Below are 138,308 nucleotides of genomic sequence, written 5' to 3'. Positions count from 1 at the left end.
ATTCATATTCTGAGTAATTCTTATGAACATGAAAAATCCATTGCTGTGATTCTCCTCACAGCTTCCTAAGGTCTTACAAATCTTTTACAAAGATTTTAAAGTATAAGAGCTGTCATCAAATATGTTGAAGGAAGTCATTCTAGATTCCCTCTCCTTAGGGATGAGCTACTAGTTAAGTGCAATTAGGGTTTTCTTTGTATGTTACTCTAACCCCTTGGGTTCAATTCTCTGTGTTTTCAAATTGTAGAAATCATTATATTAAGGGCTAGAAACTAAGAACCAGCAGACGTTGTTGTAAAAAAAATCTTTTTATTAGCTTTTTCATTCACTCATTCATTCATTCATTCATTCATTGTGTGTGTGTGTGTGTGTGTGTGTGTGTGTGTGTGTAGGCATTCTACAATATACATATAATGGTATGAGCACCATTTGTGACAGGCTGTATTTTCCTTACAACATGAAGTTCCTGGGGTCAAATTAGCCTCAACATCAGGCAATTTTAACCACTGAGCAATCTCTCTGATATGTTAGGGATCTTTATGACAGTTCTTCTCATCTGAAAACAAACCAAAATTTTTGAGGCCATGATGGCAATATTTTCCTGCTAATTTAAGGCTTTTATAAACAAATAATAATTTGTAATTGTTATTATGGTTTATTATTTTTATGTTATATTATCATTTTAAAGACAATTTGATATTTAATTTTAATGAAGGAGATGAGGACAAACAGGTCTTAAGTAACTTTGGAAGTGAGTAGAAATTGGAGAATTAAATATAAAATAAATTTTGTAATCATTTCTAAGGGTGTGGGTGGGATATTCCGAAAACACTACTTTCAACAACATGGTTGATAAGTAATTGGACAGTGGATAGTGACAACCATATTTTTTGAAATGAAATGTAATGAAATTAGTAAATTAGCAATGAGAATTTCAAAAGTGAATCATATGCGATTAATAAGAATAGGACACTGTTGTATGAACAATTTACAGATGATTGTATACAAATTAAACTTAAATAAGCCAGCCAAATTTTAAAATCTTGAGAGATGAAATACAAGTGACCTAGACATATTTTTAAAAGGATCAAGCCATCAAAGAAATGCAAATTAAAATTCCTTGAGATTTCATCTCACCCTAGTTACAATGGCTAGGTAAAGAAAAATTGACAACAAATGCTGACAGGAATGTGGAATATGGTAACACATACATTGCTGGTAGGAGTACAAAATGTAGTGCCACAATCAATGTAGAGGTTCTTCACAAAGCCAGAAATGTATCCACCACATGATCTGGCTATACCACTCTTAGACATATAGCTATAGGATTTAATGTCCTACTATAGAATTACTTGCTCTTCCATGTTTATTGATGCTCTATTTCTAATAGCCAGAAACTGGAAATGGCCTAGATATCCATTATTGATTACAGATGAATCAATAATGAAGTGAAGTACAGTTATACAGTGAAATATTCAACTATAAAGAAAAACTAATTTATGAAATTCTCTGGTAGATTCTGAGTGCAATAACACACGCACAGAAAGGCAAATATCTTACTTTTTTCTCAATTGAGGATGTTAGCTTTGAATCTTCAGATATGTGTATTTCATTTAGAATATCAATAGATATCGAAGAATTCCTAAGGGGACATAGAGAAGATATAGAAATCAGTTGTTTAAAGTTTGAAGAAGAATTAGGAAACTGTTACTGTTAAATAATGGCAGGAGAGGAGAAGGCAGGATAGAGGAGAGAGTACTGAGAGAGATAAGTACTATCAAAGAGCTCTTTAAAATATCATTTAGAAGCTTATGGACTTTGGAACTGAAGAGATGACTCGGTAGTTAAGAACACCTGTTACTCTTGCAGAAGAACCAGATTGGATTTCTCGAACTCATATCGTAGTTCACAACCACTCATAACTTCAGTACAATAGGATCTGACTTCCCATAAATCATATGTGTTGTATATATGTATATACAAGCAAAACACTTATATAAAAATAAAATGACCAAATATAATTTGAAATATTAACAAAGAAACTTACCTCCTTCTGTATAAACTTTCACATATCATGTATTAATTAAAATGGATTTGCCCTATAAATCCAATGACTCTATTATACATCACAAATTAACAAATAAAAAACCCAGTGACAAAGATAGCTTACTTTTAGAATTCTTTTAGAATTGTTATTCAGCTAGTTCCCAAAGATCTTCAAACATTAAAAGTCTGCTGATTATAAATTCAGTGATGCATGTTTGACTTGTCAAGACATACTCATTGGAGCAACAGTAGCATGAACATCATGGATGTAATGAATCACTTTCCTGTTCATTTTAACAATCATGCCACAAAACGAAACTTTTACCTGGCTGCCTTATCAGGATAGGAACCAACCTATGACTAGACAGATCCTTGGCTTTGATAATAATAATAATAATAATAATAATAATAATAATAATAATAATCTAATACTATTATTCTGCTACATTGGCATCAGCTCCAATTGTCTTACCATTACACCATTATATTAAGCAAGCTTTCAACTCTCAGCAGAGAAACATCTATATGTAGTAGATACTGATTAAAATAGAAACTCACAAGGTGTGAGAATAAAGAGCTTGCTCACCCTTCATAGGAACATATAAAACACACTCTGCCCCTCTATCAAGTCTCAGAATTCCTTACAGGACACAGGAAAAAAATAGTAAGAGCCAGATGTGGTGAGTGACTACAAGAAAACTTTCTCTTTTGGATATACCAGAAAAGCTGTGTTTGTAAGAACATGCACAAAACCCAGGCCAGCCCAAACCCCAGCACAGACAGGAGGAGTAGGGATGAAGCTCTACCCCAGCTGAAGGAATATTGGAAATTGATTGCTTCGGGGAGTCAGTTAACTGACAGTGTAGTCCCTGGTAAGCAGACCATACTCCAATAAAACAGTCAACAAACACAATTTGCTTTTGATACATTTTTAAAACAAATAAAAGGACATGCGTTGGGTGTGTAGAGAAAAAGAGTGGATCTGGCAATACAAAGGAGGATATGTAAAAGCATAAAAAATTCAAAGAACTAGTGTGTGTGTGTGTGTGTGTGTGTGTGTGTGTGTGTGAAACTTTCAGTAGTTGGGCAGTATAGTTCATTAAAAAATTCCAGATAAGCAAGATACTGAGGATATAAAAAGATATGATCAAAAGTGTTTAGTTACCAGGTAAGTAATTTTAGCTAACGAACACATTCCATACATATAAAACAAAAGGAACCATAAAATGCTTTGATGGATTTAAAAATACATTTATAGATTTTATAGGTTACTCTCTATAGGCAAACTCTGGAATATTCAAGAATTATCTTATCCAGGTATAAGAAGTTATTAATTCATTCCTCCCTGAAACCACCCCCTTTTTTCCCAGAAAAACAATCAAATAATAACAGTACTCTCATGGATGAACACACATTGTTGTCTCTGGATTCTTTCCTAAACAAAGCCCCTAGATATGGTATTTTTTGTTATGGTGAATATTCTTTTACTTATGGAACTTATTTTTTTTGAAATAACTTATTTAGAGCAAGTTTGACATCCCTGTTCCTCAGGCTGTAGATCATGGGATTCAACATGGGCACAACAGTTGTATAAAAGACAGAGGACACTTTGCCTTGGTCCATTGAATTCACTGATGATGGCTGTAAGTACATAAATGCAGCAGAACCAAAGAAGACAGCAACAGCAGAGAAATGGGAGCTGCAGGTGCTGAAGGCTTTGAATCTGCCCTCAGTGGATTTGATACGGAGGATGCTAGCAATGATGAAGATGTAAGAACCCAGGATGGCCAGGGATGGAATAAAGATATTGAAAGCACTGAGGCATATTAGTACTATTTCATTGACAAAAGTACTAGAGCAGGCAAGCTCCATCAATGGGAAAAGATCACAGAAGTAATGGTTTATTTTATTAGCCTTACAGAAAACCACTTTTAGCATGCAAAGAGTATGAATTGTTGCACCGATAAAACCCATGCTGTACACCCCACCTACCATCCAGGAACAGATTTGGTAAGACATAGTGACATTGTAGAGCAAGGGATTACAAATGGCAACATAGCGGTCATACGCCATTGCAGACAACATGTGGCCCTCAGAAATAATGAAAGCAATGAAGAAATAGAGCTGAGTCATACATTCCTGGTAGGAGATGACATTCTTTTTTGCCACAAAGTTCACCAGCATTTTGGGAGTGATGACAGTGGAGTAACAGAGGTCAATGAAGGACAGACTGCTAAGGAAGAAGTACATGGGAGTATGCAGGTGGGAGCTGAGCAGGATCAGGATGATCATTCCCAGGTTCCCCAGCACTGTAAACAGGTAGATTCCAAGGAAGAGCAGGAACAGTGAGAGTTGCAGCTCTGGTTTGTCTGTTAACCCAGAAAGGATGAACTCAGTCACTATGGACTGATTGCCTTCTGCCATTTCTTCCTGAGAGTTCTATTTATGAAGTGAAAAAAATAGGAGTCATATGTTTATTCTCTATCTATACATTGAAGTGTAATATAGAATTTAAATCTTTTGGGACAGATATTTCAAGTTCTCTGACAATAACATATGATTGTTAAATGGCCAAAAATCGTGGAGATGCTCAACATCCTTATCCATCATCAGAAAAATGCAAATCAAAACAACTGAGATTTCATCTTAACCTTTAAGAATGGCCACAAATAAAAGCACTGATGACAAATTCTGCTGGGGAGGATGTGTGGTAAAGAGAGCACTCCTCCATTACTCATGGGAGTGCAAACTGGTATAGCTGCTTTGGATTTCAGTATTGCAATTTCTCAGAAAATGGGGAATTTTCTGCATACCTCAAGACCCAGCAATACCACTTTTGGGTATACACCCAAAGGATGTTCAATTGCACCACAAGGACATGTGCTCAACTCTTTTCATAACAGCATTGTTTATCATATCCAGAACCTGAATACAACTTAAATGCCCCTTGGCTGAAGAATGAATAAAGAAAATATGGTACGTTTACACAATGGAGTATTAGACAGCAGAAAAAATAAAGACATCTTGAAATTTGCGGGCAAACAGATGGATCTAGAAAACATCACGTTGAGTGAGATAACCCACACCCAGAAAGACAAATATCATATGTACTTATTCATAAGTGGCTTTTAGACATAAATAAAGAGAACAGTTGACAATTCACAATCCTAGAGAACCTAGACAACAAAGAGGACCTAGCATACACGGATCTAATGTACATGGAAAGTAGGAAAAGACAAGATCTCCTGAGTAAATTGGTAGCAAGGAGACCATGGTAGAGGTAGAAGGAGAGGGGATAGGAAGAGAGGGAAGCAGAAAAAATACATAGCTCAATAAAATCAATTTTAAAAATATGGAACATGCAAACAAACAGCAGGTAGGCATGTACATCCATCTGTGTTCTATCACAGAGCAGTATGTTTGTACTTGGTCCCAAATCTCTGAGGAGTAGATATGATTATTTTGATTTTGTTTCCTCTGGACTCTAAACACCTTACTTATAAGATGCTCATCCACTCTATGGAGATTTCATATTCAGATATGGATAACATGCACAAGAGAACCTAACTAATACAGCTGGTAACTTCATTTCCAAGTAAAATGAAAGTTTCTTGCACTTTCATTCAATATTGAGTCAGAAGTTTTATTTCTGGCAACTAATAGAGGAAATAAAAAGAAAACCATTTTATGTGGAAAGCAAATGTAGTCTTATTAACAACAATGTCCTATACAGACAATTCTAACCCAGTCGTATATCTATTAAACTGGTATACAAAGTCAGTGAGACTGTGGCAGACAAGATCAATAAGAAAGCTCAAGAATCATAAAACTTATTAAAAACTTGTAAAATTTGTTGTGCCCAAGTTGAGACCCCCAGAGAGAGACCACTGGACCCAGTCAAGTCCAGAGTGCAAAAGCAAGGTTTATTTCTTTGTGCATACGGTCCAGCTAGCTACGAGCAGTTCCCCTATGTGATGCAGCATGTGTGTTCCTCATTTGGGGTTGACATATATAGGCAAAAACCGCAAGCCAGGTCAAGTCAGGGTCAAGGCAATTGGTTTTGCTAGATACAGGAGGTGAACTACTTCTGCACACCCTCTTCCCCCTGTAAGTAGCTACTTTTGCTTTTGTGCATGTCCCCACCCTCCCCTGAGCAGTTATGTCTGTTTTTGTCTAGACCACAAAGCTGGGTTTCCACAGGGGCTAGCTGCTAGGAACATTTTGTGGTTTACACTTTTGCAAAGGTTTCTGATTTCAACTAGCTTTTGATATTATAATAGTTATTGAACCCAGTGACATAACCAGCTTCAGATCAAGCACAGTTTCTTAAAATTTTCATGTCCTTACAAAATTTTTATGAGTAAGTGATAGAAATGTAAGACATTATACTTAGAACCATAAGTGATTGAGAGGAATTATAGAACTAAGTAAGTGGAATTCAAAGTTTAAGCATCATAAATATGGAAAAACTTCTAAAATGTCATATAAATTCAGTGCAATAGTTGTGAAATCAGAACTGTGTTATTGTAGATACTAATACATAGACCACAGAATGCCCAGGAACATCAGAGCAAATTTGAAAGACTGGAATAAAGTGGGAGATCTTACTTTTTCCTACATGGAAATTGTTTAAGTGTTACAGTATCAAGATGATATCAGATTGACTTAAACACAGGTATATATGAAATGAAATTAATGTTCTAAAACAGACATCTATAAAGGAATAATTCAATATAAAGATTTTATGACATTTCAGCAGAGATAGCAATTTTTTCAACATATGGTACTGATATAATTAGATAATTCCTTTTAATTAATAAAGTTATTTAAAAATGGGTACTGGAATAAACATAAAAGCTGATTTATAATAATAAATCACAAGACTAAATCTTTGAAAGCTTGGAATTGGTAATAGTTCTTATGTAAGATGGCAAAGTAAAGACAACCATACAATATTAGTAAGCTGATAATTATTGAAAATTTAAAAGTGCTTCAAAAGACACAACATATACCTTGAAAAGATGAAACATGGAATGCAAAAAACCTCAAGATATATATGTGGAAAATTATAGAAAGTGTACATAAAGAATCTACACATCGTAATTATTAAAATGACAAATGATACTATTTATAATGTTCAGAAACTGTGAATAGTCATTCCTCCGTGTGATGCACACATGGTCAATAACCACCTGAAAATCTCTGTTATTGCTATTGTTAAGATGCTTCACATTAAAACCATAATGTAAAAAACATTTCACATAAAGTGGAAAAGTTACAATAAAAAGACAGTAAGTATAATTAAGGGAGAAAAGAAATGATCATTCTCACACATTTTTTCTATAATTTTAAAATTATGTGTAATATTTAGAAAACAACATTGCTTTAAAAATAAAAAAAAATGTTGTATTAACATGTACCTAACAATTTAAGTGCTGGAAATATAATCTCAAAACTATAAATATACTGACATAAAAAAATTTGTATATGAGTATATTGAAAAGTTCCATGGTTGGAAGCCAGTCAAGTGTCCATTCAACGATTATGGTGTACTTTGTCTATAAAATGGGGCACTCGGTTTGTGTAGGAGTTCCTTCTGTTTATGCGTTGCTTTCATTGGTTGAATAAAGAAACTGCCTTGGCCTTTTGATAGGGCAGAACTTAGGTAGGTGGAGTAGACCCAATGAAATGCTAGGAAGAAGGGCAGTGTGGCAGATGTCATGGTTTTCCTGCTTCTGCTTGAGAGAGACTTCGTGGTGACATACAAATTATTAGAAATGGGTTAGATCAAGATGTGAGATTTAGCCAATAAGAGACTAGAGATAATGGGCCAGGCAGTGTTTAAGTGAATACAGTTTTTGTGTGATTATTTCGGATGTAAGCTAGTATGGCAGCCGGGACCAAAGGCAGCCCCCCCCCCCCTTCTTCAACACTCAGTAAAGATGCCTGAAGTCATGAGAGGTGTTTCATTGTGAGTTAGTGTAAGAGGCTTTTCTGTCTATGTGTTGCTCTCATTGGTTGAATAAAGAAACTTCCTTGGCCTTTTGATAGGGTAGAAATTAGGTAGTTGAGGTAGAGAGAACAGAATGCTGGGACAAAGGGAAGTGTGGCAGATGGAGTCTGAAGCATGTTAAAGAAATTAACCAGGCATGGATAGCCACAATTATCAGTCAAGATTAGACCAATTCATATGAACATAAAGAGTTTCTGCCATGAATATACTAAACACATTAAATTATACAGTAGAAATATGTTTTTTTAATACATACATGGATATATATTGCATCCTAATGTATTTATTATAAGAGTTAGACACTTAGCAATTTGACACTGACTTATGCTGTCCACCACAACCTATTTCTTTGCTATCCTCCTGGAAGTTATTTCTATCAATCAAATATGTCCATTAGAGTTTTCTCTGGACTGTGACATTTCTCTCTTCCATTAGTAGCTAAAAGTTCTTTGATTGCTTTGATGACTCACATGCTAGTACAATCATTGAGTGTTTTGTTCTCTCTAATATTTAAAGAAGAAAACTCAGGCCCTTGCTTCTCGCTCTCTCTCTCTCTCTCTCTCTCTCTCTCTCTCTCTCTCTCTCTCTCTCTCTCTCTCTCTCTGTGTGTGTGTGTGTGTGTGTGTGTGTGTGTGTATGAGCATGGGTGGTCCATGATGTGTATGTAGACCTCAGAGAACAACCTTCAGGAGTGGTTCCTTGCCTTTCCACATTCTCAAGACAATGTCTCTTTGGTTGGACAATGCAAGGCTGGCTGGTCCCACTAGCCTCTCTAGTTTCTTCTTTCTTGTCTCCTGTTTGCCAATGAGTTACTGTGATTAGAGATATTACTATTTCTGGCTTTTTAGTGGGTTCTGAGGATCCTTACTCAGGTCTTCAGGCTTATGTAGCAATTGTGTCTACACTGTACTTCCATATCCAGACCTTTGTAACTATTAACTGACAATGAGTTCAAGATACAAGACACATAATTTAAAATATTTCTTCAATGGTATTTCATGAGATGGGCAAAAAGAACAAAACAAAACAAAAAAAAAGGAACTGTTAAGTGGGCCCAACAACACAGAGTGTTGAAGAGTTTGTAAAAAAATATCAAATGAAATCCTCAATAGAATATCTATTCTCTTCTAAATCTCTGGTTGGCCATCTCTTGTCAACGATTACCATCTCCTTTGTTAGCTTGAAGAATGTCTAGAAGTTAATGTTATTGGTTCATGAAAGCTTAATGTTCTAACTTACATCTTGTCTTCATTTACAAACTTTAATAAATTTAGTAAACAGGTAGGTTTACCTATATTAAAGAACTTATATACACTCACATAGGTATGGATTGAACATGTCCTCAAGATTGTGTTAGGAATTTAATTTCCAAAGAGACATTGTGAAGAAATGAAACCCTAGAGGAGACTTTACAAGATCACTGCTTAATAAGATGAAAGTAAGTTAGTTGTCATATGTATATGTATAGCTACCTAACATAAGAATGAGTTTGGACTCTAATGCTATAGTTTATCATTTTTCTGTCCTTTTCTACCCTCTGACATTGGACTTCCAAACATCCAGGGATTAGAGATAAATGAATTTCTGATCATTATCAATTGCCTGTTTTAGAATGTAGTACTGTGTTAATCAGCAGACAAGATACTAAAACATATCATTATACAATTCTGAGGATTTCACCAGCCAGGTGAGTGCTTTTTCTGCCACCCCTGCCTCTCATAAGCTGTCTCAGGAAAGACTAGTTTTCATCACAAGATCTGATTTATCTCTTGCAAAGTCTTTGTGACTTGATGGAGGAGTATCTATGTGTTACTTTCATTATTAATAAAGAAAACTGCCTTGGCCCTTTAAGAGAACAGAAAATTAGGTAGGCAGAGTAGACAGAACAGAATGCTGGGTAGCAGGAGTTGGGGAGACGATTCTTTCTTAGCAGTCAGGGATGCTGACTCATAACAACTAATTAAATTAGCTGAGTCTGTTTCTAACAAAATTCTCTTAGACCTATCTGCAGTTTTGTATTCTGCTCTGCTAATGCCATCTGTCCAGTTGCATGCCTTGGAACTTGACAGAGAACCAACCTCTGCTAAGTCAGTTGATTAGTCTAACTTCAAATGATGAATTTTAGAGATGACCTATCCATCTCTAAAATTCATTGCTATTCATTAGGTGTGAATAGCAAAGAACCTAAATGGTTTAATGAGATGAAATTTTTTTGTATGTATCTTAATAGTGCTATTGAGGAGTGAACAATGACTATCTAATATACATAATTTGAACAGTTCATGCATATTCCAGTCTTATAACACTGTCACCACAATCTAGGTAAATCATAAACATATCCTCTACCAAAAGATTTTAGACCTTTCCTTTCTTTCTTTCTTTCTTTCTTTCTTTCTTTCTTTCTTTCTTTCTTCCTTCCTTCCTTCCTTCCTTCCTTCCTTCCTTTTGTTTTTTTCAAGACTGGCTGTCATGGAACTTGCTCTATAGATCAGGCTGGCCTTAAATCACAGAAATCTGCCTGCCTCTGCCTCTTGAGCACTGGGATTAAAGGCATGCATCACTACTGTCTGAGTGCTTGTTTTCTTTAAATGTGTTTAAAATGCTTATTAAGAAGAAATCGATCCTAGGTTTTAAGTTTAATGCCTTACTCTAAACCATCAGTAGTATACTATACAGAGAACCATACTTTATTCATGTAAAATTATAAGAATATTACTAATTGCACAAGTCCTTCCTATGTGCCCCACGTATCATTGCAGGAATTACCTTATTAACCATATTGGTTTGTATGTGTACTTTGTAAATTGAAATTATCCACTAAAATTGTTCATATAAATGTAACTTGTGCCTAGTATTTGTATAATCTGTAGCAAATTATATATGTATATATATACACATTTATTTATGTTACTTTACATACAGTTTGGCTAACATCAAAGCTCATACAAATGGAATAAGTGTAGGGGGAAAGATCAAATGGCCAGGTCCTTCCTGTCTTTTGATGTGTTATTGAGAAATATGAGTCATCACCAACAGCCAGTGTGACGATATTCTGACAACATCTGTGGCCTAGATTTCATGATGGGCATCTAAAATTCTGAGCTAGAATGGAGTGAGGAGACATGCAATGTACACATTCACCTTTTTTTACTTGGAAACCTGTCTCACTGTGAAATGTGAACTGGAGGCTCAGTTCACTTTTGTGAATTTGCTCTTCATTTTGGTGATGTTGATAATTCAAAGTAAAACCACAGGCTTTCCTATTTTTTAATGGATCAATAGGCCAATCTCTAATTCTGAGTATTTCACATGCTCATACAAATCCACCATCCTGATTGCCCCGCAGCTTCCCAAGGCACTTACCTGAATGATGTTATTGTCACATAGCATCTCATAGTGAGTTTTCATTAAAATATCTGTAAACGGAAATTCTCTCAAGGTTTCTTTCCACAAGGGATGAGTTGCTGTGAGACAAGAATAATTAAAGATTCTCTTAGTATCCTTTTAAAACACTCCCATTGATTCCCATGAGCACAATTTCTTCTTTTCTGCTAAGGTTGCAACAAGGATTAAGTTAAGGACTAAAATCCAAGGCCTAGAGATATGGTCATCGAAGTCTTTTACAACAGATTCCAATTTGAAAATGGTCTCTGAAGTATTGAAGAACATGAGTCTGTTTTTTTCAGTTTTATTAAGGTTTGGAGAAATACACAATGATTTGTAATTGTTATTAAATGTTGCTAACTAGGGGCTGGATGAATGACTCAGCAGCTAAGACAGCATACTGCTCTTGCAGAGGACCTGAGTTCACTTCTGAGCACCCATGTCAGGCACCTCACAGCTGCTTCTCACTCAAGCTCCAGAAAATCTCATGCCTTCTTCTGGCCTCCTTGGACACCCATACATTGCTACACATACACACAGACTTAGAAACATAGTTAAAATAAAGTTAAATCTTAGGAAGACATTTGAAAAAGTTGTTACTCGTGTATATTTTTTTCATTATTTTGTGACATTTAAAAATGCAGCCACAGTGAAAGTGCTTATAAATAAATATGCTGATGTAAGTTAAGTTGGAAATGAATATCAATTGTAGGATTAAAGATAATATAAGCTGCATAATAATCACATTACTCTAGAAAATAGTTGAAAGGATTCTTTTCATAAGGCTTCAGGTAGAAACTTCTTTAACTACTGTACTATAACTGAAAACTAGATAGTAGAGAGGAGCCCAACTTCTAATTGAAACTAACTTCAAATTGATAACTATAATGGAATTCTCAAGAATAAAAATGGTTATGAGAATAAATTAGGAAAAACTAATTAAAGGATAAGGTATAAATTACAATAATAATAAGGTTAATATTGGCTGTTTGGGTTTTTAAAGGTATTTTGTTATTTTTTTGAAATTCCACACATAGTATTTGTATATTATTAATTTCCTTCTCCCATCTCCACTTAATCCACTTCCCCATTCCATACTTACGCAACTTTGAACCTCATTCAGCTTTTAAAATTCATTGAGTGTAATTAGTGCTACTTGTATGCTCACTCTTGTCTGTGGACCATACAGAGTAGCATGGCTGACTTTAAAGAAAACACTCTTTCTCCAGGAGCTCTCAATTATAATAGCTCCTCAGATAGGGGTAGGATTCTGGGAGCCCTCCACCAGTATTGGGATCTTCAATGGCTCAAGATATATGCTATACTATGAAAGCTTTGAAGCCTATAGAAGTCAGCATGGACATCATTTATCATTGAGGTGGCCCTAATATAATACAGAAATATACAGCTTCCTATCTGACCAAGAAGCTTTATATGCATATATGTAATTTAAAATGAAAGAATCCTTAACAAGTAAAGATTTAATGATGATTGAATTCAAGAGTTCTTCATAGGAAACGAGATATGGGAAAAGTCATGTAGGTGTTGCTGACTCCAGCAGGAGAAGGCACATGAGGTGAGCACAAGAAGATGCCAAAGAGATGGTGAGGCCCTATAGGTGGAGACTGCTTGTTTGATTCCAGGCTGCTTAGACCAAAAAAAAAAAAAAAACCACAGAAACTATATTAATTGCAACACTGCTTATCCTATTAGCTTAAGTTTCTTGGGAAAAAACAAAACAAACAAACAATAAAACTCTTACATCTTAAATCAACCCATTCCTTTGTTTTTTTTTTTTTTTTTTTTGTATTTTACCCTGAGGCTCATGGTTTGCTAGTAAGGTTCCTGGGCATTTGTCTACTTCGGCGGCTGCATGGTGTTTCCCTAACTCTTCCTACTTTCAAGCTATATCTCTTTCAGCCTGACTATATTCTGCTATGTCATAGGCCAAAGAAGCTTCTTTGTTCATTAACCAATAAAAGCAACACATATACAGAAATACTTCTGACACCAGGGCCCCTTTGATGAGGGAAACTAAACTTTTACTGTTGATCTTTTCAGGTCCTCCAAGCATAATGTCTTGAATGTTGAAAAGGAAAATCTTTATTAGAGGTCTTTGCCCTCTTTTCCCTGTTTTCCAGAATGGCCAGTCAGCTTAGTGGATGATTGCTGTTTCCCTTTGGTGAGAAACTTATTGCAGATTTAAACTTTTAGTATGAATGAATAGTCCACATGAACACATTTGTAAAGTACTGCATAAAAAAACAAAAGCGTAAACAAAACAAAACAAAAAACTGATGTGATGGTACACACATTTAACCCAGAAGCCTGGATACAGATGCAGGAGATCACTTTTAGTTACAAGTTAACTGTATCTACACCCTGTGTCACAGACCAGTCAGGGCTACCCACAGAGACCATGTCTCAAAAGAATTGTGCTAAGAAGGCAACTTCGGAATATGAGATTCTAAAATTCGGTTTTCTAATGCTTTGAGTCATGCAGAACAGTTAGCAAAGCAAACTCCAAACCTGGTTGGAGGAACAGTGCAGTGTGAGATTTTGGGAAATGTAAGTGGTCCCACTGAGCATTGTAACTCTTACAGTGTCAGTCCATTGTGGGGAGCTGAAGGCTTCTCGTGTTTCCATGGCCCCACTATAGATCAGTGTATTACTAAGAATCAAGGATTATTTTCAGATGTACCAACTTTTACCAAAATAATTTATTTTAGATATCACATTCAGAAATAGTTTCCCATCGACCTAATTTTAAAAAGCTAAGAAAACAAAACAGTGAGACTATCGAATCATATAAACAAAAATCCTTTCTAAGGAAGATGCATAAATCTTACCTGAAAATAGTCATGTTCCAGATACATAAAGAAGGCTTTGCAGGGGTTTAAACTGTCTTAATGGATCCCAGTTAACTCTGGGTGGGTAAACACAGTGGAGTCCCAGATCTTCTGCTCAGTGTATGTGGGACCTTGAATACAATAACTTCTTATACCTTTTTTTCAAAATCAAATAATCACCTACTAGTGATATCATGATCAGTCATGCATTGCTGCATTTGAATTGTGTTCCTATCAAAATTCTAGACATGATACAGCTTTGCTATTGCAAAAATATTCTTTACACATGCAACTTATGTTTATGAAAAAGCTTATTTAGAGTAAATCTGACATGTTTATTCCTCAGGCTGTAGATCAGGGAGTTCAGCATGTTCAGCATGTATACAGTTAAATACAATGCAGATTATGCTTTACCTTCCTTTTGGAGCAAACTAATGAAGGCTGAAAATGTGAAGCCAGGGGAAGAAAGAAGACAGCAACAGCAAAGGAGTGGGAGGTGCAGCTGCTGAAGGCTTTGGTCCTGTCCTCAGGAGATGCTGACAATGATAATGTAAAGGGCAGGATGGTCTGGATTACAACACAGAAATTAGAATCACTGTGGCATAAAAGTGCTAATTTATTGACAACGTACTGGAACTAGCAAGCTTCAGCAATGGAATAAGATCTCAGAAGTTATGGTTTATTACTTTAGCCTTGCATAAAAGCACTCTAAGCATGCACAGAGTATGAATTGTAGCTTCAGTGAAGCCCATAGCATGTTCTCTACTTATCATTCGGGAACAGACATCATAAAACTGGTAGTATCAAGGGTTTGCTTACGACATATTGTTCACATGCCACTGTATCCAACATGTAATAATGTTACAACAATTAGGAAGGAAGAGAGCAGAGTCATGGGTTTAGGAAGGAGCTGACATCCATTTCTGCCATAAGCTCATCAGTATATAAAGAAAATGGAAATTTTCTAGTGTTTAAAAATAAAAGGGGCCCTGATCCAGTACGAGAAGATCCATCAGAGGCGTGAGTGAGTTCCTGACCCTCAGCAAGAAGCCCTGGAGACGGAGCACAGACATTCCTCAACCCCCTATACTTCCTGGTCATTCTGCAGCAGATATTCTCTCCGGCTACTGCCTCTCTTTTCCTATCCCATCCCAGCTTGCACCCAAGCTACCTGTCCCTTCTTCCTCTCTTCTTCAGGCCCATAACATCCCCCAGCTCAGCCTGTTTGGGCAATGGGGTGGGGTGGTGAGCACAACCGGGCGGGAGTTCCTTTGTTTCAATAGCCTGCCTGCAGCAATGTAGGCCTTTTGTCTGTGAGGTTCCTGGCCAGCAAGGGGACCTAATCCTATACCAGAAGATCCATGGGGGAACATTTGGAGAAAGAGATGGGCAGGTGCCAATGCAAGAATTCCTCCAACAATCTGAAAAACATAATGAAAACACCAGAACCCAGCAATCTTACAACAGGAGGACTTGAATACCCTAATCCAGAAGAAGTAGAAAAAATTGACTTTATGAAAGTGATAGAGACCGTTAAACTGAATATGAAAAACTTCCTTAAAGAAATGGATGAGAAGCATAACAAAAAGTTTGAAGAAATGAGTAAATCTGTAAATGATACCCTAGGAAACAGATTCTGAAGACACCATAGAGAAAATAAATGCACTGATCAAAGAAAACAGCAAATCCAACAAATTCTCATCACAAAACATTCAGAAAATCTGGGACACAATAAAAAGACCAAACCGAAGAAAAATATGGGTAGAAGAAGAATTACAGATCGAAGGCCTAGAAAATATATTCAACAAAATTATAGAAGAAAACTTTCCCAACGTAAAGAAAGATATTCCTATGAAGGTTCAAGAAGTATACAGAACACTGAATAGACTAGATAAAAAAAAATCCCCTCGCCATATAATAATCAGAACACAAAACATACAGATTAAAGAAAGAATATTAAGAGCTGCAAAGGAAAAAGGTCAAGTAACTTATAAAGGTAAACCTATCAGACTTACACCTGACTTCTCTATGAAAACCATGAAAACCAGGAGGTCCTGGATAGAGGTACTGCAGAAACTAAGAGACCATGGATGCAAGCCTAGACTACTATACCCAGCCAAGCTATCATTCATTGTCAATGGAGAAAACAAATTTTTCCAGGATAAAAACAAATTTAAAAAATACGTAGCCACAAATCCAGCCTTACAGAAAGTAATAGAAGGAAAATCACAACCAAAGGAATCCAACATTGCCAACACTGCCTACAATAATTCAGACGTCTAGCCACGCTTCACAAGCACAACTCAAATAAGGCAAACAGACAAACTCTACTACCCCCCCCAAAAAGTAAAAAATAACCGGAGTCAATAACCACTGGTCATTAATGTCACTTAATATCAATGGACTCAATTCACCGAAAAAAGGCACAGTCAAAGAGATTGGATATGAAAACAGGATCCAACATTCTGCTGTTTAAAAGAAACATACATCAACCACAAAGACAGACATCTACTCAGAGTAAAGGGTTGGAAAAAGGTTTTTCAAGCAAATGAACCTAAGAAACAAGTGGGTGTGGCCATACCAATTTCTAACAAAGTTGACTTCAAACTAAAATCAATCAGAAGAGATGGAGAGGGACATTTTATACTCATCACAGGAATAATTCATCAGGGTTAAGTCTCAGTCCTGAATATCTATGCCCCTAATATAAAAGCACCCACTTATGTAAAAGAAACATTACTAGAACTCAAGGCAGCCATCAAACCACACACACTAATAGTAGGAGACTTCAACAGTCCTCTCTCACTAATGGACAGGTCAATCAGACAGAAACCTAACAGAGAAATAAGAGAATTAATGGAGGTAATGAAACAAATGAAATTAACAGACATCTATAGAACATTAAACCCAAATAGTAAAGAATATACTTTCTTCTCTGCAGCTCATGGAACCTTCTCGAAAATAAACCACATACTCGGTAACAAAGCAAACTTCCACAGATACAAAAAATATTAGTAACCACCTGTGTCTTGTCGGGTCACCATGGATTAAAGCTAGAATTCAACAACAATGCTACCTCCAGAAAGCCTACAAACTCATGGAAACTTAACAGAATCACCCCTGGGTCAAGGAAGAAATAAAGAAAGAAATTAATTTCTTCGTTGAATTTAGTGAAAATAAAGACACAATATACTCAAACCTATGGGACACTATGAAAGCAGTGCTTAGAGGAAAGTTCATAGCACTAAGTGCCCACTTAAAGAAAATGGAGAAAGCACTCATTGGAGACTTAACAGCACACCTGAAAGCTCTAGAAAAAAAAAGCAGACTCATCCAAGAGTAGAAGACTGGAAATAATCAAACTGAGGGCAGAAATCAAAATAGAAACACAGAAAACAATCCAAAGAATCAATGAAACAAAAAGCTGGTTCTTGGAGAAAATCAACAAGATTGACAAACCCCTAGCCAAACTAATCAAATGGCAGAGAGAGAACATGCAAATTAGTAAGATTAGAAATGAAAAGGGGGACATAACCACAGACACAGAGGAAATTCAGAGAATCATTAGATCTTACTACAAAAGCCTGTATGCCACCAAATTGGAAAATGTAAAAGAAATTGACATTTTTTAGATAAGTACCATATACCAAAGTTGAACCAAGATCAGGTGAACAATCTAAATAGACCTGTTAGTTGCGAAGAATTAGAAGCTGTTATCAAAACCTCCCTACCAAAAAAAGCCCAGGACCAGATGGTTTCAATGTAGAATTCTACCAGAACTTACAAGAAGAGCTAATACCTATTCTCCTTAATGTGTTTCATATAATAGAAACAGAAGAGTCATTGCCTAATTCCTTTTATGAAGCCACAGTTGCCCTGATACCAAAACTACACAAAGACTCAACCAAGAAAGAGAATTACAGGCCAATCTTACTGATGAACATTGACGCAAAAATTCTCAATAAAATACTGGCAAACAGAATCCAAGAACACATTAGAAAAATTATCCATTAAGATCAAGTAGGTATCCCAGAGATGCAGGTCTGGTTCAACATACGATAATCTATAAATGTAATCCATCATATAAATAAACTGAAAGAAAAAAAACCATATGATCACTTCATTAGATGCTGAAAAAGCATTTGAGAAAATTCAGCACCCCTTTATGATAAAGGTCTTGGAGAGGTTAGGGATACAAGGTTCATACCTAAATATAATAAAAGCTATTTACAGCAAGCTGACAGCTAACATCAAATTAAATGGAGAGAAACTCAATTCCATTCCACTAAATTCAGGAACACGACAAGGCTGTCCAGTCTCTCCATATCCCTTCAATATAATGCTTGACGTTCTAGCAATAGCAATAAAACAGCATAAGGAGATCAAGGTGATTCGAATTGGAAAGGAAGAAGTTAAACTTTCGTTATTTGCAGATGATATGATAGTGTACATAAGCGACCCCAAAACTCTACCAAAGAACTCCTCCAGCTGATAAACACCTTTGGTAATGTGGTAGGGTACAAGATCAACTCCAGAAAATCCGTTGTCCTCCAATACACAAAGGATAAATAAGCAGAGAGGGAAATCAGGGAAGCATCACCTTTCACGATAGCCACAAATAGTATAAAGTATCTTGGGGTAACTCTAACCAAGGAAGCGAAAGATCTATTTGACAAGAACTTTAAGTCTTTGAAGAAAGAAATTGAAGAGGATACCAGAAAATGGAAGGATCTCCCTTGCTCCTGGATAGGGAGGATCAACATAGTAAAAATGGCAATTCTACCAAAAGCAATCTATAGATTCAATGCAATCCCCATCAAAATCCATATAAATTCTTGACAGACCTTGAGAGAACAATAATCAACTTTATATGGAAACCAAAAAAACCCAGGATAGCCAAAACAATCTTATACAATAAAGGTACTTCTGGAGGCATTACCATCCTTGACTTCAAACTATATCACAGAGCTACAGTATTGAAAACAGCTTGGTATTGGCATAAAAACAGAGAAGTCAACCAATGGAATCGAATAGAAGACCCGGATCATAACCCACAAACCTATGAACACCTGATTTTCAACAAAGGAGCTAAAAGTACACAATGGAAGAAAGAAAGCATCTTCAGCAAATGGTGCTGGCATAACTGGATGTCTACCTGTAGAAGAATGAAAATAGACCCACATCTATCACCATGCACAAAACTCAAGTCCAAATGTATAAAAGACCTCAATATTAATCTGAACACACTGAACCTGATAGAAGAGAAAGTGGGAAGTACTCTACTACACATGGGCACAGGAGACCACTTCCTATGTATAACCCCAGCAGCACAGGCATTAAGGGCAACATTGAATAAATGGGACCTCCTGAAACTGAGAAGCTTCTGTAAAGCAAAGGACACTGTCATTAAGACAAAAAGGCAACCTACTGACTGGGAGAAGATCTTCACCAACCCTGAAACAGACAAAGGTCTGATCTCTAAAATATATAAAGAACTCAAGAAACTAGACTTTAAAATGCTAATTAACCCAATTAAAAATGGGCAGTGAACTGAACAGAGAATTCTCATCTGAAGAAGTTCAAATGGCCAAAAGACACTTAAGGTCATGCTCAACCTCTTTAGTGATCAGGGAAATGCAAATCAAAACAACTTTGAGATACCATCTTACCCCTGTCAGAATGGCTAAAATAAAAAACACTAATGATAGCCTTTGCTGGAGAGGATGTGGAGTAAGGGGTACATTCATCCACTGTTGGTGGGAATACAAACTTGTGCAACCACTTTGGAAAGCAGTGCGGCGGTTTCTCAGGAAATTCGGGATCAACCTCCCGTAGCATCCAGCAATACCACTCTTGAGAATATACCCAAGAGATGCCCAATCATACTACAAAAGCATTTGTTCAACTATGTTCATAGAAGCATTATTTGTTATAGCCAGAACCTGGGAAGAAGCTAGATGTCCTTCAATGGAAGAATGGATACAGAAAGTGTGGAATATATATACACATTAGAGTACTACTCAGCGGTAAAAAACAATGACATCTTGAACTTTGCATGGAAATGGATGGAAATAGAAAACACTATTCTGAGTGAGGTAACCCAGACCCAAAAAGATTAGTTTGGTATGTTCTCACTCACCAGTGGATTCTAGACATAAATAAAAGTCAGTGAGCCTATAATTCCAGATCATAGAGAAGCTAAATAAGAAGGTGAACCCAAAGAAAAACATATAGTTATCCTCCTGGATATTGGAAGTAGACTAGATTGTCAGGCAATAATTGGGATCTTGGGGGTGGGTTGGTGTGGCAGTAAGGGGTGATGGGGAGATGTGGATAGTAAAGTGAGGAGGGGAGGATGGGGAGACCCTGGGGAATGGGATGGTTGGGATGGAGGAAGGGTGTATAAGGGAGCAGGGAAGAAGATATCTTAATTAAGGGAGCCATTTTAGGTTTAGCAAGAGACTTCCCTCTACAGGGGTTCCCAGGTATCCATGGAGATGTCCCCAGCTAGTTCCTTGGGCAGCTGAGGAGAGGGAACCTAAAATGGCCCTTTCCTATAGCCATACTGATGAATATCTTGCATATCACCATAGAAGCTTCATCTGGCGATGGATGGAGATAGAGACAGAGACCCACATTGGAGCACAGGACTGATCTCCCAAGGCCCAAATGAGGAGTTGAAGGAGGGAGAACATGAGCAAGGAAGTCAGGACCACGAGGAGTGTGCCCACCCACTGAGACGGTTGGGCTGGTCTAGTGGGAGCTCACTAAGGCCAGCTCGACTGGGACTGAAAAATCATGGGATCAAACCGGACTCTCTGAACATGGCGGACATTGAGGGCTGACTGAGAAGCCAAGGACAATGCCCCTGGGTTTTGATCCTATGTACTGGCTTTTGGGGAGCCTAGTCTGTTTTGATGTGCAACTTCCTGGACCTGGATGAGGGGGGAGGTCCTTGGACTTCCAGCAGGGCAGAGAATCCTGACTGCTCCTTGGACTGGAGAGGGAGGGGGAGGTGAAGGGTGGGAGGGAGAGGGAAATGGTGAAAGACCCTAATTTCTAGGGTTCAGGGAAGGATCCCCCAGACTCAATAAGCTACACCAATGAATGCAAACAGCAAGAGGATTCTTTAATGTCGAAGGCACCAACAAGGGACTCACTACTCCAGTGAGAATGAGCCCCCTTGGTATTTTTCCAGCAAGCATTTATAGGGTCACAGGGTTACATAACAGGGAACCATAGCAACAGCAATATCGTTGATCAACTCATATTAAAATATGGGGGGTCAGCATCAGGATGAAAACAAGTCCAACAGGATAAAAACAAGTTTAACAGGATGAAAACAAGTCTAACAGGATAATACAAGTCTAACAGGATGAAAACAAATCTAACAGGATGAAAACAAGTCTAACAGGATAAAAACAAGTACATTTCCTTTTTTTGCATCTGAAGGTATCTTTACTAGGCATGAGACTCATCCTTTATACAGAAAAAATTGCTTAACAGCATGTATTATTTTTTCATGCAGTGGAGATTATTCTTATAATCATTATATCAGATACATGAGAACAGATTTTCATCAGACAGATGTCCCCAATGTGAGTCATTTTTGTTTTGTTTTGTTTTGTTTTGTTTTGTTTTGATAGAAGAGATTGCGTGTCTCCCTTTTTTGAGATGTGCTGGTGAAGGGTCGCTAGATGTCTGAGTTTTTGTGGGCATTGTTGGACTCCTTGGTTTGTGATTTTCCTTTTATTTCTTTCTGTAAGGCTGGATTTGTGGCTACATATTGTTTAAATTTGTTTTTATCCTGGAAATTTTTTTCTCCATTTATAGTGAATTAAAGCTTAGCTGGGTATAGTAGTCTGGGCTTGCATCCATGGTCTCTTAGTTTCTGCAGTACATCTATCCAGGACCTTCTGGTTTTCATGGTTTCCATAGAGAAGCCAGGTGTAAGTCTGATAGGTTTACCTTTATAAGTTACTTGACGTTTTTCTTTTGCAGCTCTTAATATTCTTTCTCTATTCCGTATGTTTTGTGTTCTGATTATTATATGGCGAGAGGATTTTTTTGATCCAGTCTATTCAGTGTTCTGTATGCTTCTTGAACCTTCATAGGAATATCTTTCTTTAGATTGGAAAAGTTTTCTTCTATAATTTTATTAAATATATTTTCTGGACTGTTGGGCTGCACTTCTTCTTCTTCTACCCTTATTATTCTTTGGTTTGGTCTTTTTATTGTGTCCCTGATTTCCTGAATGTCTTGTGAAGAGAATTTGTTTGATTTGCTGATTTCTTTGATCAGTGCATTTATTTTCTCTATGGTGTCTTTAGAATCTGAGATTCTTTCTTCTATCTCTTGTATTCTGTTGGTTATGCTTGTTACTGTAGTCTCTATTCATTTACCTAGATTTTCCATATCCAGCCGGCCTTTGGTTTGTGTTTTCTTCATTGCTGCCATTTCAGTTTTCAAGTCTTGAACTGTTTCCATTGTCTGTTTGATTGTTTTTCCTTGGTTTCATAGGATATCATTTACGGATTTACTCAATTCTTCAAACTTTTTGTTATTCTTCTCATCCATTTCTTTAAGGGAGTTTTCACCTCCTGTTTAAGGGCCTCTATCACTTTCAAAGAGTCAAGGTTTTCTACTTCTTCTTGATCGAGGTGTTCAAATCCTCCTGTTGTAAGATTGCTGGGTTCTGGTGATTTCATGTTGTTTTTCAGATTGTTTGAGGAATTCTTGCATTGGCGCCTGCCCATCTCTTCTTCCGAATGCTCCTCTATGGATCTTCTTTTTCAGGGTCAGGTGTCCTTCTTGCTTCCCGGATATATCTTCTGGTGCTGTGATCAGGTGTCCTTGCTTGTCAAGGAGCTTGCAGACAAAGGGCCTACCTTGCTGCAGGGAGGCTAATAAAACAAAGAAACTCCCGCCTGCCAGTTGCACTCCCTATCCAGTCCCAGCGCCCAGATCAGGCTGAGCTGAAGATGTTATGAACCCGAAGAGGGGAGGAAGAAGGGGACATTTCCTTTTGGTAGAAATGGTCTACAGCACTCACTGATAAAGCTATTGTACAGTAAACTGTCAGTATTCTCTGGTTCAGTATATCTTATAACGTATATTAACTGTATAGATTATGCACTTAAAGCTGTTACCAAGTTGTCAGAACCTTAAGAACAAAAACAAGTCTAAATTAAGTCAGTTTTTAGCCAGTTTCTGCCTCCTGAGCTTTGATATACAAAGGACTGAGTGTTTTTCTCAAGACTGCTCCTGCTGCCCACAGATATCCTGTTTTGTCCCCTTGGCAGGTGCAGCTGGTCTCAAGGCTGCTTCTGCTACCCATAGGTATCCTGTTTTTCCCTAGGTGATCACAAAAACATCTTAAGATGGAGACTAGGGTTGGGGTCTTTCAATGGGAGGTGGGGAGGAAGCAGAAATTTTTAATAATAATACTAATAATAAAGAAAAAACTTTAAAATATTTTTTAAAAGAATATATTTTTTGGATGTGAGTGTGAACCTATAGTAAAAAGCATTCAAAAGTGACAAACAGAAATGATGTTTCCAGTGCTGAGTACAGAGAACGTCATAAGACAGAGCCCTGCTCCTCTTCTGACTACTACAGTCAAGAAGGGGAGAAGGAGGTAGTTGGCCTAATTGCTTAATATTCAGGTGTTAAAAATTATAGTTTTCATGTCCAAAATATATGGTTTTATTGAGTCAGGCAGGGATGGCACAGGCCTTTAATTCCAACACTAGAGAGGCAGAAGCAGGCAGATCTCTGTGAGTTCAAGGCCAGCCTGATCTACAAGTGCTAGTTCCAGGACAGGCTCCAAAGCTACAGAGAAACCCTGCTGTGAAAAACAAAAACAAAAACAAAAACCAAAAAACTGGGAGGGAGTTCCAGTGAATACTGAAATCATATAATTTTTCAAACACTTTTATACCCAATACAAAAGGGGTAAGAAGGCAGCAAAAGACTTCTTTAACATAATACAAAGGACAACTCCAACAGTTAACTGTTTTAACACTTTGAGGCATAAAGTCATTAGCATTCTGTTATGAAGTGAAACTATCTTAGACCAAGTATCCTAAAGCAGCAACTCCCCAGGTAATCTGCTATTACAAAAGAAGGAGAAAAAGTATACTTGAATATTCTGACCATCTGTCAGGGTGGAATGGATCTACCTGTATGAGCCATCCTAATGTCAAAAGGACCAAGTCACCACATCCTGAGTTAGGATGTGTAGCCCTGATTAGTGTCATCCGTTTTAAGCGCCCTCCAATGTCTTTGACCATCAGACAAGATGGAAATAAGATCACATTTTTGGGCCTCCACCTATGTGACTGAATTATCAGGCTAACAACCTATGACTAGACAGATTCTTGGCTCTAATGAAGAATCTACTACTATTACTCTGCTACACTGACATTGTATTAAATCAACTCCAATTGACTTATCATTACACTGTTATATTAAATCAGCTTTCAATCCTCAGCAGAGAAGCTTCTATATGTAGTACAGACTGATTGTAACAGACATTCACAAGGCATGAGAAAAAGAGACTGCTCAGCCCTCAGTGGAACATATAAAGCACACGCTGCCCCTCTGTCAAGGCACAGAAATCCTTGTAGAAGAAGGAAAAGAAAAAGCTTAAGAGCCAGAGATGGTGATTGAATACAGGGAAACTTTATCTTCTGAATATATTAGGGAAGCTGTGTTTGTAACAATATGTATAAAACCGATGCAAACCCACAAGACCAAACCCCAGCAAAGATAGGGATGTAGGGATGCAGTTCCACCCCCATCTGTGGGACTAGTGGAAATTGATGGCTTATGGGAGAAAGTCATTAACTCTAAGAGTGTAGTCCTTGGTAATTGAACCATGCTCCAACAGAAGAGCCAAGTAACGCAATTTGCTTTTGTTGCATTCTGAAAACAAATTAAAGGAGACAAGATGGATGCATAGGAAAGGGAGTGGATATGGGAAGAGCAAAAGGGATATGATTAAAAAAAAGTACAAAATTCTCAAAGCACTAGTGTGTTTGTGTGTGTTGGTGTGTGTGTGTGTGTGCGTGTGTGAGATAGAGAGAGAGAGAGAGAGAGAGAGAGAGAGAGAGAGAGAGAGAGAGAGAGAGAGAAATTTATCAGAAGAATGTTTTGTTTGTTTTCTTAGACAGTTAGACAGTTTTGGAGTTTGAGCACTACTTTTCATTAGTCAGAAAGCAATGATCAAACTTACTCATATTAATTAATAACTCATAGTTTGTATTTGAAAAAGAATGCTCTGCATAAATATGTGGTTTTATAATGTGGGTTGAAAAATAACTATCTCTTTGTCATAAGAAAAATTAGTATTAAATTATCAGAAAACAGATTTTTTATTGAAAAACATTATTTTTTCATCGACTCCCCAGATCTTCCCCACATCCCCATGCTTTCAATCTCACACCTCTTCTCTCCATGTTTAGGAAAGAAACAGTCAAATAAAACAAAGAAACAAACAAAAACAAAACAAAAACTGAGAAAAGGCATAGCAGGAGAAACATTTTTGGACACATAAATACACATATAAAAACCCCATAAAATCACAAAATAGGAAAGGATAATATACAAACAAATATCAGTAAAATAAAAAATGTCTAAACAAAGGAATTTAAGATTTCCAAAAATATTATAGTTTGCTTTGTGTTGGCCATTTCTTATCATAGCATCAAACTTGTATTGAGGAACCTGGACAAATATGTATGTGTCAGTTTATCCAGCTATGTAACATGTAATGTGAGTCTGTCACACTTATATTATTTAATTCTCACTAAGAAAAATTACATGCATTTATTTTTCTATAATTTCTAATATAGACCTAAACAACTAATAAGACTAAAATATCAAGCTTTGTGTTTTTGTTAAAATTATTTATTATAGAGATCAAACTTTCAGTGGTTGGGCAGTATACTTCACTGAAAAATTTTAGATAGTCAAGATACTGAGAATATAAAAAGAAAAGACAGAATGTATTTATTTACAAAATAAAGAATCTCAGCTAAAAGAACACATTCTATACATATAAAGCAAAATGAACCATAAAATGCTTTGATGGATTAAAAATATATTTATAGGTTTTATAGGTTACTCTCTGTAGGTGAACTACGTAACATTCAAGAATTGCCTTTTCAAATGTGTAAGGAGTTGTAAATCCATTTCTCCCTGGATCACCTTCTTTTCCTACCCAAACAATCACATACTAACAGTACACTCATGGATAGACACATGTTATTGTCTCTGGACTCCTTTCTGAACAAAACTAGATGTGGTATGTTTTTGTTATGATGAATATTTCTTCATACATGGAACTTCATTTTTTGAAAGAACTTATTTAGAGCAAATTTGACATCCCTGTTCCTCAGGCTGTAGATCATGGGATTCAGCATGGGCACAACAGTTGTATAAAAGACAGAGGACACTTTGCCTTTGTCTTTTGAGCTGACTGAGAAGGGCTGTAGGTACATGAATGCCAAGGAACCAAAGAAGACAGCAACAGCAGAGAAGTGGGAGCTGCAGGTGCTGAAGGCTTTGAATCTGCCCTCAGTGGATTTGATACGGAGGATGCTAGCAATGATGAAGATGTAAGAACCCAGGATGGTCAGGGTTGGAATAAAGATATTGAACGCACTGAGACATAGAAGTACTACTTCATTGATAAAAGTACTGGTGCAGGCAATCTCTATCAATGGGAAAAGATCACAGAAGTAATGGTTTATTATATTAGTGTTACAGAAAACCACTCTTAGCATGCAGAGAGTATGAACTGCTGCACCAATGAAACCCATACCATACACACCACTAACCATCCAGGAACAGACTTGGTAAGACATAGTGACATTGTAGAGCAAGGGATTACAAATGGCAACATAGCGATCATATGCCATGGCAGCTAACATATGACACTCAGAAATAACAAAAGCAATGAAGAAATAGAGCTGGGTCATACATTCCTGGTAGGAGATGACATTCTTTTTTGCCACAAAGTTCACCAGCATTTTGGGAGTGATGATAGTGGAATAACAGAGGTCAATGAAGGACAGACTGCTGAGGAAGAAGTACATGGGAGTGTGCAGGTGGGAGCTGAACAGGATCAGGATGATCATTCCCAGGTTCCCCAGCACTGTAAACAGGTAGATTCCAAGGAAGAGAAGGAACAGGGGAAGTTGCAGCTCTGGTTTGTCTGTTAACCCAGTAAGGATGAACTCAGTCACTATGGATTTATTGCCTTCTGCCATTTTTTCCTGAGAGTTCTATTAAGAAGAAAAAAAATAGGAATTATGTATTTGTTGGCTTTCCATACACTGAAATGTAATATAGAATTTATGTCTTTTTGGATGGAAATGTTCAGTTCTCTGACAAAACTTGTGCATGTTAGATGGCAAAAAAAAGTTTGTGACGCCAAAAATATGGAACATGAAAACAAACAGCAGGTAGACATGTACATCAATCTGTGTTCTGTCACAGAGCAGTATGTTTGTACTTGGTCCCAAATCTCCGAAGAGTAGGTATGATTACTTTGATTTTGTTTCCTCCGGATTCTATACACCTTACTTATAAGATGCTCATCTACTCTATGGAGCTTTCATATTCAGATATGGATAACATCCACAAGAGAACCTAACCAATACAGCTAGAAGTCTCCCATGGTAACTTCATTTCCAAGTAAAATAAAAGCTTTTTGCACTTTCATTTAGCATTGAATCAGAAGTTTTATTTTTAGCAATAATCAAGGAAATAGAAAGAAGACCCTTTTATGAGGAAAGCAAATATGAAGTTGTATATTCTTATTAACAATGTCCTATACAGACAATTCTAACCCTGTCATATATCTATTGAACTAGTGTATGAAGTCAGCGATGTTGTGGAAGACAAGATCAATATGAAAACTCAAGAATTATAGAACTTATCAAATACCTGTAAAATTATTATGAGTAAGTGAGAGAGATTTAGAGGAATTAAACAGCTAAGTAAATGGAATTCAAAGATTCAACATTGTAAAAAATGGAAAAACAATTCAAAAATGTCATATAAATTCAGTGCAATACTTGTGAAATCAAAACTGTGTTATTGTAGATACTGACATACATACAATAGAATGCCTAGAGAATATATGTGGCCCATGAAAATCAGAGAGAATTTGAAAGACAGAAATAAAGTGGGAGATTTTACTTTTTCCTACTTGGAAATTTTTTAAGTGTTACACTATCAAGATAGTATCATATTGACTTATACACAGGTGCACTCTGAAATGAAATTAATGGTCTCAAAACAAACATCTTTAAAGAAATAGTTCAGTATAACTATTTTATGGCATTTAAGCAGAGAGAGTAATTTTTTCAACATATGGCACTGAAAAAATACATAACTCCTTTTATTAATAAAATTATTTAAAAATGTATACTGGAATAAAAATAACAGCCAAATTTATAGCAATGATAACAATAATAATAAACACAAGTGAAAATTTTACAAGTTTTGAATTGATGATAGTTCTTAAATAAAATGGAAAAGCAAAAACAATCATACAAAATTAATAAGCTGAGAATTATTAAAAATTAAAAGGTGCTTTAAAAGATACAACATATAACTTGACGAGATGACACATGAAATTCAAAAAAGTTTAAGGATTATATTTGAAGAAGTTATAGGTAGTGTACATAAAGAACTCACACAAAATAACTATTAAAATGACAAATGATGCTATTTGTAATGGTCAGAAGATATTAAGAGTCATTTCTATATGTGATGCATACATGGCCAATAACCACCTGAAAATCTCTGTGTTATCACTGGTTGTTAAGGAGCTTCAAATCAAAACCATAATGGAAAATATTTCACACCAATTAGAAAATTTACAATAAAAAGACAGTAAGTGTAGTTAAGGGAGTAAAAAAATAATCATTCTTACACATTTCTCCTGGTATTTTAAAATGATGCACAGTATTTAGAAAATGGCATTGCTTTAAAAATAAAAAAAAAACCTGTTGGATTAAGGTGTACCTAATAATTTCAGTGCTAAATACATACCCCCATGAACCAAAAATTTTCTGACATAAAAATTTGTATATTAGTATATAGAAAAGTGTTTATGATAGTCCATGGTTGGAAGCCATCCAATGTCATTCAACAATGAATGGACAGGTATAGTATACTTTGACTCAGTAAATATGCCTGAACTCATGAGAGTTGTCTTATTGTGAGTCTGAAGCATGCTACTTTAAATGAACCAGACAAGGGTAGCCAGATATTATAGGACACAATTATCAGTGTCAAGAATAAACCATTCATATGGATTGAAAGAGCTGTCTGTCTGCCAAGTGCTGTGGGAAAGGAGAGACTGTCATGACCACTTGTGATAATGAGGCCTTAATTGGGATGATGAAGATGAAATTCTGTGCGATGGAACATGGTTATCCACACATACATACATATATAAATGCATCATAATGTATGTATTATAATAGTGAGACAGCAATTTGACACTGACTTATGCTGTCTACCATACCCTGCTGCTTTGTTACCCTCCTGGAAGCTACTTTTATCAAGACTTTGCCTCATGTCAAATATAACCATTTAAGTTTTCCCTAGGCTGTTAAATCTCTCTCTCCCTTAAGTAACTAAAAGTGCTTTGATGATTCATATGCTAGCACAATCACTGAGTATTTTGTTCTCTCTAAAATATAAAGAAGAAAATATAGGCTTTTGCATCAATTTCTCTCTCTCTCTCTCTCTCTCTCTCTCTCTCTCTCTCTCTCTCTCTCTCTCTCTGTGTGTGCGTGTGTGTGTGTGTGTGTGTGTGTGTGTGTGTGTGTGTGCATGCAGGCATCTGTGGGCCATAATGTGCTCATAGAGCTCAGAGGACAATCTTTAGACATGGTTCTTTGCCTTTCTCAAGACAAGGTCTCTTTGGCTAGAGCATCCAAGACTAACTGATCCCATTAGCCTCTGTAGTTTCTTCTTTCTCTGTCTCATTTTTTTCCCAATGAAATGCTGCAATTGGCTATTATTATTTTAGGCTCTTTTAGTGGGTTACTGGGATGCTTACTCAATTCTTCAGGCTTATGTAGGAAGTTCGTCTACCCACTACAGTATACTCTCAAACCCAGGCCTTTAAAACTATTAACTGATTATGAGTTCAAGACACAAGACTCATAATTTAAAATGTTTCTCCTGTGGTATTTTATGAAAGGGGCAAAAAAGGACAGAAACAAAACAAAACAGAGGAACTATCAAGTGGGGCCAGTAACAAAGATAGCTGAAGAGATTGTCAAAAAATGCAAATGAGGTCCTCAATAACTTACCTCACATCTATTCTTTTCTAAGTGCCTGAATGACCATCCACTGCCAATGTTAGCTTGAAGAATGTCTAGAAGTTAATGTTATTGGTTCATAAAAGCTTAATGTTCTAAGTGATGTGTTGTCTTCATTCACGAACCTTAACCAATTTTAATAATTAGGTGGGCTTACCTTTATTAAAGAGCTTACATACACTCACATAGGTATGGATTGAACATGTCCCCAAGATTGTGTTAGGAATTTAATTTCCAAAGAGACAATGTGAAGAAATGAAACCCTAGAGGAGACTTTACAAGATCACTGCTTAATAAGATGAAAGTAAGTTAGTTGTCATATGTATAGCTACCTAACATAAGAATGAGTTTGAACTCTAATGCTATAGTTTATCTATCATTTTTCTGTCCTTTTCTACCACAACACGAGGACTCCTCTGACATTGGACTTCCAAGCATCCAGGGGATTAGAGATAAATGAATTTCTGATCATTATCAATTACCTGTTTTAGAATGTAGTACTGTGTTAATCAGCAGACAAGATACTAAAACATATCATTATACAATTCTGAGGGTTTCATCTGCCAGATGAGTGCTTTTTCTGCCACCCCTGCCTCTCATAAGGTGTCTCAGGAAAGACTAGTCCTCATCACAAGATCTGACTTATTTCTTGCAAAGTCTTTGTGTCTTTGGGAGCAGTCAGGAATCCTGACTCATAACTAAGTTAACCAGAGTCTGTTTCTTATAAAATCTCTTAGTCCTGTCCTTCAGCTTTGTATTCTATTCTGCTAATGCCATCTGTCCAGTTGCATGCCTTGGAACTTGACAGAGAACCATCCTCCACTGAATCAGTTGATTAGTCTAACCTCGAATGATCAATTTTAGACATGACTAGGTTATCAGCAAAATGCCTTAATGGTTTAATGAAATGAAATGTTATTTATATTATCTTAATAATGCTATTGAGTAGTAAACAGTGACTATTTAATATACATAATTTAATTAGTTCATGCATATCCCAATCTTGCAACACTGTCACCACAATCTTGGTAATCATATACATATTCTCTACCAATAGTTTTTATGCCCTTTTTTGCATGCCCTTTTTCCATCCTCTCTCCCTCCATCCCTCCTTCCCTCCCTCCTTTCCTCCATTCCTCCTTCCTTCCTTTCTTTCTTTTCTTCCTTCCTTCCTTCCTTCCTTTCTTTCTTTCTTTCTTTCTTTCTTTCTTTCTTTCTTTCTTTCTTTCTTCTTTCTTTCTTTCTTTCTTTCCTGTTTTCTTCTGGTTGTTCAAGATAGGCTGACATGGAACTCGCTCTGTAGACCAGGATGGTCTCAAACTCCAGAGATCTGCTTGCCTTTGCCTCTTCAAAGCTGGAATTAAAAGCATGCACCACAACCACCTGGCTGCTTGCTTTCTTTAAATGTGTTTAGAATAGTCACTAAAAGGAAATCTGCCTTAGGTTCTAAGTGTAACACCTTACTATAAACCACCAGAATTATACTATACAGAAAATCATACTTTATTCATGTAAAAGTTTAAGAATTAGTACTAATTGCACAAGTCCTCCCTATGTGCCCCACATATCATTGCATGGTACTTGTCTTTGAATTTGAATTTTATGCTTACCCTATAGAAGTAAATAACTCCGCATTTCTTCTTTTTTACTGAATTATTTCACTTTCTATAGTGTCCTTTGAGTTCATCCACGCCATTTCAAATAAGATTTCCTTTGGAAAATAAACATTGTGTTATTTTTCAAGAAAGCAATGACGACTCATAACAAACATGTGATTGGTAAGGCATATTCAGAATCTTTGTTTCACTATGGTCTTGCTAGGCTAATGCAGTAAAAGGTTTAAACAATTCTGCATTATATTATTCAGTAGTTGATAAATCTACTTGGTCATCGTATGTACATTGCACAGTTGTTATCTGTCCATGTAAACAAACACACAAAAAAACAGTGTCTCCTAGTTCTATGAACCCAGGAAACTTCTAAAACTATGTCTTAGGGTTAGAAAATATGAGTTATTATTTTGTAAGAATTTATATCTAAGTCTGTCTTGAAAATACATTTTATCAACAACTTAGCTGATATCATTCACAAAATTATCATGCAATTTAAAGACTGTGATAATGAACACCTAACTACTATTTCAAGAAGATATTACTTGGGTATGAATGTGAACCGACACTACAATAATTTAATGGTGATAAGCAGAAATGCTGTTCTGAGAATTCAGGATAGAAATGTATTGGTGACATTTGCTCCTCCAAATGCTCTAATACAGAAGTTGGAGCAAAAGCAGGAAGTCAGTACACCATGACGGCAGGTCCAAAAAAATGTGACTGCTATGGTCTGGCTAGAATGATTCCAGTGGATGCTTTTCAAATGGACACCAAGGCTAGAAGGATTACCAGAAGTAATCTAGAACTACACAATTTTCAGTGATAACTAGTATTATTATAAGAAGGTTTGGGGTTAATGCATATATTCTTAAGAATAGCAAGGTAAGTAAATTCATCACTTAAAGTGATTTATGTAATGAAACAGGAGATCCAACATGATAAAAATAGTAGACACAAGTTAACGAGCACTGGATGAACCATATTGTTTCATATGTGTTTCAACAGTGCATTATAAATTGAAATTGTCCACTAAAACCAGTCAAATAAATGTAACTTGTAACTAGTGTCTGTATGCCAGTAACAAATTAGTGTTACATTTATTGTATGTTCCGTTAAATGCATTTTTTTTTTTTTGGTTTTTCGAGACAGGGTTTCCCTGTAGTTTCTAGAGCCTGTCCTGGAACTAGCTCTTGTAGACCAGGCTGGCCTCGAACTCAGAGATCCGCCTGCCTCTGCCTCCCGAGTGCTGGGATTAAAGGCGTGCGCCACCACCACCCGGCCGTTAAATGCAATTTTGCTAACATTAAAGGTAATACAAATGGAATAAGTATATGTAGAAAGGTGAAAAAGGTCGGGCCATTCCTATATATTTGTGTGTTATTGGGAAATATGAGTGGTCACCATCAGACAGCATGAGGAAATTCTGACATCTGTGATCTAGAGTTCCTGGTGGGCCTCTAAAATTCTGAGCTAGGATGGAGTGAGGAGACATGCAATGTACACGTTCAGCTTTTTTTACTTGGAAACCTGTCTCACTGTGAAATGTGAACTGGAGGCTCAGTTCACTTTTGTGAATTTGCTCTTCATTTTGGTGATGTTGATAATTCAAAGTAAAACCACAGGCTTTTCTACTTTTAAGGGATCAGAAGACAAATCCCTAATTCTGAGTATTTCACATGTTCATACAAATCTACATCCTGATTGCCCCGCAGCTTCCCAGGGCACTTACCTGAATGATGTTATTGTCACATAGCATCTCATAGTGAGTTTTCATTAAAATATCTGTAAAAGGAAATTCTCTGAAGGTTTCTTTCCACAAGGGATATGTTGCTATGAGACAAGAACAATTAAAGTTTCCTTTAGCGTCCTTTTCATAACATTCCCATTGATTCCCATGTGTTCAATTCTTTCTTTGTTGTTGAAATTGAACAACAATTAAGTTAAGGGCTAGAACCCAAGATCTTGAGAAAAGGTTGTCAAAGACTTTTACAACAGTTTCCAATTTGATAATAGTCTCTGAAATACTGAGGAACACGAGTCTAGTTTTTTTTTTTTCAGTTTTACTAAGGTTTGGAGAAATACACAATGATTTGTAATTGTTACTAAATGTTGCTAACTAGGTGCTGGATGAATGACTCAGCAGCTAAGACAGCATACTGCTCTTGCAGAGGACCTGAGTTCACTTCTGAGCACCCATGTCAGGCACCTCACAGCTGCTTCTCACTCAAGCTCCAGAAAATCGCATGCCTTCTTCTGGCCTTCTTGGACACCCATACATTAATGCAATGCACACAGAGACATAGAAACATAGCTGAAGTAAAATAAAATCTTAGGAAACATTTTAAAATAATTATATATTGTTACTCATATGTTTTCTTATTTTTTGACATTTAAAAATATAACCACAGTGAAAGTGCTAGAAATGAACATGCTAATGTAAGCTGGAAATGAGTATCAATTGTATGATTAAAGTAAAATAAGTTACATAGTAATCACTTTAGATAATAGTTGAAAGGCTTGTTTTCATAAGAATATTGGTTGAAACATCTGTAACTATTGTACTATAACTGAAAACTAGACAGTAGACAGGAGCCCAGGATACTATGGAAATTAACTTCTATTAAATAACTAGGATAAAATTCTCAAGTACAAAAACTGTCATGAGAAAAATTAAGAGAAACTACATAAAGCATAGGACCTAAATTACAATAATAAACAATAAAGTTAATATTGGCTGTTTGGGGTTTTAAAGGTAATTTTTGATAATTTCATGCACCATATTTGTATAATATTAATTTCTCTTTCCCAGCTCCTCTTAATCCACTTCCCTGTTCTATTCTCACTCAACTTTGTGGCCTCATTCAGTTTTTAAAATCCATTGAGTGCAATTTGTGCTACTCGTATGGTCAGTCTTGTTTGTGGACCATCCACAGAAACATGTTTGACTCGAAGGAAAACTCTCCCTCTCCAGCAACCAACAATTGCAATAGTTCCTCAACTAGGGACAGGATTTTCTATGACTTGAGCTTGTGCAGGTGTTGTACAAGCTGTCACATTTTTGATGATTTCTTATATACAAAAGTCCTTCAAAGGCCCTTTCCTTACAGGCATTCACCACATCTGGCTCTTTCACTCTTACCATGCTTTCTTCCGATGTGATAGCTGAACATTTGGAGGGATTTTCACTAATGTTGTTTTTGGTGATACCTTCTTTGTGATCTAGCAGCCAATAAAGCTTGCCTGGAGATCAGAGAGCAGAGCTAAGCCAGTAGGTTAGCCATAGAAGCAAGGCAGAGATAGCACACAGCTTTAACACCAGCACTTGGGAGACAGAGGTGGGGGGGGTCTCTTTGAGTTCAAGGTCACCTTGTGCTACAAAAGATTGATCCAGTCTAAAAGAGAAACAGAGTCAGGCAGTGACGTCTCATGACTTTAATCCCAGCACTAGGAAGGTGGAGACAGGAAGGAATATGGCTGGGTGGAGAGAGGCTTATAAGGCGGGAGGACAAAGGAGCTCACGCAATTAGGTCTGAGAATTTGTGAAGACAGGATCTTGTCCCCTTTGGTCAAGGATTCAGTAGAGGTAAAAAAAAAAAAATCACTTCAGTGGCTTGCCTTCTTACTTGTCTGATCTTTCAGCATTTACCCTGATATCTGACTCTGGATTTTTATTATTAGGATCAATTAGAATTCATGCAACAGTTGTGCTATTTAGGGCTGAGGACTCTGCAATCACTTATTTTCTACAGCCCAACTACTTCAACATCTACTGCATCGGATTCTGAGAAATGCACCGACTGATGGATTCTTAGCTCAGATGAGTGTGGTATTTAGGTGGTAGCAAGGGTAAAGACAGGGTATCATGCACATAGGAGATGTCTTAATCTTATTATCAATATTTCTATAAGTATAAAATTATTCTGAAATAAAAATTGAATATCAGAACATTTGGCATATTTTCTTGAAGGAAAGGAAGAAAGGAAGGAATAAAATAAAAAAGGAAAGAAGGAAGGGGGGAGAGGAAGAAAAAGTCTGAGACAATTGTTCCATATTTTCTGTGCCTCTACATCTATAGATAATTTCTTTTTAATTATTATGCTTTTTATTGGCTCATAGTTGAATAATTTAATTATTTATAGCACATTTATAATCCATTTGCAAATTAACAACAAACTTACATATACTACAATTCTCTCAAACATGCAGATATCAAGAAAATGTGTATTTCTTCTCATTTCCCTTTATGAATGTATGTGTTGTATGGATATGTGTTTATATGTGTGGGCATGTGTACACACCCATACATGCTCTTGTAAAGGTCAAAGGACATCAGTGCCTTCTATTGCTGTGCTCCGTTTCCTTAAGTCGGGATCTCTCACTGAATCTGGAGCTTGGGATTGTGTAAGGTTTTGGCTAGGCTGGCTGGTCATATAGCCCTGGTGGTCCTCCTGTCTCTCCTCTCCCTGCGTCAGAATTACAGATGTACTGCCGCTCTCACTGTTTCTAAACTTGGGTGATGAACTCAGATCTACTCGTCTGTGCATCAATACCTCTTATCGATTGCGGCATATCAAGCCCCTCTGAAATTTCAATGTTTTACTGAAAATGATCACAAACTAAAGTAATTTGTGGACTTTCCTCCTGTCCCAGCCTGAGGGAGCCGCTCTCCTCGTGGGGCATTCTGGGCATTGTGGTCGAGCCCGCCACTGCTGTTGCCTTAGGGGAGCAAGAAGAGGCCACTACTGGGCAGAAGAAGCCTTAGAGGAGTCCCCTCGCCAGCCGCCGCTGCCAGAGAGGCCCACCCACCCACCCCTGCCCCATTCACCATGCAGCCTGCTTCTGCAAAGTGGTATGGTTGAAGGGACTATGTATTCATTGAATTTATTGTTGAAGACAGTAAAGATGTAAATGTAAATTTTGAAAAATCCAAACTTTCAGTTGTCTTGGAGGAAGTGATAATTTTAAGCATTTAAATAAAATTGATCTTTTTCACTGTATTCATCCAAATAACTCCAAGCATAAAAAAACAGACAGATCGATTTTAGGTTGTTTTCAGAAAGGAGAATCTGGCCAGTTGTGGCCTAGGTTAACAAAGGAGAGGGCAAAGCTTAACTGAGTTAGTGTGGACTTTAACGATTGGACAAACTGGGAGGATGATTCAGATGAAGACATGTGCAGTTTTGACCGTTTCTCTGAGATGATGGATCCCATGGGTGGCGATTAGAACGTAGATTTACCAGAAGTAGATGGAGCAGATGATGATTCACAAGACAGCGATGATGAAAAAATGCCAGCTCTGGAGTAAGGAATGTTGTTATTGTCTGGATTTTGAGAAAGAAAAATAACTTCTGCAAGATTTCACAATTGAGAAAATTCCTGAGTTGATAGCTCTAAAAGCACATGCTGTATTTGCCTCCTTTAACCCATTTTTCAACCTGTTTTTTTAAATGTTTTTTAAAGGCTTCACTAAAGGTTGATAATGTACCATGTATGGGGCAATTTAAGTCAGGTAAGGCAATATCCTTATGCATGAACATTTCCCAGGATTCCATGAAGCAGTTGAGATCCTAAGCAACGGATACAGCAGTTCTGAAGAATAAACACATTCCCCCTAAGACTTCTTTCTTCATAACTCAGATACTTACATGTTAGGAAGCTCCCAGCTTAGGGAAAGGTCCCTAGTTTAGATCCCAGACCATGAACTTGAAGGGGGCAGAAACAAATTGGCTGATTATTAAACTGATACCCTGCCATTCTTCCAGTGTACCTTTCAGAATTATTCCACTAAAGTTTATTTTTCAAAAAAAATGTACTTTACATTATTGTATTTGATCACTTGTTAGTGTTCAGTTGTATTTTAGCTAAAACTAGTGAATGCCAGATGGTTTTGAAGCCTATACATTTGATATTATTTGGCCCTTAAGCTCTTAACATCTTTTAGCATGGAGGACAAAGAAAGCCGTACATTGTTGCTTGAGAGTCTATACATTTTAGAGCAGATTTGTATTTGCACTGTCAGTATGGCAAATGAGTGGAAAAGTTAATACTCTATTGGATCTTTTTATTTCCTGTTTTGATTTCAGCTTATGCCCTGGCTGGAAAACCTCAATTTATCTTCATTACAGTGGGGATTTTTTTAAATGTCTACATTCTTTCTAATAAACTGTTGGACGATTTAAAAAAAAAAGAAATTTTCCATTGGTCATGGAGACACATGCCTCTAAGATGTCCCATTAGAAGGATGAATAATGGGGGTGGTGCACATGGAAACAGTCTGGAGTAGAGAATTAGTTTACAGAAATAAATTAAGACATTGTTTTTAAAATAAAACTGTTGTCAAAATATTTATTCTATAATCAGTCTACCAAAAGAATTCAGACACACAATTTGTGAATTGAAATATTTACAGTATTCTACCTACTGAGCTCAAGATTTTTGCAGCTTAATAGTATATGAAAATCACTACTATTTTCAAGATCATAAACATGGTTGCATTTTAGAAGAATGAGGCTGAGATCATTTCATTGTGCACAGAACATCCATTGTTTTTATGTAGAGCTTGCTGTTTTAGATTTACCTTGCTGAATGGCATCCCTATTTCTTCCCAATATATGTGAAAGGAACAATCATCACAGGTACAATTTTTTATTATGTATTATGATTTTAATTGGAAATGTCTCCTACAGCTAATGTCCTGATTAAGTTGTCATGGTCACTGCTTATTTTGTGAGGTTCTGGAAATTTTGGAAGGTGGGGTACAGCTGGAGGTAATAGGTCATAGCAGGAACAATACACTCCAGAGTGTATTGTTCCTAGTCACTTTTCGTCTTGATTTTTGCCTTCAGGAAGGCTCTGATAGTGACCCATTTTGCTAGAGTAATGTCAAGAAATTTTGTATAAGAGAAATAAAAGACAAATTACCACAAGTGTTTCATGATAGGATGTTAGACTCCTTTTAATCATTAGTACTTTGATATTTATTATTCTGTAACTATATGTTTATATATAACATATATGTTTATGATATAACTATATCTATCCCTCTATATCTATATTTATTTATAAATATATAATAAACAACCATAGACATATAAATCTTAATGTGCATAATTTGGTAGGATAAGAAAGGAGTATAAGAGGAAGAGCTCATTTGCATATAGAAAATCAGGAAGGGTACTTCTTCTAATGTTCAAATAGGGGAACAAACTATTTTCTGGCATTACAATTTTTGATGGTATACAGGAAAGCAAAGATGACACAACATCACGTGATGTCCCCATGACGTATTTGAAGCAAGCTAAACAGAAGTCAAATACTGCTCTATACCTGTTAGTAAACTAAAGTGATGCTGGGTAGCGAGGGGAAAGGAGGCCAACGCTGTGTTGTGGACACAGTGCACAACAGGGTAAGCATGGTGCCACTTGGAGATGCCTCTGCTTTCATCCTTGATGCTTTAAGGCCTAAAGAAGTTAGCAGGGATATAATCTGTCATTTGAATGTAGCTTTAATATAGTACAGAAATATACAGCTTCCTATATGACCAATTTCCAAATCACATTCTCTAAAAGCAGATGCTTCCTGGTTTCTGCTAACTGCCTATGTGTTTGCATGATTTTGGCATGATATCCCTATTATATTAATATACAAGAAATATGATATTAATACTAATATACAATAAACAAGAATTGTTTCTTGTATATTAATTAATTAACATATTAATTAATATACAAGAATTGTTTCTTGTATATTAATCACTGATACCTCTTAGAGATGAAGTCTCATCAGCAAAATGCTAAATAATTTTATGGAGTGAACTTTTATTTGATGATCTCTTAATATGGTTATTAGAGTAAAAATGCTTTGAAGTGGGTGATAAATATTTATTACCTACAATATGATCAATTCATATATAATCAAATCATCATATGTGGTAAGTGACTCACATGTCATGTAACATAAACAAACAAGTACGATAGGAATACAAAGAGACTTCTATGGGATAACAGAAGAGACAAGCTGAATAGAAGTCAAGGGTTAGTGGAAACCAAGGGCCTTTATTCTGATTTTCAAAAAAGAATGTTCTCTTGTTTCTAGTTTTGGTGTGATACTATGAGGAGACATGATAGAAGGTGTCTTGTCACAAATTTGAAGGAAAGCCAAAGACAAACCCACCCGTGTTCAGTGCCTACTACATGATTCGACTGAAATAATAAATGGAAGACTATAGGTTTAAAAGTCAATACTGGGAATAGAAATAAAAGTTCCAGTGCTGTGCTTCTGGACACAGATTAGTACAGGGAGCAGGGTACCGTGTGCTATTTGGAAATCTCCATGCTTGTCTTTGTAATGCAACATGTTTAAAGGCTTTGGTGCTCCCAAGAATCACGAAGTATAGAAGTTTCTAAATCAATAAGGAAGTGTCTTATTCTATGGGAATCTATTCTAGGCATACCAAAAAGCCACGCTGCTGCTGCTGATGTCCCCAGGAGAAGATGTGAAAGATAAAAGCAACCAGGAAATACTGAGACTTTCTGATGGGGACAATGCCATTTGACACAGAAGCAAAGTTTCTGGTTTGGATCTCAATTGGATAATGGTTGAAAAATAAAACGTATTGGTTTAAAGTCTCTTTCATGTAGGTCAGGAACTGATAGGAATAGTTAGTTTGGGGGTATGAATACTATACGTTATTAGACAGAAAAATTTCAAATTTTAATTTTTTCTATATGAAAAATAGCACAACAATGCGCTTGTTAGAAACATCACTTCTGAAATGGATATTCTATAATGCAGTCTTAGGAAAGCCCAGTAGTTATTTCAATTACAAAAAAAGTACATTAAAATTTCAGAAAAACAAAGATGCTGGCAAAGTCCTAAAACTAGATCAGTAACTATGTCAAGAATATTTGAACACTTGCACAGTTTTATTCAATGTTTTTAGTATTATTTCACTGACAGAAAAAGCAATATTATTTTTAATATGTTTTATTGTCCACAATACAGTTCTACATGCTGAGGAAAATTTAGAAGTGACACTTTGAGTCGATTTTTCTAAGTCCACTTATTTTAGAGATCACTCTTTCAGATGTAGTTGGTAATACACTTAATTTAGAAGGGTTTGATATACAAAAACAAAATAATAGAAGCTTTTCTACTATATGTATTTATTTCCTTAATTGAGAAGGGTTTGATATACAAAAACAAAATAATAGAAGCTTTTCTACTATATGTATTTATTTCCTTAAGTGAGATACTTAAATATCACCCTAAAAGAGCCATGTTCCACACACATAAAGCATAATGAACTATAAGAAGACTTTGGGATTATTTTGAAACATAATTAGAGGTATGGCTAGTTAACTAGATGTTGATAGGTTCCACAGAATCCCAGAATGCTTCTTTCACTTATCTAAAAACTTGGGTCCAATCCTTCCTGATATTTTTTTTCTTCCAAAGTCCAGGTGAAGAGAGGGAGGAGTGAGAATACAAGAAAAGAGGTCAAGACTGTGATGGGGACACCCACTGAAACAGCTTAGCGGAGCTAATGGAAGCCTTCCAACTCCAGGCTGACAGAGAAGGAACTAGCTAGCACAGGACCTACTAGGCCCTCTAAATGTGGGTGAATTTGTATGGCTGGGGAACACTGCGGGACTACTTGCGGTGAGACCAGGATTTATACATACTGCTTGTTCTGGATTTCTGGAACTCATTTCCTCTGGAGGGATACCTTGCTCAGTCTATATATAGTGGGAGGGCCATGGTACTTCCTCAGAGCAATGTCTTAGAATTTGTTACTCCTCATGGGAAGCCTTACCCTTTCTGACGCGTGGATGGGGGATGGGATGGGATGAGAGGGGGCAATGTGAAGGGAGCAGGAGGAAGGAGGGAGTGGAAAATGGATTTGACATTTTGACAGTAAAATGAGAAAATATGTTTTTTAAAAGTAAATTTTTAAAAAAGAAAGAAAAAATAAAAAAATGAAATGAAAAAAAGAGAAAATAACCATGTACTAATAAAAATTTCAGAATTTGACATGCATTGTTCTCCCAAGGTATTATTTCTTATCAAAACTATAGATATAAGGCATTTTTGCTAATGCAAAATATTATTTCACATCTGAATTGTCTTCATTCGAAGCAACTTATTTAAAGCAAGTTTGACATCCTTATTCCTCAGGCTGTAGATGAGTGGGTTCAGCATGGGTACAACTATAGTATAAAACAGAGAGGACACTTTCCCTTGCTCTTTGGAGCTGACTGATGATGGCTGAAAGTACACAACTGCTAAGGATCCAAAGAAGACAGTCACAGCAGAGAAGTGGGAGCTGCAGGTGCTGAAGGCTCTGAACCTGCTCTCGGTGGATTTCATGCAGATGATTGGGGCAATGATAAAACTGTAAGAGCTCAAGATGGTCAGGGTTGGAACACAGAAATTGAGCGTACTGAGGCACAGAATTACTACCTCATTGACAAACGTACTGGAGCAGGAAAGTTGCAGCAATGGAAGAATATCACAGAAGAAATGATTTACTACATTCGCCTTGCAGAAAAGCACCCGCAGCATGCAAACCGTGTGAACTGTAGCTTCAATAACACCTATACCATACACCCCACCTATCATCCAGGAACAGACTTGATAAGACATGGTGACATTGTACATCAAGGGGTTACAGATGGCAACATAGCGGTCATATGCCATAGCAGACAACATGTAACACTCAGATATAACAAAGGCTATGAAAAAGTAGAGTTGAATCATGCACTCAGGGTAGGAAATGACATTCCTCACTGTCACAAAGTTTACCAGCATTTTGGGGGTGATGACAGTGGAGTAACAGAGGTCAATGAAGGACAGACTGCTGAGGAAGAAGTACATGGGGGTGTGCAGGTGGGGGCTGAGCAGGATCAGAAAGATCATTCCCAGGTTCCCCAACACTGTGAGCAGATAGATTCCAAGGAAGAGGAGGAACAGGGGCACCTGAAGCTCTGGTTTATTTGTTAAGCCCTCCAGAATGAACTCAGCCACTCTGGAGTGATTTCCTTCAGACATTTCCTCCTGGAAGTTCTTTGTAGGAAGCGAGAAAAAGGTTGTTTATCACTGTGCACTTGAGCGTGACATTGAATTTAATTCTTTTTACTCTGGTGTCTCACATTTCTAACAGCTCTTCATGCATGTTTTTCTTTAAAGACTTTAACATGAAACATACAAATAAATATCTAGTATATTCATATCTACCTGTATTCCATGTATACCCCCCAAAACTGATATAACAAATTCTGTGGAGTTGTCTAACAATTTCTCATATCTATCTTGTAAATATAGTTTATGCATTTATTTATTCTTATTTTATGTGCATTGGTGTTTTGCCATGGCTATCTAGTCTCCTGCAACTGGAATTACAGACAGTTGTGAGCTGCCATGTCGATGCTAGGAATTGAATCTGGGGGTCTCTGGAAGAACACTCAGGGCTCTTAGCAACTGAGCCATCTGTCCAGTCATAAATAATGTTTTATATTAAACTATCAGCATCATCCTGGAAAACTCTCAAACAATACCTCCAAAAACTTTCACCATAAGTTAATAACTGAAATGAATCTTAAAATATTTATTTAATACTGTAGCATAGATTCTAGGTACAATAAGTTAAACAAGACACTGAATATAGTGCACCTCTAATTATAAAGAAAGAAATGAGACTATCTCATCTGGTTAATAATATAATGCTCTGTATGGAAATCCTAATTAATATATGAAGAAATTTCAAAAAGTATTTAAATGATCAGCAAACAGCAGTATAGAAGACGTAAAGGAAATGAACACTAGCTTCATTAGTGCTTTAGTAAATATTATAATTTACTAATATATACATTAATGAAAGAAATGTAAAATATTTCACTGAGAATTGCAATGTGTGGGAAGGAATTTAAAGATATACAGAAAAAGTATTTTTCATGAGTCAATTCTTGAGTCAATGAAAATAACCTTGTGACAGTGGATACACTTTCCAAATTTAAACTCGACGATGTCCCTATCAACTTCATGATTTTAATTTAATTTACTTGCAGAGGTATCATTATACCTCCATGAAAATTATGTGACTAAAAAATTTACAACAAACTTAAAACAAGAGAATGAAGCCCTAAACCTCCCCATCTTGAATCTCACTGTAATATTGTAATATTTTGCTTCATGTAGTACTTAGTATAGATAGATGTGGCAATTAATGGAATGAGTTTGACATTCCAAAAACAAGCTTATATCTATAAGCTATGGATATAAGGGTTTATGACCAATCAAATGAAACTACTTTATTATCATATGATACTAGGATAATTAGATAGATACTTTCACATCCCATTCAATCAGCCTAATTCAAAATGGGCTATTGCAACTAAATACAGCAGGCAAAGCTATATCAAAATTGATGGAAAACACAACCACATTTTATAAATTTAGAATTAGTAATGTTTCTTAGGTAAGAGCCCAAATCAGTAGATATCATACAAAATTAGTAAATTAAACATTTTGAAAAGTCTAAAAAAAGACACACAGTACGGGAATATATCAAATAATATATTCAAGGAACAGATTTGAGCCAAATAAACTTCTGGGGCCTATGCACTAACCATTATCCAATGTTGTTCTTTCATTGCAGGATGATGACGCAAATTAAGACATGTCCTAAAACAAATGTCTCTAAGACTGCTTTCATTGGCCATCTGACTAGTCTTCCTCTGTTCCCTGCCTCTGGCAGTGATGTGCCGGAAAGCGAAGGTTGTTATCACACAATCTCCATTAGGTCTTAGCTGCGTCATTGTAGACTTGATACTAGTCATGAGTGTCTGGCCCAATCCAGCTGACTAATTGCCCTGAAGTCTACCATGTTCTCATAAATTCTGCTGCTTCCTGATCCTCTAATGCTACCTTTATATTTTAATACTTTTGACCATGGGGGAGGATTCTAAACACTGTCCCCTATCAGTTGTCTTAGCCTCATTTCATAATATAAAATGTATTTGAGCCGGGCTTTGGTGGCACACGCCTTTAATCCCAGCACTCGGGAGGCAGAGGCAGGCGGATCTCTGTGAGTTCGAGGCCAGCCTGGTCTACAAGTGCTAGGTCCAGGACAGGCTCTAAAAAAGCTGCAGAGAAACCCTGTCTTGAAAAACCAAAAAAAAAAAAAAAAAAAAAAAAGAAAATGTATTTGATACATTTTTATCAATGAGTGACTCACCAACATTGCTTGTATCTTAGTGTTACTGAAGCAGAAATGACATACAACAAACTTTAAGCATTTAATTTGTTCAGACTGTACACATTCAAACACTCATGACACTATAATATTCAAGATAATGAATATATGCAACATTTTCAAATGGTTCCTTGTATGCTTTTATAGTTTATGGTGTTTAATTTGAGACCTATCCACTCAAGTTTTTATTGTGCAAATGCCAAATTGTTAACCCTAGGCATTGCATTAAACAAAATGCATTTCTAATTTACCTTCCCAACTTTAGTAATATTTTTACATTGATTAATTTTCCTGTCTCTCTACCAGCCATCCTATAGTTGATTTTTTGCATGCTTTTCTATGAAATTTACTGTAATCCTTACCGTATTTAAGTAGAATAATTTAATGCTTTTCCTCTTGCGTCTGGCTTAGTTCGGTTTGTATAGATCTTCCTCATTTGTCCATGTTCATTCCAATGTAAGAATTCTTTTGTAGAATAAAACAAAATTATCTTATTTAAAAGTATTTAGTGAAGGGAACCCTGATGGCTCTTTGTCTTGGAGAGGGGTGGAGTGGGGGTATGGGTGAAAGGGAGGGGAGGGAAGGGGGAGGAGGAGGGAAGGAGATGGAAATCTTTAATAAAAAAAATGAGGAAAAATAAATAAATAAATAGATCTTTCAGAAAAAAAAGTATTTAGTAATGCTGCACAACAACAATAAAATCACTAAACTACATCTGCACTTTAAATTTTTACTCTATTTCAACAAATTCATCTAGGAAAAAGCTGTTTCCATAGTTCTGCATTAACTTGACAAAATCTGTATACTCTCTGTAGTCATCCTAGCTGCACTAACCACTTATGCTTTGTGTCTGAAAACAGAGGACAACACACCACAGTTGTGGGGACCCAGGGAACTTCGAGAATTTGACCTAGAGTTGGAAGCTTGACATGAACAAAAGCATTTTATCACAAAGGTAGATGATAGCCACATGGGAACTATTATAAAAATTTATAGAAAATAATCGTGAATACTATGAGAATGATGCTGCCTCAAGAAGATATTGTCACATTCAAAAGTGACAAACAGAAATGATGTTTCCAGTACTAAGTACAGAGAAAGGCACAACACAGAGCCCTGCTCCTCTTCAGACTACTACAGTCTAGAAGGGGAGAGGGAGGTAGTCTGATTGCTTAATATTCAAGTGTTAAAATTGCACTTTTCATGTTCAAAATATATAGTTCTATTGAGTCGGGCAGGAGTGGATAATGCCTTTAATCCCAACACTTGGGAGGCAGAGGCTGATGGATCTCTGAGTTCAAGGCCAGCCTGGTCTACAAGAGCTAGTTCCATGACAGGCTCCAAAGCTACAGAGAAACTCTGTTTCTAAAAACAAAAACAAAAAAAGTGGTTCTATAAAAACATCAAAGTGTATAAAGAATTTACATGTTTGATTGATGAAAACAAGGTGTGTAAACAAGGGAAGAGCTAGGGTTATAAAATATAGATTTTTCTTGGTACCTTGTGCTAATTTTCAGGGATGTTTTAGATAGAGCATTATATGTTAAATATATCCAGGCAAATAGAATGTTTATCTTAAAGTTAGTTATACCTAGTATCTACCTGACCTGTAGCACAAAGGGGCTTGCATTTATTATGTTCCCTCCAAAGATATAGTTAGTATAGCCTTTTAGATACACTTTTTGTTAACATAAAAACCAATTCAACCACTAATCATAGCTGGAAAGTTTTAGATTTAACGGTCTTGTTTTTGCTGTCTTCTGATATGTCTCATCAAAATATGAGTGGCCATTTTCAGCTACTTCCTATAGTGTTTAGAGATTGGATTTTAGAAAATATGTCTTGTTCCGATGTGAAACGGTCCTAGGAAACTTTAAATTCAGGTACTCACCTTTTTCCTACATGGAAACTTCTGTCCCAGTCTGCTTTAGAGCCAGAAATTCACATGAAATAGCTCTGTAGTAGATGAAGATAATTCAAAATAAACCCCCACCCCCACTCTCGTTTTTGCAGGGGATCAGGACACAGCGTTCAAGTTCTAAACAATTCACACATTATAAATCAAGTGCCATGATTCTTGCCCTATCTTTTCAAACCTCTGATTCGAATGAAGTTAAGGTAGTTTTGACATATAATAGATGTCAGATAAGTAAATACAGATATCATATATATATATATATGAGACACACACACACAAATCCATAAACACGAAGAAACTCTCTTAAGGCTTTCTATCATTAGGATGAGCTGTGTAGGTAATGGGTTTGGTAAGAGCAATTAAAATCTCCTATTCTATCCCCATGTGACACTCTTATTATCTCCCCGGTGTGCCATTCTCTCTGCTGTGAAATAGTAGCGATATTCTGGTTAATGCTAGAAACTAAGCCCTTGTGGACATGTCTGTATAAAGCACACATAACACTGACTTTCAAACTGAAAACAGTTTCTGAAATAATTGAAGGCATGGCAATTTGCTTCTGCTTGGGGAAATAAGATGTAATCTTTATTAAACATTGTTTTTTCATGTCTATATTTTTAAGGTTAAAGAAGCTCAGTGAAAAGTTCAGAGAACATGCTGATCTTAGTAAATCTGGAAATAAATGGAGATTCAGGACTAAATACACAATGAGTTTTTTCTTTTTTGTTTATTTTTATTTATTTATTTATTATTATTATTATTTATTTATTATTATTATTAAAAATTTCCACCTCCTCCACACCTCCCATTTCCCTCCCACTCCCTTAACTCCCCTCCCCCTCCCTCTCCAGTCCAAGGAGAAGTCAGGGTTCCCTGCCCTGTGGGAAGTCCAAGGTCCAACTGACTCCATCAGGGTCCAGGAAGGTGCGCATCTAAACAGACTAGGCTCCACAAAAGCCAGTACATGCGGGAGGATCAAAACCCAGTGCCATTGCTCTTGGCTTCTCAGTCAGCCTTCATTGTCCAACATGTTCAGAGAGTCCGGATTGATCTCAAGGTTTTTCAGTCCAGGTCGCGCTGGCCTTGGTGAGCTCCCATTAGACCAGCTCCGCAGTCTTAGTGGGTGGGCGCACTCCTTGCGGTCCTGACTTCATTGCTCATGTTCTCCCTCCTTCAGCTCTTCATTTGGGCCTTGGGAGCTCAGTCCTGCACTCCAGTGTGGGTCTCTGTCTCTATCTCCCTCCATCGCCAGGTGAAGCTTCTATGGTGATATGCAAGATATTCATCAGTATGGCTATAGGAAAGGGTCATTTCAGGCTCCCTCTCCTCAGCTGCCCAAGGAACTAGCTGGGGACATCTCCATGGATACCTGAGAACCCCTCTAGAGTGAAGTCTCTTGCTAACCCTAAAATGGCTTCCTTTATTAAGATATCTTTTTCCCTGCACCCCTATCCACCCTTCCTCCATCCCAACCATCCCATTCCCCCAGGGTCTCCCCATCCTCCCCTCCTCACTTTTCTATCCACATCTCCCCCTCACCCCTTACCGCCACCCCACCCCACCCCCAAGATCCCAATTTTTGCCTGACAATCTAGTCTCCTTCCAATATCCAGAGGTATAACTATATGTTTTCCTTTGGATTCACCTTCTTATTTAGCTTCTCTAGGATCTGGAACTATAGGCTCACTGACATTTATTTATGTCTAGAATCCACTGATGAGTGAGTACATACCAAAATCATCCTTTTGGGTCTGGGTTACCTCACTCAGAATAGTGTTTTCTATTTCCATCCATTTGCATGCAAAGTTCAAGATGTCATTGGTTTTTACCACTGAGTAGTACTCTAAAATGTGTATATATTCCACACTTTCTGTATCCATTCTTCCATTGAAGGACATCTAGGTTGTTTCCAGGTTCTGGCTATTACAAATAATGCTTCTATAAACACAGTTGAGCAAATGCTTTTGTAGTATGATTGGGCATCTCTTGGGTATATTCCCAAGAGTGGTATTGCTGGATGCTGGGGTAGGTTGATCCCGAATTTCCTGAGAAACAGCCATACTGATTACCAAAGTGGTTGTACAAGTTTGTATTCCCACCAGCAGTGGATGAATTACTTACTCCACATCCTCTCCAGCAAAGGCTATCATTAGTGTTTTTTATTTTAGCCATTCTGACAGGTGTAAGATGGTATCTCAAAGTTGTTTTGATTTGCATTTTCCTGATCGCTAAGGAGGTTGAGCATGACCTTAAGTGTCTTTTGCCCATTTGAACTTCTTCTGTTGAGAATTCTCTGTTCAGTTCACTGCCCCATTTTTAAATTGGGTTAATTAGCACTTTAAAGTCTAGTTTCTTGAGTTCTTTATATATTTTGGAGATCAGACCTTTGTCTGTTGCGGGGTTGGTGAAAATCTTCTCCCAGTCGGTAGGTAGCCCTTTTGTCTTAATGACAGTGTCCTTTGCTTTACAGAAGCTGCTCAGTTTCAAGAGGTCCCATTTATTCAATGTTGGCCTTAATGCCTGTGCTGCTGGGGTTGTACATAGGAAGTGGTCTCCTGTGCCCATGTGTAGTAGAGTACTTCCCACTTTCTCTTCTATCAGGTTCAGTGTGTTCAGATTAATATTGAGGTCTTTAACCCATTTGGACTTGATTTTGTGCATGGTGATAGATATGGATCTGTTTTCATTCATCTACAGGTTGACATCCAGTTATGCCAGCATCATTTGTTGAAGATGCTTTCTTTCTTCCATTGTATACTTTTAGCTTCTTTGTCGAAAGTCAGGTGTTCATAGGTTTGTGGGTTAATATCCGGGTCTTCTATTCGATTCCATTGGTCGACTTCTCTGTTTTTTTTTTTTTTTTTTTTTTTTTTTTTTTTTTAATAAAAGAAAACGTTTAACTGGGAGGCTGACTGCAGTTCAGAGGTTGAGTCCATTATCATCACGGTGGGATATGGTGGCGTGCAGACATGGTGCTGGAGAAGTTGAGAGCAGAGAAGTTACATCTTGATCCAAAGGCAACAGGAAATAAACTCAGATACGGGGCGTGGCTTGAGCATAGATGAGACCTCAAAGTCTGCTTCCACAGTGACACACTTCCTCTAACAAGGCCAAACCTAATAGTGTCTTTTTTTGGGGGGGGGGTCATTTTCTTTCAAACCATTGCAGGGTCTCACTGTGCAGTCCAGGCTGGCCCACAGCTCACAGGTCCCAAGTGCTGGGTGATGGGATTGTCCTGCTTCTCACAGCCTGCCAAGACGACAGCCCTGAGCTCAGTTCATGGACCCTGAAACTGGGCCCATGGGTGGTGCAGGAGTAGCTGCTTGTCCCCTGGACAGGTAGGCAGGCTGGCACCTTCACCCCCCAGGCAGGTTCCTGAAACTTTGCCCTTCCTCGTCAGTCTGCCCATTCGATCTGTCCCATCCACTTGCTAATGGCAAATAAGAGGAGGAAGCCGAGGCTCCGGGAGTGGCCTGCCCGTCACGGGACAGAATGGGCAGGGCAGGACCAGCTTTCTGTTTGCAGATCTCGGTTTCTATAAAGCTGTTCTGTTCCTTGATGGACCTCAGGGCCTGAACTGCGGGGAATGTGACCTGTGCCTTCCTCAGATTGCATTTCTCCCCCAGTAGCAGCAGCCTTGAAATTTCAAGAGTAGCCTCCTCCTGAAAGCCTTCCCTGACTGCCAGTCCACAGGGTCTTCTGGAACTCCACCATCAGGAGAAGGTGGACCCACCATCTAGCAATATTGCTCTTTCCCAGGTGCTGTTCACTGCAGAGCCTATACCCGGCCCTGGGTTCCATCACCAGCACTGCAAAGACCCAAAAGCTAAGCACGTGATGGACTGGTGTAGACACTGGAGCTGCCGGGATCAAAGCCGGGGCCAGGGCATCCCTAACTTCTAGGGCAATTAAACAGTGAAAGCAGAGACAGGAGATTTATCCAATGAGGCCACGTCAGAAAGAGGGACAGAGAGGTCCTGTGACAACTTGGGGTCCCCACTCCCCAAGTCCATCTTTAGGATCCTGACATGAGGTTTAGGTTTAAACACAGGGCCAGTGGTCCGCACAGCTGAGTGGCTCTGATCAAAGTATCATTCCAGTCTGGTCTTAGTCCCTCCTGAAGGTAGCCTGACAAGTTCAGAACTATATAAAACCTCTTCCTGGGAGACAGGGTCCTCTGGCTGCACCAGGCTTCAGCCCTTTCTTCCTCCAGCATGAGATCCCCTGGGAACTGCAGTTTCTTGGGGACCACTCTAGTCTGACGGGAAGATGGACACAGTAGTGTCTTGCTCGGCTCCTGTCAGATGGCACAGTATCTTCTGGGAGGAGAGCACCCTAGGCTTTGACTGCCCAACACAGGACAGTCACTTTTGTAGTTACTATGAGCCCCAGTGTTTCTCCAGATATCAGAATTCTGGGGACTCAAAGGACTTGAGAAGCCACTAGGTCAGAGGTATTAGCCGAATGCTCACTTGGGTCCAACCTGGCCTCCAGTGGAACCCTGGAGCAGCTGACTCATGCCCTAAGCACGTCCTCTCTCCCTCTGTCCTCTCAGGGTCAAGCTTGCTGAGGTGTGGGAGTGGTGTACAGGAAGCCAGTGTGTGCTGGAGCTGGAGCAGGTGGGTGCGCCCCCAGGCTCAGGGGCCAGGTCTGGGGTCATTTCCATTCCGGAAACAACCTTGTGTGTGGATGTTGGGCTGGGCTCTCTGGTCATAAGTATGCTGTCTCCTCTGACCACAGGTGTTCCCACCTAAGTCAGCAGACATTGCCATGGAAACAGCCCGGGAGTTACCTGAGCATTTTTTTTTCCCTTCCTCCTCTATCCCACATGTCCATAGAGGGAGGAGCCTGCCCTCTCCGGTGGATCTCCATGCCCCTGTCTCATGTTTACAGAGGCCCCAGAATGCTCACATCACTCTCCTGGAAGGTCACCTGACCTGACTTTTCAGACTTCTACCTGGGTAGAAGTCTGGGCAGGACTTACAAAGATTGGTCTGGGAATACAGTAGTCTCTATAAACTTTTTGTGATGCCAGTTGGTGACTCCACAGCTACCAAGGGAAAGATAGAGCCCAATGACTGTTGAGATGTGTGTGTGTGTGTGTGTGTGTGTGTGTGTGTGTGTGAGCTGCTGTTCTCAAAAGATGGGAGGGTGGAGGAGGCTTTGTTCTTACTTAGTCACAGGTTTCCTGGTGTTTCCTGGCAATGGTAGGTGGTAGATTCCTCACAGGCCTGGCCCTAGCGGTGCTAGAATTAATGGAAACACAGGACCCCCAGCTATGCCTGAATATCTGATAGGCAATGGCTCTTTTAAACTATGTATAATTTATTTATTTGTATTTTATGTATATTGATGTTTTGTATGCATGTGTGTCTGTGTGAGGATATCAGATCCACTGGAACTGGAGTTACAGACAGTTGTGGGTGCCATGTGGGTGCTTGGAATTGAACTCAGGACCTCTGGAAAAGCTGTCAGTGCTCTTAACCGCTGAGCCCATCTCTCCAGGCCCACAAATGGCTTTTTAAGTGTATCGTGTGTCACACGGAGTTAATTGTGGTACTAGAAATTAACCATTGTTTACCTGGCATTCAGATTGAGGTGGGTATCATGTGTGATACCCTGTCATAGGTCTGTGATCCAGCACTTAGGAGGTCAAAGCAGAAGAACTGCCAAGAGTTCATTCAAATCCAGCCTTGGCTACTTGGCTGTGTAGTGAGTTCCAGCCTGGGCTATATAGTAAGGGGGCTTTTGGGTTCTTAGTCTCATTAATAAAAGAATTTAAGAATGGACTCAAATGGAGGCTGGAGGACAACTTTATCAGAGCATTAAGAAAGCCCTCCAGGGCAGGTGGCAGGCTAGCCGGAAACCTTAGCAGCCACTGGAAGGCGGAGATGCAGGGAGAGAACAGGAAAGGTCTTCCTGTTTGGGTTAAAATGGCACAGAGGTCAGCCATGTGGCAGACAAGTTGCTTCACGTCAGGGAGGGAGCTTTGGGGAAAGACCATGTATTCCCAGTCTGTTTCCTATTGCTGTGGTAAAACACTGGCCTGACGTAACTCAGGGAAGGAACAGGTTTGCTTCATCTTACATCTCTCAGATCACATTCCACCACTGAGGGAACTCAGGGCGGGAACCTGGGGGGCCAGAGGGGAAGCAGAGGCCACAGGACTTGTTTCCCATGGCTTGCTCAGTCTGCTTTCTTACATCACCCAGGCCCCACCCACAGTGGGCTGGGCCTGGGCCTGCCCACATTCATCATTAACGAAAATGTCCCACAGCTTGGTTATAGGCTAATCTAATGGAGAAGTTCCTCAGTTGAGGTTCCTCTTCCCAGATCAAGATGACAAAACTAACTAACGGTCACAGTGTCACAGTGAGGAAGCCCAGGGTGCTAGGGAGGGCATGCTTCAAGAGGAGATGGAAGAGAAGGTTAATTCAGAAAAGCAAGCAACTCACAGAGCTGCATGGCTGTGTGGGAGAGCACTAGGAGCCAGGGATTCTGGGGAGGAAAATTGCCTTATCTCATTAAAGAGATAAAAATAAAATTACCTTATCCCATGAAAAGGGATAATATCATGCCCTCCCCCTTCAGACTTAATTCACTTTATTTTTCTTGTATAAAAACCCTTACGTAGTAGCCATAGCCGGAGCCTGGGTCCTCTGAACAGAGACTCTGGTGTGGGTCTTCACAAAATGGTCACTGAGTTCCTGATGAGGAGACTTTGTGAACACAGTCTCTTTCCAGAAGGCAGGGGATCAGGGAGTTGTAGGCCTTAGAGATGGCATCAAAGGTGGCCTGGGTAAAGTTGTCCAGGGTGGGAGTCCCCTGGCTGATGTGTAGCCGTCATCAATAGTGGCCAGCAGCAGCAGCTTCCTGGGGACAGAGGCAGAAATGATGCCAGTGCCTGAGGATGGGGGAATAAGACACACCAACACAGAGCCACAGTGGCCTGGCCTCTTGCACGAGCAGTGTAGGGCTTGCCAATCTTGTTTTCTCAGTAGCTTCTCCATAAGGATAATGAAGAGCTTGACCAAGATGATGGCCCCTTGGATGGCAGTGGCTACCTCCTTGGAGCACTTAACACCAAGACCAACATAGCCATTGTAGTCCCCAGTAGCAACAAAAGTCTTGAACCTGGTCCACTGGCCAGCCTGAGTCTGCTTCTGAATTGGCAGGATCTTCAGAACTTCATCCTTTGGGGATGTGCCCAGGAAAATGTCAGTAATCTCAGGTTTCTTAGTGGGCAGCAGAACAGGCAGATCTGCTCCAGGAATTGATCTTCATGTCCTGAACCAGGTACCCATCTTGGTGATGGGCTTCCACTCCTTGTCTTTGACTTTACCTCTGTGGGGCCCACGGCCTTGACCATGGTCACAACCTCAAACTATAACCAAACCGCCGCTGAGTCCTCCTGGGTTGCCAGGTCCTCTGGGCCCTCCCACTGTACCGGTGTCATCTGCCATTTGGTGTTTTCCAAAGAAGAAGAAAGTGTGCCTGTCTCTTCAGCATGGCTAAGGTGAAGAGTGAGTCCTTCCTCAGTGGTAGTGTGAGAGCCAACACTAATTTTAATTAGCTAGGCCTTAGAGAGCCATGAAACAGAAATGCCCCTGGTCTGCAAGCCCCTTGCCCAAGGACAGACAATTCCTGAGATGCTGGGGGCTGCTGTTTATGGGAGACAATAAGTCACGTGTTTTCACTCTCTTAGACAAGTTTGTTTGATCCATCTGCACCAGATATTCTTGATCACGTGTGGGCAGAAGATTTGTAGGTAGGGAATACATCAGAATATGTGCTTGCCCCTGATTGGACCTGATGGGAAATGCTATGAATTACGGGTTTTCCTTAAACCCTTGCCAAACTTGATTTTGGGCTATTTCCCAGGAACTTGGGTATGGACCTGGCCAGAGCCAATCTCCCTGGCCAGTATTTAATTAAAGCTTGCTTCAAATTTGGTTTTAAACAATGGTAATAGTCTTATTCTTGATTAGTGAGATTAACATGGTCCCTTAGCCAAGTGATTGTCATGGCCCCATTGGAAGTCTCCACAAAGGCCAGAGATTCTAATCTCTTGGCCTGAAGTAGTTACTACTACTCTAACAAAACTCTGTCTAGCACACACACACAAACACACACACACACACACACACACACACACACACACACACACACACACAGACACACACACAACCTCACGGCCTGCTGTACTACTCCTGGTTGGACACTGGAAGGACTGCACCAAAGATGCCCTCTTATCAATGTTTAGGGCTACTCTATCCATAGCAGACAGGAAATAGCAGCAATCAAATATGTTCATCAACACAGGAATGAACAAACAACATGTGGTACATGCACGCGGTGGAATTTCATGTATCTGTAAAGAGAAACGAAATCACGTATGTGCAGGGGGATGGATGAAGTTGGAAATCATGGTTAGTGAAATAAGCCAGATTTAGAGTAACAGAAACGCCCTGTTTTCTCTTACACAGTGAACCTAAATTTAAAATTGTATATGTATGCATGTATGCCTCTATTTGCATATATGCTTCTATTTATGTATGTGTACGTGCATATCTATCTATATAAACATGTATATCCTTATGTGTGCATGTATGACTATATATCTATGTGCAAATTATATACATGTGCACACGTATGTCTATATTTGTATGTGTATCTACCTATGCATGCATATATTTATTTATATATGAGTGTACATAAGCCTAACTATATATGTGTGAATGTATTTCTATCTATATATGTGCACGCATATCTCTACATGTGTATTTGCTAGCTAGGAAATGAGAAAGAGGGTCTTAAGGAGGGAGGAGGCGATCTCAAGGAAGAGGGTGGCAAGAGGGTAGAGAAGGCACTATGTGGAAGAAAGAAGGGATGAGGAGGGCAGCAAGCGAGGGGACAAATGAGAACAAAATGTGGTAGCATCAGATGTGAAGCCATGACAGTGCAGCCCCTTGTTCCATACGCACCCTAAAAAAAACTAACTGAAGGGAGGTATGATCACATGCACACCACCAGCAGCAGCAGCACCAAACTGAACTGGCAATGTGTCCAGAAAGCAGGACTGCTTGCATTGTGAGGACCTCCCTGAAGTTACTTACCCCACCTTAGATGCAGAGGGGTGTGGTACTTGATGAGGACTCTTGTTTGTGATTGGGCTTTTTTCTGTCTTCCACATGCCTGTGGGCCACTGAATTACATGCTCACAGACCCACAGAAGAGTGAGGACCTGGTCACGCAGGGCACCTGGTGTTTTCTGGGATATTATGGGCTACTTTGAACAGGTCTGTAGGTCTTACTCAGTGAATTCTATTTCAGAAGTATCCCCTGCCGTTGTGCAATATACAACCTGTTACAGGCTAACACAGTGACCCTATTTCAACATGCTGGTTTTGACACTAAGTTTTCTCTACCAAATATTTCTTTTTTTTTCTTTCTCATTTTTTTTATTAAAAATTTCCATCTCCTCCCCCTTCCTTCCCCTCCCTTCCACCCATACCACCACTCCGCCCCTCTCCAAGCCAGAGAGCCATCGGAGTTCCCTTCACTATGTTAAGTCCAAGGTCCTCCCAGCTCCCCCTAAGTCCAGGAAGGTGAGCAACCAAACTGACAAGGCTCACAGTGAGCCCGTCCATGCTGTAGAGTTCATGCTCATCGCCATTCCTTGGTTTCTCAGTCCTCCTCCACCGTCAGCCACATTCAGAGAGTCTGGTTTGATCCCCTGTTCCATCAGGCCCATTCCAACTGGACTTGGTGGTCTCCCATTAGAGCTGTCCCACTGTCTCAATGGGTGAATGCATCCTCATGGTCCTGACTTCCTTGCTCATGTTCTCCCTCCTTTTGCTCCTCATCAGGACCTTGGGAGCTCAGTCCAGTGCTCCTATGTGGGGCTCTGTCATTTTCTCCATCCAGTGCCAGGTGAAGGTTCTATGGTGATATGCAAGATATTCATGAGTATGGCAATAGGATCTGAACATTTCTGGCACCCTCTCCTCAGCTGCCCGAGGAACTAGCTGGGGGCATCTTCCTGGATACCTGGGAACCCCTCTAGAGTCAAGTCTCTGCCAACGCTAGAATGGCTCCCTTAATTAAGATATATAATTCCTTGTTCCCATATCCACCCTTCCTATATCCCAACCATCCTATTCCCCCAAGCTCTTCCCATCCTCCACTTCACACTTTTCTCTCCCCATCCCTCCTCCCCCCATCCCACTGCACCCCCAAGTTCCCATTTTTTGTCTGGCAATCTTGTCTACTTCCAATATCCAGGAGGATAACTATATGTTTTTCTTTGAAATCACCTTCTTATATAGCTTCTCTAGAATTTTTACGAATTATAGGCTCGATGTCCTTTATTTATGGCTAGAAACCAATTATGAGTGAGTACATCCCATGTTCATCTTTCTGGGCCTGGGTTACGTCACTCAGGATGGTGTTTTCTATTTCCATCCATGTGCATGCAAAATTCAGGATGACATTGTTTTTTACCGCCGAGTAGTACTCTAAAATGTATATATTCCACAGTTTCTTCATCCATTATTCCACTGAAGGGCATCTAGGTTGTTTCCAGGATCTGGCTATTACAAATAATGCTGCTATGACCATAGATGAGCAAATGCTTTTGTAGTATGATTGGGCATCTCTTGGGTAGATTCCCAATAGTGGAATTGCTGGGTCTTGGGGTAGGTTGATCCCGAATTTCCTGAGAAACCGCCACACTGCTTTCCAAAGCGGTTGTACAAGTTTGCATTCCCACCAGCAATGGATGAGTGTACCCCTTACTCCACATCCTCTCCAGCAAAGGCTATCATTGGTGTTTTTGATTTTAGCCAATCTAACAGGTGTAAGATGGTATCTCAACGTTGTTTTGATTTGCATACCCTGATTGCTAAGGAGGTTGAGCATGCCTTTAAGTGTCTTTTGGCCATTCGAACTTCTTCTGTTGAGAATTCTCTGTTCAGTTCAGTGCCCCATTTTTTAATTGGGTTCATTAGCATTTTAAAGTCTAGTCTCTTGAGTTCCTTATATATTTTGGAGATCAGACCTTTGTCTGTTGAGGGGTTGGTGAAGATCTTTTCCCAGTCAGTAGGCTGCTTTTGTGTTTTAGTGACAGTGTCCTTTGCTTTACAGAAGCTGCTCAGCTTCAGGAGGTCCCATTTATTCAATATTGCCCTTAATGTCTGTGCTGCTGGGGCTATACGTAGGAAGCAGTCTCCTGTGCCCAAATGTTGTAGAGTACTTCCCACTTTCTCCTCTTACAGGTTCAGTGTGTTCAGATTGATATTGAGGTCTTTAATCCATTTGGACTTGAGTTTTGTGCATGGTGATAGACACGGATCTACTTTCATTCTTCTACAGGTTGACATCCGGTTATGCCAGCACCATTTGTTGAAGATGCTTTCTTTCTTCCATTGTGTGCTTTTAGCTCCTTTATCAAAAATCAGGTGTTCATAGGTTTGTGGGTTAAGATCTGGGTCTTCTATTCGATTCCATTGGTTGACTTCTCTATTTTTATGCCAATACCAAGCTGTTTTCAATACTGTAGCTCTGTAATAGAGTTTGAAGTCAGGGATGGTAATGCCTCCAGAAGTTCCTTTATTGTATAAGATTGTTTTGGCTATCCTGGGTTTCTTGTTCTTCCATATAAAGTTGATTATTGTCCTCTCAAGATCTGTGAAGAATTTTGATGGGATCTTTAAGGGGGTTGCATTAAATCTATAGATTGCCTTTGGTAGTATTGCCATTTTTACTATGTTGATCCTCCCAATCCAAGAGCAAGGGAGATCCTTCCATTTTCTGGTATCCTCTTCAATTTCTTTCTTCAAAGACTTAAAGTTCTTGTCAAATAGGTCTTTCACTTCCTTGGTTAAAGTTACCCCAAGATATTTTATGCTATTTGTGGCTATCGTGAAAGGTGACGCTTCTCTGATTTCTTTCTCTGCTTCCTTATCCTTTGTATATAGGAGGGCAACTGATTTTTTGGAGTTGATCTTGTATCCTGCCACATTACTAAAGGTGTTTATCAGCTGTAGGAGTTCTTTGGTGGAGTTTTTCGTGTCACTTATGTACACTATCATATCATCAGCAAATAACGAAAGTTTAACTTCTTCCTTTCCAATTCGAATCCCCTTGATCCCCTTGTTTTGTCTCATTGCTATTGCTAGAACGTCAAGCACTATATTGAAGAGATAAGGAGAGAGTGGACAGCCTTGTCGCATTCCTGAATTTAGCGGGATGGCCTTGAGTTTCTCTCCTTTTAATTTGATGTTAGCTGTCGGCTTGCTGTAAATAGCCTTTATTATATTTAGGAATGACCCCTGTATCCCTAATCTCTCCAAGACCTTTATCATAAAGGTGTGTTGAATTTTGTCAAATGCTTTTTCAGCATCTAATGAGATGATCATATGGTTTTTATCCTTCAGTTTATTTATATGATGGATTACATTGATAGATTTTCATATGTTGAACCAGCCCTGCATCTCTGGGATGAAGCCTACTTGATCATAGTGGATAATGTGTTCTTGGATTCTGTTTGCCAGTATTTTATTGAGAATTTTTGCATCGATGTTCATGAGTGAGATTGGCCTGTAATTCTCTTTCTTGGTTGGGTCTTTGTGTGGTTTAGGTATCAGGGTAATTGTAGCTTCATAAAAGGAATTTGGCAATGACTGTTCTGTTTCTATATTATGAAATACCTTAAGAAGTATAGGTATTAGGTCTTCTTGGAAGTTCTGGTAGTATTCTGGATTGAAACCATCTGGTCCTGGGCTTTTTTTGGTAGGGAGGTTTCTGATAACAGTTTCTAATTTTTTGCGACGAACAGGACTATTTAGATTGTTTACCTGGTCCTGGTTTAACTTTGGTATATGGTACTTATCTAAAAAAGTGTCCATTTCTTTTACATTTTCCAATTTTGTGGCATACAGGCTTTTGTAGTAAGATCTAATGATTCTCTGAATTTCCTCTGTGTCTGTGGTTATGTCCCCTTTTTCATTTCTGATCTTATTAATTTGTGTGTTCTCTCTCTGCCGTTTGATTAGTTTGGCTAGGGGTTTGTCAATCTTGTTGATTTTCTCCAAGAACCAGCTTTTTTTCCCATTGATTCTTTGGATTGTTTTCTGTGTTTCTATTTTGTTGATTTCTGCCCTCAGTTTGATAATTTCCAGTCTTCTACTCCTCCTAGGTGAGTCTGCTTCTTTCTTTTCTAGAGCTTTCAGGTGTGCTGTTAAGTTCCAATGTGTGCTTTCTCCGTTTTTTTTTTTTTAAAGTGGGCACTTAGTGCTATGAATTTTCCTCTTAGCATTGCTTTCATAGTGTCCCATAAGTTTGTGTATGTTGTGTCTTTATTTTCATTAAATTCAAGGAAGACTTTAATTTCTTTCTTTATTTCTTCCTTGACCCAGGTGTGGTTCTGTAGTTGACTGTTCAGTCTCCATGAGTTTGTAGGCTTTCTGGGGGTAGCATTGTTGTTGAATTCTAATTTTAATCCATGGTGATCCGATAAGATGCAGGTGGTTACTAATATGTTTTTGTAACTGTGGAAGTTTGCTTTGTTACCGAGTATGTGGTCAATTTTCAAAAAGGTTCCATGAGCCGCAGAGAAGAAGGTATATTCTTTCCTGTTTGGGTGGAATGTTCTATAGATGTCTGTTAAGTCCATTTGGTTCATTACCTCTATTAAGTCTCTTAGTTCTCTGTTAGGTTTCTGTCTGATTGACCTGTTCATTGGTGACAGAGGAGTGTTGAAGTCTCCCACAATCAGTGTGTTTGGTTTGATCGATGCCTTGAGTTCTAGTAATGTTTCTTTTACATAAGTGGGTGCTTTTGTATTAGGGGCATAGATATTCAGGATTGAGACTTCATTCTGATAGATTTTTCCTGTAATGAGTATAAAGTGTCCCTTTCTATCTCTTCTGATTGATTTTAGTTTGAAGTCAACTTTGTTAGAAATTAGTATGGCCACACCCGCTTGTTTCTTAGGTCCATTTGCTTGATAAACCTTTTCCCAACCCTTTACTCTGAGTAGATGTCTGTCTTTGTGGTTGAGGTGTGTTTCTTATAAACAGCAGAATGTTGGATCCTGTTTTTGTATCCAATCTCTTAGCCTGTGCCTTTTTATAGGTGAATTGAGTCCACTGATATTAAGTGATATTAATGACCAGTGGATGTTAACTCTGGTTTTCATTTTTTATTTGGTAGTAGAGATTGTGTGTTTCCTTTCTTTGAGATATGCTGGTGATGGGTCGCTAGATGTCTGAGTTATTTTGGGCAATGCTGGACTCCTTTGTTTGTGAATTTCCTTCTATTACTTTCTGTAAGGCTGGATTTGTGGCTATGTATTGTTTAAATTTGTTTTTATCCTGGAATATTTTGTTTTCTCCATTTATAGTGAATGAAAGCTTGGCTGGGTATAGTAATCTGGGCTTGCATCCATGGTCTCTTAGTTTCTGCAAAACATCTATCCAGGACCTTCTGGCTTTCATGGTTTCCATAGAGACGTCAGGTGTTAGTCTGATAGGTTTACCTTTATATGTTACTTGACCTTTTTCCTCTGCAGCTCTTAATATTCTTTCTTTATTCTGCATGTTTTGTGTTTTGATTATAATATGGCGAGGGGATGTTTTTTTTTTTGATCCAGTCTATTTGGTGTTCTGTAAGCTTCTTGAACCTTAATAGGAATATCTTTCTTTAGGTTTGGGAAGTTTTCTTCTATAATTTTATTAAATATATTTTCTGGACCATTGAGCTGTAATTCTTCTCCTTCTTCTATGCCTATTATTCTTAGGTTTGGTCTTTTTATTGTGTCCCAGATTTCCTGAATGTTTTGTGATGAGAATTTGTTGGATTTGCTGTTTTCTTTGATCAGTGCGTTTATTTTCTCTATGGTATCTTCAGAATCTGAGATTCTTTCTTCTATCTTTTGTATTCTGTTGGTTATGCTTGTTTCTGTAGTCTCTGTTCGTTTACATAGATTTTCCATATCCAGCTCGCCCTTGGGTTGTGTTTTCTTCCTTGCCTCCATTTCAGTTTTCAAGTCTTGCACTGTTTCCATTATCTGTTTGATTGTTTTTTCTTGGTTTCCTGGGATATCATTTACAGATTTACTCAATTCTTCAAACTTTTTGTTATTCTTCTCATCCATTTCCTTAAGGGAATTTTTCACCTCCTGTTTAAGGGACTCTATTACTTTCATAAAGTCAATTTTTTCTACTTCTTCTTGATTAGTGTGTTCAAGTCCTCCTGTTATAAGTTCGCTGGGTTCTGGTGCTTTCTTGTTGTTTTTCAAATTGTTGGAGGAATTCTTGCATTTTCGCCTGCCCATTTCTTCCTCTGAATAATCCCCTTTGGGTCTTCTTTTAGAAGTTCAATTCACCCTAATGAATTCAGTTCACTCACCCCAATGAATGATGGATCTTTTGGCAGACAGTCAGGTCTCCTTGCTGGCCAAGTGGTCACTGACAAAGGGCCTACTTTGCTGCAGGCAGGGTATTGGAGCAGGGGACCTCCCACCGGCCTGGGTGCACTCAATTCCAGGTCCCTGGCACCCAAACAGGCTGAGCTGTGGGATTTTGTGGCCCCAAAGACGGGAGGATGAGGCGGTGGGGGAGGGGTTCTGGGTGCAAGCTGGGAAGGGACAGGAAGAGAGATGCAGTATCTGGGGAGAATAACCCCTGCAACAAAAGCAGGAAGTGTGTGTGGGGGGCGTAGGGGAATGTCGGTGGTCCCTCTCTGGGCAGCTGCCAGCAGTTCAGGCACTAACTCACTCCAATGAATGATGGATCCTCTGGCAGACAGTCAGGTCTCCTTGCAGGCCAAGCAGCTCACTGACAAAGGGCCTACCTTGCTGCAGGCCAGCTAAGGAAGCCCAACTTCTCTGTTTTTATGCCAGTACCAAGCTGTTTTCAATTCTGTAGCTCTGTAATAGAGTTTGAAGTCAGGGATGGTAATGCCTCCAGAAGTTTCTTTATTGTATAAGATTGTTTTGGCTACACAATGAGTTTTTGAAATTATTTTAGGGTACTTGATAAGTTACTTTCCACAATGGTACAGAATGAAGATTGTGAATACTCTATAAGCATTTATATCTGTTTTTTCTAGATATCACAATACCTCAGTGCTCAGGAACTCAGAGCAGCTGTGGTTGCCTGCAGAGTGCCTGCAGGAGGTCAAATCAGTGAACATTTCAGAAGGATGGGGGAGAGGATCATGAGACCTGACTCATAACTAAGGAACTATTGACAGTTAAGAGCTTCTGGTAAAAGTAGAGTTAGTTTTCTTTAAGGGTATGGACATTGGAAAGTCATCAAGTTCCAGTGTATGACCACACACCCATGGGTTTATTGTCAACATAAATTAAACTCAGTGAGTCATACAAAACATTATAAAGAGGACACTAGTTTGGAAGGAGTAAAAGAGGAGGTAGGAAGTTGATTTGGACAGAGGTAGAGGGAGTCTTCGGAGCTGAATATAAACAATAAATTGTTTTCATAGATAAAATTTTTAGAAATTATTTTAAATATTATAGTAAAAACTGTATTTTAAAAGACATCATCCATAAATTGAAAAGACACTCAAGTTAGGTCTTTACAGACTTCCTGGCTGACATTTGTTTTCTTCTAATTCTCCAGTTGGCAATGACCTACTGAGGACAACTATGCTTAATTCTCGGTAAGTTGTAACCTTACTAGAAAAGCTTAAAGAATGTCTAGATATTGATGAGCAGATTGAAGCAGAAGTTTCTGGCCTCAAAACTGACAATTTTACTGATTATTTAATAGAAAACCTTCCTTATTTTCTTAATGTCCATCCTTCTTTTACTCCAATTAATGAAACTGAGCTTCCATATTGCTGTGGATAAGATAATCCCAAGAATTTCATGTGTTGGAAGTCACATCTTTAACACAAGAACAATGAGGTATGGAATCTTTGAAGCACAATGGTCATGAGACCATTTGTTATTATTAGTCATTATTATTATTAGTTATTATTTGTGTATTCCCAGACTAAGGATAAATTTTGTTGCCTTCCATCTCCAGTGTGTGAACAATTTTCCTATACGATTCTATTATGGTAAAAGGCTCATATTATATGTGAACTTTTTATCTTATATGCTCCTGCCTTCAAAGACTTAGCCAAATAATGTCTGATCCTTATACATTTCCTAGAATTCTTATACTTACATTTAAAAAAACCTAACATACACACCCTCTAGTATTTTTGACTCTTTACTGGCCAGGTGACCATTTCCTCTGCTTTTCTTTTACATCACCGGCTATATCAAGAAACACTGGTCTTATCAGTAAAGCTCTATTTTTTTCTTGCTTAGTCATTGTGGCTTTGCCAACACTGGTGAAGCCCTGACCTACCCCCTACATGAACAATGCCATCTCTTGAAATCTGATTCTGACAAATACTTTGAAATACTACTGCTTCCTCTTCTAGCCACCTTTGCATTTGCATGCCTTTGACCTCTATCTAGAATTCCAAGCAACCTTTCCCCTATCAGCTGGCTGAGCTTTGTCTAATGCACACTAGAGTTGACGAGTCATCAGTAAAATACCAAAATGATTACAGAATGAAGTTCTTAGTTTTTGATGCTTTTATGGAAGTACAATAGCTGTAAGGTGAGAGCTTGCATTTAATGAAATGTCATCTGAGTAGTTTGGAAATACATATACATACATACATATATATATATATATATATATTCCTGACAATACCATCAAGATTAAGGTAGTTAGTACATGTATTACTTCTCAAGTTTTTCTTATGTCCCTTTGTTTTTTTAACAGAGTGTTTAACATGAGATCTGCCTTCTGAAGCTTTTAGTGACCAGTATCACATCTCTCCTTATATACACTATAATGTACAGAATATATCCCTTGCTTACCAATCAACATTGCTAACTCCACTTTGTCTCTGTTAACTTTCCACTTTTGTAATCTTTGCTTTTTTTTGGGTTTTTTTTTTTTTTTTTTTTTTTTTTTTTTTTTTTTGCTTCCATGGATTTAACTCTTTTAAGAACCTTTTATAAGTAGACTCATTTGGGATTTGTACATTTAGGATTGCCTTCTTTAACTCTTTAACTCAAGATTCACTCAGTTTCATTCACATTGTTTGAAATTAGAAGATTTTCTTTATATAAAGAAAATTATGCCAGTTATTAAAAAAGTGGTGACAATTCAAAATTGCCATGGGAATGATAATATCAATCAGGAACATTTGTTTCATCACATTTATACTAGAGTATTAAACAAATGGACAATCCCATATTATCTTGAAAAAAATCCTAAGTCTTTTGCAGATACATGATACAGTATTTCATTGTACATGAAAATAGAAAATAATGCCTCAAAGATATGTGAACTTAGGGAAAATCATAACTAGTCAGTCATAGCTTTAGAAATCCATGGTAATTTGTGTTTCTTCTTGCCTTGAATTGAAGCATTTTGTGAGTAACTTGGGCTAGACAATTCTAAAGGTTAATCTGAAAGATATGAAAAGTAACAATGAATATGTATATGATGATAAAAAAGGTATTATTTGTTATAAACGTGAGCCACTACTAAAATAATTAATGCTGATTTCAGTAAAAATATTGCTGTGGGAATTAATATAGAATCACCAGTCTTTAGAATATTACAAATGTAGGCAACAGTTAGACCAACTAGAAAATGGAATCTGCACCTTGATTGGGCAGGTCTTCAGGAAACAACTGTAACAATGCTAGTTATGATTTGTGTCAATTAAAGCTTTTTAAAGGAAACTTAAGACTTGAACAATGAGTAAAAAGCTGTACAATATCATTAACAAGGATTAGTGTAGCCGTTTTCATGTTCAAAATATATATGTCCATCAAAAAGAAATATCTATGAACTAATAATCTTTAAAAACAGATTTATCACCCATAAAATAATTATTCAAAAAATGAAGATTTATGTAAAAGTAATTTGCCCCTAGTACCTACATGACTAATACCATAAATGAGTACTACATATAGCATGTGTTCCCTCTGAGGAGAGAGCTACAGCCAGAGATCCACTGCATTTCCATACTGAAATTGCTCTAACTATGAAGCATGTCTAGAAGAAGAAATACTTTAAATGAGAAAAAGATTATCCAACCCTTGTTTCATTCCCCTTGTGTTACTATGTCTCCTGATTGCACCAAGAGCTGAAGTTAAGTGGTTGATATAATGAATACCATTTGCTTCTGTGCAAATAATTGCTGCTTCTTGGAAGAGGTCCATGGTTAAGAAACCAAGAGCATGTTCTTTTCTATTCAGTGTCCCTGCCAAATACATCGCCAAAGAATGAATTACATGTGTCTCCACAAAACGCTTGATTATTTAATTTATCAAGTACTTTATAGGAAAAGAATAAACTTTGTTTTCACAATGAACACCATAAATAAAATCAACACAAACAAACACATGAATAAAATTTATTCGTGCTTTAAGAAATGTAAAAGTTCTCATAATTTCATGTATACTTTTATTTTATGTCATTATCCTTAACTAGAATCCCAGATGTGCTCCCTGATTCACAGGGTTCCAAGCAAACCTTCATATCTGCTCTGTAGCCAACTTCAAGTTCTAAACTTTGATTCCACCAAACCAGAGTATGAGCTCTGCCAGCCTTGCTGGCATCTGATTTTAGTACCCAGATACTGCAGACAACAGAGATCAGTTAGAGTGAAGAGAGGGAACAGCAGAGGATAAGACTGCTACACAGAGTCATTCTCTTTTACAATCAGACTGACACATAAAACCATTTCTATTGCTTATAAAAGAGAATCTATGTTCACACTGATCTGTACTATATATTTGCGCATGTGTGTGTAAGCTTCATATTCATTTTAACCTATTATAACTTAAAACAGTCCAGAAGGCAATTATAACTTCACCCTAATTGTATAGACACAAGAATAAAAATCAGGTTTAGCAAAGAGGATGCTGTTTCTGAGTAAGCTTGTTACAAGCCTGCATAGCATTTTATATCATTTTTAGATAGTGCAGTTGTAGTAATTGATTTCAAAAAACAAATTCACAGCCTCTGACTATCTTCAGTTATTTATCTGGATAGATCCTGCAGAGGGAACAAAAGAGAAATTGCTCTGAATTTTAAATAAAACCTTTATCCTTCCATAAACACAGAAGCAGAAATTCATAACTTCATTGAGAATTTTCAGTCCATCCCTTCCTGATACAATAGTAACTTTACAACTGGTTCCTAGAAGGGGGCGGGTCTTTCTGGAAGTTTGCCTGTAGCTGCCTTTACTTTTTTTTTTTTTTTTTTTACACAGCTGCTATACGTAGAGAGGACTTGAGGAAGTAGGTGAAGCCTCTGTTCTGCTTTCTGGGAAGAACCCTACTTGCTGCATCTAAAGGGTAAGAGCTCCTTATTATAGCCAACCGCACAAGGAATTTGGGTACATTTTAGCTGCAAGCCCTAGAGTCTGGGGTGGTAATGGTGGAAAATAATCCTGGTGCGTGATGCCTGAAGATTTCTCTAGGTTAAAAGTTCATAAATGATCTCTATTTCAGGTTCAGATTCTCTCTCTCTCTCTCTCTCTCTCTCTCTCTCTCTCTCTCTCTCTCTCTCTTTCTATCTCTCTCCCTCTTCTTCTCACCTTCCTCACAAAAATAGATTTTTGTTACTTTTTGGTTTTTTTCTTTTCTTCTCAGTTTAAGTGAGTTTGTCCTAAGGAAACAGACCTTTCATTCTCCATCCGTTGAGGTCAATGAACCCTTCTCTAGTCACATCTCATAGATGGAATTTTTGCCTTTTGTAAATATCTGGCAGTGAATGTCTTAGATAGAAAGTCTACAATTTAACAACTATTTTTATTAAAAGCCCTACACACCACACTGCAATCGCTTTTCTGGGTTTGAAGCACAGATTATCCCTCTCCCTGAAGCTATAACCTGCAGGATATGGCCTGCTGACTCACCCTGCTTCCTGCATGCCATTGAGATCACTGTTACCTTGATGGAGGAGTGTCTATGTGTTACTTTTATTAATAAAAAAAAGCTGTCTTGGTCCTTTAAGAGAACAGAAAATTAGGTAGGTGGAGTAGACAAAACAGAATGCTGGGTAGCAGGCAGGGGGCAGACACTTCAGGCAGTCACCATAAGCAGTCGCCATGCTTCTCCTCTCTGAAATGGACGCAGGTTAAGATCTCTCCTAGTAAGCGATCCACCTCGTGGTGCTATATAAATTACTAAATATGGGTTAAAGCAAGATGTGAGAATTAACCAATAAGAGGCTACAGATAATGGGCCAGGCAGTGTTTAAAAGAATACAGTTTCCATGTAATTATTTTGGGTAAAGCTAGCCGGGTGGCAGGACATGGCCCCACCTCTCCATGTACATTACCTAGCTGTGGGACCATGCACAGGCAGCTTCCTAACAGTATATCCCTTAATTTTTTTAATCTTTTTCTTAATATATAGGCATCCATTAGTGCTGTTTATACGTGCATAGGTCCATGGTCATATTTTGGGGCATGGGCAATCTACCAGGGACCATTTCCCTGATGAAACATGACTCTCCCTCTCCAAGTGACTTTCAATTGCAAAGATCTTCAGGTATGGGTTGTACTGTATGTGCCCCTTTCCAGTCTTTGCTGAAATATTGACTGGTTTGATGATGTATGTCTTATGCAGAAAACAGCACCTAATTTGAGTTCATGACTACAATGGCCCTGTCATGGACAGAAGACACTGCCTTACAGTAGTCCTCCCTGACCTCTGGCTCTTAGAAACTTTCTGACACTTCTCTCTGTTCTGTGAGCATTGGTTGCAATGTGATAGGTGTTGGGGGGCAGACAGGATGATACTGGTGGTCACTTAGAAAATCACACCACAGTCACTTATTTCCTCTCTACACTGCTGTGTGAGCTGCAAGAGAGAAACACATGAGCTGCCATGTTTGATGGTGTAACCTTATCATGGATTTCTTAATGATGCGTTGTTTTCACAGAAACGTGCAGTCACCATGGAGCATTACTGTGGTCTAATCACTGGCAACAAGGAGTCAGGTAAGCCTGACTTACGACTCTTAGTGACGAGGTCATTGGACTCAGCAAATTTCATCGTCTATAATGCCACTCTTCTAAAGTTTGTTGATCTCCGAAACATTTGAATCTTCCCCAGTGCCACTGAAGAGCATCTCAGTAACCCTGACCATCAATGACTTTGTGGCTAGTGTCTCTGCAACCTTAAATTATGAGAATGAGGAGAAAGTCCCCTTGGAGGCCTTCTTTGTGTTCCCCATGGATGAAGACTCTGCTGTCTACAGTTTTGAAGCCTTGGTGGATGGGAAGAGAATTGTGGCCGAATTGCAGGAGAAAATGCAGGTTGGAAGGATGTTTGTTATCTCTTCTCTTCCATCTTTTAAATTACATTCTACTATCATTTTTATCAACAATTCATAAGTAGTGATATTGACTGTTCTGTCTTTCTACCATGTCTAATTATTATTTGTCTAAATCAACAAGACAGAGAGAATCAGGTAGAAGCTACTAAAATAATTGTGCATAGTCCATAGAATCCATGACACTCCCTCTGAACAATTCATATTTTCGTGACAACCTGTGATTTCATTTCAACTCTCCTTGCCCTTGCTCTAGGCCCATAGCATCTATGAGGATGCCCTCTCCCAAGGCCACCAAGCTTACTTATTGGAAGAGGATGACTACTCCAGGGATGTCTTTTCTTGCAATGTGGGGAACCTCCAGCCTGGAGCCAAGGTGGCAGTGACCCTGAGGTATGTGCAGGAGCTGCCTCTGGAGACAGATGGGGCCCTGCGCTATGTGCTCCCAGCAATCCTGAATCCAAGATACCAGCTCTCTGGTAAGCAACTTCTTCCTTTGAAAACTAAACATAGAAAGACTGGAGAAATATACGAAATATACAAAATTATATTTGTCTTGGAAATTGTTGTCTTGGGAAAAATAATTAATGTACTTTTTTATAGAACAGTCAGCGAAGAGTTGCTTGAATATAAAGACTCCTATAGAACCTTCAGAGGACCTGCCCTACATGCTCAGCATGGTTGCCACCATCACTTCCCAGCATGGCATTGAGAGGGTCCAGTCCAACTGCTCCTTGAGTCCTATGCAGTACCTGGCTGATGACAAGACGTCTGTTCAGGTGAACAGAAAGAGAACACTATTGTCAGTGCCCTCTTCTTCATTGTTGACTTGGTCGTCATTCATTCTTCCCACATCTCCCTTGCTTCTTCTGACCATGCTTGGAGAGACACAGTATCTACCTTCCCTGCTCTGGGCAAAGTGTAGACCTTGCTCCATACAGTCTTTCCTGTTACTTCTGATTGTGCTCCCGATGGAAGAAGCCGAAATTCTAACCTTATTTCAGGAAGTGACCCGTGGCAGTTCTAACATGGCTTCTCTGCTGGTCTCCTTCTCAGGTTTCCTTGGCTGAAGGACACAAATTTGACCGGGATGTGGAACTTCTGATTTACTACAATGAAGTGCACAGCCCCAGTGTAGCTGTGGAGATGGGGATGCAGGACATGAAGCCAGGTATTTTCTGTCTCCCTCATTGGTCCCTTTCTAAGATTTAACTCCAAGTTAGATTGGGTTTTCTACCTCTACACAGGGTCAGAATATGGCCTTTGAGCTAGTGACTTTTCATTCTCACATGAAATAACGATTGGGCTTCACAGGTAACCAGGTGATTGTGTCCCATAGGCCAATTTACATAGATAAGTAGATAATTAGAGGGAACTATGACTAAATAATTCACAAGGAAATACATAAACCAGTATTCTCATGTGACAATAACTGGTCTTACAAAAACGGCAAATAAAAAATAAACTTGTGACTACTTCTTATATGAGAGAATCAATGATATCCAATTCTGATGAAGTGTCATGCTTTACGTCATATGGTGAGTTTAGAGTGTCAAATGGTGTTGAAGCAAATCAGTTTGTTTCTACTGATTTAAAAGAATTAGTGTGCAAATAATAAAGCAAATATTCATTTCAATAATTCTAACATTTATAATATTTCTTCTCAAAAATGTAAATATCTATCTGATATGCAGGTGATATTGACTAATATCATTGTATTATATCCAATGTTCGTAAGTGATGAAAAATGTAATTCAGTCACTACTTGTGTCACCCCACCCATTACATAATGAGTTATAATGTCATTACTATGACAATGTACAACAAAACCTTTAGTGAAAAATTTATAAAGAAGTTCTCCAAATAATGGGATAGGAAAGTAGCTTTAATTCCTAATATCACTATAAAATAATAGTTGGATTAGGAAAATAGCAGTATTATAATGCAGACAATATGCAAATAGTAGCTCTTCTTAGACAAATAATAATTTCACTTTAAGTAATTATGTTTTATCTTTAGTACACCACAGCTGGATGTAATCTTGCTGCCGGTTCTTTCATTTTTGTCTTAGGAATAATAGGAATGACCAAATTAAACACAGAGTTAATTTTAGGTCCTCTGTGTCCAGTAGAAATTCAACTTTGAAAAATAACAATCACAAGAATCCAACTCAAACTCTTTCTTTTGACATACTTGAATTTTTCATAGACCTAATTCAGCTTGTCAGTGAGTTTTATTTCTTATGTACATCTAGTGTTCGTCACTTAGAACATTTCATTATAAGTGCACTTAACTTTTATTAAAGCTGGCACAGCCCATGTAGGTGTTTTACTCTCTGACTTTTCTGAACCATTCTGCCTTGGCATGCAGGGATCATCACACAACCCAACAAAGTTGCTGCAAATCTTTATTTGCACATTGGATATATGGAAGTTCCTTGGGGGCCAGTTGTGTTCACCATGTGACAGCTGGGCTTGGGTTTATGCTGCTGTAACTGTCAAAGCCCTGTGTGGACTTTACCAAGAAGCTGATTTTCCATACCCAACCACCACACATATAACATTTTCAATATTTGTAAAGGTGACTTCATACTGAACCACATATAGGGGCTTTTTCTTCTTCCCTGACGATTTGGCCAAATCTCTCTGAGGTCACTGAGGTGAATCCCAGCTTCCCTGGGATTCTTGTAACTTCCTCATCTCCCTGTAGCTCTATTCTCTATCTTTTGCTGTTGATCTCCTTGGTCACCATTTTGGATTCTCATGAATTATTTAAATTCAGACTTGGTCTTAGTCAGCAATGTTTTAATCCGTAATATAGAACCTCATGATGCTGTGACTTACTATGTAATAGCTGCCATCTCGTTGGTCTCATGAAGATTTTTCATCTCTTTTCTGCTATAAGGTGTCCAGGCAGGCTATCAGGGACATAGTTGGTCATATCTTAGTCTTGATAATCTCTTCCATCTGTGATTTCTAATCCTTGTTTTTCAGGGCATGTATTTTGCCAGGCATATTCCTGTTCCCATACCCTTTAGAAACACAAGAGAAGCTTAAGAGGTAGCTTAACTAAAACCCTTAATATTATCCTAACATGAGACATAGTACTATAAACTAAATAATATAACAAACTTAAAGTGTTAAATTCACTAAAAGAAGAAAAATGTATAAAATTACAGTTAACAACTCAGAGTCAGTTAAGCCTTACCCTGAATTCTGTAAGCATATTGTATCACCTAACTTTATAATAACCCTATAGTATGAATTACTACCCTGTTGTTTCAGAAGAAGAAACTGGGGATAAGAAGTAGAGGTGCTCAATTGTAAACAAGCCAATAATTTGGCTCAGTAAAACCCTTACTATGATATCAACATGAGACACAGCACTATAAACTAAATAATATAATAAACTTAAAGTGTTAAATTGCACAAATTTAACAGAAGAAAAATGTGTAAAATTATAATTAACAGCTCAGTGTCACTTAAGCCCTACCCTGTAATCTGTAAGCATATTGTATTGCCTAACCATACAATAACCCTCTAGTAGGAGTTACCTCCTTGGTACTTTAGGTGAGGAAACCACGGATAAGAAGTAGAAGTGCTCTTTTATAAACAAGGAAGCTATGATTAACGAAGTGAAATCACTTCATTTGAAAGAACTAGCAGACATCGTACATGCAGAGCTGACTACTGTCTACATGACCTTGTTCTAAACAGTGTGGACATCCATGCCCATCATTCTCGTGGGTGTCTGGTTTCTCAGAGAGTGTTTGTATCATGATAACTACCTGTCCCTCAGGGTGGGGAGATATCTTTTTTTACACATTCAAAACAATGCTGCTCTTACCTGAGCTGTCTAGCTATGCTGTATATCTGTCTCTGGATCATACTTACAACGTTTTTGCCCAGTTTTCTAGGACAGCTTTTCTGGGAAGCCTGCTCTTGGAATTTGTCATTTTAAGAATTATGCATATGAACACTCTTCTCCCCCAAGGTTCCAACTGATGTAATCAGTGACCCATTTGATCACTTTCTCATTAATAAGATTTGAAGAGATTTACCTTTGTTAGGAATCTCTACTGTGTCTTTATCTCATGCTAAGCTACTGTATCCTATTCAGTTGTTAATATGTCTAGAATTTTCACATCAGATATTGCTATGCTATATTCTATCATCCTGTTTCCCTTCCTCTCTTCTCTGTTCTGCTTCTTTCTGTTTTATACTGACAAGACACATTTACTCCTGTGCACACAGAACAAAAAGAACAAACTGGGGGCTTTATATTTGAGTTTTATCAGTTCTCTATTGTATCGATGATTGCTTTTTGGGAACTCTAGGACATCTGAGTTTCCTTGTAACTTACAGGGTTTTTTTTTCCTTTCTGTACAGATAGTTTGATGGGAGCTCCTTCTGCAATGGTGAGCTTTTATCCAAATGTCCCAGAAGTGGAGACCTCAAAGGCCTGTGGAGAATTCGTGTTCCTCATGGACCGCTCTGCAAGTATGGAATCCCCAATGAACAACCAGAAGGATTCTCAGTTACGTATAGAAGCTGCCAAGGTAAAGCCAGATTCTTCACTGTTTAGCAGTGCCATGGGAGGATGGTTGGGAAGGGCAGGAGTAGGATCCATTTATAGCTGGAGATTTGTTCTCCATCTGAGCAATGACAAGCATGACCACTCTAATCTCAGTTTTGAAATAAAAGGTGACATCAGATGGTGACTTTTTGTACCATTAAGAACTAGATTGAGGGTCTGGATGTTTGGTAAAGCTCTAACTCACTCCATTTTCTCATCTTCTCTAACCTTCAGGAAACTCTGCTGCTGTTGTTGAAGAGTTTACCTATGGGTTGTTATTTTAACATCTATGGATTTGGATCTTCCTTTGAAAAATTCTTTCCGTAAGTTTCTGGGAAGACCATAAACTAGGAAAGAATGTATTTTAAAGGAGAACCTTATTGGTAAAATGGCTATTGCTGAGTTTACCTGAACATTCAGGTTGTTGGGAAAAAATTTGTGATAAGATTATCGCAGTGTCAATGTGTGCTACTGTTACATGACTAGATGTAATTGTTTCTCTAAGGGAGAGTGTGAAGTACACTCAGGAAACAATGGAGCAGGCAGTGGAAAGAGTTAAGAACCTAGAAGCAGACTTAGGGGGAACTGAAATCTTGAAACCACTACGCAAGATTTACAAGGCACCCTCTATTCCTGGCCATCCCTTACAGGTAAATTTTGGAATCTAGCTAAGATAGTAAAATTTTCCACTAACCTGGTTGCCAGTTCTCCCATATATAACTGAGTAAACAATGTGTAGAGTTGAGTTATCTGCCTTACAGTGAAGAGAAATAAGACCAGAGGCAGTGGTTTTCCTCTTTTCCGTGGGGTAGGCAGTCAGCCCTCTTTTGGGGTACCACAAAAATTTCGGCATGGGTAGGGTGTGAAAATTCCCAGGTATCTGAAGAGTCTCTGTGCCAGTGTGGAGCACTAGGGTCCCACTCCTAATTGCAAAAGGTTCAAGGAGTGGAAGCAGTTGTTATCTTTGAGGACCAATGCTGTTGTCTTCAAATGAGTGCAGCAGAAGTTCAATTAATGCATTCTTTCTTTTTCAGCTCTTTGTCTTCACTGATGGAGAAGTTAGTGATACATTTACTGTCATTAATGAAGTTCTGTTTAACAGCAAAAAGCACAGGTATGAGGCGAATTTGGTTTCTCTTGTGTTGACTAGACACAATGGCCACCACATTTGGCCTTTTCCACATGATACTTGTGGTTCCCATGAGTCTGAAGGCATAGAGTGACTCAAAGATTTTTCCTTCAGTTAATTGGCTCACTTATTTTCTAAAAAAATTTAAAAGTAGTTTTCTACTTAACTTTGATACCACAAAGTCATTGTTCCTTATTTTCCTGAAGCTATGAAAAATATATTGATTTATCTTTTCATTATAAAGGTATGGACAATTAAAGATAGAAAGTTACTCAAGTCATCATTCTCAGGGCAGATGAGCTGTCACAGCATGCACACTGTGTGTCCACCACAGGTCTAGAGCTAGGCGGTTACCAGTCTCTTCCTGCTCTCTTTCCACCACTCACCCGTTTAAACCTTGCTCAAGTATAATTCTTGTAGATTATGAGAATTTCTTTTGCATTGCTATCATACTGAGTTTCAAGAGATGTGTCTCTCTGTGGGTATATCACATTTAAACTTTGTCTCACTAGTTTGTTGAGATGTAACCTTAATATGCATACAGTCGTTGTCAAGATACTTTAGTATAAGTTTTCACATGAAGTGGATCATTATAGTTCATATTGTTCATAATGATGGCCTTTCTTTGGGCTTTGAAGTGATTGTATTATATATCATAAGCAATCTACTGGAGATTTAATTAATATGGGAATGTATATGTATATGTATATGTATGCATGCTGAGGGACCTGAGCATCTTAGTTGTTGTCATTAACATGAGGTTCTCCAACTCAACTCTACAGAAAGCAAAGCACAGACATATGAACATATAAATCCACATGAACTATTTTTTAAGTAGATGGCATTCTTCAATATCTGTGGAATGGCAGTTTCACAAGCTGTACTAATTTAACACAGATCAACTTTACAAATAGTTTCCAGTTGCTTCATTTTCTAACCAAATCAATCATTTCTGTTGTTCAACCTTTGCCAGTTTTGTGAATGGGATCATTGGTGCTTCATGCTTTTAATCCCATGCACTGGGATTCTGTTTAGTAACTCATAGTGTTGGTAAACTGAGTCACTCGGGATGGTAAAGAAAGAGCTGCTCCAATAGGTAATCAAGACCCACAGGAGAAGGAAGGAACAGTCTCTGATGAACTGAATCCCTGAACAGCTGTGTAAAAACATATTTATTGATTGTCACACAAAAGGTATTTTTAAAGTAAAACAAGTTCCTCATACGAAACCCAGATCTAATCTATGTGTTTCTTGAATGAACGCATCACCCTTGCAATTTTAGCTCTTATTGTGCACTTTTTGCAATATTCAATAATACAAAACATCCCAGGTTTGCCAGGAATGTCTTGTGACTAAAGCCATGCAGAAGCTGTGAAGCTCCTTCAGCAAAACAGCTCTGTAAGGCACGGACAACAATCACTGTTTTCTACAATGATTTCTTCAAGGTCTAAGTGTTTCCAGAAAACAACCACTTCATTCTGTTGTTTCCCATAGATACAATGACTCTACCAATTTTCCAGGTCCACCGTAGTTTCAGGGAGAATCCTTTTCCAAATATTAGGCCGTCTTCCTTCCAATTTTAAGTTAGGAAATGCTGCACAGCACATTTCATATCACCTCCAGCACTGATCTTCACCCCAGGCCTCTCTTCGTGTTTTATTTTGAGACACAGTGTAAGTTATTTTGACTAACTGTTAGCTCTGGATCCCAGGGAGGATCAGAACTTTCAGTCTTCCTGGTTTAGGATCCCAAGTACCTGGATTTTATCTGCCTGCCTCTTCAATTTCTTTTGATGTGTCTAGCTTATATTCAAGTTTACTTTCCCTACATTAGGAGGAAAGATCTATCTTTGGGTAGATCGGTTACTGGTTATTTCCTCTCTGAAATTTTGTGCTTTGGCTCTCATCGTGAATATCTAGGCATGTGCAGATTGTTTCGGAGTCATCTGCTCCATTCCATTGGCTCATCGATACAAATGTATTTCAGGACCACACCATACAAATTCATTGTGTTCCAAGTATTTCTTGACTTCTAGTGCACTAGAGCACTCATGCCATTCACCAATGTGCCAGGTGATGTTACTTTGATCACTTATGTAAAGGTCAGCATCTGACAGACTGATTTTCATTGTGTGCACGTGTTCTTAACTAATGTTTACTCTGTATCCTTAAAATTTCACACACAAGTACCCCAAATCAGTAATTACTTATATAGAAACAAAATGATGACTGACTCCTCCTCCTTATCTTTGTCCTCCTCCCCTCCTCCTCCTCCTCCTCTTGTTTTTCTTCTGCTATGGTGCTAGGGATTTAATATAGAGTCCTGCACAGCAGTACTCAGAGCTGCATCTCCAGTCCAAATGGCGGTTTGTAAACTCATTGTTTGCAGCTCAGTGACAGGAGAACATTTCATGTTCTTTTTTCCCCTCCTCTCCCTCTCTGTTTATCCATGTGTACTCCCAGGTTCTTGCATTACTTTCTGATATATTTAGCTACATAATTTGTTTCAGTGTTTAGGGCACTCATATTTTTATGTTCTTTTATACTTTGTAACAAATTTATTCTTTATGTTTTATAGAATATTTTATACTTACCCATAGATTTCGACCTTGGAGTAAGTAATTTCCATAAGCAGTCTTTCTCCTTAGATTAAACAAATCCTAGCATGTAAGTTATACCTGGCTCCTGACTAAGGCATGTGATTGATTATAATCTATTTAAGAGAAAGAATGACAAAGTTAAAACAAAATATTACAAATTTTATTGATCCCCCTATTTTTAAGGCAATCATATAGGATTTTTTTCTCTTAATGTCTTCCTCCCTGCTGAGAACCCCAATTTTAACATTTTCAGTAATTCCCTAATTTCCTTATCATAGCTTCTGTATACTATAGTGGGGAAAGAACCTACAGCAGATTTTGATAATTCTGGGTCCTAGATCTTCATCTGCAAGGTGAAACAGAGTCTTTTTTTTCATAGAAGATTCATGGCATTAAATTTTAATACATAAAGCATTTATTACATCCAAAGAGATAAAATATGATTTCTAAATGATATCATTGCACTGACTTCAACGTAAGTACCTTATCTTTTTATGATTTTTTTGACCAGTGCATGTTAACTGATAATTCTGCTATGTAGAACCCACCTCTAACCATCATTTCACTGTTGCAGATGCTTCTCATTTGGTATTGGGGAAGGAGCCTCCACCAGTTTAATCAAAGGCATTGCCCGGGTAACAGGGGGCATGGCAGAGTTTATCACAGGCAAGGACAGGATGCAGACCAAGGTGAGAGCTGGGGAACCATCCAGGGTAGCAAGACCAGAGTGAGTAGAGGAAAGGAAGGGACCCTGCTGCAAAGGCAGATGATCCACTCTCCTAGAGGACACACTTTCATGAGTCTCAGGCCATACACTCAGTAACTCTACTTAATGCTGTGTTAAAAATGTTTCTATTCTAATATATAAAGACCTGCATCTGACTGTGGCAACTGGAAATCCAGAGAGGAGATAAAGAGATTGTGACTTTTGATTTCAAGACCAGAGAGAAAGAGGGTGAAAGCTTTGACTGCTCTGTTTGAGATTAGTCTGTCATTTCAGTAGATTGGGTAGAAATCACACATGCAAAACACACAAAACAAATGATGTAGGTTGTGTGTGTTGTTACCATTTATTTTCTGCAGAGGTCTCTTTGCTTAAATATTTACCTCATTCAAATCTACACTTTTACGTCTCTCAAATGTAACTTTAGTATACATACAAGTAGAGAAAGAATTGCGTTTTTTCACTTAGCAACAGTAAATAGACCTGGCATGCATTCCATCCTTGGTCCCGATAAATACTCAATTGATGACTATCATATTATCTTTCTTATAAATCATTCTGGCTCTTTTCTCCTCCAACAGGCTCTTGGGTCTCTGAAATTGGCTCTAAATAGTTCAGTGGATGACATTTCTCTGAGCTGGGATTTGCCTCCTGGTCTGTTAGCTTGCATCCTTTCTCCAGAGCAGACTGCCATTTTTAGGGGTCAGAGGTTAATCATCTATGCCCAACTAACTGGGACTATGCCTGTGAGTATCTTTTATTGTTTATTCCTTTCCTGAGTGAGACACTGTATCAGCAGATTTATTAACAGTGAGGATTGCTTTGGAACATATGTTCACTTGCTAGGCACTCAGCCTCCTACCCTCTCCTTCATACCATGCCTATATTATCCTGTACCACCTGATCCTTAGTGTGACATTGCATTGAGCAGAGAAACTTCTCTAGTGCTCACCACATTCCTGGTTGTGTGTCCATTCTGTCATTCCTGTTCGTCTCTTATTTGTAGCAAGAAGAGAGCTCAGGAGAAGTGTGCTTCAAGTACACCTTCAAGGGTAGAAGTCTTGAAAACAGGGTGACATTTTCCTTACAACCCAAGACAAATGCCAGGTAAGAATTCAGCTTTGCTTCTCCACCTCCTCCCTTCCCCACCTCTCCCTTCCCTTTCCTTCTTCTTCTTGCCTCTTTCTTTTTCTCTGCATTATGGATGGTACAGTCACTCCTGTCAATGGCCTCCTATTTCCTCTAAGCTCTTCTCTTCCTCATTTGTTTATCTGAAGTGTTCTCTCCATTCTCTTCTATCTACAACCACTAGCTTTAAAAGTCTTGGCTACTTGATTTGCAGTTACTTTTCTTTAATTTTTGCCAGTGTCTTCTTTCAGCTTCACTATTCATCGGTTGGCTGCAAAGTCGTTGATCCAGACCAAGGACTTGGGCTTCCATGAGACTTCAGAAAAAGTAAAAGAGGATGTGGTGAACATCAGCATTCAGTCTGGAGTCCTCAGCTCCTTCACGGCTTTCCTCGCCATAAACAAGGAGCTCAACCAGCCAGTACAGGGGCCAATCGCTCAAAGGGAGATTCCAAGGCCCGTCATGTCTACATCACGTCATTCATATAAAGTTAAGCTTTGTAAGTTTTATCCAAATTCAAACTTATGCATAATGAGTCTCAGATGTCCAAGCACATCATTCAAACAATGATAAGTTTCATAATTTTTTAAATTTAAATTTAATTTTTTAATTTTCCTGTGTTTTCTTCATCTCTCAATACCTAGGATTTAAGGTTTCCCTTAAGCTTTCTCAAGGAGTAGATTAAGTCTGACTGGGAGAGAGATTTAATATAAAAATACAGATGGACACAAAGACATATTACAATGCAGACATGGAGCTGGCGGTTTCTCTCCTGCCTGCCAGTTCCTGAATATTCACTCAGCAGCTTAAGAATTAATTACAAACTGTTTGACCTATTAGCTCAGGTCCCTTGCTAGGTAGCTCTACATATAAATGAACCCATTTCTAATAGTGTATCACTGCGTGCCCCAGGGCTTATCAGTAATGCTCTGGCATCTTACTTCTCTGGCAGCTGCTGCTATCTCTCTCACTCTGCCCTTTTTCTCCCAGTATCTCTGTTTAGATTTCCTGCCTAGCACTATTTTGCCTGGCTATTGGTTAAATCAGCTTCTTTATTAACCAATGGTAATAAAACATGTTCACAGCATACAGAGAGACATCCCACATCACAGAAGCATCTATAAACATTGAATCTAAGTGTTATTGTTGATAATTAGTCAATGGTCACACAGAGAACAGATGACTAGACTGCATCTGATAATGTTAGTGGTTAAAAAGAGCATTTAAGAAAATGGTGGAGATCTGAAAGGGCTATAGAAGATTATTAGGAAATGAAAACAAAAACAGCATCATTTTTGTGGGATGGATGAAGGTCCAGATGGATTTGGTGCATCTTTTTCAGCCTTGGATTAGAGTCCTGGATTTTGTGAATCATTTGTTGCAGCGGTCAGGAACTGTAACTTAAGAATAAAGTGGGAAGAGGGCTGGATTGATTCCTGGTCTAAAATTTTGTCTTCTTAATGATTAGAAATTACCGCTATGGGATTGAAGGTACTGATAAGGGTGTTAATTTGTTTGATTAAAATTTAGGAAGGATGAAAAATAAATGAAAGATCACAGGAAGGTAACATAGAAGAAAAATAGAAGATTTGGGAACTTAGATGATTTGGGACTTAGAAGGTACAACTCAAATCAAAGACCATTTAAAAAAAAAAAAACACGAAACCATAAGATAAAACACTAGGAATATGAACACCGCATTTTAAAGTAAGATATTTGTGACAAATCAAACAATTTTTATGATACTAAAGAGTTGAGGGCATGGGAGAGGTGTGTTAGAGCCATAGTCACTGGATCTGAGGAAGGTAAGATCTTTGCATTAAGATATAGCATAGGCTACTTACATGAATGATAAAAATTCTTACATTTATGGAAGAGTTTGAAGTGCACTATAAACCTGTGGTGTGGCTCTTGGGTCCTGGCAGGAGGTGAATTTCGTAGTAGAGCACTGATAGTAGTGGAAACATGTGGAAGACATCCCAGGTGCGAGAGAAAGTATTGGAGGTAAGATGCAGCTGTGACGGTCCAGCTCATGTCAGGGGATTTGAAAGACTCAGTAGGAATTAGAAGGCTCAGAGGTTGAGTGTCTATATCGGAGGGCACTCAAGAGAACGGCACATTGTGGTTAGTGAGTGAAGCTGATGTGGACAGGAAGAGGGATATCTCCAGTCCTCGCACTTTTTAATCTTTGTTTGTTCAGTGTGTGATGGATTCTGTAGTCTCACTGTACATTTGTGGTTTGCAGGTGGCAGGAAAGGCTCAATCTGGAGAATGATACGGCAATGTGAAGCAGCTGGTGAGCATCCCTAGAGGTCATGAAGATAAACTTCTACAGTCGGAGGGGGTTTCATTCTAAGGAAAGTTTTCTCAGAAATGTTTGTTTGTCACAGATCTTCAACTTGGTGAACTTGAATTTTCAAGTCCTGGGAAGAGAAATGCAGAATCCTTGAGTGGGACAAAAAAGTCATATTCTTCCAACAAGAAAAATGACGGTAAAGGTGAAATGTTCCTCACATTGTGGTTTTGACGTATGGAGGTCACAAACTAACCTTCCATGTTCTTCATCTTGGAGCTTTCTCTACCTGTAGGGTGACTTACTTGAGGCAGCAGGCAGGAAGTGAGATATGACATTGCCATATATTTGCCAGAAATATTCTAGTTTCATTAATCTACAATACAGCACTTAATGCCTTCTAATCTATTGTAACTGAGTAGCATCTATTTCTTTGTGTCCCCTTGGCAATTTCTGCCTATACAGTCTACCTGACATCAGGGCCAGACCCCAGCAGACTCTTCTGCCATTGTGTTCAGCACCAAGAGCAACTGGTCACCCATCACAGATTAGAAATAGTAGACTTGCTGCAGAAATCTCCCTACAGTCTCCTAGTTTAGGAGACTTCCTCAGGTGGGTGATGATCCCAGTGATTCCATAGCTTTCCATGACTTAATTATTTCATTTCTCACAAAGGTTTTAGAGAGAACGTTTTTATGCAACTGATTTCATGCCAAAAGGGAAATGGGTCCTGGGAACTGGATGAGGATCTGGCCAGGATCCTGTGCACTAACTTGGAAGACATCATGACTGCAAACCCTGTCAAGGTGAGGCACAAAGTGGAACAAAAGAAAGAGTATATTTCATCATGGTAGGAACATAAACAGAGTTGAAATAAGAATGCAGGTAAACTACTCCATGTACTGACTTTGTGGGAGCCTAGTCTGTTTGGATCCTCACCTTCCTAGACCTCGATGAAGGGAGGAGGACCTTGGACTTCCCACAGGACAGGGAACCCTGACTGGTCTTTGGACTGGAGGGGAGGGGGGATGGAAGTGGAAGGAGGGGAGGAGGTGAAAATTTGTAATAATAATAATAATAATAATAATAATAATAATAATGAAAAAGAATGCAGGTAATGCAGAAGTGAATGTGTAATATATAGAAGATGATATTATTTCTACTTGAGATAGACCCTAAAGAACATGGAATTAATGGCCCAGATATAGAAGGGCTTGTCCTCATTTCAGTTAATTAAGGCAGGTCCTATTCATGTGTAGATGAAGAAATTGAACTTAAGAAACTGAACTCTGCATCATTGAGTGCATAACGAAATTCAATACTATGATGCCCTGTCTTCAGAGACTCCAGTAACAGACCTAATATTGCTGTATTTATGTTCTCAAATAGACTGAATAGAGTACACCTTCTTTAGAATTTTATGATTACCTTCTGGGTCTTCTAATATTATTTAAAAAAATTCTTCAATAAAAGACATATATCAAACAACGAAGAACAAATAGAGTTCTGAGTTATTAAAAGGAATTAAAATAATAAAACCACAATGAAATAACCTTCTCATATTCCATAATTATGTTACCTGCAATCTATCTTCCAGTCATTCCTGGCTATTGAATCTATGAAATGTAGTTAATACAAATGAGATGTAATTTTTTTAATCAATAGAGGCATCTATGTTATAAAATAGAAACTGACAAATATTTGGGGTAAAATAGTCCTGTGTCAAAATTATTTTATATTGGCTTCTTGTCAGAATGGTAAGTCTGTTTTAACATTAAAAAAAAAATAAAGATCTGCTACTAGTTAGAGAAGTAGATCACCCAGAAAATTCAACTCTACAGTAAAAACATATAGTAAAGTAGACTAAACAACACATGATGTGATCTGAAGTTCAATTGGAAGTTTGAAAAAAGTTAAATTATTATTACTACTATTTTAAATCCTGACCATAGTTTCTTCTCCCTCCTCCCATTCCAAGTCTTCTCTTCTCCTCCCTTGAGCCCTCATTCACTCCTCCTCAGTTTATATTCATAGAAGGGCAGGCCTCCCATGGCTATCAACAAAGCCTGGAGTAGCTTTGATTTGCATTTCACTGGTGGCTAAGGATGTTGAATATTTCTTTAAATGTTTCTCAGCTAACTGAGATTCTTCTGTTGAGAGCTCTCTATTCAGATATATACCCATTTTAAAATGAATTATTTGGTTGGTTGATTTCTGGTTTTTTGAGTTCTTTATATATTTTGGATATCTGAAGCTATGTTGTTGTCAATGGGCAGGGTTGCCTTCAGATGTTGGTGTCTGTGGCTCAGAGGCCATGTTGTTGTCTGTACTGAAGTCTGTGACAGCTGCTAAAGCCAGAGGCCCTGTGAATGTCAGTGATCTATGATATCATCAGAAACCATGTGGAAATCCGTAAAAGGCAAGGGAGCTCTTTTTGTAGTGTCATTGATGACTGCAGACTCATCACAGTTGAGAATGAAAAACAAAGATGGCTTCTGTGACAAAGTCTCTTTCCTAATTCCACCCAAACAAAAAGAAACAGCCTTGATAGGAGGCCATTGACAAGAACTCTTAAAATTGTGATAAGGAGGCTGATGTGAAACTCTCCAAAAGTGATAGCTCCTGGCAGGGGTGGGAACAGGAAAGGACTCAGTTTTCTTCAAGATGTTGGCCACTGGAAGTGGAATCATGCTCCAGTAAATATGTAAGCAACACAATTTGAAACTTGCTCATTTTCTTTTTGTGGGGATGTCTCAAGGGTTGGGAGAGCAGAAGTAGTAGGATTTTGAAGTTAGTGTAATCAGGGTGCATTATGAGAAATTCCAAATGACAAATTAAAATGTTATGTTGGGAAAAAAGGAAGTGCATTTTAAAAATCAGCATGACTTTTGCATCTAGTCCTGAGCAACATTCTTTTGATGTCTTACACCCTTGGCTTATGTGTCCCTCTTATGAAACAGATTAAAGCACTTGGGAAAACTGGAATGTAAGGAGACTGTGCAGGGTAACATGATAAGTGATTGCAAGTCTAAAATGTCATCAATAGCAAGGTTGTAATACTTGTCTATAATGCTTTCTCTGGGTTTCATAGCTTCCTACTAACACACACACACACACACACACACACACACACACACATACACACACACACACATATATATATTGGGTATTTTTGAGACAGGTTTTTTTGGGGGGCCACTCCTGGAGCTAGTTCTTATAGACCAGGCTGATCTCAGACCCAAAGAGATCCACCTGCCTTTGCCTCCTCAGTGCTGGGATTAAAGGCATGGACTACCCCTGCCCTGCTCGTGTTTATCTTCTGAAATGTGTTATTGATTCTTCCTATGACAGTTTTTTTTTTTTTTGGTTTGTTTTTTTGGCAAGTCTGGATACAAAGAAAAACTCATGAACACAATACCTTAAAAGAAGTCAAATATACAATTTCTTCTCTGAGTATAGTCTAATTATCCATGCACTGGGTGTTTGGGGTGTTTTATAGAATGTGGTGATGGGTGCACTGGATTTACAACTTCAGCCCTTTTCTAAGTGGTAATGGAATGTTGTCTTGAGGCTCTGTCAGTGTATATAGTAAAAATGGGCCAGGGAGTTCCATGGAGCAGCAGGTTAGGGAGTGATGAGGAAGGAGATAGATAGTAAATCTGCTTTCTCTTGAGTAGCTTCCTCCCCTGCATGGAGCATGACAGAAGGTTTTGTTTCTTTTGCAGGATGGGGACCCCTCAACCTGGGCCACAGTACTGGCTGTCCTCTGGCTGCATGCCAACAGCGAGGACTTGAAGTGTGAGTGGGAGCTTCTGGAAAGGAAGGCTGTGGCCTGGCTTCATGACCATGCAGGTAGGAGTACAGCCCACTCTCTCCCTTTCTTTTTTTCCATCAGTGTCTCAAGAGCTATGCCTGTATGTGTAGCAGAGGGTGAGTACTAGAGAGACAGCATTGTTGCCCCTACCATCCTATTTCAGAGCATTGTCATTACCTGTGCTAATCCTTCCTTTTCAAGATAAGATAAAATAAGAACTTGGTGGTTGGAACAAGCTGAGCAGAGGGAAGGAACATAGATGTGGTTGGTTACCTAAATAAGACTAACCCTAGACGTGTAACCAGTACTTCTGGATGTTAATTGTATCCTTGTTGCCCTGTTCTTGTGGACAGGATAGACTAAAGGAGAATCAGAACAAGAAAGGGGAAAGACCAGGGGTAGTACAGGAAGCTAAATCAGGGCTGAAGGGGATGAAAGGAATAATTAAGAATAACTGAAGAAAATCCTCTCTCTCTTCCTCTGTCCTGCCATTCTGACTCTTATTTCCCCTCCTCATAGATTCCTCCATCCCCATGCTTGTGCAAGCTGGCAGTAATCTCCTGAAGTTACCTGTGATCCCTGCTGTCTTCGGCTTCTGAGGATGACAACCATGATCAAGAGAGTTTCCTGGCTACCACCGATTCCCTCATTTTCTCTTTGACTGAGATAACTTTTGGGTTCTATATTTACCTTTTCCCCTTCCTCTTCGTTGTCCTCCTCATCCTCCTCCTCCTCCTCCTCCTTCTCCTCCTCCTCCTCCTTCCTCTTCTCATTAAAGGACTTCCCCACAACCTTGCTTATCTATTCCAACTTCCTCTGATCTTCTGCCCCCATTACTTCCTCTGTGAGAAGTTATCATGGTCCCTTACATGTTTTCTTCAGTGCAACTTTTAATTTATGCAATGCAGAATGACATCTAAAGTTTTCCAGAGAAATTACAATAAAATAGGTGGATGGAATCTTGAGTAAAAATTGTAGCATAGATTCTGTACAATGCCTGAATTAATAATCTGTATTATTGTCATCTACTCAGTTTTGTTCTTGCATGATTGAAGATGATACTAGTAAGGTTAATGTTCATAAGAACAGGAATTGGATGAAAGTTGAAAATCAACATCAATACAACAAATATAGCAATATAACAAAGAGATAAACCAAAGTCATATATTGCTCATTTCAGAACTGCAATGGAGGTTTTGAATTGGTTCCATTTATATTTTTGACTTTATTACAGGTCTTTATTTTCATTTCCTAACTTCCTTGCATTAAATAGTACTAGGAAATTAGTGTTTCTGCTTAATCTCTAAACACCTTGTGAGATGGCTGCAAGTCCTCTGACCTAGCCTATGCTATGAGGTTCCTAGCCAGGCTCAATACAAGTGTTAAAGAACAACTTGAATTAAAAAATAAAGAATAGCTAGAATTTGAAATGACAGTGTCAATCAGTGTTTTTCCTCTTTTATTTTCCCTCACTATAATAAAATATTTGAGAAAATTAACAACAGGAAGAAAAGATGTTGAATGGGGGTTGCCCAGTGGGTAAACTGCAAACATGCAAGCCTGAGGGTCCCAGTTGGGATCCTCAGAGTTTGTGTAATTAAGATGGATATGGTAGAGCTGCCTCTAATCCTAGCATTTACAGACACAGACAGAAGATTCCAGGAGCTTATTGAGAAGCCCATCTAGACAATGATGAGCTCCAAGCTCAGTTAGAAACTGTCTCCCAAGCAAGGTGGAAATGATAGAGGGAATCCTCATTCTTTCCTGAACATTCTCTATGATAACTGTACTGTTGATTGCAAATGAATGAGTTTAGTCTGCAAGAGGTGAAAGTAAAGGAACAATTAGCAGACAACATGTAGAGAACAAAACATCATCAAATCTGGAACTTATCCTCTGAAGTGACTAGCTGAGCCTAGTTGAGAAGACCTACTAGAGTTCCTGACATAGAGTCTTAGACAGAGATTTTGTGTAAGGCTACTAAGTAAAAGATCAAATTCAAAGTATCAGATAGTCAGAAAAACATCATTAACTTGGGTGTTTGCAACATCTAATAGAAATGACTGGAGAGGCCTTGCTCAAAGTCATGCTGGAGTTCCTGATACAGATGTCCATAGGAGACCATCTGTATGTAAGAGTTTCCAGTGTCTGCTTCTCACTATGGGCATTTCTATTGCATGGAATAAGGAATAGTAACCCTGATAGGAAATGTTTTTTTCCCATAGCTGTTCTCATAAGTCCATTGTTTTTAGTACCCTTAGCTGTTTTCTGTTTTTCCTTTTTCTCTGTCTTAGTCCCAGTATACTAGCCTACTCTTGGACAAGGAGTCTTGGAGAACTGGGAATAAACAGTGTCATCTGTGGGACAAAATTAATCCCTCTTGTTTGCAGAGCCTGCTCTCAGCAAGCACAAGCAACACATGACAATTTACCAATAAATTTATACTACAATACCCAATGTCCACTCTCAACTTGTAAACATGCACCACCTACACACAGACACAGATCCATAGAACCCCTGCCTCTGACACAAAGGTGTGTGTAGCCACTAAGAAAAAGGAAAGACTGATGTGGGTAAGTTGATTTATAAGTTTCAAGGCTGTTAGAGGCATAGATCAGAATATTGGGGTACCAGTTGAGATTTCTAGGTCCTCTGCTAGGGAAGGAATTGGATCAGGGATAGATGAATTGTGATAGAAATAAAGACAGTTTGTTTACATGAATGAATGAATGAATGAATGAATGAAAAGGCAAGGGGTAGTCCAGGGGTAGAAGTAAGCTAGTAAGCTGAAAAAAAGACAGCTGCTCAGTATAAGCCACAGGGGGTAGTTCTGAGTCTGTATAAAATATTTACTTAGCACCAGTGTCAGGGACCATTGTCCTAAAGGATAGGAGAGGACATTGCCCTAAGGATGTTTACGGAGAACCCACCCCACTTCCCAACTATCTTGAGAACTATCTGTTAAAGGAACCCGCCCCTTAATCCAATGTTAATGGATCACATGTTTCAGCTTATACCAGGTGCTGACTGATGACCTTCTGTTACCCTGGCAAAGTTCCTGCCTGCCCCTACATCCACCCCATTCAAGGGCTATATAAGCTGTAACCTTCACCCCAATAAACGAGACCTTGACAATAGAATCTTGCTTGGTCTCCATTTCTCTCTCCAGCCCATGTCTTTCAGGTAGCGCCCCTTCAGAGGACCCTGAATAGCTGACCCTGCCAAGCAGGGTTACACACCAGGAATCTTTATTTATAGTGTATCCCTTATATACAGCTTTGGTTGAAAATGATATCCAGTCTTTCTGCTACGTGACATCTTTAATATGTGAATACTTCTGCCAGTCTCCTCAACTCCACTCCCCTGCCTCAACTTCCCATCAAGAACTGTGATACAAGAAATCTTTTTAGAGACTTGAAAGGTGATGATCAATTTTCTGTTACTTACATATTGATGAAGGGTGCTTCCCCTGTCTGAGATGTACCACAATACTCCCTATCTACTTCATCTATTGTGGGAGAGAAGAGTCTTTGGATTTTCTGTGTAGGAACTTGCCTGAGATCTTTGTATCACAAAGAGCTTAATTTGAAACTGCCATGAGACCTATAAAATCAAGTTTAATAGATTAAAGACAGCAGTCCTAAACCAAAGAAACATGGTTACACAAATTAATGACTCCCTGAAAATCAAAGCATAAGAACCAGTGAATTAATGGTCATGTTTGTCCCAGTAGATTCCATATTAGATAGTTAGAGTGCAAAGCATACCCCTCCATATCTGCTGATGTAAACATCCCTAGTTAAACATTAGACAGAGCTCAGGAATCCTGCAGAAGTGGGGAAAGAAAGACTATATGAGCCAGAGAGCTCAACGAAACCACCAGAAAACTCATAGAATCAGTTAACCTGAGCAGATAGGAACTCACACAGACTGAACTGACAACCAGAAAGCCTGCACGGGAATGACTTAGGCCCTGTGCATATTTGTGACAGCTATGTAGCATAGCCAACCTTTTTTTTTCTGTCTGTGGCCCAGTCAGCTCTCAAATAAAAACTGGAAACTTATCAAATGAAGACTGGAAATTTATTATTATTTATGATTGTCTGACCTCAGATCAGCTTATTTCTTGCCTGCTTTTCTAATTTAAATAATCCTGTTTCTCTCTAATCTACATTTTGCCTCAGGGCCTTTTACCTTCCTTTCCTTTTGTATGTATTACTTTCCTGCTATTTCCACGTCTACCTCTCTGTCTGACCCCTAGAGTCTCTGTCCCTTTGTCCTCCTTCCTCCTCCTTTTGCTCTCCAGCCTAGATTCCTTTTTCTATTACTCTCTCTGCATGCTAGCTCTGCCTGTCCTTTCACTGCCCAGCTATTGGTTGGTTGTACGTCTCTTTATTAGACTACTCAGGTGTCTTAGGCAGGCAAGGTTAACAGGTTTTCATAACTAAACAAATGTATCTCATCTGTACACAGTGAAAGTAATATTCTGGGACAAAAACATGTTAATACAACACAGTTCAAATTATTTGCCTCAACAGTGTAGCTTGGTTATCTTATGGAACTCCCACTAGTGGAAACAGGGTCTGCCTCTGACTTTTACTGGCTTTTGGAACTCTACTCCTCATATTATCTCATTATCTACATGAGATAATCATCGTATGGGTGTAAGGATTATCCATTATCCTCATATCCATCTGAGATAATACTCATTCAGGGCTATCTTCCCCAGCCTTGATACATAGGAGGTGCTTTGTCTTATTGAAACTTGATATGCCATGTTGTGTCGATAGCCATGGGAGACCTGTCTTTTCCTAATTAGAAACAGAAAAGGAGTGGATTGAAGCACAGGGGTGGGAGTAAGTAGAGGGTCTGGGAGGAGTGGAGGGAGTGCTGTGGTGGGGATGTAAAATAGATAGATAGATAGATGGTGGAGGAAGGTCATGTGTATATCTGTTGTTTCATTGGTTAATTAATAAAGAAAACTGCTTGGCCTGATAGGTCAAAACATAGGTAGGTGGAGTAGACAGAACAGAATTGTGGGAGAGAGAAAGCAGAGTCAGGCAGACGCTTCAGGCAGATGCCTCAGGCAGTCGCCATGCTTCTCCTCTCCAAGACAGACACAAGTTAAGATCTCTCCTGGTAAGCCACCCCTCGTGGTGCTACACACATTACTAAATATGGGCTAAAGCAAGATGTGAGAATTAGCCAATAAGAGGCTGAAACTAATGGGCCAAGCAGTGTTTAAATGAATACAGTTTCCGTATAATTATTTTGGGTGTAAAGCTAGCCGGGTGGCAGGACGCAGCCCCGCCGCTCCATCTACAGATAGATAGATAGATAGATAGATGTGACTATTTATTAAAAAGAAAAGAAACCCAGGATACTATAACGTTCCATTCAAACAGTTTCACTGTCATATATATTGCAAAAGAATGAATTACAAGATTGTCCATAAAATTCTCTGTTATTTAATTACTGAATATTTTATAAGATAGGAATCAACTGTCCTTCTATTCAAACATAACATAAACATTAAATAAATAAAATTTATTTAAATAAAATTCATTGATGCCTTAATAATTGTAAAAGTCTGTATACTCTTGTATATTCCTGTTTATACATATATATATATATATATATATATATATATATATATATATAAAATTATCCTATGGATAACCAGAATCCTAGCTGTGCTACTTGTTCACTGGCTCCCAGGCAAACCCTCACATCTGCTCTGCAGCCATCTTCAAGTCCTAGACTTTGATTCCACCAAACCTGAGTATGAGCTCTGCCAGCCTTGCTAGTGTCTGATTTTGCTACCCAGATACTGAAGATAACAGTATATAACAATTAGAGTGAAGAGAGAGAACAGCACAGGATAAGACTGCTACATAGACTCATTCTCTTTTACAATCAGACTGACATATGAAAAATTTTCCGTTACTCATAAAAGATAATCTGTGAGTTCACTGGGATTTACTATATATTTGCATATATGTATGTGAGCCTTGTGTGCATTTTGTTTTTATCATTACTTAAAACAGTCCAGGAGATAATTATACATTTATACTAATTTTATAGATACAAGAACTCACAATTTAGGAGAAAAAAATATTTGTTAGCAGATGTTTGTCCTGTCCTCAGGTGTTGCCTATTGACCACAGTTAATGATATAATATAGTGTTCATAATTTTTCTGTTAGTCAGAAGTAGCAGAGTGGATGCTTTTGGTGAACAAGCTTGTTAAGCAGCTGTACAGCATTTTATATCAATTTTAGATATTAAGGCAGCAGTATTCAACCTTGAGAAACAAAACCCCACTCTCTGACTATCTTCAAATGTTTCTCTGGGTAGACCATGCTAGGGAAAGGGGAAGCAATTTCCCTAAATTTTCAGCAAAACACTTTCATCAACACAGAAGCAGAAATCTAATACTAGGCTGAGAATTTTCAGTCCATCCCTTTATTATGCAATTGAAACTTTATCGCTGGTCCCTAGAAGGGGGCAGGTCTTCCTGGAAGTTTGTCAGTAGCTGCTTTCACTTTCTTTTACAGCTGCTATAACAGAGGGAACTTGAGAAAGTGGGTTAAGACTGCTCTGCTCTCGGGAGAACCCTACCTGCTGCATCTACAGGGTAAGAGCCTCCTATTGTAGGCAACCCCATGAAGAACTGTAAGTGCCTTTTAGAAACTCATCCTGGTTTGTGATATCTGAAGATTTTTCTAAATTGATAACACATAAATGATCTTAATTTCAGGTTCACCCACTCTACCGCATCTCTTTCTTTCTCTTCCCCCTTAATCCCTCTGCTTCTCACTCATCCTCTATCTCACAAAATAGGTCTTTGTTGTCTGTCTGTTTGTTTGTTTTTGTTTTTCTTCTGTTTTAGATATGTTTGTCCTAAGGATGTAGAGCTTCCTTTCTCCATCTACCCGATCCATTGCAGGCCATGAATCTTCTCTATTCACATCTAAAAGGTGGAACTTGTGCCTTTTGTGAATATCTGTCACGGAAGGCCTGGATAGAGGAGCTACGATAATCAGTTTTCTGGATTTCAAGCACAGATTTCCTCATTCCAAGAAGCAGTAAACAGCCAGGATATGCAGGGTGTGGCTGGGTGACACCCTGCTCCCTGCCTGCACTTGAACTGGTACTGACTGAAAGCTGTTAGCTCTATAGTGGCACCTAGTTTAGGACTGTAACTTTAGTCACCTCTGGTGCTTGTTTTACTTTTTCTCAAGGCCTTTGCACACTTGCCACAACTTGCAGACTAAGGAAATGGTTGGGAGACGGTGAAACACTCAGGGAGGGAAATTTGTTCTGAGGTTGGATTAGGAAATCCATGTTTCATTGTAGGGGACCCTGGTCCTCCTCTCTCCCCTCTCAGTCTCCTGCAGAGGCCACTGCCAGCCTGAGATCTCTGCTGCCAGACACAGTCCATTCTGAGGCTGAGCTGCTTCTCAGTGAGTGTCCTGTTCTAAGCTTCTTGCTGCTGTCGGTAGAAATTATTCTCCCCCTGCTCCAGGCCCACCTATCTGTTCCCAGGGAAAGTACTTCCCAGGGTTTGCTGTCTTCCTTCTTCTTGCTTAGCTGCTGCCTCTGTACTAATGACCAGGTCTGTACTAATGAAAGGTCTGAGCCTTTCTAATGTGGTCAGACTCTTCCAATAGCTCTAAATAGTAGATGTAGAAAACAGCCCATTCTTTGATAGATTTTTATGGCTGAAATCTCTAGGAAACACCACTGATATCAGAGGGTTGGTTTCCAGAGAGACTAAGGAGGTGTCCACAGCTTCAGCCTGGCCTAAGACTTAGCTATGGAACTCAGGATTTTGTACAAGCTGACAATTTCTTTTGCACTGAACCATAACCGCATACTGAGAGTTTTAAATGGTCATTAAGATTAGCCCAAAGGACCTAGAAAGAACCCTCCAAAGCCTTCTGAATCCCTGATGCTCAGGAAACAAAAGATGCTTTCAATTGAATTTTCCAGCCTATAGATCTGAAAGAGAAGCCTGGAGTCCTAGGAGACTCAACCTTGGCATCTGAAGAAGCATGATGTGTGCTCCCAGTTGTGCATTTAAGGTCCTTAGGATAAATTTCTAAGGGAAACCACCTTTATTAGTGTGGCCGCTGTGGTCACATACAGTGACACCAGGGAGAATCAAGCTAGCAAGGAGTCAGGTTTAGAAATGCCCAGAACAGCTGCCAGGTTTATTTGGAACCATAATTCGGATTAGCCCAATCTCTAGACTCTGGGGATTAAAATAATAATGTAAATCATAACCTGGTAAAATTAATCCATCTCTTTTTCTTCATTTTACATGCAAGATTTGTACAAAATCATAATGCATGAAATACATTTAGGAAATTCTGTTTTAAAAGAAAGAAAAATATTGTGCATATATTTTTATATCTTAGAATATCTTTTGAAATAAATATTTTCAATTTATTTTTTGAAAATTTTATAGGTGTATACAATATATTTTTATTATATCCACTTGAGTCTCACCTTCTAGCTTGTCCTGACCAATAAAAGGTCCCTCTCCCAAACGTCTATTCTTTTATTTTTCTCAACCTATTGAATCCAATAATGTTCCCAATATGTACATGAGTGCAGGGTTATCAACAGGAATATGGGTTACCTACCATGGACCAAGTCCTGGAGAAAAATGACTCCCCCATTCCAAGTAGTATCAAATACAAACCCCTTCAGGTAAGGACTGGATTGTATGTGCCCCTCCCAGATCTCTGTAGAAATATTGACTGGATTGATGGTGCATGTCTTGTGCAGATAACGAATCCTGCTTTCAGTTTATGATTACAGTAGCCTTGCCATGGACAGAAGACACCGGCTTGCAGGAGTCCTCCCTGACCTCGGGCTCTTAGAAACTTTCTGACACTTCTCCCTATTCTCTGAGCATTGGTTGCAATGTGAAAGGTGTTGGGGGGCAGACAGGATGATTCAGATCGCACCACGTCACTATTTACTCTGTGTTGGGCTACTAGTGAGTTACGTGGCAATATCTTGAAAATAAATATAAAAAAACAAAACAGTGGTTAGTTTCACTACTAAGAATTAAAGAAAAGTGACTAAGTAAGAGAAGCATAATATAGAGCGCCGTTTGGATCACACAGTTATTCATGGGAAGAACAGGGAATGGGTGCTGAAGAAATAACTCTGTCTTTAAAAAGCTCTGTTTTCTCTTCTGGAGAACGAAACTGCAGCTCCTAGGTTCTACATGCCAGCTCATAACCATGTGTACATCCCGTCCCCCTGGATTCAATATCCTCTTCTGACCTCTGCTTTGTGTAATATGTTATGTGTAAGAGTATCTTCCTGCACATGATACAGAGAAATGCAGGCAAACACTCTTACATACAATATAAAAGTAAATAAAATATTAGAAAAGGCTCTTATAATGGATTAAGAATGCTGAGGTTATATTATGGGACCTGTTAAAGTTCCTGTGGACTTAACACTGTTTGTAAATATAGAATGGTGTTTGTAGCACTTTAAAGTGATTTAAGGTGATTTTGGTGATTTCCTGTTAGTGGACACTTACAGCCTCCCCACCTGGGAAGCATTAATCAAGAGTGTCACCACCAGCATCTCCTCTCCATGGATCCTTATTCTCACACTAATAATTTGAAGCTGCTCCTGCAAGAGAGAACAAAAACTGTATTATTGATGCTGTTCTCTATCAAAATTCTCTTAAAGATGTGTTGTTTCCACAGACACAGGCAGTCACAATGGAGCAGCACTGTGGTCTAATCACTGGCAACAAGAAACCCGGTAAGCCTGACTTACGACTTTTCGTGATGAGGTTATTGGACGCAGCAAATTTCATCGTATATAATGTCACTCTTCTAAAGTTTGTTAATCTCCTAAACATTTGAATTTTCCCCAGTGCCACTGAAGGGAATCTCGGTAACCTTGTCCATCAATGACTTTGTGGCTAGTGTCTCTGCAACCTTAAATTATGAGAATAAGGAGAAAGTCCCCTTGGAGGCAATCTTTGTGTTCCCAATGGATGAAGACTCTGCTGTCTACAGCTTTGAAGCCTTGGTGGATGGGAAGAAAATTGTGGCCGAATTGCAGGAAAAGATGCAGGTCTGAAGGATGAGTTTGTTATCTCTTCTCTTCCATCTTTCAAACTACATTCTACTATTATCTTTATCAACAATTCATAAGTACTGATGTTGACTGTTCTCTTTGTTCATGATAATTACTGTTTATCTAAAATCTATAAGGAAGAGGACATCAGAAAGAAACTATCAGAAGTAATGTCCACAGGATCCACGACATTCTTTATGAATAGTCTGTATTTTCTTGATAACTTGTGATTTTGTTTGAACTCACCTTGCCCTTGCTCTAGGCCCATAGCAACTATGAGGATGCCCTCTCTCAGGGCCACCAAGCTTACTTATTGGAAGAGGACGACTACACCAGGGATGTCTTTTCTTGCAATGTGGGGAACCTCCAGCCTGGGGCCAAGGTGGCAGTGACCCTGAGGTATGTGCAGGAGCTGCCTCTGGAGACAGATGGGGCCCTGCGCTATGTGCTCCCAGCAATCCTGAATCCAAGATACCAGCTCTCTGGTAAGTCATTTCTGCCTTTGAAAACTAGTCATAGAAAGGCTGGAGAAATATACAAAATTATCATTGTCTTGGAAATTGTTGTCTTGGGGAACATAGTTAATGTACATTTTTATAGAACAGTCAGCGAAGAGTTGCTTGAATATAAAGACTCCCATAGTCCCTTTGGAGGACCTGCCCTACACGCTCAGCATGGTCGCCACCATCACTTCCCAGCACGGCATTGAGAGGGTCCAGTCCAACTGCTCCTTGAGTCCTATGCAGTACCTGGCTGATGACAAGACGTCTGCTCAGGTGAACAGACTTGCTCATGATGACTTGCTCATCATTCATTCTTCCCACATCTCCCTTGCTTCTTCTGACCATGCTTGGAGAGACACAGTATCTACCTTCCCTGCTCTGGGCAAAGTGTAGACCTTGCTCCATACAGTCTTTCCTGTTACTTCTGATTGTGCTCCCGATGGAAGAAGCCGAAATTCTAACCTTATTTCAGGAAGTGACCAGTGGCAGTTCTAACATGGCATCTGTGCTGGTCTCCTTCTCAGGTTTTCTTGGCTGAAGGACACAAGTTTGACCGGGATGTGGAACTTCTGATTTACTACAATGAAGTGCACAGCCCCAGTGTGGCTGTGGAGATGGGGATGCAGGACATGAAGCCAGGTATTTTCTGTCTCCCACTTTGGTCCCTTTCTAAGATTTAACTCCAACTTAGCCTGGGTTTTCTATCTCTTCACAGCATCAGAATATAGTCATTAAGATAATTGACTTTTCACTCTCACATGGAATAATGATTGGGCTTCAGGTAATCAGGTGATTATGTTCCATAGGCTAATTTGCATATATTCCTAGATAATTAGAGGGAAATATGACTAAATTCACAAGAAAATACACAAAACCCATTATTAAAATGTGACAATGACTGGTCTAACAAAAATGACAACTAAATATAATCTTGTGAGTAGTTCTCATATGAGAGAATCAATGATGTTCAAATCTGATGAAGTGTCATGCTTTACATCATGTGGAGAGTTTACAGTGTCAAATGGTGTTGAAACAAATCAGTTTGTTCCAACTGGTTTGAAAGAGTGTGCAAATATTAAAGCAAATATTTATTTCAATAATTCTAATATTTACAGTATTTCTTCTCAAATAAATGTAGATGTCTATCTGATATGCAGGTCATATTGACTGATATTATAATTATATTATATCCAACATTAGTAAGTGATGAAAAATGTAATTCAGTCACTACTTGTGTCACCCCACCCATTATATAATGAGTTATAATGTTATTACTATGACAATGTACAACAAAAACTTTAGATTGAAGAATTTACATAGAAGGTCTCCAAATAATGGGATAGGAAAGTAGCTTTAATTCCTAATATTACTATAAAATAACAGTTGGATTAGGAAAATGGCAGTATTATAATGCAGACAATATGCAAATAGTAGCTCTTCTTAGACAAATAATAATTTCACTTTAAGTAATTATGTTTTATCTTTAGTACACCAGAGCTGGATGTAATCTTGCTGCCGGTTCTTTCATTTTTGTCTTAGGAATAATAGGAATGACCAAATTAAACACAGAGTTAATTTTAGGTCCTCTGTGTCCAGTAGAAATTCAACTTTGAAAAACAAAAATTACAGGAATCCAGCTCAAACACTTTCTTTTGGCATACTTGAATTTTTCATAGACCTAATTCAGCTTTTCAGTGAGTTTTGTTTCTTATGTACATCTAGTGTTCGTCACTTAGAACATTTCCTTATAAGTGCACTTAACTTTTATTAAAGCTGGCACAGCCCATGTAGGTGTTTTGCTCTCTGACTTTTCTGAGCCATTCTGCCTTGGCATGCAGGGATCATCACACAACCCAACAAAGTTGCTGCAAATCTTTATTTGCTGGTTAGAGATATGGAAGTTCCTTGGGGGCCAGTTGTGTTCACCATGTGACAGCTGGGCTTGGGTTTATGCTGCTGTAACTGTCAAAGCCCTGTGTGGACTTTACCTAGAAGCTGATTTTCCATACCCAACCACCACACATATAACATTTTCAATATTTGTAAAGGTGACTTCACACTGAACCACATATAGGGGCTTTTTCTTCTTCCCTGATGATTTGGCCAAATCTCTCTGAGGTCACTGAGGTGAATCCCAGCTTCCCTGGGATTCTTGTAACTTCCTCATCTCCCTGTAGCTCTATTCTCTATCTTTTGCTGTTGATCTCCTTGGTCACCATTTTGGATTCTCATGAATTATTTAAATTCAGACTTGGTCTTAGTCAGCAATGTTTTAATCCGTAATATAGAACCTCATGATGCTGTGACTTACTATGTAATAGCTGCCATCTCCTTGGTCTCATGAAGATTTTTCATCTCTTTTCTTGTATAAGGTGTCCAGACAGGCTATCAGGGACATAGTTGATCATATCTTAGTCTTGATAATCTCTTCCATCTGTGATTTCTAATCCTTGTTTTTCAAGGCATGTATTTTGCCAGGCATATTCCTGTTCCCATACCCTTTAGAAACACAAGAGAAGCTTAAGAGGTAGCTTAACTAAAACCCTTAATATTATCCTAACATGAGACATAGTACTATAAACTAAATAATATGACAAACTTAAAGTGTTAAATTCACTAAAAGAAGAAAAATGTATAAAATTACAGTTTAACTACTCAAAGTCAGTTAAGCCCTACCCTGAATTCTGTAAGAGTATTGTATCACCTAACTTCACAATACCCTATAGTATGAATTACTACCTTGTTGTTTCAGAAGAAGAAACTGGGGATAAGAAGTAGAGGTGCCAAGTCTCTGGCAACCCTAGAATGGCTCCCTTAACTAAGATATATAATTCCTTGTTCCCATATCCACCCTTCCTATATCCCAACCATCCTATTCCCCCAAGCTCTTCACATCCTCCACTTCACACTTTTCTCTCCCCGTCCCCCCATCCCACCCCACCCCCATGTTCCCATTTTTTGTCCGGCAATCTTGTCTACTTCCAATGTCCAGGAGGATAACTATATGATGGCTCTTTGTCTTTGGAGAGGAGTGGAGTGGGGGTATGGGTAGAAGGGAGGGGAGGGAAGGGGGAGGAGGAGGGGAGGAGATGGAAATCTTTAATAAAAAAATGAGAAAAAAATTCCCTACAATTAAATTGCAACACATCAATGAAATAAATTAAACAGAAAACACACACACACAAAAAAAATTAGTAGAGGTGCTCAATTTAAACAAGGAATTTCTGACTTAGAAATGAAATCATTTGAATTGGTTTAAAAGAACTAGCCTACACCATACATGGAGAGCTGACTACTACCTGCATGTCCCTGTTCTAAACAGTGTGGACATCCATTCCAATTATTCTCATGAGCATTTTGCTTCTCAGAAGAATGCTAGTGTCATGATAACCACCTGTCGCTCAGGATGGGGAGAAATCTACTTATCTACTTTACACATTCAAAATAATGCTGCTCTTGCACATAGCACAAAAAGAACAAACTTTGTATTTGAGTTTTCTCAGTTCTATATTGAATTGATGATTGGTTCTTGAGGACTTTAGAGCACCTGAATTTCTTTGTACCTTATAGGGTTTTCTCCTTTCTCTACAGACAGTTTGATGGGAGCTCCTTCTGTAATGGTGAGCTTCTATCCAGATATCCCAGAAGTGGAGCCCTCAAAGGCCTGTGGAGAATTTGTGTTCCTGATGGACTGCTCAGGAAGTATGAAATGTCCCATGAACAACCAGAACAATTCTCAGCGACGCATAGAGGCTGCCAAGGTAAAGCCAGATTTTTCATTTTTCATTGTTCAGCAGTGCCATGTGAGGATGGCCGGGAAGGGCACGAGTATGGTCAATTCATAGCTGTAGGTCCATTCTTCATCTGAGCAGTAACAAGCATGGCCACTCTAATCTCATCCTTGAAATGAAAGGTGACAAAAGATGATTTTTTTTATACCATTAGGAACCAGACTGGGGTCTGGATGTTTGTTTGAGCATTCTCTCACTCCATCTCCTCATCTTCTCTCACCCTCAGGAAACTCTGCTGCTGGTGCTGAAGAGTTTGCCTATGGGTTGTTATTTTAACATCTATGGATTTGGATCTTCCTATAAAAAATGCTTTCCGTAAGTTTGTGAGAAGACTATGGATTGTGAAAGAATGTACTTTAAAGGAGGGTCTGTAATTTTAATCTGACTAGTGCAGAGTAGTAGTCCTCAACACTGGGGGTTTCAGGAACAATTTTTGTGATAGTGATTTTGCAATAGGAATAGCAATGTGCACTATTGCCATGTGACTAGACATGCTTGTTTCTCTAAGGGAGAGTGTGAAGTACACTCAGGAAACGATGGAGGAGGCAGTGAAAAGAGTGAAGGATTTAGAAGCAGACCTAGGAGGCACTGAAATCTTGAGGCCACTCTGCGATATTTACAAAGCTCCCTCCATTCCTGGACATCCCTTACAGGTGAGCTTTAGAACCAAGCTGAGAGGACAAAACTGTGTAATTTTCCACTAACCAGTTTTCCCAGTATAACTGTGTAAATAGTGTATAAATTTAAACCGTCTGCCATAGAATGAAGAGAAAACAGATCAGAGGCAGTGTTCTTCCTCTATTCGAAAGTTTAAGATGCAAGGTACATGGGCAAGGTGTGAAACTTTCCAGGATATGAAACTCTTCTTCCCAGTAAAGAGTCTCTGTGGCCACATGTGAATGACAGTGGAGCACTAGGGTACCCAGCCCTGTGTGAAGAAGTTACAAGGACTGGAAATAGTTGTGGACCATGAGGACCAATGCTGTTGTCCTCTGATGAACTCAACAGAAACTTGATGAATGCATCTTTTTCTTTGTTTTTCAGCTCTTTGTCTTCACAGATGGAGAAGTTAGTGACACATTTAGTGTCATTAAAAAAGTTCAGTCAAACAGCAAGAAGCACAGGTATGGGGAGAATGTGGTTTCTAAGTTTCTGACTGGACCATAAGCAGCACCATATATGACATGTTCCACATGATATCATGGGATCTCATGCTTCTAAAGGGACGGAGTGACTCAAGGGCTTTCCAGTTAACTAGCTGACCCCTTAATTTCTATAAAATTTTAAAAAGTAGTTTTCCACTTAACACTGATAACACAATGTCAATGTTCCTTATTTTTGCAAATCTCTAAAGGATATATTGATTGCATTTTCATGATAAAGATACTGGTAATTTAACATAGAAAGTTACTCAAATCATTGTTATCTGGGCAGATTAGTTATCACAGTGTACTCCCTGTGCATCCATCACAGGTCCGGAGCTAGGCAGTTATCAATCTTCTCTTGCTCTTTTCACTTGTTTAAACCTAGCTCAAATAAAATTTTTATGGACTATGTGAAATTTCCTTGATTTGGTATCCTACTGAGTTCCATGGTTTGTGTGTCTTCCCATATACCTCACCTTCTTCATTCTTTTTCTTACCAGTTTGTTTAGATGTATGCACAATTTGCATATAATCATATTTAAGTTACATAAGTGTGTTTTTCCATGAAGTAGCTCAGAATATTTTATATTGATTCTCATAAAGACGGACTTTCTTTGGTCTCTGTAGTGATTGTATTACCTATCATGAGCCATCTATTGGAGATTTAATTTATATGGGAGAATAGAATAAGCTGAAGACACATGATATTATGTATTTAGAAGGGATCTTGGACCCCAGCTCTACAGAAAGCAATGCAGAATCACATGAACTGTACTGTTCTTTACGTAGACAGAGTTGTCCAATTTCTGTGAAAAGGCAATTTCATATGCTGTCGTAATTTAAGTCAAATCAGCTTTACAAATGGATTCAGGTTGCTTCATTACCTCACGATTTGAGTGTTTATGTTTTCAAAATTTACCCAGTTTTGTGCATGGGAACCAAAGTTGCTCGGGGTTTAAAGTTTTATTTTCCTGATAGTTCTACTTCATACAACTTTTAATATTTCATATTTAGAGTGTCATTTCTGGTATTCTTTCAAATCTCTATACTACTGTTATTATTTTCTCTTTTAGATTTTCTTTTGTTTACTGAGATGTATTTGATTTTATAGTTGAATATACTGATGACTATTTTCTTACTCTGTAGCTTACATTTTCACTATCAAGACTATTCCTCTACTTTGTTTTCTAAGAGGCTTCCCTATGCAGTCCTGACTGGTCTTTAGTAAGATCAGTCTGGCCTCAGTGGGTGTCTTTTTACCTGTCTTTTCTTCTAGAATTTTCAGGTTGCAGCCTTACTCAAGTAATTTTCTGGTACTATACCTTACTCAAGTAATTGCCACTTCAATTTGTATTATCTTAAGCTTCTCTTTGAAGTTATGACTTTTGCATGTGCTCTGTAAAGTTATTTTTTTCTATTCAAGTTATGTAGATAGTTTACCTTTCCTTTCAAATGATTTTACTCTCTATTTTGGTTCTTTGCTAGGTCCACACATATAACACACATTCTGGTTACTCTCCCTTCTCACTCTTTCCCATCTCCCCCACATCTCCATCAATCTTCCCTTTTCTACCTGTTCTTTTTTTTACTTTATGTCTTTTTGTTTTATAGTGTGACCAATTTTGTTTAATCATTGCCGTTCTATGACCACTGGATTGGGACTGCCCATTGAATCCTGGCAGGTTTACTCTTAAGTATACAACGGAAGGCTATAAATACCCCTTTCACTGATACTTAGGATGTTATTGGTCATACAACTATTGTGTCAATTAGTATATTGTCCTGACAGATAATAATATAGTTCATAGGGCTCACAGATGCTTAAGATCGTAGATGCCTTTTTCCCTCAGCAACTTTTATAGTGTCTCTTGATTCCTCTATATCATACAAACAAGGTGTATGGTGGCTTCAACATTAGGGTCTTAGCATCTCTCTTAGGTAGTCAACCATGAACAATGGCAAGACTCTTGTTTTCTGGGACTTCTTGAACAACAACTCATAAGTAGTTGTACATTTCTCAGCTTTGGGGTTTTGTTTAGTAACCCATAGTTTCAAAGAGAAGCTTTTTCTGAAAACATAGACTATCTCCCTTCCAGTCTTAAATTAAGAAACTTAGCCCCAGATTCACCTGCAGTTCCGAGCTCTGTCCCAGCACTCAACTCTGTTTGCATTTTATTTTGAGATAGAGTCTTACCTTGAACTCTTTATTGCCAAACAAAAGTTGAACTTTCACTTTTCTTGGTTTAAGTGCCAATAATCTAGGATTACCTACTGGCATCTATAATTTCTCCCTTTTAGAGTGTCTAAAATATACTTCTGGTTCATTTTGCCGCAGATATTTGGTAATCTTATATTGGTGTTTTCTTTTTGTCACTGAATGTATTCAAAGACTACACCATGTGAATTAATCATCTCTCTGGTAATTCTTAATTTCCAGTGCACTAGAACATCTATTCTGCTCATTATCAAGATTTCCTTCCTTCCTTCTATCCATTCACCTTCCCTCCCTCCCTTTCTCCCTTCCTTCTTTCCATTCTTTTCTTCTTAGTCATGATTTCACAATGCACATGTATGTACTAATGGAGTGTGTATATTTGAGTAATAAATGAGGATTGAATTCAACAAATGATCTGTATCTACATGTTGAGGTAGGCGGTGGTTTTATTCTTTATTCTTTTATGTGGAAATGGTGAATATGGTTACATCTTAGTACCACCCTGCAATTTTGGGCAAACCCATTTCACTATTAGTGAACAATATTGGCCACATCTTCTGGAATTCATTTGGCCTGTGCAGCTTAGGACATTGAATATTTATCAATGAGAAGAAATCCCATGAATTTCAGATTATATTGTGAGATTTTTCTATCCATGTACTTCTAGCATCAAAAAATGAGATAGAAACCCTCCATTTTTCCTATTTTATAAAAATTTTTTGTCTTAAATTTTTATTTGATTTGGACAATGTGCTATTCAGACATAGTGGACTTAGTAGATGTTTTAGGACTCTTGGTATTTAAATGGTATTTTCCTCTGATAGGTCTTCCTCTTTGATTTCAATGGGTGCTTAGACAAAGAACCAACAAACTTAATCCTGATAGAGTATGATAAATTTCATACCTGGGCCATTTCTACTTATCTCTACCTCTTAAGTTTTAGTGTTTCTGCATTGTTCTCTGAAAAGTTCTCAGGTGTTTTCAAGAATATCTTCCACTGGCAAAGTTCAAAACTCTACAATTTTGTACTTTCTCTGAAACTGCTTAGGTGTTGAGCTATCCACACTTGCCACATGCTTTGATTAGTATGCAGACAGCATATACAGGCTTATTTCCCTTTTCTTTTCTCCATTTTAAAGTCATGGCTCGTAAGTTCATATTCTCTTAGCAGCAATTGGAGCTATTGTCTTGGTAGTTGTCTGCTTCTACATGAATTTTTAAAATTACTATTTATAGATCTCTAGTTCGCTCTGGCTTCAATATCCTAGTCTAGTATTTCTGTGAGTATAATTCACAGTGTTTTGTCTTAATCCTTGTATCTGAGTTCTTTAATGTGAGAATCTCTTAAGAAGCCATGTATTTCACCTCTAGGTCTTCCACATGACAAATGTTTGGGAATTCCACTAATCAGTCTATTTTATCAATCAAATTAAAAATGCTAAAATTAAACAAATTAAAAATAGTGACAGCTTTATAAGTTATTGAGAGGAAATAAAACTACAATATAAACTTTAACCCTCATGCACATATTGAAAACACTAATTTTAAGGCCCCATGTCATGAAATTTGGGGCTGATGGCTGACATTAAAGAAAATCACACAGATACTGAATATATCAGCCAATGTGTCTGTGCATTACTTGACTATTTATATTTTCTAAAATGTTTACATTTTCATTTATTTATTTGACTACTATACATTTTACTAGAGGAAATTCATAGATTAAAAAGATAAGTAAATAGAACTTAGGACAGATTTTGCAAAACTTTTGAGTTCCAGATCTTCATTAACAAATGAAATGGAAGCTTTCTTCATAGTATATTTGTGACATTAAATTATATAACTTATTTAAGCATTATTAAAACCCATAGAAATATGATCTGATTTCTAAATATTCCTTTGCACTGACTTTGAGGTAAGTACCTTTAGTCTTCATGAGTTTTTGCCCATGTTAACTGGTAACTCTACCATGGAAAACCTGTCTCTAACAATCATTTCAATGTTGCAGATGTTTCTCTTTTGGTATTGGAGAAGGAGCCTCCACCAGTTTAATCAAAAGCATCGCCCGGGTATCAGGGGGCACTGCACAGTTTATCACAGGCAAGGACAGGATGCAGACCAAGGTGAGAGTTGGCCAAGTGTCCAGAGTTGCAAGTCCAGAGGAGTATGAGGCGCAACAGGAACCCTGCTGCAAAGGCAGATGATCCACTCTCCCAGAGGACACACTTTCATAAGATCGGGGCTATTCACTAGTGAATCTACTTGGTACTTTGCTAGAAAGGGTTCATTACAATGTCTAAAGACTGGCATCTAACTGTCGTAGCTGGAAATCCACAGAGAAGATAAATAGTTTGTGGTTTTTCTTTTCAAGACTAGAAAGAGAAGGTGAAAGCTTTGGCTGCTCTGTTTGAGTCTGTAGTCTATACTCTGAGTAGGTCAGGTAGAAATTTATTCTCCATGCAAAAGACAGAAAGGAAAAGATAGGCAGGTGTGAGAGTGATAGACTCAAAGATATAAGTTCACATTCCTTGATTAGTATATGAAAAGCACTATATTTCTGATATTTCTAAGCTTCTCTTTGCATGTTGTTTTTATCCCTCCTCTGACTGACTTTTGAAGAAGTCTTCTTTCTTAAGTGTTGCCCTCATTTCCACTTACACATTTACATCTCTCAAATGTTACTTTACCATACATACAATTAGAGAAAGAATTGCATTTTTCTTTCACCACTTGTGACTAGATAAGACATACATTGCATCCTTGGTCCTGCTAAACACTCAATGGATGACCACCATTATTCTCATTTTTGTGTATAATTCTGGCTCTTCTTTCTTCCAACAGGCTCTTGGGTCTCTGAAGTTTGCTCTAAACTCTTCAGTGACTGACATCTCTCTGAAATGGGATTTGCCAGATGGCTTGTCAGCTAACGTGCTTTCCCCAAAGCAGACTGTCATCTTTAGGGGTCAGAGGTTAATCATCTATGCCCAATTGACTGGGACTATGCCTGTGAGTAACTATCCTTGCTCATTCCTTTACTGTGTGAAACACTGTGTCCGCAGTTTTATTAACACCAATGATTGCTTGAGGTTTTAGCAAGAAATGTCACTTTGCAGGCAGCCAGTGTCTCATCGTCTCCTTCATGCCAAGTCTATATTTTCCCCTGTACTGCTTGATTCTTAGTGTGGCATTGCCTTGAGCTGCGGAGCTTCCCTGGTGCTCACCATTTTCCTGATTGTATGTCTGTTTTGTCACTCCTGCTTGTCTCGTATTTGTAGAAAGTGGAGAGCTCAGGAGAAGTATGCCTCAAGTATACCCTTCAAGGCAAAGGTCTTAAAAACAGAGTGACATTTTCCCTACAGCCCAAGGCAAATGCTAGGTAAGAATTCAGCTTTTTATCTCAATCTCAACACGTCCCCACCTCCCACCTCTCCCTTCTCTTCTCTTCTTCTCCTTTCCCGTACTGACTTGGTTAGGTTTTCTGTTGTTGTGAAGGGACCTTGGTCATGGCATGGTGTTCTAGCTTTTCTTATAAAGGAAAACATTTAATAGTTCTGTTTTACAGTTCAGAGGTTTAGCCTGTTATTGTCATGACAGGAGGAATGTAGGCATGCAGCAGACACGGTGTTGGAGGAGCTGAGAATTTTATATCTTGATCTGAGGCAGCAGGAAATGAATGCCACGCTGAATTAAATAAGATGTTGCATAGGTTGCTTACATGGTCTTGAGCATCTGAGAGCTCAAAGGCCACAAACATAGTGACACACTTCCACCAGCAAGGCCACACCAACAAGAAGACCACACCTCCCTATTGGCCAAGCATTCAAACACCTGAGTCTATGGGTCCATTCATATTCAAACCACCACACTCACTTTATTTTTTCTACGCCATTCATGATGTTTCTGTCACTCCTATCACTGATGTCTGCTATTTCCTCTACGCACTTGTATTCCTCATTCCTTCATCTGAAATCTTTTTCTAGCCATCCCTTCTGTCTATAATCACTAGATATTAAGAGTCCTTAGTACTTGATTTGCAGTTGCTTTTCTTTAATTTTCTCCAGTGTCTTCTTTCAGCTTCACCATTCATCGGTTGGCTGCAAAATCATTGATTCAGACCAAGGACTTGGGCTCCCACGAGACTTCAAAAGGAGAAGAGAAGGATGTGGTGAACATCAGCATTCAGTCTGGGGTCCTCAGCTCCTTCACAGCTTTCATTGCCATAAACAAGGAGCTCAATCAGCCAGTGCAGGGGCCTCTAGCTCACAGAGTGATTCCAACCCCAAATTTGTATAATTCTTTGTCTACACAGGGATGTAGGTCTCGTAAGTTTTACCCCAATTTAAACTCATTTATAATTATTATCAGATATATAAGTACATTATATAAACAATGATAAGTTTTAGAAACTCATACATTTAAATTTAATAACATTTCTTAAATTTGTTGTTTTCTTCTTCCTTCTACACCTTGGATTTATACTGCCTTAAATTTTCTAGAGAAGTAGATTGTGTCCAACTGGGTCAGAGATGTACTATAGACATACAGAAGAATATCAGAATATGTTACAATGCAGAAGCATCATAAATATTGAATAATCAAATCTTTTAATTTGGATCTGACTTCTGTTTTGATGGTTAGTGAGTAGCCGCACAGATAATGACTATATTGCATCTGATGATGTTAGTGGTAGAGAGGGGATTTAAGAAAGGATAAGATCTGAAGGAGATAAAGGGGATTTTTAAAAAATGAAAAACAACAAAGCAAAATATGCAAAATTATAGCATCATTTTTCTGGGATTGCAGAGGATCCAGTTGCATTTGCTGCCTTTTTTTCAGTAGGCAGAAGCTCTGAATTAGAATATTGGGTTTTCCAAATAATTTGCAGCAGGCTTATCAACTTTGGCTTAAGAATGAAGTGGGTAGAGGGTTGAAGTGATTTCTAATGTAGGATTTTGATATAATTCTCATAATTAGAAATTACAGGTGTGATTGCAGATATTTATGATAGAGGAATTTGCTTGATTGAAGATTAAGTTAAATGAAATATAAAATTTGAAGGACACTGATGTATTTGAACAAAATGAAGAACTGGGGACTTAGAAAGTGCAGGTCATGCCAAAAAATTTCTGATAGAAAATAATTCTGAATGCTACCAATGACTTGAGGGAAAGAGAGAGAGAGAGAGAGAGAGAGAGAGAGAGAGAGAGAGAGAGAGAGGGAGGGAGGGAGGTCTATTAGAGCCATAATCACTGAATATGAGGAAGGCAAGATCTATGCATTAAAATGTTGCATAGGCTACTACATAAGATTAACGTTTTCACATTTATGGAAGAGATTTGAGTGCACTGTCAGCACATAGTGAGTCTTCGGGTACTTTGGGTACTGGTAGGAGGTGACTTAGCAGTTGAGAGTTGATAGTAGTGAGGATTTGGAGAAGGTAACCATGGTGAGAGAGAAGGCAGTATTCTTGGGCTGAGAAGATCTGCAACCTAATCTTGAACCTGGATGCTTAGGGTACAGTTGTGCTTATTTTGAAAAGGACAGATGTAAAATAACTTTGTGAGACAGAAAAAGATCTTTTCAAATTGAGGAATATCTGGAAGAATCCTTCAGCACTGAAGGTACGACACACAAGTAACGGGCTTCAGAAACTCAATAGGAAGTAGAAAGAGGGCTCAGAGGGTGAGTGTCTGTCTGTATTGGAGGGGACCACACAGGAGAATGGCTCATTGAGGTTAGCGAGTGAGACTGGTATGGAGAGAACGGTACATGTCTGAAATACATTTTTCTTTTTTCAAAATTTGCTTGCTGGAAAACACAGCGGGTGTTTCAGTCTCCATTGTGCATTGTGCATTTTAGGTTTCCACCTACCTGTCCTGGGTGCATCAAACGCCTTACATCGACTACGTGGACTGAATGGTTAGCATCCCTAGAGTTCTATGAAGATATACGTCTACAGTTTGATGGAATTTCTTTCTTGAAAAAAGTTTCTCTGTAATATTTTTTTTTGTCACAGATCGTGCATCCCATGTACCATTGATGGCGAGTGAATGTCTTGGCGGAATGATAAGGTCATATTCTTCTGCCAAGAAAACTACCTTTCCAATCTCAAGGGATAAACTATCTGATGTCTCTCAAGGTACTCTTCATTCTGGAACTTTCTTTACCTAGGGGGTGACTTATTAGAGGCAGCATGCAGGACATGAGTTATGATATTGCCATATTTTTTGCCAGCATGAATCTAGCTTCATTAATTTACAATAACATTTCATGTCCTTAAAAGTTCTATAGTCAAGCAAGCTCTTTGTGTCCCCTTGGCAATCTCTGCCTACACAGTCCACCAGTCATCAGAGCCAGACCCCAGCAGATTCTGCTACCATTCTGTTCAGAACCCAGATCAACTAGCCACCCATCACAGATTAGAAATACTTGGTGGACTTCTTGCAGAAATCTCTCTATAGCCTCCTATTTCAGGAGATTTCCTCCAGTGGGCTGTGATCCATAAGTCCCCATGCCATCTCTCTTTCATTTCTTTTACAAAGGTTTTGAAGAAAGTGTTGTTCTGCAGCTGATTTCACTCCAAAAGGCAAATGGCTCCTGGGAGCTGGGTGAGAATCTGACCAAAATCCTGGGCACTAATTTGGAAGACATCAAGGCTGCAAACCCTGCCAAGGTGAGATACAAAGTGGAAAAAAGGAAACAGTTTGTGCTTCGTGATGGTAGGATCATAATAGGAATTGAAATGAACGAGGGCCAGGCTGAGAAATAAGAAATAAACAATGCAGATAATGCAAATTGAAGTGAATGTGTGATATATAGAAGATGCACTTATTTCCACTTAAGCCAGAGCATAAGAAACATGGAATTAATAACCTAGCTGCAGGAAGGCATGGTCAGACTCATGGATATCAAAGGGAAAGTAAATGCTCTTCTGTGTTAATCATATTCCCTGAGACATAGTTGAAAAATAAACATTTTTATCTTCACACAATATCAGTTTTTTAAACATTTATTATTATTATACTTATTTTTCCTTATTTCAGTTAATTAAGACAGGTTCTAATTTTGAAGTTACGTATAGATAAAGAAATTGAACATTAAGAAGAAGAACTCTCTCTGTACCAGTGAGTGCAGAACTAGAGTCAATGCTAACATGCCCTCTCTTCAGAGATTCCAGTAACAGCCCTAATATTGCTGTATTTGTGTTCTCAAATAAGCTGGATAGAGTACTCCTTCTTTAGAATTTTAAGATTACCCTCTGGATCTTCTAATACTATTTGAGTAAATCTCCTCTATAAAAGGCAGATGCCAAGCAATAAAAAATAAATATACTTCTGAATTATTAAAGTATGAAACACAATTAAATAAACTTCACACATTCTATGGACATACTACTTATACACTAATTTTTAGTCATAGATGGCTATTGAGCCTATGAAATATAGATAAGACAAATGAGATATGAATTTGTTGTTCAAAAGAGGCATCTATGCTGGAAAATACAAACTGACTTAAATATTTATTGTAAAAATATAGGAATTCTTCAAAATTATCTCATGCTAACTTCTTGTTAAAGTGATGTCTGTTTTAACATTAAAAAAATCTTCTAATACTTAGATAAGTAGATCACTGAGAAAAACTCAATTCTAGCATACAGGAGGCCATGAATTCAATTCAATAAAATCATATAGTAAAGTAGAAAAGATCACATGTTATCTAAAGTTCAATTGAAAATTTGAAAATGATTTTTATTTTTTATTATCCTTACTATTTTACACTCTGGCCACAGAATCTCCTCCCTCCTTGATCCCAGTTCTTCCCCTTCCTCCCCTCTGACCCTCCCCATCCACTCCTCCTCAGTTTCTGTTCATAGACAAATAAGGTATATCAAGTTGTAATAAGACTTAGGTAACTCCCATCCTATTAAGGCTTCACATGGCAAATCAGTATGAGAAATAGGGCTCTAAGAGCTGGCAAAGGAACCAGAGAGCCCCTGCTCCCACTGAAGATCAAGCTACATAACTGTCATATATATGTAGCTTGTAGTCCTATGTCAATCAATCCCATACTGGCTCTCTAGATGTCAGTTCAGTCTCTGTAAGCTCCTATGATTCCAGATTAGTTGATTATGTGGGTTTGACTCCTTTGGCTCAAAAAAAAAAATCCCTCTTTCCACTCTTTGGAATGATTCTTTAAGCTCTGTCTAATGTTTGGCTGTTTGTCTCTGCACCTATTTTCATCAGTTGCTGGATGAGGCCTCTCTGATGACAATTGGGGTAGGCACCAATGTGTGAGCATAGCAGAATATCATTAGGCATCATTACATTGTCTTTTTTTCCAGTCCTGTTTGGTTCTATGCTAGGTCTTTGGGCTAGCCTAACTCTGGGTCCTGGCATTCCAGGCAGTGTCAGGGGTGAGATCACACTCATGGCTTTGGTCTCAGGCTGTACTAGTCATTCGTTGGCCACTCCCACAATTCCAGTGCCACCTTTGCTGCAGCATATCTTGTAGGCAGGACAAACTGTAGGTTGAAGGTTATGTGGTGTCACAATTCATCCACTGGAAGTTTTGACTGGTTACAGGAGATGGCCAGTTCAGGCTACATATCCCTTATTGCTAGGAGTCTTAGCTAGGGTCACCCTTGTAGATTCCTGGGAATTTCCCTTGTACCAAGTTTTGACCTGACCTCATAATGCTCCCCCTTTCCAGTAATCCCTTTCAGTACTTTTCCCCTCTACCCATACCATATCCCTCCTGTCCCTTCTTGTTCTCACTCCCATCTGCCCCAAGTACACCTATGAAATAATCTATTCTATTTCCCCTTCCTAGGGAGACCAAAGTGTCCCCAGATACTTGAGTCCTCCTTGTTACTTAGCATCTCTGAGTCTGTGAGTTATAGAATGGTTTTCCTTTTCATTATAGCTAATATTCACTTATGAGTGATTACAAATCTTTTTGTCTTTCTGGGTCTGGGTTACCTCACTCCAGATGATTTTTTTCCTAGTTTAATCCATTTGCCAGCAAGTTTCTTGATGTGATTGTTTTTAACAGCTAAATAATACTCCATAGTATAAATGTACATTTTCTTTATCCATTCTTTGCTTGAGGGTCATCTAGGTCATTTCCAGTTTCTGGTTATTATGAATAAAGCTGCTATGATCATAGCTGAGCAAGTATCATTGTGGTATGCAGCATCCTCTGCATATATGCAAAAAAGTGGTATAGCTGGATCTTGAGGTAGATCAATTCCCTTTTTTTTCCTGAGAAAATGCCATATTGACTTCCAAAGTGGCTGTACAGTTTTGCACTCTCATCAGTAATGGTGGAGGATTTCCCTTGGTCCACATCCTCTTTAGCATAAGCTGTCACTTGTGTTTTTGTTCTTAGCCATTCTAACGTGTATAAGTTTGAATCTCTGAGCAGTTTTTATTTGTTTTACCGTGATGGCTAAGGATGTTGAATATTTTTAGTGTTTCTCAGCCATTTGAAATTCCTGTGTTGAGAATTCTTTATTCGGGTCTCTACCTATTTTTTTAAATGGATTATTTTGTTTGTTGATTTCTCATTTCTTGAGTTCTTTATATATTTTGGAAATCTACCTTCTGTCAGATATGGGGCTGGGAAAGATCTTTTCCTATTCTGTAAGCTGCTGTTTTGTCTTATTTACAATGTCCTTTGCCTTACGGAAGATTTTCAGTTTCATGAGATCCCATTTCTTAATTTCCAGTTTTAATGCCCACATGGTTGGTGTTCTGTTCAGGAAGTTGTTTCTGGTGCCAGTTTGTTTAAGGTCATGTTGGGTTCCATGGTCCTGCAGGGGGCCCTGTTGAAATCTGTGGCCCATGTTATCACTGAAGGCTATGTGGATATCCATGGTCTGTGCTTCCACCTAAATCAATGCTGATGTATAGAAGGAGCAGCGGGGCTGTGTCCCGCCACCTGGCTAGCTTTACTCCCGTAATAATTACACAGAAACTGTATTCAATTAAACACTGCCTGGCCCGTTATCTGTAGCTTCTGATTGGCTAATTTTCATATCTTTTTTTTTTTTTTTTTGGTTTTTCGAGGCAGGGTTTCTCTGCAGCTTTAGAGCCTGTCCTGGAGCTGGCTCTTGTAGACCAGGCTGGTCTCGAACTCACAGAGATCCACCTGCCTCTGCCTCCCAAGTGCTGGGATTAAAGGCGTGCACCACCACTGCCCAACTTAATTCTCATATCTTGCTTTAACCCATATTTAGTAATCTGTGTAGCACCACGAGGTGGTCGCTTACCAGGAGAGATCTTAACCTGCGTCTGTCTTGGAGAGGAGAAGCATGGCGACTGCCTATGGTGATTGCCTGAAGCGCCTGCCTTCTCTCTCCCAGAATTCTTTTCTGTCTATTCTGCCTGCCTAATTTTCTGTCCTATTAAAGGGCCAAGGCAGTTTCTTTATTAACCAATGAAAGTAACACATAGAAAGATGACTCTCCTTCATCACTGATGTCCATGGGTATGGTTGCCTTCAGGGACTATATTGTAGCCCATCTTGCTCTGAGGCCATATTGATATCCACACTGAAGTCTGTGGCACTTTCTAAAGTTGGAGACAATGTGAATGTCAGTGGTTGGTGCTGTCACCAGAAATCATGTGAAAATCCATGACTTATGCTCCAGCTGACTGTAAAGGGCAAAGGAGGTTCTTTTACAGTGGTAATAGATAACTGCAGATTCACATTTGAGAATGAGAAACACAGAAAACTTCTGTGACAAAGTCTCTTCCTCCCCCAACCCAAACAAAAAGAAACAGCTTTGACAGGAGGCCATTGTGAAGAACTCATTCTGGGACCACTAGCAGTGGAACCAGTACTGATTCCTATTGCATCAACTGGCTCCTTGGAGCCCATTCCCTAAGAAGGAATACCATGCTCAGCTTAGATACCTTGGTTCTTCGTCTAGTGATATGACAGACTTGGTTGACTCTCCAAATGAGGAATTACTGTCTCCAAGGAGTAGATGGGAGTGCAGTGGGGAAAAGGTGAGAGGGGTAGGAGGACTGGAGGCAGAGGGAACTGGGATTGGCTTGTAAAATAAGATTGTTTTAAAAGTAAAAATAAAAAAAAGAATAAGAAAAAAATGTAATAAGGAGGCTGATGTGTAGCTCTCCATAATTGATGGCTTCTGGCAGTGCGAGTGGGAATGGACTCGGTTTTCTTTAAAGGACTAGCCACTGGAAGTGGAACCGTGTTCCAGTGAGTATACAGGCAACACTAATTGGACTAGTTTATTTTCTTTTGGTGGTGATATCACAAGGGTGAGAGAGCAGACATGGTAGGATTTTGAAGTTAGTGTGATGGAGATGTGTTGTAGGAGGCTGATTGTTCCCAGCTGCTTAGCCCTGAAATATCCATACAGGAACAGTATTAATTAAATAACTGCTTGGCCTCTAGCTCTAGCTTCTTATTGGTTGACTCTTAACTTCTTAATTTAACCCATTTCCATTAATCTGTGTATCGCCACACCGCTGAGGCTTACCAGCAAGTTTCGGGCTAGTCTATTCCCGGCGACAGCTACATAGCGTCCCTTTGACTCTGCCTTCTTTTTTTCCAGTATTCAGTTTAGTTTTCCCTGCCTACCTCTATTCTTCCCTGCCCAGGCCCAAGACAGTCCTTTATTAACCAATGATATTCACAGCATTCAGATGGGAATCCCACATCAGAACTGTATACGTAAAAATCCCCAAATAATAAATATAAATGTTATGTTGGGAAGAAAAAAGAAAATACATTTTAAAAATTAGTGTGATTTTTGCATCTAGTCCTTAGCAACATTTCTTTGAAGTTTTATGCCCCTGGCTTAAGTGTTCCTCTTATGAAACAGATTAAAGCAAGTGGGGAAACTGATATGTAATGAGACTTTGCAGAGTAAAATAATGTGTTTAAAATGTCTCAAAGAGCAGGTTTCAGCAGTAGTCTAGAATGTGTTACCATGGTTTTGATATCATCCTACCAACACACACACACAAACACACACACACACACATAAAGAGAGAGGTGGGGGACTAAGACAGATACAGAAACACCACACACTTAGTACTTTTCTAAGTGGTATGGAATGTAATCCTGAGGCTTTGTTAGTCTGTGTGGTAAGGAGGGGGTAGGGAATTAGATATATCAGATTAAATTGATGAGGAAGTTGATAGTAAATCTAGTTCTTCTTGAGTGGATTGCCATAATGCCTGGAGCATTACAGAAGTTTCTGTTTCTTTTGAAGGATGGAGACCCATCAGTGTGGGCCACAGTACTGGCTGTCCTCTGGCTGCATGGCAATGGCAAGGACTTGAAGTGTGAGTGGGAGCTTCTGGAAAGGAAGGCTGTGGCCTGGCTTCATGACCATGCAGGTAGGAGCACAGCCCCCTATCTCCTTTCCTCTCTTTCCCAGATGTGTCTTAAGAGCTATGTCTGTATGTGTGGCAGAGGGTGAGTACTAGAGAGACCGCATTGTTGCCCCTACCATCCTATCTGAGAGCATTGTCTATTCCCTGTGATAATCCTTCCTTTTCAAGATTAGGATAAAATATGTATTTAGTGGTTGGAACAAGCTGAGCAGAGGGAAGGAACATAGATGTGGATACTTAGCCAAGCAAAATTAACCCTACAGTTGTAACCAGCATTCCTGGATGTTTATTGTATCCTTGTTGCCCTGTTCCTGTGGAGAAGATAGACTAAAAGAGAATCAGAACAAGAAAAGGGAAAGACCAAGGGTAGTGCAGGAAGCTAAATCAGGGCTGAAGAAGATGAAAGGAATAGTTAAGGAAAGCTGAAGAAAACCCTCTCTTTCTTTCCTGTCCCATAGGTCTGACTCTTGTTTCCCCTCCTCACAGGTTCCTCCATCTCGATGCTTGTGCAAGCTGGCAATAATCTTCTGAAGTTACCTGTGACCCCAGCTGTCTTTGGCTTCTGATGATGCCACCCATGATCAAGAGTGTTTTCTGGCTACTACCAATTCCCTCACGTTCTCTTTGGCTGAGATAGCTTTTGGGTTCTATCTTTACCTTCTTTTTTCTTGTTATAACATTAAAGGACTTCCCCACAACCTTGCTTATCCATTTCAAGCACCTTTGGATCTGATCTTCTGCCCTCATCCCTTCCTCTGTGAGAAGTTATTATGGTCCCCTAACATGTTTTCTTCAATACAACTTCTATTTTATTCATATGCAGAATGACATTTGAAGTTTTCCAGAGAAATTACAATTAAATAGGTGGCATATAGTCTTGAGTAGCACTGTAGCATTGATCCTGGGCAATGCTTAAATTAATAATCTGAATTATTGTTATCCACTCAGTTTTGTTCTTGCATTATTGAGGATCATATTAGTATGCTTATGTTCACAAGAGCAGTTATTGGATGAAAGTTGAAAATCAACATCAATACAACAAATACAGTGATATAACAAAGAGATAGACCAAAGTCATACACTGCCCATTTCAGAACTGCTATGAAGATCTTGAATTGATTCCGTTTATGTTTTCGACTATATTACATGTCTTTATTTCTGTTTTCTAACTACTTTGGTTTAACTAATACTAGGAGATTAGTGTTTCTACATAAGTTGTAAACACCTTGTAAGTTGGCTGTGTGTCCTCAGAATTAGACTGTGCTGAGATTCCTAGCTAGGCTCAAGGCAAGTATTAGAAAAGAACATTTGCTATGGTTGAAAATAAAGAATAAAGCTAGGATTTAAAATTATCATGTCAATAAGTGTTCATTCTTTATTCTTTTCTGTCAATGTGACAAAATATTTGAGAAAAATAACTCAAGGTAGAAAAGATTTTGGATGGGGGATGACTTGCTGGGTAAACTACAAACATGAAAACCTGAGGACCCTAATTTGGATTCTCAGAGTCTATATAGTAAAATGGATATGGTAGATCTGCCTCTAATCTCTGCATTTACAGACACAGAGAGAAGATTCCTGAAGCTCACTGGCCAGCCCTTCTAGATAATGTGTGATCTCCAAGCTCAGTGAGAACCTTATAGTGGTATATTATTTTTGTTTATTAAAATAAAGTTTGCATAAAGATCAGAGTGAAATCAAGCCACACTAGTCAGCCATATAGGCCAGGAGGTGGTAGTGCACACCTTTAATCCCAGAATTAGAAAGGAATAGAAGATGGGAGGAGACCAAATCTCAGGGGTTCAGTCTTAGTTGGGATTGGAGAGCAGTGTAGTCTGAGGTTTAGTGGATTGCTCCTTTGGTCTGAGTATTTGTAGAGGTTGAGACCTCTGTAGTGGCTTGACTGCTTTGCTTTTCTGATTTTCAGCTTGAACCTCAATATCTTTCTCTGGGTTTTTATTTTTTGCATTACAGAAACTGTCTCCCAATTAAGGTGAAAATGATAGAAGGAGATTCTCATTCTCTCCTTAGCAGTTATTTCTGATAGCTGTGCTGTAGATTGCAAGCGAATAACTTTAGTAAGTCTTCAAGAGGTAAAAGTAGAGGAACAGTTAGCAGACAGCAGGTAGACAGCAAAATATCATCAAATCTGGCACTTACAATGCCCCTCAGAAGTGACTAGGTGAGCCTAGTTGACAAGGCCTATAGAGTTCCTGGCCTAGATTTCTAGGCGCAACACAGTCTCCCATTGGGTGAGACTGATAAGTCAAAGATCAAATTCAAAGTATCAGATAGACCGAAAAACTGTATCAACTTAGGTGTTTACAATATCTGATAGAAAGGACTGGAGAGGCCGTGATGGATGTTAGGGTATAGTTCCTGATCCGGATGTCCACAGAGGAACATGATATCAAAGAACTTCCAGTGTCTCCTTCACACTTCTGGCATTTTTATATCATTGGATAAAGAATAGTAACCCTGATAGAAAATGATTTATAATGTAACTATTCTCTCATGTCCATTGTTCTTAGTACCCTTAGGTGTTTTCTTTTCTTCCTTTTTCTGTGTGTGTCCCAGCCTCAGGGGCCTAGACTGCTCTTGGACAAAGCGTCTTGGAGGACAGTAGATAAACAGTGTCAACTGTGAGACAAGGGCTGTCCATCTTATTTTTTGTTTTTTTTAAATCTTTATGTTATATATTTTTTTTAAAAAAACTATCTTTTCTCCTTTTATATACCAATGCCAGTTCCCACTCCCTCTCCTCCTCTTACACCTTCCACCTCCCCCCCACATCTACTCCTCAGAGAAAGTAAGGCTTCCCATGGGAAGTCAAAAAAGTCAAGCACATTGCTCTGAGGAAGGACCAAGGCCCTGCCTACTATATCTCCAAAGACAATGGGTTCCAAAACGTCAGTAAAAGCAGTAGGGATAAATCCTGCTCACATTGCCAGTGGCCCTGCAGTCTGCCCCAGCCATACAACTATCACCCATATTCAGAGGGCCTAGTTTGGTCCTACGCTGGTTCCTTCACTGTCAGGCTGGAGTTGGTGGGCTCCCATTAGCTCAGGTAAGCTGTTTCAGTGAGTATCCCCATAATGGTCTTGACTCTTTGCTCATAATCTCACTTCTCCCACTCTTTGACTGGAGTTTGGGAGCTCAGCCCAGTGCTATGCTGTGGATCTCTGCCTCTGCTTCCATCAGTTGCTGAATAAAAGTTGTATGATGACATTTAATATATTTGTCTATCTGACTGCAGGGCAAGGCCAGAGTAGGTACCCTCTCCACCATTGCTTAGGGTCTTATCTGAGGTCATTCTTGTGGATTCCTGTGAATTTCTCTAGTGCTAAGTTTCTTGCTAACCTCATATGGCTCCCTCATAAAGATATCTCCTTCTTTGCTCTCCGTCTTTGTTCTTCCCTCATCACCACTATCCCATTTCTTCAAGATCTTCTCCCCGTCCCTTTCTGCCCTCTTCTGTCCCTTCTGTACTCCCTTCTCCCCCCACCCACATGCTCCCAATTTTCTCAAGAGGACTTGTTCATTTCCCCTTCCCAGGGGGATCTATATATGTTTCTCTAAGGGTTCTCCTTGTTACTTAGCTTCTCTGGCGTTGTTGTCTCTAGGTTCATTATCTTTTGCTTTACAGCTTGTATCCACATATGAGTAAGTATATACCATGCTCAACTTTCTGAGTCTAGGTTACCTCACTCAGATTTTTTTTCTAGTTCCATCCATTTGCATGCAAATTTCAAGATGTCAGTGCTTTTTTCCCACTAAGTAGTACTCCATTGTGTAAATGTATCACATTTTCTTTATCCATTCTTCAGATGAGGGGCATGTAGATTGTTTCCACGTTTTGGCTATTATAAAAAGTACTCCTATGAACATAGCTGAACAAATGTCCTTGTAGTATGATTGAGCATCCTTTGGGTATATGCTAGGTCTTGAGGTTCTTTAATTCTCAATTTTCTGAGGAAACCCCCATACTGATTTGCTGCGAGGGATATTCCCCTTATTCTTTATCCTCTCCAGCATAAACTATCATTGGTGTTTTTTATTTTAGACATTCTGACAGATGTAAGATGGAAACTCAGAGTCATTTTGATTTGCCTTTCCCTGATGGCTAAAGATATTGAACATTTCCTTAAGTGTCTTTCAGCCATTTGAGATTCTTCTGTTGAAAATTCTCTGTTTAGATCTGTACCCTATTTTTAAAATTGGATTATTTGATATTTTAATGTCTAATTTCTTGGATATTTTAATGTCTATATTTTTTGGAGTTCAGCCCTCTGTCTGATGTGAGGTTGATGAAAATCTTTTCCCATTTAGTAGACTTCGTTTTTGTCTTACTGACTCTCTTCTTTGCTTTACAGAAGGTTCTCAGTTTCAAGAGGTCCCATTTATTTATTATTGCTTTCAGTGCCGGTGCTACTCGGGTTATATTTAGAAAGTGGTCTCCTGTGTCCATGCATTGAAGGCTACTTCCTACTTTCTCTTCTGTCAGGTTCAGTGTGGTTGGATTTATATTGAGGTCTTTAATCCATTTGGACTTGAGTTTTGTGCATGAGGATAGATATGGATCTATTTTCATTCTTCTACATGTTGACATCCAGTTATTCCAGCACTAGTTGTTGAAGATGATTTCATTCTTCCATTGTATAAAAAATCAGGTGTTCTTTTGGCTGTGAATGGTAGGTAATACAGAGATTTCATGTAGCTAATAGTCTGAGGATAAAAATGAGTGTTGGGCCATATACAGGCCCTCTGGATCATCCTCCATAAAGCTCAGTGAATACTTCATAAGAAGAAACAGAAAATATATAACACTCAAAAGATGGGAAGGAGTACTTAAAACATGTCTTCTCGATATAACCTGACACTCATGAGCTCATTAGAACCGGGTATTTGTACAAGATTGTACTTTTTAATGTTAAATCATGAATATGGAGAATCTCATGAGATCTCACACGTACCTAAGGAACTATGAGTAGTTAATGGGTAATAGGAAATATGGCATGGTTTTCTTCTGTTCTGCAGTCACTGTTGTCTAATGCTGCATGAACACAAAGAATCACCTTCCACATATGCTAATGTAAGCAGCCCTAGTTAAATTCAGAGGGTCTATATTCACCCCTAGACCTTGGAGAATTTTCCCAGAGTAAAGTCCTATTTCTGGGGTCTATATGGCCTCTCTGATCCAGAGACTTCTTTGAGAAGGTGACTTCTCACAGTTTCAGGCTACTTCTGAAGATGTCTCATCTTTCCCTAAAAATCTAGCTGGGCAACTTTAGGGGCAACTCCTAAAACAGTGACTGTCACAGTAGATTATCATTGATTTTGGTTTTTCAGCAATCAAATGTGGTTGTCAAATACCTAGAATTGAATAATAAAATATGGTTTAAAATGTAGCTGATGTGTAACATTTAGCTGAAGCCCAACAAATTGGTAAATGATCCTTGACTCTGTCAAGACTAAGTTTCCTCACTAGAAACTCAGGAGAGACTATAAGCAATTGTTCTGATAAAAAAGAATTTTTTTTCTGTTTGAGCAGATTCTTATAAATATACTTTTTTAAGTTTTAGCCTCTACAAACATTTTTGGTGCCATACTTTAACATTTTGATTGTATCTTAATCTCTATTTCCATTTTAGAACAAACTTTTGCCATGGAAGACAATTTCAATGTAAAATCCTTTCTAAAATCTAAAGCCATTGCCTTTACCCTTGCACTTTTGGAATGTTATGGATAACTGCTTAAGATGATAATATAAATGATGTAGTTGAGTATTAACAAAAGGCAGCCAAGTAGAGGGACAGCATTTCAGATGAACTAATAGTATAATAATTGTCATGTTTTCTGCTGTGCAAATAATATTGGAAGACCGTGTTTTCCATTTTGGAACATCTGTTTACAATGGTATCATCACCATAATTTCATGTACGGATGATGAATAGAGTTGACAAACTAATTGCTCCCTCAGAGCTATCCCTGAACTCCACATAAGACTTAAGTGGTTTTTTTTAAGAAAAAAAGAACACTTAGAGTTACCAATCTACGGAAAGAGTATTCTGATATTGATTGCATAAGCCTCAGGAGACATTATTCATAAGTGGGCATGGAAGCTCCTTGACTGGAGTTCACTGTTCTGATCATAAATAGGAAATGTAAGTTCTAGTTATTGCACTTAGTAAAATGGCGTCATGTTTCCAGGTCTATAGAACAAGTACTTAAACTTTTGCCAAGGTCTCAATATCAGCCTTTGCTTTTCACACTAACAGGTAACATACAAGACTTCCTGATCCTTAGGGAACGCATTTCCCTTAAATGAATAGGAAAATCCAATGAGCCTATGGAGTCACAGAACATCATGGTCTCTGAGCATAAACAAAGACCAGAAACTTTGAAGGTCTTTCCTTAGCCAAGGAAGGATTTGGAGGGGTCACTGGAATTGGAACTTTTTAGATATGAATAGCATTTGTGAAAAATAAGTGCCCTCAGCCTCTCTTCAGAATGTTACTGTGTCTCTCCTTACAGTATAAATTTTATTCAGTGGAATGTGTTGATCCTTGTTAGCCTGGCTCCTATCTTTAGTGATATTCTTTTAAGCAGCTCTGCTCTCAGCCTGTCTAGAATTTTTATGAACTTTAGATCAAAAGTTCCTGTGTTAGAGCTTATATCAAAATATAATGTTTGAAAGGAAGAAAATGTATATTATGTGATTTCTAAGATAATATTTCAGTTAAAATCTAAAATTAAGATAGAAAATGAGGACCATGGAAATGAATCAGCCAGTAAAGATGCCTACCTGATCACCTGAATTCAATCCCTGAAAACAATAGGGTGGAGAGAGAGAAAGATAACGCCAATAAATTGTCCTTCGATCAACACATGGCACCATGGTAGGTGCATGTATATGTGCATGTGTGTGTACATGCAAACACATACAACACATGCACACACCCATGCCCATACACACACACAGGCACACAATTTTAAAATAAAGAGGCTGAAAATGACTGGCGAAGAATGAGACTTAAAGTCTTCCTTCACTTTTGTATAAGGTGACCATAAGAGCCCTGTAGGAAGTGCTTCACTTCCAAGTGATAGAAAAGGCTTTCTCAGGAAGGAGAGGCAAAAAGAGAACAGATTTTACTAAAGATTACAAGGACAGATATGGAATAAAAAAATAAAGGGGCTATTTTTGATGTATTTGAAAGTCAACTTTCTATCTACAGATCTGGTTTACAATAGAAATATTTATGGATAAATATTTTTTTAAATAACCAGGTTTTATGAATGACTCACCAGTCCTTGGAAAACAGTAAGTATCTACTACATGGTATGTGCCTGTGTATTCAGTGGCCAGTGTTGTTACTTTCATTACTAATGGAGTAGTGAGTGGAAAGGTTCTCAGTCTCCTAAGTTGTCTACTCTGATTTTGACTTACATAACTCTCTCCTTCCAGTCTGTCCCGTGTCTTTACTTAACACAGAACACTGTATTTTCCATTTCAACACAACACCTTACCTTTTATATGTATCTTGCTTTTACTCTATCTTTGGTTAATACTTGAGTTGCCTTAATTCCATTTAGAACAGATAAAGGCCAAGAGTAAACAACACAGATGTTCTTTTAGGTCTGGGGACCGTCTCTCAACACTCTAGTTCTCAAATCTGCAGTGCTATAATTTAAGGAGGAGGTGATGTAAGTACACATACTCATTTTACATAGTAAAATTAAGGAATGAGTAGAGAGAGGCAGAAATAGACTTCCTTAGGGAAGAACACACCACATGGCTATCTAATACCAAACAGTCAGCTCTGAAAGCACATATGTGTAACATGATATAGAATGAATACTTTGTGTTTTGTATGTGTATACATATATGCATGAAACAACATTGTAAAAAGATGCTATGAATTTGAATTAGAGCAAAGAGGGATTAATCGGATGGTTTTGGAGGGGAAAGGGGGAAAGGGAAATGATGCAATTATATTATGATTTAAAAATAAGAGAAGTAATAAAAAAGTGTATTGCCAACAGTGACAACACTGTCTACCAAATTTGACCTTTCAGTGGAATAAATATAAATTAGAAAGACATATACCATGCACTATATTAAATTATCCTTTCTTCCATAGCAATTCAATAATTGTCATTTTAAAATGGATAAGGGTTTGGGCATGACAATGCTTGCCTTTAATGTCAGCATTCAAGAGACAAAAGCAGAAGGATCTCTGTGAGTCTGAGATGAAACTTAACTACATAAGAGTCAAGTCAACCAGGGCTATGTAGTGAAATCCTGCCTTGAGAATACAGATAAAAACTAAATTCTTTTTCATATCTAACATGAAACAATTAGAAAAGCTAGTGGACATTCTATTTTATATCTCTACCATCTTTCTCTACAGTTAGTCAATAGTATCGTGTGTACATCTGCATCAAGAATCCAGTGCATCACAGTGCAACAATAGAACTCAAAAAAATATTTTACAAGATGATTTGAGTTTTGAAACCATATGAATTGCCAGTGAGTTGATAGGTATTGTGTCTTATTTGTAATAGCTGTACAAAGCAATTGATTTAATAAATTAGTAATATGGGTGTCTTGGGATTCTCTTTGTATTTATAGTTTCTGAATATTAAATAGAGCTACTAGGTTTTTATATTTGAATTTGTCAATATCAATTAATTATTATTTATATAGGATCGTGTTTAGCATTGCTTTGTTTTTCTTGAAAAAAAAACAGACCTAATTTAGTAAAAAATAGTTTGCAAATAAGCATAGAAAACCAGTACTAATGGAAGACACTTAAAAACTACATTGTATTCCATCCAGAACATACAGTCACCCTGACCAGTTCTTGCTCTCATTGGTAAACGAAAATAGGAATGGACACTGAGGAGAACTTTAAGACCATTTATTGGGGGGTAGAGAGAGAAAGGAGTGGAAAGAGAGGGGGGAGGGAGAGAGGGAGAGAGAGAGGGAGAGAGGGAGAGAGAGGGAGAGAGAGAGGAGGAGAGGAGAGAGGGGAGAAGATGAGAGAGCGGAGATGAGAGGGATGAGAGAGAGAGAGAAGAGCAGAGAGAGGAGAGAGAGAGAGAGAGAGAGAGAGAGAGAGAGAGAGAGAATCAAAGAAGGGTTAAAAAAGTTCCACTTTCATTAAAGGACAATTAAAGTAAGAAGAAACATAACAAAAAGACAAGGTGAGCAGATCAGGAGAGTAAAAACTGGGTGCTCAGAACCTTTTTTATTTACGGTTTTTATTGTAGGAGATACAAAATTGCCTTCTTCCCACAATGGTATGGGCTTTGGTCAGGAAAGCAGTACTCATCCTTTTGTGTTTCCTGAGTGAAATATTTAACATTAATATTCTCTTGTTTGAGTTTGTAGTCAGCTTAGAGTTATTTTGTGTGGTCCAGAACTCAGGAAGTATATGTGATTGGAAAGAATAACTATATTTATTGCTGTCAGCTTTCCCTCTATCTCTCTTATCTTTGGGTCTGGAAGGAATAGCTATTTACATGTTCAGTTTTATACTTTAGATCTACGACCAGTGTACAGATCCTGTCATAGGCTCATCTTAGTTCTTAGTTGTAAGCCACATTTGGATATTTAATTCTTATTTAACAACTAATGCATGAAAATGAATTACAAGAAGCTTGGGGATTTTTCAATGTTGTGTTTAAAATCCCCTTCCTTTTGGATTTTATACCTCTCATCTCCTTGGAGGAGATTGACAATGAATATTTGAAAGCAAGTACCCTAGTGGTGGGATTTGGGGGAATCTACAGTACATATCTCATCCTGAGGTATGTCACATTTCTTGTTATTATTGGGGCTCATCCGGACCTTCTTCAACACAAGAGAGAGAGTGCCTTAGAGACAGTCCTTCTGCTGTGTACATGGGAGGCAACCACACTCAACATTTGTAAAGAGGGTTTTTTCATCCCCTTCCTTTTTTCTTAACATTCCCAGAAGGTGTAGCTTCATAAAGTTAAGGATGACCTTAGAGTTTAATAATAGTTTTGCTGGGAACTTTCAGACAATTTAGAAATTTTATTGTCATATAAGAACACATTGATGTTGACATGTTGCTGTTAGACTATGTATGTCTTACACTTTGTAAATGACTATAAAACACATTTGTAAATTTTCTCAATTACTACAGCTAAGAAGAATCAAAGTCAGGATTCCTATTAAATGTCATGATTTCTCAAACAATTTTTTTTATTGCTTTGCAGAGGATAATGAATAGTGAGAGCAGGTTACTTACACAGACCATCAAGATTCAACAGACATGTTCTCAGAATATAGACTTACGTAAAGCAGTGTCTAATTTGAGAATATTTGACCAGGTCTTGTAACTTCAGCTCTTGGAATAGAAGACAATCATTAATATTCATGAAGCATCTTTTCTAAAGGCTTGGTAGACCAACTTTCAAATATGAACCTATAGTAACTGGTACTTTTATAGAAATCTTGTTTTTGCACATCAGTAGAAAACAATTTGCTGCTTCTTAAAGCATACTCAAAGCTCTCATAATAAACAGTTTCTTAATGGATATCAGTGACCAGACTGCTGACTTTTAATCTTTGCAAACATTCTCAAAGCTATGAAGAACCTTTCAGTAGTGACTCAGTTTATCCTTCTTGGCATCCCACACACAGAGGGTCTGGAGACCATACTCTTTGTCCTGTTTTTGTCTTTCTACATCTTCACCCTGGTGGGGAATCTACTCATACTCCTCGCAATTACCTCCTCCACTCGGCTTCACACTCCCATGTACTTCTTTCTCTGCGAGCTCTCTGTGTGTGACATATTTTTCCCTTCTGTGAGTTCTCCGAAGATGCTATTCTACCTTTCAGGAAATAGCCGAGCCATCTCCTATGCAGACTGTGTGTCCCAGCTCTTCTTCTACCATTTCCTGGGTGGCACTGAGTGTTTCTTATACACTGTGATGGCCTATGACCGCTTTGTTGCCATATGCTACCCTCTGCGCTACTCAGTCATTATTAGCAATAGAGTATGTGCCTTTCTGGCTATGGGAACATCAATTTTTGGCTGTATACATTCAACATTTCTAACTACTCTCACCTTCCAGCTACCCTATTGTGGCCCCAAAGAGGTGGACTATTATTTCTGTGATATCCCTGTGGTAATGAAATTGGCTTGTGCAGATACATCAGCCCTGGAGATGGTGGGATTCATAAGTGTGGGTCTCATGCCCCTTAGTTGCTTCTTCTTCATCCTCACCTCCTACAGCTGTATAGTCCGCTCCATCCTACAGATCCGCTCCACTGAGGGCAGACACAGAGCTTTCTCCACCTGTAGTGCTCACCTCACTGCCATCTTGCTCTTTTACATGCCAGTGATTTTCATATATCTAAGGCCAACACCAAGCCCTTGGCTGGATGCAACTGTTCAGGTCCTAAACAACCTGGTCACCCCTATGCTAAATCCATTGATCTACAGCCTCCGGAATAAGGAGGTAAAATCATCACTGTGGACTGTCCTTCACCCACGGTGCTTCATACCTGAACAGTTGTAAAGAAACACCCATAGTGAGTTCTTAGGTATCCTTCAGCTTTAATGAAATAGATTTAGAGACTACTTCAAACTATTTTGTGTTTAAGAACATGGATATTATTATCTTAAATTTACACTACTACAGACTAAGATGCAAAGAATTGGCATCTAGAAAGAAAGTGGTGAATAACCCTCTAGGACCAGGTGTCTGACTCAGATGTACCTGCATTCTCCTATCCAAGTACTAACCAGGCCCGACCCTGCTTAGCTTCCGAGATCAGACGAGATCGGGCGCGTTCAGGGTGGTATGGCCGTAGATGTACCTGCATTCTCAAATGAACATTGCAGGCTAGGTGGAACAATGTGATCCTGCCGCTTGTCCACCTTTCTTTCCATCCTACTTTTGAATAGCATTAACTATCCACTAAATTTATTCACTTAAGGGCTACTAAATGTTGAGAAAAGTGATCTTATTTTTTAGTAATCATGTTACATTAAACCAAACGACATTGTATAAAAGCAGAGCGTAAAGGCATGGTTAAGCAGACCTTATGGTTAAATCCAAGGAACCACTGGAAAGTATCACTTATATTTTTCCCCTTTTCAGCTTGCACCTACTTGGACTTAGGCATTGACTTTGGTTTACCTTCTAGCATTTTATTATTTTGTTTTTAGATAAAATAAACTGCTAATAGACATATGCTATTCAGTCTAACAAGCTACTAGTTTTATGACTGAATTCATTAGCAACTTGATTATATGCAATGGGAATAAAGGAGCCGTGTTACTCATTCTAACAATGGCAAAGAAAAGAGAAAAACACCGGTAAGAAGGTGACAGAAGACAAATTAGCACAGAGAGATGGTTATCTTCTGCTTTGCAACTGTCAGAGTCAGAGAATATCACAGAACCTACCAGACTAATCCAGCAACCCTATCTTTGTTTGAAGACCTTAAAGCTACTTTGGCAAGAGTTCCTGGAAAGCAGAGCAGCTTTTTCAGGGTCACTAATCTTAAACTCCTTAACACTCTCTTTTAATGCTGTTTTCAAACAAACAAGAGACTAAAGAGGGTTCATATTATTTGTTTAGTCTATGGCAAGCCGTCCTCACTGTTCTCAGGATCTGCTCTTCCATTTCTCCAGTGTCTAGTCTTAGCTGCTCAGACACTCATAACAATTTATGATGCAAGGGGAGGAGCCTAGTCCTGCCACAGTTTGATGTGTCATGCTTTGTTCAAGCACATGGGAGGCCTGCCTCTTTCTGAATGGAGATGAAGGAGTAGATGGGGAGGGGGAATAAAAATTAGGGGGAAGGGATGGAATGAGAGAAGGGAAGGGAAACTGCCATCAGGATGTGAAATAAATGAAAAATGTTAAATTAAATAAAATAAAAAGGGATAAAAGATGGGGTCTTGCTTCTTTAAAAGAATAAACTCAGAGCCGGGCGGTGGTGGCGCACGCCTTTAATCCCAGCACTCGGGAGGCAGAGGCAGGCGGATCTCTGTGAGTTCGAGGCCAGCCTGGTCTACAAGAGCTAGTTCCAGGACAGGCTCTAAAAAAGCTGCAGAGAAACCCTGTCTCGAAAAACCAGAAAAAAAAAGAATAAACTCAGAGAGATGCCATTTAGTGAGTAACTTCATGCTTAACTAGAAAGAGAAAGGTTGACGAAGTCCTAGTGTTTGATAACTGTGAAGTCAATTGGGAAAATCAAGCAGCTAAGCAATCATTAGAATAGGCCTGCATTAGTGCTGTGGCCAACAATGAAACAAAGCATAAAACATACAGTAGATTTTTCTGAGCCCATGAGTGGATCTCACACACAAAAGAAGTTGAATAATAAAGGTGCTGTTTTATTTATTGGTTTGCTGTAGGTAAAAGATGGTTGAGGAGTATGTTTCAGTGAGATGCAACACATACATCTTTGACAGGTATGGATCATAACAGGCAACACACTGGACTGTGTCATTTAAGTGTTCATCATTTAGAGAGGAATGTCTTTGCATGAAAATAAAATTTATTACACCTTTGCTTTGCAGGGTTCATCTACATTACTGTTCACTGTTCTTGGACAAACTGGAAGATGGTTTGCAGCAAGTGAGTCATGCCTATCTACTTAATAAAATTAACCTCTCAGCTCATCTTGGATGGTCTGAGGGAAGCTAAAAGCTTTCCTTTCTTCAGACCGACTCTGAGCTCTCACTTTATTTAAGCAGGGACCCAGAAGACCAGGTTGACTGGAGAGATATGGAAGCTTAAGTTTAGTATGGTAGAGAGATGCTGCTTATGGTTTCTATGACTTTTGGGAAAGAAAAGTAAGCATTGTATTTAAAAATCTTTTGGGGGAATATTTATTTTATTATTTTTATTATTATTAAAAATTTCCACCTCCTCCCCTTCTCCCATTTCCCTCCCCTATCCCCCACTTCCCCTCCCCCTCCTTCTCCAGTCCAAAGAGCAGTCAGGGTTCCCTGCCCTGTGGGAAGTCCAAGGTCCTCCCCACTCCATACAGGTCTAGGAAGGTGAGCATCCAAACAGACTAGGCTCCCACAAAGCCAGTACATACAGTAGAATCAAAACCCAGTGCCATTGCTTTTGTCTTCTCAGTCAGCACTCATTGTCCGCCACGTTCAGAGAGTCCGGTTAAAGAAAATGGAATATATATGCATTAGAGTACTACTCAGTGGAAAAAAACAATGCTATCTTGAATTTTGCATGCAAATAGATGGAAATAGAAAACACTATCCTGAGTGAGGTAATCCAGACCCAAAAAGATGAATATGGTATGTACTCACTCATAAGTGGATTCTAGCCATAAATAAAGGACATTGATCCTATAATTTGTGATTCTAGAGAAGCTAAATAAGAAGGTGAACCCAAAGAAAAACATATAGTTATCCTCCTAAATATTGGAAGTAGACAAGATTGCCAGGCAAAAATTGAGAACTTGGGGGTGGAGATGGGGGTAAGGGGAGATGGGGAGAGAAAAGTGTGAAGGGAAGTATGGGGAGAGCTTGGGAGAATGGGAGGGCTGGGATGGAGGAAGGGTAGAAATGGGAGCAGGGAAGTATATATCTTAATTAAGGGAGCCATTTTGTCAAGAGAAGTCCAAGGAGATGTCCCCAGCTAGTTCCTTGGACAGCTGACGAGAGGGAGCCTGAAATGGCCCTATCCTATTGCCACACTGATGAATTTCTTGCATATCACCGTAGAAACTTCATCTGATGATGGATGGAGATAGAGAAAGAGACACACATTGGAACACTGGACTGAGCTCCCAAGGTCCAAAGGAGGAGCAGAAGGAGGGAGAACATGAGCAAGGAAGTCAGGGCCACGAGGAGTGCAGCCACCCACTGACACGGTGGAACTGATCTAATGGGGGCTCACCAAGGCCAGCTGAATGGGACTGATGGAGCATGTGATTAAAAATCTTTTAGTCTAAGAAGGCAACACATTCAGGAGAGTGCTTCTTTCAGTTGCTAATATAAAAAGAACTTACATCCAAAAGCAAGATACCAGCACAGCATTGAATGTTTAAGCAGAGGATTCGAGGTCACTTTTGATCAGGATGGGCTACAGGGATGCCTCAGCACTCTCCAGTCATACTTCTATGCCCCCTCCTAAATTTGATAGAAAACTATGTGGTTTTTTTTTTTTTGGAATTGATACATGTACTTTGTTTTAGTTAGACTCTACAGATAGCAAAACTGGCATGTGAACAAACTTGGAACCAAGAGTGTCAGGGACCAACCTTCACAAAAACACCTCTTGCCAGAGTAGGAGCATAGGTATTTAGAAATATAAGGAAAGAATATTAAGATGTGTAAAAAAAATAATAAAACAGAAAACATAGGAAAGTACCAAGAGGGCATTGCAGTGAATACCGAAATGGACTGTGTTTAATTTTCCATATGCTTTTATACCCCAATATAAATAGGGGGATGCAATAAAAGAGTTCTTTAACAAGATACAAAGGACAACTTGAAGAGTTAATTGCTTTAATACTTTGAGGCATCAAGTCATTAGTATTCTGTTGTTTAGGCAGTGAAGCCACTCTAAACCAAATATCCTAAAGGCAACCATTCCCCAGATAACCTCATGTTACAAAAGAAAAATCAGAAGTACAATTGTAAATCCTGGCTGTTTATCAGGATAGAATGGATCTACTTGTATGAGCCATCTTAATGTCAAAAGAACCCAGTAATTACATCCTGAGTCAGGATAATTATACTTGTCAACAATTTTGAAAAACCTCCAAACTCTTTGACCATCAGACAAGGTAGGAATAGGCACACATTTTGGGACCTCCACACTATAGCATGGTCATTAGGGGTAAATCCCTGAAAAGACAATACCTCCTCAGTAAGAAAGAATAATGATACACTAGCCTGAGTAATAGAGGTAACCCATTTTTGACACTGGGATTTTTATCTTATAGCCCGTGTACCTAGTGGGATAACTCTAGTTAAACTCTTTAATCATATAATCATGTTCTGAAGAAGTTTTTCATATGACTTTTTCAGAAATCTTTAGTGTTAGTTAACCCTCCTTGCATTCCCTCCTCTACTCTGTAAATCCCGCCCCTACTGCATTTAACTTTCCTTGTTCCATTATTATCCCTTTTCCCTTTATACCACTGCATTCCTTTTTCTCTCCCTTGAAAGTCCCCACTCATGACCCTTTATGAATTTCCTAGCATATATCCTACATACCTATCTAAAGATTCAAAGCTAACATTCACAGACAAGAGAAAACACGGCAGTCTTCTTTCTGTGTTTGAATTACCTCTCACAGATATTTCTATTTAACTGCTAATTTTATAACTTTTAAATATCTGAATAATTCTTCATTTTTTTAAAAATTACCACATCTTACTTTCCATTATTCATTCAATGATGGATATCTAGGCTGTTGATCTTTCTGGCCATTGTGAAAAAAGCTATCTTAAGCATGGATGAGCAAATGTCTCTGTTGTAGGACATAGAGTCCTTTGGGTATATGCCCAAGATTGCTATAGATTGCTCCTGTGATAGATCTATTTCTGACTTGTGAGAAACCTCCACACTGGCTGCCACAGTGGCTGCACCAATAGCAATGGGTAAATGTCCTCTTCCCTCACAACTGCATTAGCATTTGTAATCATTTTGTTCTTGTTGTTTGGGGATTTTTGTTGTTGTTTTGTTTCATTGGTTTATATCTTACATCATTCTTACTGAGTTAAGATAAAATCATTGTAAAATAGTTCAAATTTGTATTTACCTGATGACTGAGTATTTTAAAAAATAATTTTGAGTCATTTGTATTTCATCCTTTGGGGCCTCTCTGTATAGTTCTATGCCTCATTATTTATTTAGGTTCTTTTGTTTTTCATTTGTTTTATTGATGTTTAGGCAATGACTTTATTTCTCAGTATGTTCTTGATACTAATCATCTGTCAGAGGGAGAATTGCTAAAGTGTTTTCATTTTTCTCATGCTGCCTGTGTTGGCCAGTTTTTATGTTAACTTCAACATAAGCTAGAGACAGCTGAGGGGAGAGAACCTCATTTGAGAAAATGCCTTCATAAGCTTAGGCAAGCCTAGAGGTTTGTTCTTAATTAGCGATTGATGTATGAGGGCCCAGACAGTCATGGGTGCTGTCAGCCCTGGAGTGGTGACTTCTGTTGCCACAAAATAGCAGTTTCAGCAAGCTATGGTCAAAAGCCAGAAGCAGCTGTCCTCCCTGACCTCTACATCAACCCCTATCTCCAAGTTCCTGCCCTGCTTGGGTTCCTGCCCTGTCTGTCTTTGAGCTTTAATGGTGGGATGAGAGTATAAATGCAATAAACCCTTTCCTCCCCAAGTTTCTTCTGATCGTTTTGTTTCATCTCAGCAGTGGAAACTCCAATTTCGACACTGCCTCTTAACTTGAATGATGGTGTCCTTTGCTTTATCAAAGCTTTTTAGTTTTTTGTTGTCCCATTTGACACATGTTAATTCCTTGGTGCCAGGACGCTGTACAGAAAGTCCTTTGCTGTGCCTGTAAATTCAAGCATATTCTCTATTTTTTCTCTATCAGTTCAGGGTATCATTTTAACATAATCATTATGAATAATGAATAATCATCATTTGTTCATGTGTGTTTCCCAGATATTGTTTCTAATCATTCTCATTCACTACATACCAAAGTCTCCTTTCCTGGCAGTGGATAAAGAGAAAAGTATATTTAAAAACCCCTTTCAAATTTAAAATAGATTATTCTCTCTTAAAATACATTCCAATCAGAGTTTTCCTTCCCTCCACTCCTTCTCTCCCTCCCAGATCAACTCCTCTTCTGTTTCCCTCTTCAGAAAGGGGCAGAACTCCAAGAGATAGCAACTATTTTTATAGCTTTGTAGTACAACTACAAATCAAGGATCATGATTACCTCCAGCAGTTCTTTTATTGTTCAGGATTGTTTTAGATAACTTGGGTTCTTTGTTTTTCCATATTATGTTAAGAATTGTCCTTTCAAGGACTGTAAAAAAATATTTTGGAATTTTTATGGGGATTACCTTGAATCTGGAGATTACTTTAGTATGCATGAGTGACACTAAAAAACCCAAGTGGGGAACTCATATAGCTGATAAACACTGTTATCAAAGTGGTTAGATACAAGTTTAACAAATAAATAAATAAATAAATAAATAAATAAATAAATAAATAAGGAAAGAAAGAAAGAAAGAAAGAAAGAAAGAAAGAAAGAAAGGAAGGAAGGAAGGAAGGAAGGAAGGAAATCAGGAGCCTTCCTATATACAAATGACAAATGAACTAAGAAAGAAATCAGGGAAACAAAACCCTTTACGATAGCCTCAAATAATAAAAAATACCTTGTGTAACTCTAAGCAAGTGAAAAAGTTAAATGATAAATCTTCAAGTCTTTAAACACTGAAATTGGAGAAGATATCAGAAGATGAGAAGATATCTTTTACCCGTGGATTAATGGAATCAACATATTAAAAATATAACAGTCAGAAACTATAAACAACACATATGTGCATCAAAAGATGAATGGGTAATAAAAATGCGCTGCATTTACACAATGGAATATTATTCATCTGTTTAAGAAAAAAACAAACAAACTGAAATCATGAAATTCCCACGTAAATGGTTGGTTCTAGGAAATAATCATCCTGATGAGATAATCTCGACGCCAAAAGAGAAATATGGTATGAATTATATTTTATATGAATAATAACTTTTTTTTTGGTTTTCCGAGACAGGGTTTCCCTGTAGTTTCTAGAGCCTGTCCTGGATCTAGCTCTTGTAGACCTGGCTGGCCTCGAACTCAGAGATCTGCCTGCCTCTGCCTCCCGAATGCTGGGATTAAAGGCGTGCGCCACCACCGCCTGGCTTATGAATAATAACTTTTAAGGTTTGGTAGGCTTGCTATAATCCACATACCCACATAGGTGAGGTACAAAGTAAGGGACTATGGATACTTGGAGGGAAGTATCTCTCCAAGAAGGAGAAATAGGATATATAGTTATGAAGAGATAGGAGAGGAACTATAATAAAAGGATTAAACAGACAAGGGATCAGAAGCAGAATGATGAAGAGAATAAAGAGAGGGAAAACTAAAATTGAGCACCATCTGAGAGGTTATATGGAAACCTGCTACAATACAAGCTCCTTGAAATATATACATCTGTGGAATAAAACTACACGAAATCACCAAATATTTAGGGTGACAAAGCTCCAACAATACATATCTTACCACCAACTGAACCTCTAGTGCTAGGAATGGGTTCTATCTAATTTTGTTGTTTGCCAAAGAGGCCCCATGGAAACCTCCAAACAACTTCGGTTATTACCAATAATTATTATTCACTTAGTTTTTATTGATAATAAGTTCCTATTGCTGAAGACAACATCTACATATTTAATTGAACTTGGAGAAGTCCTGCCAGTGCCTAACTTCATAAGTACAGACTAATGTTCATGGTATTGGAAGGAACTCTGCTTGCTATCAGAGGAGAAAAGTAAATACCAATCAAGCTACAAACCTTTTGATATTCAGTGGTTCCTGTAATAGTGACACAAATGTTATGGGAGTAACCAACTACTAGCTGATCAGATTTAAGGCTCACTTCATGAGATGAAACCCACTCCTGACAGTGCTCTTGTGGCCAAAGATTTGAGACTAGAGGGGAACATGGACCTGAGGGAAAATCAAATTGCTAAAGAAAGGTAGCAAGAAATGACTACTAATATTCTTTTATATAAATCAGTGTCTTGTTCAGACATCATCAGAGAAGATTCTACCTGCAGGAGATGGAAATTAATGCACAGACCCAGGATTTTACAATATGCAGAAACTGAGAGACCTTAGAACATTCAATTCTAAATGACATGTCTGTACAAGTCGCTTCCATGGTGCTTCAGGGAGTTATGTGAAAGAGGAGACAAAAAGATTGTAAGCGCTGGTGAGCAGAGATGGCAACAAGAAAACATTGCCTTCAGACACAATGGGACTGTTGGACACATAAACTTCCAGAAACCATGGCAGCATTCACCTGGTCTTCACAGATCTAAGCCAGATGGATTCCCAGTACTGAGGGGAGAAATGGACATGAGCATCCATCTGTGACACAGAACCTTCTCCAATTTTCAATTGCTCACAAAAAAACAAAAGCAAAAAGCAGTTTTTTCTAGTGAAGTCTCACGGAGTCTACAAATCACAGTTAAGGGCAGACCACATGTCCAGCAGTAGTTGGCCAACACAAAACAAACACAATAGTATTTTTGGAGAATTTTTATTTTCCTCTCACAATGTTCTAGTTGGATTTTTTAATTTTTACTGATCTTTTGATATATATAAAATATGTTCTGATTTTGGGGTTTTAAAGTTCTTTGTGTATGTGTGAAGGTGTATGTCTCTTCATGTGCATGGTTTTTTTTTTATGTTTTCCATGCTTCTTTTTATTCTGTTTTTTTGTTTTATTCTGGTTTATATTTTATTTGCCTTTTTTCTTCCTAAAAAGAGATACAAAGAAAACACAAGTTGGATGTTTGAGGAGGAGATGATGAAAGGGAAATTGTGATCTAAATATATTCTATGAAAAACTTATTTTCAGTAAAAATTCTTCAGTTCAATTTATTACTTTTCACACTAGAATAATTCAACATTTGTTCTTCATGATTTGGCACTTGTCCTGTACTGAACAATTTTTTCCCATGAATATTGAAAGAGTCAATGAATGCCCTTAATATTTGGAATTTGGTTTGAAGATACTTGAAGTAAACACACGTTTTTCATTCCTGGTTTTCCATTCCTGACTTGAATACCTTTTCTTGAAGTCTATCTTCTACTATGAAAAGAAAGAATGGAGCTGTTTTTGGAGGCTCTGGAGACAGGTTATACTAGCATTGAATTTAACTCGGTGCTGACTGACGCAGACACAGTGATAATCATTTGAAAGCTTCAGAATTTCCATGTATAGACAGCTATGGTAGTTTTAATGTCCCCCAAAATTCTCAGTAATGTGATTTCTTGGTTCTCATTTGGTGACTGTTAGAGAGGATTGGAAGAAGCAACCTTGCTGGGGAAAGTGCATCACTAACAACAAACTTCAAAATTTCATAAGACTAGCATGAGTTTGAGCCCACTCTTGGCTTCTTGTTTGTGGTTTGAGATCTGAGCTCTCAGCTACTGCTCCAGCCAACTGTTACCTCTGCTCTGCCATCTTGGATTCTCACTCTCTGGAGCTGTGAGCTCCAAACAAACTCTTTGTTTTATATATTGCCTTGGGCATGGTTTTATTTCAGCAATGGAAAAGTTACTAATACAGAAGTTGGTTCCAGTAAGTGGGCTATTTCTGTGACAGATCTAACGCTTTTTTAAAAAGAATTGTAGAAGACTTTGTGACTTTGGGTTTAAAATATGGTTGAAAGCTGTAAGAATTAAGTTATAAATGCTTAAGTCAACATACACCTGAATCTTGGAATACAGTAGTGCTGAGAGCTATGTGGAATATGGAGACCCAGAATAAGTGGTATCAGAGGAAAACAATATTAACATTTGGATGGAGACCACCCCATTGTAATATTTTGTCAAAGATTGTACCTGCTCTCTACCCTCCTAAGAACTTGCTTGTGGTTACATTTACTAGAAATGGAATTTACCCTGCTGGGTTCAGTCTTGCTTTGGTCCAGTATTCCTCACTATAGCCCCATTCCTTTCTTTTGGAATAATAATGCACATTCTGTACCATTATATATTGGAATATGTGATCCACAATAAGTCTTGGGCATTTGAATACTTAGTACTCAGTTGGTGGCTCTTTGGGGATAATTGGAAGACAAGGACTTGCTGAAGGAAACAAGTCACTGAGCTGGGATTTGAGGTCTAAAATACTGATACCTATTTTGCATCTTATCTCTGCATCCTGTCTGAGATGTCTCAGCTGCTTCTGCAGTCATCTGTTTCTCTCTACCTCTGTTTCAGTCTCCTGTACTCTCACCCTCTGAAACCAAAGACACTAAATAAATTCTTTCTTCCACGGATTGCCTTAGTTGTAGTGCTTTCTCACAGCAATAGGAAA

General features: G+C 38.5%; 6 protein-coding genes and 2 pseudogenes across 6 annotated transcripts; 4 read left to right on the top strand and 4 right to left on the bottom strand.

The window, feature by feature from the left end:
- Positions 1-3,543: 3,543 nt before the first annotated feature.
- On the bottom strand, positions 3,544-4,470 carry LOC119809727 (olfactory receptor 150-like). The gene has a single exon (XM_038322793.1). It carries the CDS (start codon positions 4,468-4,470, stop codon positions 3,544-3,546), a length of 927 nt encoding a protein of 308 aa, XP_038178721.1.
- A 22,157-nt stretch (positions 4,471-26,627) lies between these two features.
- LOC119809696 (olfactory receptor 150) lies at positions 26,628-27,566 on the bottom strand. Its single transcript, XM_038322710.1, has one exon. The coding sequence runs from the start codon at positions 27,564-27,566 to the stop codon at positions 26,628-26,630; it is 939 nt and encodes a 312-aa protein (XP_038178638.1).
- A 9,514-nt stretch (positions 27,567-37,080) lies between these two features.
- LOC119810681 lies at positions 37,081-37,559 on the top strand (annotated as a pseudogene).
- Positions 37,560-42,364: 4,805 nt separating this feature from the next.
- LOC119809981 (olfactory receptor 150-like) lies at positions 42,365-43,303 on the bottom strand. The gene has a single exon (XM_038323227.1). The coding sequence runs from the start codon at positions 43,301-43,303 to the stop codon at positions 42,365-42,367; it is 939 nt and encodes a 312-aa protein (XP_038179155.1).
- Positions 43,304-54,050: 10,747 nt separating this feature from the next.
- On the bottom strand, positions 54,051-54,887 carry LOC119810154 (annotated as a pseudogene).
- Positions 54,888-69,427: 14,540 nt separating this feature from the next.
- LOC119810123 (von Willebrand factor A domain-containing protein 5A-like) lies at positions 69,428-86,769 on the top strand. Its single transcript, XM_038323456.1, has 18 exons — positions 69,428-69,480; positions 69,596-69,798; positions 70,072-70,294; positions 70,419-70,594; positions 70,872-70,986; positions 74,204-74,373; positions 74,625-74,713; positions 74,896-75,040; positions 75,425-75,504; positions 78,693-78,807; positions 79,424-79,588; positions 79,849-79,949; positions 80,222-80,469; positions 82,216-82,266; positions 82,361-82,468; positions 82,939-83,069; positions 85,989-86,115; positions 86,597-86,769. The coding sequence occupies exons 1-18, from the start codon at positions 69,438-69,440 to the stop codon at positions 86,674-86,676; spliced, it is 2,370 nt and encodes a 789-aa protein (XP_038179384.1). The 5' UTR covers positions 69,428-69,437; the 3' UTR covers positions 86,677-86,769.
- A 5,856-nt stretch (positions 86,770-92,625) lies between these two features.
- On the top strand, positions 92,626-117,572 carry LOC119810275 (von Willebrand factor A domain-containing protein 5A-like). The gene is made up of 19 exons (XM_038323679.1): positions 92,626-92,713; positions 95,817-95,874; positions 95,990-96,192; positions 96,458-96,680; positions 96,796-96,971; positions 97,223-97,337; positions 100,290-100,459; positions 100,716-100,804; positions 100,998-101,142; positions 101,534-101,613; positions 105,858-105,972; positions 106,691-106,855; positions 107,125-107,225; positions 107,924-108,171; positions 109,709-109,768; positions 109,866-109,988; positions 110,392-110,522; positions 116,097-116,223; positions 116,707-117,572. Exons 2-19 carry the CDS (start codon positions 95,832-95,834, stop codon positions 116,784-116,786), a joined length of 2,394 nt encoding a protein of 797 aa, XP_038179607.1. The 5' UTR covers positions 92,626-92,713; positions 95,817-95,831; the 3' UTR covers positions 116,787-117,572.
- Positions 117,573-126,837: 9,265 nt separating this feature from the next.
- Positions 126,838-127,773, top strand: LOC119810081 (olfactory receptor 149). Its single transcript, XM_038323402.1, has one exon. It carries the CDS (start codon positions 126,838-126,840, stop codon positions 127,771-127,773), a length of 936 nt encoding a protein of 311 aa, XP_038179330.1.
- Positions 127,774-138,308: the final 10,535 nt, after the last annotated feature.

The sequence above is a fragment of the Arvicola amphibius genome, chromosome 3 (genome assembly GCF_903992535.2).
Source record: "Arvicola amphibius chromosome 3, mArvAmp1.2, whole genome shotgun sequence".
NCBI classification, from domain to species: Eukaryota; Metazoa; Chordata; class Mammalia; order Rodentia; family Cricetidae; genus Arvicola; species Arvicola amphibius.
This window is presented reverse-complemented; position numbering and strand designations above follow the sequence as displayed.

What these genes read in the sequence shown, in the direction of transcription:
- LOC119810123 (XM_038323456.1), top strand. Translation starts at nt 69,438, where the DNA reads ATGGAGCATTACTGTGGTCTAATCACTGGCAACAAGGAGTCAG. An exon ending in TTTAACAGCAAAAAGCACAG is followed by an intron (nt 75,505 to 78,692) that starts GTATGAGGCGAA and finishes TCACTGTTGCAG; the next exon opens with ATGCTTCTCATTTGGTATTG. An exon ending in TGACTGCAAACCCTGTCAAG is followed by an intron (nt 83,070 to 85,988) that starts GTGAGGCACAAA and finishes TTTCTTTTGCAG; the next exon opens with GATGGGGACCCCTCAACCTG.
- LOC119809981 (XM_038323227.1), bottom strand. Translation starts at nt 43,303, where the DNA reads ATGTCTGAAGGAAATCACTCCAGAGTGGCTGAGTTCATTCTGGAGGGC.
- LOC119809727 (XM_038322793.1), bottom strand. Translation starts at nt 4,470, where the DNA reads ATGGCAGAAGGCAATCAGTCCATAGTGACTGAGTTCATCCTTTCTGGG.
- LOC119809696 (XM_038322710.1), bottom strand. Translation starts at nt 27,566, where the DNA reads ATGGCAGAAGGCAATAAATCCATAGTGACTGAGTTCATCCTTACTGGG.
- LOC119810275 (XM_038323679.1), top strand. Translation starts at nt 95,832, where the DNA reads ATGGAGCAGCACTGTGGTCTAATCACTGGCAACAAGAAACCCG. An exon ending in AATTGCAGGAAAAGATGCAG is followed by an intron (nt 96,193 to 96,457) that starts GTCTGAAGGATG and finishes CCCTTGCTCTAG; the next exon opens with GCCCATAGCAACTATGAGGA. An exon ending in AGGCTGCAAACCCTGCCAAG is followed by an intron (nt 110,523 to 116,096) that starts GTGAGATACAAA and finishes TTTCTTTTGAAG; the next exon opens with GATGGAGACCCATCAGTGTG.
- LOC119810081 (XM_038323402.1), top strand. Translation starts at nt 126,838, where the DNA reads ATGAAGAACCTTTCAGTAGTGACTCAGTTTATCCTTCTTGGCATCCCA.